General features: G+C 36.7%; 1 protein-coding gene and 1 pseudogene across 1 annotated transcript; both read left to right on the forward strand.

Moving 5' to 3' along the window:
* Positions 1-7562: 7562 nt before the first annotated feature.
* Positions 7563-67824, forward strand: LOC129528445 (histone-lysine N-methyltransferase 2C-like). Its single transcript, XM_063699364.1, is given in 16 exon segments — positions 7563-7601; positions 10471-10590; positions 13354-13470; positions 18903-19004; positions 19197-19301; positions 24559-24740; positions 24996-25124; positions 25126-25158; positions 26477-26586; positions 27095-27160; positions 28435-28647; positions 41869-41997; positions 44069-44188; positions 53695-53803; positions 56450-56506; positions 67769-67824. Coding segments are annotated over 14 exon segments (1512 nt in total). The 3' UTR covers positions 53742-53803; positions 56450-56506; positions 67769-67824.
* Positions 67825-97046: 29222 nt separating this feature from the next.
* On the forward strand, positions 97047-97158 carry LOC129528476 (uncharacterized; annotated as a pseudogene).
* The last annotated feature ends 47021 nt before the right edge of the window (positions 97159-144179 follow it).

A 144179-nucleotide genomic window follows, 5' to 3' on the forward strand; every position in this document is an offset into this window, starting at 1 on the left:
TTGTTTAAAGACTCCAGAATTATTATAGGCAGAAACAAGAAGTTTACACACCTATTTGGTGAAACGAGGAATCAGGAATGAGCATTCCCAAGAGAATACAATTACAAGAGTAAAATCACCTAGAGTTTTTGGGCTGCTTAAAAAACCCAGAAAGAAGTGCCAAATGAGAAAATAATCAAATTCAGTGGAAAAACTCACTTGAAGGTATCATGGTCAGCTGGGTTTCCACCCCTTTGTTGCACTTCAAATCCTGTGTATTCCACAAAGACTTGCTCCTTTCTAAAGGCTATGGTTCACGTTCAACAGAATAGCAGCAACCACCATGAGCCTGAGGGCTGGCTAGTCTTTAGTATTCTGCCTTATTCAAAGAAATGATCATTTCCCTCATTCCTAAAGATCTCCCAGGTCCATTACAAAAAAAGGAGCAGCAGCCAGGCCCAGTGGCTCACACCTGTAATCCCAGCACTTTGAGAGGCCAAGGGGGGAGGATCACCTGAGGTCGAGAGTTCAAGACCAGCCTGGCCAACATGATGAAACTAAAAATACAAAAATCAGCCGGGTGTGGCGGTGTGTGCCTGTAATCCCAGCTACTTTGGAGCTGGGTAACTGGCAGAGGTTGAACAATTTGCAGGTCTCAGAAGACAGGAAAATGTGGGAAAGTTTGAAATTCCAAGAGACTTGTTGAATGGCTTTGACCAAAATGCTGATAATGATATGGACAATGAAATCCATGCTGAGGCAGTCTCTGATGGAGATGAGGAACTTGCTGGGAACTGGAGCAAAGGTGACTCTTGTCACCTTTGATAAGATGGTGGTTGAGGAGAGGTCTTGGCAAGCGGTGATGTGTGAATGTAGTGAGGGGCCTGAAAACGGAACTCAGAGAGGACACTGGGTTTTAGAGGCTGAAACTACAGAAAGTCCGCTGCGTTCAAGGCCTGCTTCCACCAAAATCTAGCAGTGTGGCCTCAAGCAAACCATTTCACTTCTCTTGGCCTCAGTTTCTACATCTGCAAAATGGGATTTATAATCCTACCCCAGCCCACAGAATTCAGAGTTATATGAGAAGGCTAGAAGAGCTCACCTACCAAGGGACTCTTTTAATGGCAAGGTGGGGAAACTGAGGCACCGAGAGGGCTAGGGCTCTGCTAGCTGTCACCCAGAGTCTGCTGGACCTGCGATGAGAAACCAGAACTCCTGCCCCTAGTTCCCCCGGCTTTCCTCAGGCTGGGGAGTGAGTGCGGTGAATAGAAAGGGCAAGCCCTCCTGCTGTTTCTCTCTGGACAGGGGCGGGATGCTGGGTGAAGGATGAAAGGAAGAGGCTGGAGAAGGGAGAAAAGCTCCAGCTCACACTAAGTCTGAAATTTTTTAAAATGCGGACTCCGTGGCCCCTCCCTTACCCGCCCCATTCCTCTCTGAAGTCCTGCTTGTGAAGGGCCAAGTCCTAAAGTCTGCTGCTCCGCCTCTCTGTGTGCAGAGCCATGGGGCCTTCACAGGCTGCAGTGGGTCCCGAGCCCCCAGGGCTGTGCCCGCTGGTCCTGACCAAGATCGCGGCTGCCGAGGTCAGTCCAGCGCCAAGGGCACAGGGCCAGGGCAGGCAGGGCAGGGCTACCCGAAGCGCATAGAGGCTGCTGGTGTCAACGTGACGTCTTCTGGGGCGCCTGGCATCCCTAGGAGTGGAAGCTGCTGATGAAGTCAAAGCTGCCTCCTCCTTCAGGAAGACTTTGCTCCCATAGCTGGCGAACAGGAAGTGGAGCAGCGCCAGGAGGATCTGCGGGCGCTGCTGAGGGCTTCTTTGCAGGGACAGTGCAGCAGGCAGCGAGGAACAAGACTGCACGGCAGCCCCCCATGGCCAGGGGAAGTTCAGAACCGGAGTCGCCCGCCGCCTGGCGATTCTCCATCCCTGGATCGGTACAGGGGCATTTGGACGCTGTGGGGAAGTCGCGGTCTGGGGATATTGGGTCCAGCCTTCGGGTAGAAGCAGGTGATAAATGCAGTCAGGCCAGCCCGGAGCGTCAGCCACACTGCGGTGCCCACGATGCCCAGGGTGAGCGCCACGAGGCGCAGGAAATTGGCTAGGGTGGGAGCTCACTGGTAGGCGGCCCTGGAAGTCAAAGATCTGCTGCTCCAGCGCTGCCACCAGTTGCAGGCAGCAGAAGGCGAGGAGCGTGTGGCACCCGCGTACTCGCCCATCGCGGACCTCTTTATCCAACCTTCAATAATTATTCTTTTTATTATATTCAATGATTATCTACTTTTCATAGAGAGCAGCTGTCAGTCCAATAACACACTTAACAAATGATATACCTAGTCCTCAAGGTTAACAAACACATGAAGACCAGCCCAACACTGAAAATCAGTTTGCAAACCTTCGCTATGTCTGATGCCATTCCTAAAAATTTTTAGGGACAAGTTTTGTTTGTGGTAAACAACATAAGGTGGGGTGTGTGCTGAGCCCAAAGCTGACCGATTGCTCACAATTACTCATAACTACCCATTGACTTGATTTTATCAAACTTCAGACAGTCTTGTCTCCTCTGCTCAGGCCCCTGGACCTTGGCTCACCACCTAAGACTGAACAAGCACTAAAGGACAGACCAGCCCGCTAACAGCTCACTCCAAAAATGAGCGGGACTCCCAGAGAAACTATTTTTATTGGAGCATCCTGGTTTTGCCACCTGCTCACCCCGCTGCCTGTCCTTCTCTCCAAGGAGGCTTCTGCCAGCCCTGCTTGTCCTTCCCTAGAAAAGGAAAGCCTTTTCCTGTTTGATCCTGAGACACCTGTAGATTGAGTTTGGAATATTCTCCCTATTGCAATAGTATTTTTGAATAAGTTTTATTTTTCCCTACCTCTGGTTGATTTTTAATTAATACCAGTAAGCTTGGATGAAAGCCTGCACACCTTAGGGGTGTGTGTGTGTGTGTGTGTGTGTGTGTGTGTGTGTGTGTACACTTTAGCATTAACATGAATGTAATAACAGTAAAATCAAACAAACACAGATGGATAAGCAATATGTTGGACTAGTATGAAAACGGCATTGGCAGCAGTGATATGATTTTTTTTCAAAATGGTACGCTTTTTGAAGTGTAATCTTATTTTAACCTAAAATCTTACTATCAGAAAATGCAGTGTACATTAAAATGTTCTGAACTGCTTTTATTCATATATTAAATGGTTGTACTCAAATATCTACAAATTTGTTTTTCACTTATGTAATTGTCTTATAGAATGTTCAAAAGTCATGCAGAATGTGAGACAATTTTCTATTGAATACGATTGCTTTATCATTGCAAGACATCAAACATCCCTGTTTCCCGCCAAATAAATGTACAATAGCAATAAATGTAAAGATGTGTTTTGTAAAAAAGATATATTTTTGAGTTACAAAACAAGGATTTTAAAACTTGAATTGTTACAGTGAATATGTCTTAATACAGGCCAGAGTCATTTAGGTAAAAAATTACCTCACATCTATTCTTTGCAGTATCACTTAAAGGTGTTTATTTAGCGGCAAAGATTTTTTTTTGTGCCTAGAGGCAGATATTTTGCCCCATGGCTATTTACGGTATGAAACTGTATTTAAATGAGTGTACATATATAAAAGCTGCCATTCTGGCTGTAAACTATTGCGGGTTATCAAGATTAAAAAATAAACAAATAAAAATATTTCTGTTTTTCTATGAAATGTCTTTACTCGAGTCCAAATGTAGAGATATAAAATGCTTGAAATTCATAAAACCAAGTGTTTCACATATTTCAGTTGTGATGGCCTTTGTCCTACTTTTGTTAGTGAAGCAGGCAGACTGCATTTTTTCCCTCTCATACACCTTCAAATGGTGGACAGAAAAATTTGGTAAAACTTCTAGGGCATTATCTGATGAAACACATTAAACACTAAAGGAGCAATACAACTTCATTGTTTATAAAAGACGTATAAGAAGGAAACCTGCATACATATATCTATCAGTTTTGTATTTTCAAGAAATATTTGCCTTAAAATGAACTTCATTAGAATATGTTTTCTCCCACAGAGCCAAGGAAAGTAAGTTAGACACAGGATCTGGAAGTCTACCTGTGTGATGTAATTACATTGAAAACATTCCACAAATAACGCAGAAATGTATCATTGTGATCCAAAATATTCTCTAAATTTTCTCAAAGCAATGTGGCCACATCTATTATCTTTTACTATGACTAGTCATCATTCCATGCATTTGAACATTACCTCACCCATTTGCAGCCTCCTATCTCTGCAATTAATTATGGCTAACATTCTCAGCAGTCCAAACATCTTGCAAGTGACAGCTTGAAAAAGCCTACCAGAATGATGTTCACTCTGTCACCTGACTAGCTTGTCTTCCATCTAGACATTGCAGTATGTAGAAGAGTGCTTTTAGTATTATAAATTTGATCCAACACGTGTTCAATTAGATGAAATCTTAAATATTGCACTACATGTGAATTGGGAAAATGTTAATTTGCTTCTGTAGTTTTAAGTGTATTCTCAGAGGCAGATGAAGACATATTACATCACTGAGTTCAAGAAATAAAGTAAATAGAAGAAAAAAGGTGTTATTTTAATTTGGTTATATTTATATTTGAAGTTTTCTTTTCCAGATTTAGGAGAACCTACTAAATACACTGAAAAAAATGTGGTAGCCCTGGGTTAAATATCATACCTTATTTTTTTTGTTTATTAATTCCAGGGTAGAGTAGAAAAATATGCTCTCTTATATAATATAAAAATGATATGGGGAAAAGAAGTAAAAAATTAACTTAGAGACACCATTAATTAATTTCTTTTATAAATGAAACACTAGATAGTTTCTATTTGTTTTGACAAATAGAGAATATATTTAGAATCAATGCTTTATTTCTTGGAAAGTGGAGTAAAAAATTTAAATGTAGGATTCAGATTGTATTATAAGTATGCACTACAGATCACATACATTTGTCTTTTCTTTGTATTAGACATTATTTAATGGTAAGCATCCTTTCAAAGGCTATTTTATATAAGTAGTAAGGTATCTGGAATTTCTGAAATAATAAAAGTGACCTAAATCACTGTGTTTGGTAAATTCACAATATCCAAATAGCAGGAGGGGAGTGCTAGAGGTAGGGAGGGGAATGCTCATGTTCTCATTATTCCCAAACAGATTCTTAAAGTCTTCTCACTGGACACATGGATGCACCTCTGTAATACCCAATGTCTTAGCCACGACTGTCTGCACTTTTTAATGAGATACATTTCAACATTATTCCTTGTCACCTCAATATCAGATACTTTCTCATGTAATCTTTTACTTCTGAGGAGTTGAATTATTGATCCATAAACTGAATCCATAGCTATGTATCTGTGGATGTTTTTAAATTATGTGAAAATTTTGTATATGCATTTTTCAGGGGAAAGTATCAGATCACCCACCTGGTGATTGTAACAAAAACAATCACTCCTGTTGATATTTAAGTCTTAATTAATTCAGAAAAATTTGCACACACCTTAAGGTCAGATAGTATTTTGTACCCTACATATAAAAACTCCCTTTTTTTTTTTTTTGAGATGGAGTCTCACTCTGTTGCCCAGGTTGGAGTGCACTGGCATGATCTCTGCTCACTGCAAACTCCGCCTCCCATAACATTAATGATCACTGATCACAGATCACTGTAATGAATATAATAATAAGGAAATATTTTAAAAATTGTGAAGATTACCAAAGTGTGAAACCAAGACACAAAGTGAGCACAGGCTGTTTGTTAAATGGCACCAATAGACTTGCTTCACCAGGGTTGTCACAAACATCTCATTTGTAAATAAAAGAAAAAATGTTCCTATCTGTGAAGCACAATAAAGAGAAGTGCAATAAAATATGTTTGTATTAATTTGGTTAACTTTATTCCAACTTAATGTAAATTAGTTTTAAAACAGTTTATAAAATTCTAAAATGAACCTGGCAAATTTAGAGCAATAATAAAATGATTTAAATTAGAAAAGTCTTTTTTAAAAAGGATACATAACAAATGTCTCATTGGAATTATTAAACTTGTTTCAAGTTCAGCTCTGAGGTTCTTAAAAACTAAAGTAAAAAAGTATGACCAGTTTCTGAAGTCAAGATAAAACCATACAATCTTTAACTTAGAAAATTATCTTCTGTGTTGTGTCCTAAGCATAAACAAATGTAAGGACTTGCCCTGACACTCTGTAAGTAGTTCCACTCCAATACGCCCTGCAGAAATGTTTCCTGGCAAGAACAGCAAGTCAGAAGCCTTTCCAGCATGGCAACGAGGGAGAGAGACTATGCTATTAAAAAAAAAAAAAAGATGAGCAAGAACAATAGCATCTTAGACAAGTGAGAAGTTTCAAAAGAGACATGTATAAGGAGAGCAGTTGCAATTATAAGGAGCAAAATATGGAATGATGAGAAAAGATACTTTAAAGAAAGTTTTCCTCAGTACTTTGCAATGCACTTGCCACCTTCTGAAGAAAGCTGGCTCCTCCTGGAACCTTAGGGTATTTGGACCCATGCTTTGGAATGGGGTGACCATCTGCATCAAGCTAACTTAAATTCAAATTTGTGTGCATAGGATAAGAATAATTGGGTTAAATAAAATTCACTTTTAATCTAAAATGTCATTCATTAGTTTGACCAACTTTCCTTACCACTGGCCACTTGGTCCTTGTCTTGTTTGACAGGGTTGTCAAACAAGGTTTGTTGTTTCCTTCTTTGAAGGAAAGAGTCAGTGTTTCTTCCATTCCAATGCATCCACTTGAGGAATTTTTAATAAAGTGGGCAATGAATGGGCAGCAGAAGAATTTACAGGCCTGCTAATCAAATGCTAAGTAATAAACCCTGGAAATTCTAAACTCGTTTGCATGAAGACCTTGCTTATTTTGTAACTATTATGTATTATCAAATGTATACTTAATTCTTTGAATGTGTTAGTATGTGTTCAAAGTACACCTTAATTTTATATATACATATATTTAAATTACATAAAATAAATAAGCCACTAAAAATTTTTAAACATGTTCTTATATTTCCTTTCAGTATTTTTATGTGCATGCATCTGTACTTGGTAATATTGCTGAATGCATGTTTGCATTGACAAAGCCTCTCCCCTTGCCCAAACTCTAGTCAGGATCCTCTAAGCCTCCTCTCAGCCTCAGCCTTCAGTGTTCATCCTAGTCTGGCCCACATCTCTCAGGTTTAGGAAGAAACTTTCAAAGAATCCCCCACTCTCAGTACTGATCACCTTTTATATCTGATCAAATTTGTTATCTCCCACCACCCTCCAGATGATTTCTGATCAGTCTGGCCTGCCTTCAGTAAGAATCCTGTTCGATCTGTTTAACCCAAATCCCCTTTGCCCCTGATGTTTCCTCTTAGTATCCCCAGTTGAGCCAATTTTTAACCATTAAAAAAATCTTGGAAAAATTAAGTTCAGATAGGTTCCAGAGTGCTTATGTTCATTTCCTGGCTTTCTGAAGACCTGGCATATCCTCTTTAAATTGCCTCAATACAAGAAAATACAAAATGGAAAGAAGTAGACATTAGAAATTGGAAAAATGGAGAAATACAGGAATGAAGATAAGTTTCTATTTCAAGTAATTAGGTAAATTGTAAGGTGTTTATATTTAACTTTTTCTCATTAGCTTTAGCCCCTTGAACCTTTGAGAACATGTTATTACTATATTTATCGAATGTCATATTTTTTATTTTAACATAGAATGGTATTTTCACTCAGATCTCTTGAAACATATATTTATAGTCAATAGTTAAATTTTATTTAATATCAATTGTTTCTTTTTATTAGTATTTTCTTAAAAAATAATATTGGCCCGGCGCAGTGGTTCACACCTGTAATCCCAGCACTTTGGGAGGCTAAGGTGGGCAGATCACTTGAGGTCGGGAGTTGGAGACCAGCCTGAGAAACTTGGAGACAACCTTTCTCTACTAAAAATACAAAAAGTAGTCGGGCGTGGTGGTGCTTGCCTGTAATCCCAGCTACTCAGGAGGCTTGAGGCAGGAGAATTGCTTGAACCTGGGAGGTAGAGGTTGCAGTGAGCCGAGATCGCACCACCGCACTCTAGCCTGGGTGACAGTGCGAGACTCCATCTCGAAAAAAAAAGAAAGAAAGAAAATGCCAGACATTTATTGAAGGGCTGGAATGGTATTGTGAAGTGTTCTGAGTCAGTTGGGCTCTGATTGATAAAGAGCTTGGCATGTTTGAAGGACAGCAAGGAAGCCAGAATAGCTGGAGCATAGCAGCAGGGAGACAAGTGCCACAAGATGAGTTGGGGAAAGGTTTGTCTTTTAAGTGCTCTGAGAAGCAATTGAAGATTTGAAATAGAATAGTGACTTGCTTGATCACATTTGTACTTTTGAAAAGTTCCTCTGGCTGCTGTGGGGAAAGGCTTGAGTAGATGCAGGGTGGGAGAAGCATAACCAGCAGTAGACTCTTGTGGCAGGTTAGGTGAGAGATGGTGGTGGGCACGACTGGGCTGCTAGTGGTGGAAGTGACAAGAAGTAGAAGGATCGGAGACAAAACTTGAAGATAAAAAGTCTTGAATTTGCTGATGATTTGCATTGACGAAGTGTTGGGGGAGAGGACTGAAGGAGCAGAGGAGAGTGACAAGGGACTGGATGCCATTTATAAGGATGGGGAAGACTGGGATGAAACCGGTTAAGGGAGAAATTTTAAACATGGCAAAATTAAGAGGGGTTTTATGTGAGAAAATGGAAATGCTAAGAAGGAAGTTGAAAATCCTGCTAACTTGGAGATCTTTGATTAAAACTAGAAATAAGAATGTGGGAAGCATCAAGTTCCAAGATGCCCTCATTGTAGATAACACCATTTAGGATCTAGGCTCAAGCCCTGGGAAACTCCAGGGCTTCGGAAGTCAAATAGAGGAAGAACACGTACAGGAGATGAAGAAAGATTAGCGAGGAAGTCAGTGAAATATCCACAGGTGGGCTGCTGCCAAATCCAGCAGAACAGTATGCCAGATGTTAGGAGCATGAGTAAAATGAGAAAAGAGAAATGGCCTTTGACAACACTTCCCTACTAATAGTAGGGAAGAAGACATAGGTACAGATTCAAGTTGATTTCAAATTATGAAAGTGAGATAATTGACCTGCAGTTGTTGCTGCTCAGTGAAATCAGCATAGTGATTACCTGAGCTAGGTTAGAGATTTGATGGGTAAGAAAGAACACCTGAGGGTAATCCTGGAGGGGAAGAAAATAAAGTGTTTGCTGGAGAGAATGAGTTGGATTGCTGGACTTCAATGTGTGTGGGTTGAGTTTGTGACTTAAAAATGAAACCAGTCTATTGCTTGTGTGGCTTTTCCAAAATACTGTTATTCCATTACCTATCTCTTACCCCAAGAGTAGTCACATTCTTATTTCTGGTTATTTTAATTCCTGGTATTTGTATGTGATTAATGAGATAGTACTTGTTAATTTGATGATATTCTAGAAACCTGGTAAGTACTATGTACCTTGTCTTAAGTTTTGGTTACTTGATTGGTAAAATTATGCATGCACCATTGAATTACCTAATTCAAAATATATTCTTTTATTGTTTGACATTTGTCTTGTTTTTCTTTAAAATGTTATCTTTGTGGAGTAAACATTTTTCTTTATGCTGTTTAGCATCTTCAGATTAGTTCAGGGTATTGCTGAATGTGGTTGTTTGGAAGTAAAATGCTTTAGTTTTAGTTATATAGATTTTAATAAGATAATACTTTCTATATAATTTATCAGGTACTTTAGGCATTTTAATTTGCAAATTTAGGACAATTTGCTTTAACGTTTCTTCACTTTTGTCCATTGGATGTAATTTCCATAAAGTATTCATTTCTCTAAGTAAAAACCGAAACCAAACCGACAACTAATGGTCACTGAAGAAAGAGTGATTAAATGCTAAGGTTACAATGGTATTTGCATTTGAATGTTACCAGCTCTCTACAGTGTAAAGTTTATGCATTTATCGATTGCTTATGTTTCTCATTGCATTCTTTGGCCTACTGGTTTTGGTTGTTTATAGCTATAGAATATAGAATTCCTTATGGTTATCCATTTCTCCTTTTAAGTAGAGTGATAGTTGTTAGAAGAAAAATAACCCCCCAATACTTTCTTCTAGTGTTAATTCTTAAAGTGTGATTGACTTTTATTTACTTTTTGGTGCAGTAATTGCAGTTCATGAGTCAATGTTGATATCATATAAACCTTAATTTTTAAAGTTTCATTGTAGTGATGTCTCTGTAGCAGCAAACATTTAAGTTATTTAAGTTATACTTAAATGTTTAAATCACTGTTAGTGATTAGCTTATTTTGCCTTCCTTGAAGCAATTTGTACTAAATTTCCATACGTTTGCATTTGTTTTTGCTGTTCTAAAATTCCTTAGTTGCTGGCTTTGACCTTTTATGTTGCTGAGTTTTACACATCTATTTTCTCAACTGCCATATCCTAGGAGGCTTGGAGTGCCCAAAATACAGTGAGCCCACCTTCCTGGTCCCCAGACATTTCAGAAGGTCGGGAAATTTTTAAACCCAGGCAGCTTCCTGGCAGTGCCATTTGGAGCATCAAAGTGGTAAATAAAATTGCATTTACATTCATATATCATTTCTGTCTGATTTGTTTTGCCCTACTGGGTGTTAAGAATTAAATCTTTCTTTTCTAGATTGAGCTTCCAGAAACACTATTTAAATCTAAAAATTGTAATGTAAAGAAATAATATGCTTGCATTTAAAAATCAAGTATACATTTTTAATACCTCTTTTTATGGTTAATTCCTTTTGTTGTGATTACTACTGGTTTTATGAGGGAGAAGTCCTTGACATGTAGACCAAAAGGTAATTAAGGACCTTTTCATTCATGATATCATAAAATTTTGTTGCTTAGAAAAAAGCAGAAAAAACTCCATTAATTTATTATGTTCTCATGGAGAAGAAATACCAAAATTGTGGCAGATTTCATTGTCTGTTTAATACCTTAAAATGACAAGGCTTTTTCCCCCATGACATTGGTTGATGGCTCTGCCAGTCCTTGAAGTGAGTTAAGTAGTGTGATGCATTTTGAAGAGAAAAAAATTAATTTGAAAAAGTATTAACTCAAAAGTTAAAATACTTCATTGACTGGAGATGACAGTTTTTCTTCATATTCTATATTTAATATTCTGGAATATGGCTGTTTAATTCAGACTAATCAAGGATTTTAAGGAATTCTAGGTTATACTTTATTTTCTTTCATGACTGGAAGAACTATTTTTTTTAACCTCCCTACCTCCCCATGATATCATCCAAGATATTGAGGTATAAATATACCTCATTTGACAGTTTGATAATATAGACCACCAATTTGTACTTACTTTTTTTCTGGGTCAGCATTTCATGTTTGAGAAAATAAATTGAGAGACTACTGTAGTCTTGATTTTTAATCGCTGACTTAATTTTTCAAAAATCTTTTATACCAATTTAATAACAAAACAAACTCGGCCGGGCGCAGTGGCTCACGCCTGTAATCCCAGCACTTTGAGAGGCTGAGGGGGCAGATCACTGGAGGTCAGGAGTTCGAGGCCAACCTGGCCAACGTGGTGAAACCCCGTCTCTACTAAAAATACAAAGAGATTTAGCTGTGCATGGTGGCATGTGCCTGTAATCTCAGCTGCTGGGGAGGCTGAGGCAGGAGAATAGCTTGAACCCAGGACACGGAGGTTGCAGTGAGCCAAGATCACACCATTGCACTCCAGCCTGGGCAAAGAAGCGAGACTCCATCTCAAAAACAAACAAACAAACAAAAAACCCAAAAAACTAACCTGACCCCATCCATCTGTTGTGCAAAGAAGCTGATGCACTTCTCAAAAGGGATCTCAAGGAGAACAGGGTAAGAGAAGACAGGAGTGGCAGTTTGAAGCTGGGAGCTGGCTGTATTTATTACATCCAAAGGGAAAAAAGCCATTCCTCCCATTCCTTTTGTTCATGTGTTTCTATTTTATGCTTACAGTATCACCATCAATTTTTGACTTGGAAACCATTCTGCTAAATAGGGAATAAGTTCATTTCAAACTATGATAGGGACATCAGTTGAAGATATGACATATTATTTAACTTATGGTGAGGGAAACACCTAAGTATTTTCCTGAGCATCTGGATAATTTTAAATATACATAATTCATCTACTTAGGTAGGTGCCAGGTTTTTTCAAGGAGTAATTAATTAGTACAAACAAGGGTGAGGGGGCAGGGAACACCATACTCTGGTACTTAATGTCTGAAATTATCAGGGAATTTAACACATTTTCCAATAAGTTTATTTCTTGTGTAAGAAGTCAGATAAATTATTTCCATTTCAAGTATTTATTATTCAGATTATTTAAAGCAAAGCTTTCACAAAGCCTTTTGTCAGCTTTCCTGTAATCCTCAAATAATTTTTCCTGGCTGGACGCTTTGGCTTACTCCTGTAATCCTGGCACTTTGGGAGGCAGAAGCAGGAGGATCACTTAAGCCCAAGGGTTCTAGGCTGCAGTGAGCTGTGATCACACCACTGCACTCCAACCTGAGTGACGAAGAAAGTTCTTGTCTCAAAAATAAAAGTAATAACAATAATAATAAATTTTCCTCTAAATACAATGGTGAATGAGGTAGAAATGTTGAGTTCATAAGAGAACTGTTGAATAGTGAAGGAAACTGACTTAATTTTAATGACAGGAAGAATACTGTTACACACTAGCAAAAATGAACTTTCATGCTGATGTAGCAGTACAGAATATGCTTCCAACCCAGGGACGCTGGAGCCAGACTTGCTAGCTAAGCGACCTTGGACAAGTTACTTAACCCTTTTATTCCTCAGCACACTCATCTCAAATGAGGATAATAAAACCTACTATATGGGATTGTTGAGAGTAAAAAATACTTAGATTAGTACATAGTAAGTACTCAACAGATGTTAGCTATTACTGTAATCACCGCGAGACCAGTTAATGAGAGAGTTCTTCCTTATCCTTACTCTATATTGAATACAACTTGTTGCACTTCGAAATATCTGGATAAGGCTATAGTTGTTGTCGTCACCGAGAATGTAGGAGTGCGAAAGAGAAAAATCATGCAAAGGCTTGCTGATAGCGTTCACAGTGACAGCCCGAAAGTATGATTCTAAGGTTGTAAGCATTTTATATTTAGATTTTTAAGTTGTGGAGTATACTTTTAAAGATAAAAATAATAAGCCAGGTCTCTTAATACTTATCTAAAGAAGTGTTTGTATAACATTTAATAAAATGTTTTATCTCAGTGGCATTTGGATTTAAAAATTATTTTGGGCTGTCACAGAATGTTGACTTTTCCTAATCTATTACATAGGGCCGTGGGTCTGGATTTCCAGGAAAGCGGAGACCTCGAGGTGCAGGACTGTCGGGGCGAGGTGGCCGAGGCAGGTCAAAGCTGAAAAGTGGAATCGGAGCTGTTGTATTGCCTGGGGTGAGGCTTGCTTCATGTATATTTTCTCTAATCTAAACGTCAGTTAATGATGAAAATCTCATAGCAAGTTATTTTGAACTTAAGAGTCATATAAATAGGTCAAAATGTTTATTTTACTGTCCTACTTTGCTTTTTTTTTGAGCCTCTGGTTACGTTTTCTTGTATATTTACTTTCTCATCCTTTCTCTTTTCTTACCTTCCTCTTTGACTCCTTATCTTTCTATGCCAACCCTCTCTAAAAAGTCAGTATGTAATATAGTTGCTCTTTAATTTAAAAATTTTAAGATTGATATTTGCTTACTATCATGTTATGAGACTTTATTTATATGTGTATTACAAATATATTTGCTAACTACTAGCAAATATTTTATGTAATAACTGCTATTTATTAAAATCCTGTTTTTAAAATTCTGAAATGTCATTTTAAGTATAGGAGACAGGTGAAATTGTTCAAGTTTACTACTAAACCAGGAATAAGGAAGCTTAGATTCTCGTCCTTTTTTCAAAAAGAAAAATTTTCAAACCAGGCTTATTGAGGTATAGTTGATATAAGCTATATTTGACATGTACAATTCCATAAGCTTTGATATATACATATACACCCTTGAAAACGACACCACAATCATGATAGTGAATATATTCATCTCCCAACGTTTCTTCATGTCCCTCTGTAATTTTCTGCATTCCCCCTGCCATCCGTCCTTGTCCCCAAGATTAGTTTGCATTTTCTAGAGTTGTATATAGGTGGAATCATACAGAACTGTATGCTTTTTGGACTGATTTATTTCAGCACAATTATTTGGAGATTCATCTATGCTGTTGTACTTGTTAACAGTGTACTCCCCTTTCTTGCTGAGTATTAATAAAACTGTGGATGCACCACAGTTGTAGACCTGTGCACTTTTTTTCTTCTTCTTTTTTTTTTTTTCGGAGACAGGTTCTCTTTCTAATTCCTGGCTGGAGTGCAGTGGTGCGATCATAGCTAACTCCAGCTTTGACCTCCCACCTCTGTCTCCCAAGTAGCTGGGACCATAGCTGTGTGCCAACACACCCAACTACTTTTTAAAAATTTTTAATAGAGACAGCATCTCACTATGTTGTCCAGGCTGGTCTCGAACTTCTGAGCTCAAGCAATTTTCCCACCTTGGCTTCCCAAAATGCTGGGATTACAGGCGTGAGTCACCATGCCCCAGCCTGTAGTCTTACATTCTTGTAATGTCTTCATCTGGTTTTGGTATCAGCATAACTCCAGCTTCATAGAATGAATCAGAAAGTATATTCTCATCTTCAGTTTTCTGGAAAAGTTGTGTAGTAGTGGAAATGTATCTTCTTATATTATACATGAATTTATTAGTGAAAGCATCTTGGCCTGAAATTTTCTTTGTGGGGGGTTTTTGTTGTGTTTTCTTTTTTTTTTTCTTTCTTTTGAGATGGAGTTTCGCTCTTGTTGCCTAGGCTGGAGTGCAATGGCACAATCTCAGCTCATGCAACCACTGCCTCCCAGGTTCAAGTGATTCCCCTGCCTCAGCCCCCTGGTTCACCATGTTGGCCAGGCTGGTCTCGAACTCCTGACCTCAGGTGATCCACCTGCCTTGACCTCCCAAAGTGTTGGGATTAGAGGCGTGAGCCACCATGCCCAGGCTGGAGTGCAGTGGCGTGATCTCTGCTCACTACAGACTCCACCTCCCAGGTTCAAGCAATTCTCCTGCCTCAGCCTTCTGAGTAGCTGGGATTACTGGCATGCACCAACATGCCTAGCTAATTTTTGTGTTTTGGGTAGAGATGGGGTTTCGCCATGTTGGCCAGGCTGGTCTCGAACTCCTGACCTCAGGTGATCCATCTCCCAAAGTGCTGGGATTACTGGATGAGCCACCGGTGCCCAGCCTGTGGGACAGTTTTTAACAACAAATTGTATTTCTTTAATAGGTACCTATTTAGGTTATCTGTCTCTCCTTGCATAAATTTGCACCTTTCAAGAAATTTGTTCATTTTGTCCATCTTGACAAATTAAAGGAATGGAGTTGATCATAATGTTTCTTATTATTTTAATACCTGTAGAATCTGTAGTGATTTCACCTCCCTCATTCTTGATACTAATAATTTGTATCTTGTCTTATTTTTTTCCTGATCAGTCTGGCTAGAGATTTATCAGTCTTATTGATCTTCTTGAGTCAGCCTTTGTTTTCATGGACTTTTCTCTGTTTTCTTTCCTCTTTCTGTTTTATTGATTTATATTCTCATCTTTATTTTTTCCTATCTTCTCACTTTGAGTTTAATTTGATCTTCTTTTTTTGTTTACTCTTACGTGTCCCTGCTTGGAAGGGACACTTGTGAAGTTTAGGTCAGAGCTTTCTATTCTCCTTGGCTTATATCTGTGGTCTAGGAAAATGAAATTTCTATCACCTTCTGGATAAATCACACTATTATCTATGCAGGCAACAATAGCACGTATTTTCTCAAAGATTACCTTTGCCCTCAAGTTAGGTTTTATTTTTCTAGCAGTCTAAAGGTCATGAAATAAATTATAAAATAAAAACAGTGGGTCTTCAAGCTAGATGATACTGTTTTCTTTCTTGCGTGGACAATTATTTTAAAATATTTTGGTTTTTCTGCACTTATTATTTAAATATGACTCCCCACCCCCACTTGAATCTAGGGACATTGCAGTTTTCTACTGCAGACTTTGTTTCTGGTTTATACTGGGAATATATTGTTTATCATTTTCAGTGAAAGCATCCACTGGTTAAATTTCCTTTTAAAAATAATAATGGATCTTTACAATTTCTTTGAGCTGCTCAGTGTGTATAATGTGTTGAATTTTCTGTTAGTAGTTGGGAGGTAGAAATAGATACTTTATCTCTATTTTAGCCATTTCCCTAATTATATATCTCAATAGTCTTGTCAATGCATCATTAGTCCTATGACTGAATTAATGATTACTTTTAGTAGTCACTTAATTTCTTACTGATGATGATGATTCTACTTCTGTGAATCATCTTGGATGATTCTCTAAAATCTTAGAAAGCTAATTTTGTTAATACTATGCATATAACACATCAATACATTTTCTCTATTAAAAAAATTAAAGCGCTATAGGTAGATCAGAATTTACCATTACTAACTCCTCAGTCCTCCTTATTTCCCTGTTACCAGTTTGGTATATTTATATATTAGGTTGATCCATATGAAATTGCCAATATTATTTCTGAACTGATGAAAAGCAGCAATTTCTTATGATTCAACCTGTTATATGTGCCCATAGACTACATGTAATGACTTTGCAGGTTTTTATATTATAGTGCTATACCTCAAATACTGTTCTGCAATTTATTTTTTCACTCAACAACGTCTTTTGTAATTTCTTTCATGGCAGTCTATACAAGTTTCTACCTCCCTACTTTTAAAATGTTGCATAATTTTCTAATGTTTGGATTTGTCATGGCTTTACTTACTCCCTAATGATGAATATTGGCATTATTAACACTTGTAGTCATTAGGGTTCATATGACTATAAATTGCTCTTATAAAGCATTAGTACTATCCATTAAAACTGCTTTTAGGCTGGACACGGTGGCTCATGCCTGTAATCCCAGCACTTTGGGAGGCTGAGGTGGGTGGATCATGAGGTCTTGAGATCAAGACCGTCCTGGCTAACATGGTGAAACCCCATCTCTACTAAAAATACAAAAAATTAGCCGGGCATGGTGGCAGGCACCTGTAGTCCCAGCTACTCGGGAGGCTGAGGCAGGAGAATGCCGTGAACCTGGGAGACAGAGCTTGCAGTGAGCTGAGATTGTGCCACTGCACTCCAGCCTGGGTGACATAGCAAGACTCCATCTCAAAAACAAACAAACAAAAAAACAAAAAAAACTGCTTTTAAATGTATTTGTATTGAAAAATACTGAGATGTAGTCCTTCTATTTAGTTAACCAACCAACCTTCCTTCCTTCCTTTTTTTTTTTTTTTTTTGGAGACACGGTCTCACTCTGTCACCCAGGCTGGAGTGCAGTGGCATAATCTTGGCTCACTGTAACCTCTGCCTCCTGGGTTCAAGTGATTCTCCTGCCTCAGCCTCCTGAGTAGCTGAGACTACAGGCATGTGCCACCATGCTCGGCTGTTTTTTGTATTTTTGGTAGAGACAGTATTTCACCATGTTGCCCAGGCTGGTCTCCAACTCCTGAGCTCAAACAATCCACCCACTTTAGCCTCCCACAGTGCTAAGATTATAGGCATGAGTCACCACACCCAGCTGGTTAATCTTCTTTCAGTTGTTCCTCAAGAAAAGTAATTCAGTTGTTTTATGTTTTGACCTTGAACATAACCTGTTGTGTTTCAACTCTGTCTTTCCAGGCTTAGGTTATAAGCTTTTTAAAGAAACAGGATTGTATTTTATGATTTTGGCAGTGCCCTCCTTGTCTTCTTTCTACAACTTCTAGTTCAGAGCTTTATTTTGTTTCATAATCACTCTAGAAATTATTAACAAACCAGTGGGTACTTAGTTGATTTAGTCAAATAGAACTAAGTCCAGACTGAACAATATTGGTTGATAATCATTTGGCTGATACTGAAATTTGGATGTTATTAAAAATAATATTCTAAAGCGGTGCTAATAGAAATATAATGAGAACCACATATGCAATTTAAAACTTCCTAGTAGCCACATTGAAAAGTTACAGTGAGCTGGGTGCAGTGGATCATTTGAGGTCAGGAGTTAAGAGACCAGCCTGACCAATATGGTGAAACCCCGTCTCTACTAAAAATACAGAAATTAGCTGGGCATGGTGGTGGACAACTGTAATGCCAGCTACTTGGGAGGCTGAGGCAGGGAGAACAGCTTGAACCAGGAGGCAGAGGTTGCAACGAGCCGAGATCGCGCCATTACACTCCAGCCTGGGCAACAAGAGTGAAACTCATCTCGAAACAAAATAAAGGTTATAGTGAACAGGCGAAATTAATTTTAATGCCTTCCATTTTGACCGATATATCTAAAATATTACCATTTCAACATGTAATATGTAATTATGTGCTGTATTTTATGTTTGCAGGACATCTCAGTTCAGACTAACTACATTGCAGATCCCAAGTGTGTGTCATTAAAATAGTGATAGATTTGTGTGTGTACATACTTATATTATCATTTATAGTTTCTTGATTAGAATTCTGCATAATCAAGTCTTTCTAAGACAGGTTTATTATATTTTCTCATTACTTCTTGGTCTAAAGGAATTCTACCTCTAAAGAGAGAATGAGTTGAATAATAAAATGTCATGACTCCATTTTACTGTAGTATCTTAGCATTAATATTTGGAATTGTTATTCTAGACCTTAGCAAAAATATATGTTTTGATTATGAATTTTCTGAAGCTTTCCAGTTAAGTGTAAAACAAGTGAAAAATATAACTTTGTATTTTGTGTATTTTGATTTTTATAGGTGTCTACTGCAGATATTTCATCAAATAAGGATGATGAAGAAAACTCTATGCACACTACGGTTGTGTTGTTTTCCAGCAGTGACAAATTCACTTTGAATCAGGTTTGAACTTGACAATTTACTGTCTTCCTCATTGAATTCCTCCTTGTATATTTCTGCTTTATCTCATATACACAGAAGTGATCCAATATTTAGCTATAGAGCTGTATTAGTTAAGAAGGTATTTTTAAAGTAAAATTTGTAGGTTTTTAGCTTAGTCTCCATTTAAAATATGTTCTGTTTTCTTAACTTCAGGATATGTCTGTAGTTTGTGGCAGTTTTGGCCAAGGAGCAGAAGGAAGATTACTTGCCTGTTCTCAGTGTGGTCAGTGTTATCATCCATACTGTGTCACTATTAAGGTAAACATCCTTAAATTGAGTTAACAAATATGTATTGAATTTTTATTTGGTTTTAGTAGTAACATGAGCTCCCAGTTCTCACAATTAAGTATTATGATTATTAAACATATGTGACAGTATTTAAGTACTTTAAATACTGCTTTTAAGGGTTTGCTATCTGAAGAAATTTGCTTCTCTATAAATCTTATATTGTACTAATATCCTGCTTTTGTCTTGAAAAAGTAAAACATAAAAATATATGCATTTAATTTAAAAGACAATTTATACTATTCACAAAGATTTTAGGTTTAGCTGATTCATTTTGTCTGTTGATTTATAAAGCTGAGAACTGGAGTATTTAGTAAAAAATTATTAGCCCATTCTGTTCTTTCCCACATTCTCTCTCCTCTGTGCTCACTCATACACAAAATGACATTTTCTCCTTATAGCCAAAAGAAACAAAACAAGTGTCATATTTAATGCAATTGGTAATAATCGAGAGTCAGCACTGCTCACTTTCAAGCATTTCAGGATAGAGGCTTTCTGGGGAACCTTTTAAGTGGTATCGTGTGCTTGGTTTCAAATATGGACAGGTCTCAATACTTCACTAGTTGTATCTAAGGTTCTTGGTTTTTTCTTTTTAAGAACTCAGTCTTAATAAAACTTACATATTTGAGTAAAGTGTCATGGCCACTGGAAGCAAGCATGGAGGTATAGCTGTACAGCAGAGGTCTTAAACTGTATACTCCACAAGGAAATCTTTTCTAGTATTGCCATACCTTGTAATATAAATACTAACCTCAGTTTCAATAATAGGTTGTGAATCATGAGTGATTTTTATACCATTCTCCCTGCCCTTCAGACATCACTGTGTTATATCATTGTCAGTAAAATGTCAGTATAGTAAGCCAATCAACATTATCTCCTTCAGAATTCTTTGTTGATAACTACAGTAGTATTTATTTTATAGGGTAATACAGGTTTTTGTGAATTTAGGAATCAAAATGAAAGATTGTAATTAATACTATCCAAAATAGAAGACTAGTACGGTTAATTTATGTAGTTTTTAAAAATTAGTTGCTCATGGTATGTGACTGAAAAACACAGAGTATATAAAGCCAATTAAAAATGAAGTTATATATGCATAAAACATGTTTCTTTTCTTCTTTGTGCTTTATATTCTGTATAAAAGTAGCTGCTATCATTAGATTTTGTTTTTTAGAATACTTAATGTTTTGGACCTAAGGAAATTGAATAAGATCCCTTTCAAGATAGTAATATATTTCTTTTAACCCATCCAACAATTACCGAATTCCCATTTTACAGATGAGTACGACTTACATAAGTTAAGTTTGGACAATTAGTGCACTATCAGACACCTAGTTATTCCTGTTTTTAAAAATTATGTGTGGTTCCTTTTACACAACACTGTTTTGGACAGTATAGAATACTGCAGTCTCATTGAGAAATACAGCAGTATCTAGAAATATACTAGGGATATGTGAATTGGCTCAGCTTGCATTTTTATTGCAGGAGGCAATTGTTTGTGGATAAGCTTGATACCTTTGAAGCTTCTTTTTAAGCTTGCTGGGGCAAGTCTAGAAAGCCTTCACTCTAAGGTGGATATTTTCAAACTTTATGGTTTTAGAACCTTAACACTCTTTAAAATTACTGGGGATGCCGTAGTTTTTGTTCATGAGGATTTTAACTATGGACTATTCAGCATTTTAGAAATTAAAACTAGGAACATTTTGTAACACAAGACTACAGAAGCACAACCTGTACAATGTCAGTGTAATATTATGATACAACATGTAGCTTCTATAAACACCACTGTATAATTGTGAATAAAGTGAAAAAAGGCAAATTAAATCTTAGTATTATTTAAACTTGTTTTAACTTTACAGACCCACTGGGGTTCCCTAGTCCACGTTTTGGTAGCTGCAGTCCTAGCATTAGTTTAACCCTATACTTAAGTTTCTGGGATCACTACTGAATTCTACCCCCTGTTCACCAGTGTCTTTGTACTCTGACTGGTTGTGCTTCACTTGTCTTTGAGCCTTTTGCAAGCTCTGGTAATTGTGCAGCTTACAAATTCCCAGTAGATGTACTTTCCCCTGGTTGTGGGTCTTTGGGCTTCTAGAAGTACGGCTTGGTGTTCCACCAAAGACTTCAGGGGATCCTTTGTAGATTTCTGGAGCTCTTAGTCCTTATTGCTTCTTCATTTTGAGTACTGTGTCCTGCAAATTCCACTGCCTCACCTTCCCTAACCTCAGCGAGGCCATTGATTGTACTCTGCTGAGGTTCTCCCTCCCTGGGCAGCGTTCTGGAAAATGTTTCTAGGCAGAATATCATAGGACTCCCTGAGTGTTTCCTTCCTCTCAGAGACCACTGTCTCCTTTACTATGTGTTGTCCAATATCTGAAAACAGTTGTTTCATACACTTTGTCCAATTTTCTACTATCTTATGGGAGAACAGGCTGGTCCCATCTACTCCATTATTGTTGAAGCATGTATCTGTATTAGATTATAAAACATATCTGTAACAACTTTGGACATGGTACCATGGATGGAATCCTGGATGACATCTTATTTGAAAAAACTTTTAAAACTAAGGCTAAACTGGTTCAACAGAAGAAAAAAATGATAGTACAACCCCAGTACCTAAGTTAAAAGGAAATTTCAAAGAGGGAGAAATTGTTGAAGTGTTGAAGTACTAGAAGTCAAGAAACACAAACACTAATGTTTCCATTAGATTTGAGAATAAGAAGGTCTTGACAAGCCTGGCTTAAGCAGTTATGAGTGGATGTGGGTGTAGAGACCAGACTGTAGTGTTTTGAAGAGTGAATATAAGCGGAGAAACTTGAGAGTTTGGTTGTAAAAGGGACCACAGGTATCTGTGAAGAAAACTTAATAGGAATGAAGATAAATATTTTAAAAATTCTGCCACTAAACACCTCAGATCTGTCTGCCACTTTGTCTTCAGGTCATTGTTTAAGCCAGGGTCAGGCAGACTGGCCCATAGACTAAATCTGGCCCATTTCCTGTGTTTGCAAATAAACTTTTATTGAAATATGGCCATGTTCTTTTGTTTACATATATTTGTAGCGGTTTTTGCATTACACTGGCAGAGTTTTTATAAAGTTGCAACAGATCATATGGCCCTCAAAACTTTGTGTTTACTCTCTGGCCCTTTATTGGAAATGTTTGCTGGCTACTGCTCTAAGCCACCCTGATCTTACCCCAGGCCATTTCCTTCATTTGGGCAAATAACATACTAACTTGGTAATCTAAGACAAATTCTTAAAAATCAATAAGCTAATCAAAATAATAAATATACATGTTTAAAGATCAAATGACATTAAAAGCCTTGTAACGGGCCGGGTGTGGTGCCTCACACCTGTCATCCCAGCACTTTGGGAGGCCGAGGTGGGTGGATCACTTGAGGGCAGGAGTTCAAGCCAGCCTGGCCAACACAGTAAAACCCCATCTCTAGTAAAAATACAAAAATTAGCCGAGTGTGGTGGCTCATTCCTCTAGTCCTAGCTACTCAGGAGGCTGAGCCAGGAGAATTATTTGAACATGGGAGCCGGAGGTTGCAGTGAGCTGAGATCACACCACTGCACTCCAGCCCAGGCAACAGAGCAAGACTCCATCTCAAAAAAAAAAAAAAAAAAGGCCTTGTAATGAACAACCAACTCTTGTCTTACTCTACCTCCACATCTGAGGCAATCACTTTTAATCTTTTCAGGTGTTTTTTCTTGTGGTTAATGTTACAGCTCTAAATAATCAACTGGTTTACTGCTTTATCAATGCTAGATTTTGTTGACTTTCTGCTATGAATAAATAAATTCTGATTTAGGTCTTAAAATACACCCCCTTCCTTCTCCCAATATAGTTGTATTACTATGTTTAGTTCAATTAATAAGGTGTTGGTTATGACTCAGTAAATGTTCACTGCAGATCTAAACAGTATACTATGAGTTTCTGTTGTCTTTCATGGAGTTTTTAATAACAAGAAAGTAATAGTGACTCTCCATTCGTTCTTTGTTTTTGCCTACTATAGAACTATCATATAAGATTATTTTTTAAAGTACTGTTTTTTTCTGGGAGAAGTCCTACCCTCCTTCTAGACATTCCCTTCTCCTGCTCGGATATGTGCCAGTGGCTTCTGGGTGTGTTGTTCTCATCCTTAAACTTCCCTGGCCTGATGTTCTTTGTTGGATCTGTTGATTTATAGATCCCAAGTCTTCCTTTTCTTTGTAATACATCCTCATTCTGTTCCGCATATCTCTAAGTAACTTTATTAGAAGGAGAATGAAGGAGCTGAATTTTGAGTCTTCCTGTGTCTACAACGTATTCTCTCTTCACACATAGTTGCTTGTGTAGCTAGGTTGAGAATTGTACTTTGAAAAGTATTTTCCTGTAGAATTGGAAACTTATACTCTTCTAGCATCTGGAGTTGGGAAGTTTTGTGCCATTCTGATGGGTGTTCCTTTGAATTTAACTCTTTTATTTTCTTCTCTGGTAGCTTTTAGGCTTTCATGTACCTCATGATCTGAATTTTTATTCCGTACCCTCATTACTTGCTGTTTCATTATAATGTGGGCACTTGATTGGTTCTGTCTGACGATCCTAGTCTTTTGAGATGTTAAAGAAGTTCCGCAATCTTAATATTACATGGTGTGGTTTCCTTCAGGAGTTTGTTAGGGATTTGGAGATTCCCAAATATTCTGCTAACTTATACCCTTGAGAGAGGGGAGAATAAACAGAGGAGTGAATGTGAACTTCAGAATTCCTAGCTTCATAGTCTAAATAGAAATCCTCTAAGATCATAAAATGTCCCTAAGAACTCATGCTTTACATTAATTTTTTTGGTATTTTTTCTATTGATTCTAAGCATGGAAATGTAGATGGAGACTTTGTTGATGTATTTTCAAATTATGTATCAATAATAGTGAAGCTTACTTGATTTCTTTAAAATCTGGTCACTATATCTATAAATATAGTGGACATTAAATGTACAGCATAAGGTAATTATGTGGACTTTAAAAAGGCATTAAAATATGTGCCATTTTCTATTATTCTGTTCAGTAGGCTCCTAAAAGCGTGTATGAACATGCCCAACCCAGTAATGGGCCTCCGTAGGTGCTCAATAAATGTTAGTTGATTGCCCCTTTCTGCTTCTAGGTACATAAGCACCATATTAATTTATATAGTATATTTGATTATGTTAGGTTAATGCATAAATCACATGGATTGGTTGTTTCTTTCACAGATCACTAAAGTGGTTCTTAGCAAAGGTTGGAGGTGTCTTGAGTGCACTGTGTGTGAGGCCTGTGGGAAGGCAACTGACCCAGGAAGACTCCTGCTGTGTGATGATTGTGACATAAGTTATCATACCTAGTGCCTAGACCCTCCATTGCAGGCAGTTCCCAAACGAGGCTGGAAGTGCAAATGGTTCTCTAGGGTTTGTTTGCCTTGTCAGTCTTTCAAGTTCAGAGCTTTCTCATACCACTTTAGTTTTTAAAAATTAGCCATACCTATTTAATTGAATAATACACATATTCTATGATAGATACCACTAATCAGAAAAATTTTCACATACACATTAAATCATTTGCCCCATTATGTTCGTATGTAGCTTCCTGAATTACAGTAACTGAATAACTAAGAAAATAAAATTGAGACTTTTCGGGGGGATTTGGATTTCAGGTGTGTTTGGTGCAGACACTGTGGAGCAACATCTGCAGCTCTAAGATGTGAATGGCAGAACAATTACACACAGTGCGCTCCCTGTGCAAGCTTATCTTCCTGTCCAGTCTGCTATTGAAACTATAGAGAAAGATCTTATTCTGCAATGTAGACAATGTGATAGGTATTGTGCTATTTTTTCATCTTTTTAAAGCTTTTCTCTTTGAAATGTAGCAAAAAAAACTGGAAAATAGCTTTTCCTTAATCACAAGTTTTAGGTATGGAACTTTTTGCCTTGTAGATTTTTAGTCACCTAGGAACTTACAGAATTGATTTCCTGTTTTGAATTCTCAACTCCAGACTAAAGTTTTGTTTTGTTTTGTTTTTAAATTTAGAGACAGAGTCTTGCTCTGTCGCCAGGCTGGAGTGCAGGGGCGCTATCTTGGCTCACTGCAAACTCCACCTCCGCCTCCTGGGTTCAAGCGATTCTCCTGCCTCAGCTTCCGGAGTAGCTGGGACTACAGGTGCATGCCACCACGCCCAGCTAATTTTTGTATTTTTAGTAGAGACGGTTTCACCATGTTGGCCAGGATGGTCTCCATCTTTTGACCTTGTGATCCGCCCACCTCAGCCTCCCAAAGTTTTATGATTATAGGCATGAGCCACTGTGTCCACCCAAGACTAAAGATTTTTAATTTAGGCCTTTTTGAGGGTTTAGGAATCCCTTGAAATTAGATGGAGAATTATTGCCTTCATCTATGCCGTTTCTTATGAAGGGTTTCTGAATCTTTTAATAGATTATAAAAAATATCTAACACTTTCTGTTCTCCTTAAACCACTTTCTCTTAAAGCTCTAGATACTAGATATCTAGGTATTAGATAGCACCTTCTGCCCTCCCTACATAATTATGTGGAATTTCAAAATCAAGAATGTTTCTTTGCTTTCATTGGTATATTGTTGTACTCTTCAGAAGTTAAGCAGTGAACATATATTGATAGTATTATTTTATCAGTAGTACAGTATTCTTGGGACTCTGGCTACTAATTATCTGTTCCATTGCAAGACAACTTTTTACTTTATTTCCCAATTACCATTCAACATCGCTTTCCATGAGATATGTCTACTTCAAGTTAGATGCATTGCCTGGAGCCCATATATGCTAGCACTGCCATTTGCAGTTTTCTGAATACCTTTGTGTTTGCCCTAACTAGCTTCCTTGCTGTCTTTGAAATATTTAATATATGATTATAAAATAATTAGCTTCCTTATGTAATGTGCTTTGCTTCCTCTCTAATAGTTGTTCTCATTCCTTTTTATTTCCTCCTTAGCTCTATGAAAGTTTTTCTGTTAATAGGGATAGTTAGGAGAAAAGGGCAAGGTAGGAGGAGCATGTGAGGCTTAGGACTTTTAAGTTTGAAGACTCAGTGTTACAGGTTTAAAAGGTAGCAGTTCTCAGTATATTCCATTTTTTTTAAAAAATGTACAAATATGGTCTTTTTAGATGGATGCATGCAGTTCGTCAGAACTTAAATACTGAGGAAGAAGTGGAAAATGTAGCAGACATTGGTTTTGATTGTAACATGTGCAGACCCTATATGCCTGCGTCTAATGGTAAGAGAATAATTTAAACTGTGAGTCTGCACTCCTGTACCACTCATTTGCACCTTACTGTCCATAACCAATGAATTAGCTTAGCTCTACTCTATTTTATCTTTGTGAAACTTACTTTGACAAGTATTTTATGAAAAATATTATTGTTGGTTATACATGACTTATCACAACTTGTTATAAAACAATTTACATGAAACAATAAAAAGCACATACTTTAGATGTAAACTATAATTTTGCTTCCAAGGAACATGATCTTGTAGTTGTTGACAATATGTCAAAATCCAGTGTGTTGATTCTTTCTTAGCCAGGTTTTCCTCCATGACTTGAGTATTTCCTTCATCACTTCTTGTTTTGTTGTTGCTTTAAAAAGTGCTTTTAACTTTAGTGCTCAAACATTTATTTTAATAAAATGAGTATAGAAACAGAAAATTTAATCATATATAAGTATGTAAATACACTTTACCTTTTCTGAAAAGAATTACCTGGATTTTTTTTTTTTTCATTTCAGTGCCTTCCTCAGACTGCTGTGGATCTTCACCTGTAGCACAAATTGTCACAAAAGTAAAAGAGCTAGGTAAAATTTGAAATGCTTTACTTAATTTAATTAATTTACTTTGCTTAATGTTTACATAATTGGCTTACCACTTGTAAAATCTGCTTCAATCATATGGGTGTTCTATCCAAATTCCATAATGTTGGTAATCATTTCCACAATGATATATAAAATGTCATCCAGCTTTACTGGGGCAGTATTCCTATAAATTTCAGCAAGTTGGCAACAAAAATAACAGCTCTTAGAATAACCATTAATGCCATACTTACTTTGGTTTCATTGATATATTACTGTGCTTAATTATCAGTTAGCAGAAAATACGGCCTAGTTAGCAAGCAGATTTCTTTTAGAATTAATTCAATCTCTTAATTTTTTAAAATAATTAATAAGCCTAGTATGGTGATTAATATGATATTCTTATTAAACAGTCATTCTTTTGAATACTTGTATTTAATAGCACCTGATACAAAAACATTTGGATAGTACAGGAATTGTTCTAAGGAACAACAGTTTTGTACATTTAAAATTAAATCTGCAGGATTTGTACTTATTTATTACTTCTCCCTATTAGTAATTATGTTGATACTCTGATTTTTCCAGATGAGCTTCTGGAGTATTCTCTCTTTTCTTGTGTAAATAGATCCCTGCCTTTTGATCTTTTCCAGGAAAAAGCTCATAGTGGATTAGCTGAGCATTGCATTTCTTTGCAGTGCTTCTAACTCTTTTTATTGGGACATGAAAATAGAAATGCCAGGAAGACTTTTTTGAGACGGAGTCTCGCCCTGTCACCCAGGCTGGAGTGCAGTGGCATGATCTCGGCTCACTGCAACCTCCACCTCCCGGGTTCAAGCGATTCTCCTGCCTCAGCCTCCCGCATAGCTGGGATTACAGGTGCCCGCCAACACGCCCGGCTAATTTTTTGTATTTTTAGAAGAGACAGGGTTTCACTGTGTTAGCCAGGATGGTCTCGATCTCCTGACCTCGTGATCTGCCTGCCGCCTCGGTCTCCCAGAGTGCTGGGATTACAGGCATGAGCCCCCGCACCCGGTCCAGGAAGACCATTTTTTTTAAAACATGTAACATTTCTGCCTATAATCCAAGGAAGTTTGACCTATTTTTCCTTGTTTTTATTGGGTTTCATGAAGTTAATTATTCATGCATTTCATAGATACGTAATTGCTTTCTAGAACTACAGTCACATTCCCTTGACATGGGTATCAGTAATCAGTAATCAGTAATCAGTCAAATTTAAAATGAAAGTTTAGATTTGTATTCTTGGGATTTTGTAATTTTAGACCCACCCAAGACTTATACCCAGGATGGTGTGTGTTTGACTGAATCAGGGATGACTCAGTTACAGAGCCTCACAGTTGCAGTTCCAAGAAGAAAACTGTCAAAACCAAAACTGAAATTGAAGATTATAAATCAGAATAGCGTGGCCATCCTTCAGACCCCTCCAGACATCCAATCAGAACATTCAAGGGATGGTGATATGGATGATAGTCGAGGTAATACTAATTTATTTTCCATGAAATATGTGTGCAAGAACTACAGCATATAAAGTAACTTTTGAAATATGTGTATGATTTACCAAAGGGTAAATCACACTGACTTAGATAACCCCGATGTGACCCTTGCCATCTCCAAATGAGTGATCTTCTTAGACCTTGCCTTTTCAGGTTCTCTTCCTTTCACACGTTTTAGAACAGACCTACCTTACAGAAATCTCAAGGGGCACCATATCTTTGAAGATCACAGGTGGGGAAATACAGAGGGCTTGACTTTAGTTTGCTAGATAACGACACAAACCTTCTCAGATACTGTGAGCTTGGATAATACCATGTTTAAGTGAAGGTAGTTGATGCATACATTCTAGAAATGGAAAAGCTGTCATTTAATATTACTTCAGGTATAACTTCATATTCACCAGTGTGCATCATAAAGTATTGGTTTATAAACATTTTCTTAATCAAAGTAAATATAAGGTTTTTCTAGCTGAATTTTTTTTTTTTTTTTTTTTTGGTTGGGAGGCAGGGTCTTGCTCTGTTGCCCAGGTTAGAGTGCAGTGGCATGATCTTGGCTTACTACAACCTCTGCCTACTGGGTTCATGCGACCCTCCTACCTCAGCCTCCTGAGTAGCTGGGACCATGGATGCGGGCCACCACGCCTGGCTAATTTTTGTATTTTTTTGTAGAGATGGGGTTTTGCCATTTTGCCAAGACTGGTCTTGAACTCCTGGGCTCAAGCCATCTGCTCTGCTCAGCCTGCTGAATTCTTGAGATAGCAAAATGTTTTAATAGTAACCTAAAATCCAATATGAATTAAAGAGGATTACTGTAGGTTTCCTCATTTTTGGAGTGGTTATTTATTTTCAACTGATTCAGAATTGAAGCGATAATTATTTCTGTTCCATTACATTTTATTTCATAGTTTTTTTGTTTTGTTTTGTTTTTTCTTAAGGGGCAGTGTCTTGTTACATTGCCCAGGCTGGTTTCCAACTCCTGGGCTCAAGTGATCCTCCTGCCTCAGCCTCTCAAGTAGCAGGTACTATAGGCATGTGCCACTGCAGCCGGCTTTGAGACAATAGAATTTATTGAATACCTACTGTATGTCAGATGTCGGAAATCATATCAGTGTACAAAACAGGTAGAATTCTCTGCATAGAGTTTATATTTTAATGTTAGGTAACTCAACTCTTAAAAAAAAATGAGTTAATTATAATGTGTTTGACAAGTCCCATGGTAAAAATTAAGTTTGATAAAGAGGAATTGCCTGGCCAGGCACAGTGGCTTATGCCTGTAATCTCAGCACTTTGGGAGGCCAAGGTAGGTAGATCACTTGAGGTCAGGAGTTCGAGACCAGACTGGCCAACATGGTGAAACCCGTTCTCTGCTAAAAATACAAAAATTAGCCAGGCTCAGTGGCATGCACCTGTAATCACAGCTACTTGGGAGGCCAAGGCAGGAGAATTGCTTGAACCTGGGAGGCGGAGGTTACAGTGAGCCGAGATTGCACCACTGCACTCCAGCGTGGATAACAGAGCAAGACTCCGTCTCCAAAAAAAAAAAAAAAAAAAAAAGGAATTGGAAGTACAGACAGGTGTTTAGGGTCCATATGAACAGAAAGCAGTATTTGAGCACAGATTTTAAAGAGGTGAGTGAGTGAGCCACTTGATTACCTGAGAGAAGAGCATCCCAGACAGTGAGGAAGCCAGTGTAAAGGCTCTGGGTGAGAGTGTGCTGAGCATGTTTGAAGAGTGTTGTGGAGACCAACAGAGTGAACAGAGGGGACAGTCAGAAGGTGAGAAGATTAGAGATGTGAGGACAAGAAGGACAGCTCAGTATATCTCACACAACCATAAGGTGATGTGTCAGTAGTTTGTGCTTAATAGCAATGGAATAGGAGGCCATTGAATGTTCCTGAAAAGAAGAACACCATGATCTTATTTATATTTTAAGAGGAACACTCTCCTATGATATAAGTAGATGATTAGGTGCAAGAGTTATGACAGGTAGATCAGTGAGAAACAATGGTCCAGGTGAGAGGTAATTGTGGCTTTGAAAAGGTATGTCTTTTGTGGCCGGGCTCGGTGGCTCATGCCTGTAATCCCAGCACTTTGGGAGGCCAAGGTGGGTGGATCACCTGAGGTCAGGAGATCAAGACCATCCTGGCCAACATGGTGAAACCTTGTCTTTACTAAAAATACAAAAATTAGCTGGGCGTGGTGGCAGGCACCTGTAATCCCAGCTATTTGGGAGGCAGAGGCAGAGGATTGCTTGAACCCAGGAGGCAGAGGTTGCAGTGAGCCAAGATCGAGCCACTGCACTCCAGCCTGGTGACAGAGTGAGACTCCATCTCAAAAAATAAATAAATACATGAAAAGATATGTCTTTTGTATGTTCTTGATAATTTTTGTTTTTTAGTGTGTTTTGGGTCTATGTTGCTGGGAGAAACACTCTCTGATGCTTGTATGTAACTGATTTTCAGATACAGTTGAACAGGTAATTTGATTTGGGGGCTTGGAGTTTGCAAAGAAGTAGTCCATATACTTGGAGGAATTGATCAGATCAGCATTAACAAGAATTTCCATTTCTGAGGATGTTAAAAAATGTCTGAAAAAGGTTTCCATAGTCTCTTAAATTTGGGAAGTGCTCCATTTCACAAAATATGAAAGGTTTCTTGATAATAGTACACATTGTTTCCCAAATTATGTGATTATAATACCTTTTTAAAACAACACAGAAGACCTTGGAAGGTTTTCCTTGTGACTTACCACTTGTAAACACTGAGAAATGGTGATATGTTTCAATTTCAAATTTTCTCATTGACTCGTATCAGGGTAAAAGAAAATCAGTTGAAAAATTGCCCTTGCTTTTTTAAAATTTACGTGATAAAATAGCCCATCTGAGTTTACTGAATTTGTCCTTATTTTTATTGAATATGAAAAAAGATTGTTAGTGTGTTGGATGTTAAATGCTACGACAATTTTAGAATGTAAGGAATTGAATATACAGTATTTTCATGACTAGTCCCTCATGTTCATTTACATGCCAGGATCTCACATCCTTTGCAGAAGGAAAGGTACATTCCTAGGGATAAAATAAATGCTTGTTACTTGGACAACATTTTTGCTTTCTGTTTGCTAAATAAAAATCCTTTTTAAAAATTTAGTATTGCCACACTTTGCCATATTAAAAATGTTTTAGATTACTATATTATCCTGAAACTACATGTACACACACACCCCTAAAATAAGTTTTTTGGTATTTCATATGCCTGTATGGGAGAAAAAATAGGAAAAGAATACAATCATCATAAGTTCTTATTATTACTTTATGCTGAGATTTCTAATAACGCTGCCCTTTTCTGGGTATTTTTTATTAACCTAAAATTTGTGATGTTTTAGACTGTTTCACTAACATGTTTTGATAACATCTCAGTACCCTTGGGAAAGCATTATAAAGTAGTGGGCAACGATGAAACCTACTCTGGATGTTTTTAGGCAAATTTTTTAACTTCTCTGATGCTAGTGTTCTCATTTATAAAATAGGTTAACCAGGATGAGCCCATAGGATAGTTGTGCTGATGAGGTGCAAGGATGCATGCCAGGCACCCAGCACTGGCTCTTCCCAGACATGGAGTGCTCAGTAACCGTGAGCTATTAGAATACAAGTGCCCAACCAGTGCTTGAGCAATTGTGTTCTCTGTCCAACAGAACTCAACAGAATCCCACGTTTGTCTATATATGTGAATTCAGTTCCTTTTGAGTTAGTAAGAAATTATGCCTGTGTTGGGGTAATTGAACTTTCAGGAGGAGGGAATTGTCTGCCACAATTATTCTCTGAACTTAATGTTTCCATGTCTTTTTCTTCATTTTGGAAGTTGTGGAAAAATTATAATGAAAGAGTATATAAACGTTTTCCTCTGTATTATAGCGTATCTGACAGTTTCCTTTATTAAAAAGTATGATATATTAGGGAGAGACTTGATGAATTTAAAATTAAAGTTTGAAAAGTGTTACTGACTATAAGTGATCTTCGGCTGTGCAGTTTTCAACTTGAGGTTGTCAGAATGTAATATTACACATTATATTACACACATCTACAGAATCCAAATTGTGATGTTCCTGGAGTATTGGAACAATACCTATGACTTTTTGTTTCTATTGATTTTTAACTCTTCTAATAACCACTTCTTTAAGAAAAGTCATACATCATCACTTTGGTGTATCAGAAACAAATTCCTTATACAATAAAAGCATACTTCTTTCTCATTCACCTACTGGGATCTAGAAACCCTGTTAATGCAAGAAAAAAATCCCAAACCTCAATAAAATAACACTCTGTTTGTCTCAAGAGTGGAAACACAACACATTTCCTCTCAACTGGTGGTCCCAGATCGACCATCACAGTGTATGGATGTGTTTGGAGGTGTGGGAATAGGACTGCACTGAGGCTCTAGAAGGCCAGCAGGTGGGGCAGACTGAATGGAGGGAGGGGAGTGGCATTCAGTAACTACTGGAGCGTGGGAAGAGTGAGGTATACTGTCCATCTGGTGAAGGTGGCTGCTTCCTTGAGGTTTGTTACTTTCTGTAATGTTAATTCCTTCAACTTTTAAAATTTGATTTTTAGACAAGTTATACATTCAAATGATTTAAAATTGGAAAATAATAAAAAGGTAAACAGTGAACTCTCTCCCTTTCCCATGCCTTCATGCCCCCAGTTTACATCTCCAGAAACCTCAGAGGTTTCTTGTGTAACCTTCCAGATGTGTTTTATGCATGTACAAGGAAATGTGTGTGTATATATATATATATATATTTGTGTGTGTGTGTATATATATATTTTATTCCTTTTGTCTTACTACTTTTTACTGTCCTTCATTTTTTTATGGCTGCAAATATTCCTTTGTATGGAAATATAAGCAATTTAATTTACCTGTTCTTTCCCCTGTTGATAGACCTTTGGGTGTCTTTCAATCTTTTTTTTTTTTTTTTTTTTTTTTTGAGACAGAGTCTTGCTCTGTCACCCAGGCTGGAGTGCAGTGGCACGATCTTCGCTCACTGCAAGCTCTGCCTCCTGGGTTCACGCCATTCTCCTGCCTCAGCCTCCTGAGTAGCTGGGACTACAGGCGCCCGCCACCATGCCCGCCTAATTTTTTTGTACTTTTAGTAGAGACGGGGTTTCACCATGTTAGTCAGGATGGTCTCGATCTCCTGACCTCGTGATCTGCCTGCTTCGGCCTCCCAAAGTGCTGGGATTACAGGCGTGAGCCACCGTGCCCGGCTTTCTTTCAATCTTTTGCTGTGAATAGTACAATGTATCACCTGGTATATTTATAATGTTGTATGTAAGTGGGCCTGCAAAGGTGAATTCCTTGCTAAATCCAAAGACATAATGCATTTGAAACTGTTTTTGGAAGGTAGGATACAGTTTTTTGTTTTTTTTTTTTCATTTTTTTATTATACATATCTGAGGCATACAACATGCTTTGTATACATAGTGAAATGATTACTATGGTCAAACAAATGTCTGTATCCTTCACCTTCCATAGTTTCTGTGTGTGTACACCTAAAATCTCTTTCAGCAAATTTTCTGTACACAATATTATTAACTATGGTTCTCATGCTGTGTATTAATTTGATCTCTAGAATTATTCATCTTACCTAACTGCAGATTTGTACCCTCCGACCTACTTCTGCCCATCCCACCCATCCCCTACCTCCAGACCCTTAAAAACCACCATTCTACTCTCTATACGTTCAGCTTCTCACCCCGCTGCCTCCCATTCTGCTTATTAAGTGAGATCATACAGTATTTTTCTGTGTCTGGCTTACTTTATTTAGTATACTTTCCTCCCGGTTCATCCATGTTGTCACAAATGGCAGTATCTCCTTTCTTAAAGCTAACTATTCCATTGTATAAAGTCCTCATTGTCATCAGTAAGTTCTTAGAAACTGTGGTTAAGAGGGGAAAAAAAGTATGACAAAACTGATTTTTTTTTTTCATTTTGCATTATGCCAAAATTAGATTGAAGGAAACAGTGTTACTTGAGGACCTGCTGTATGTTCATTTAGCTTAACGTCTCAGTTCCCAAGAACCTATTGATGACATTAAGGGAGGACTTAATATATGTATATACAAACGTCACAATTTCTTTATCCATTCATCTGTCCTTGAATGGGTAAGTAAATTGTCCATCAGGACACTTAGTTTGTTTCCATATCTTGGCTATTGGAAGTAATGCCGCCATGAACGTGGGAGTGCAGATGTCTCTCTCAGATGCTGATTTTATTACCTTTGAATATATGCCCAACAGAGGCATTGTTGGATCTTATGGTAGTTGTATTTTTTTAAAGGAAACTCTATACTGTTTTCAATAATGGCTATACTAATTTACATTCCTATCAACCATGTACAAAGGTTTCATTTTCTACACATCCTCACCAACACTTATGTCTTTGCCTTTTTGATAATAGTCATTCTAAGAGACACGAGATGATATCTATTGTGGTTTTAATTTTCATTTTCCTCATGATTATGATGTTGAGCATCTTTTCATATACCATTTGACCATTAGTGTGACTTTGGAAAAATGGCTATTCAGGTCCTTGCCTATTTTAAAATCCAGTTATTTGGGTTTTTTTTTTTTTTTTTTGCTACTGAGTTGTGTGAGTTCTTTATATGTTTTGGATTTTAACCCCTTATCAGATGTGTGGTTTGCCAATATTTTCCCCTAATCCCTGTGCTACCTTTTTACCCCTGTTTTGTTTTGTTTTGTTTTTTACTGCTATGCAGAAGCTTATTTGCTTGATGTAGTCCCACTTGCTTATTTTTGCTTTTGCTACCTGAGCTTTTGATGGGATATCCAAAAAATCATTGTCAAGGAGGATATTAAGAAATTTTTCTCCTAAATTTCCTTCAAGGAGGTTTATGGTTTCAGGTGTTAGGTATTTAATCTATTTTGAGTTGCTTTTTATGTATGATGTGTAAGATAGGCATCAGGTCCAGTTTCATTCTTTTGCATATAGATGTCTAGTTTTCTTACCACTACTTATTGAAGACACCATCTTTTCCCTATTGTATCTTGTTGGACTTGTCAAAAATTAGCTCATAATATATGCTTGGGTTTATTTTTGGGCTCTGTATTCAGTTCCATTGATCCATGTGTCTGTTTTTATGCCAGTACCATACTGTTTTGATAACTATCACTTTGTAATATAAGTTGAAATCAGGTAGTGTGATACCTCCTACTTTGTTTTTCTTTCTCAAGATTCTTTTGGCTATTCAGCGTCTTTTATGATTTAATACAAATTTTAGAATTGTGTTTTCTATTTTTATGAAAAATGCCTTTGGAAATTTGATAGGGATTGCATTGAATCTGTAGATCACTTTGGATAGTATGGACATTTTAACAATATTCTTCCAATCCACAAACTTGGGGATATCGTTATATTTATTTGTGTCTTTAGTTTTTTTCTGTTTTTTGAGACAGAGTCACACTCTGTTGCCCAGGCAGAAGTGCAGTGGTGTGATCTCAGCTCACTGCAACCTCCGCCTCCTCCTGGGTTCAAGCAATTCTGCTGCCTCAGCCCCCCAAGTAGCTGGGATTACAGGTGCCTGCCACCACGCCCGCCTGGCCAATTTTTGTATTTTTAGTAGAGACAGGGTTTTGCCATGTTGGCCAGGCTGGTCTTGGACTCCTGACTTCAGGTGATCTACCCGCCTTGGCCTCCCAAAGTGCTGGGATTACAGGCGTGAGCCACCATGCCCGGCTGTGTGTCTTCAGTTTACTTTGTCTGTATTTTATAGTGTTTAGTATATAAAGCTTTCACTTCCTTCATTAAATTTGTTCCTCAGTGTTTTATTTTTTTGATGTTATTTTAAGTGGAAATGTTTTCTTGATTTTTTTTCAGATCATTATTTGTATAAAGAAATACGTCTGATTTTTGTATATTGATTTTGTATCCTGCTACTTGACTGAATTCATTTATTCTAGTAACTGTGGAATTTTTAGGGGTTTCTACATACAAGATCATGTCATCTGCACACAGGGATAATTTTACCCCCTTTTTTCTGCTGATGCCTTTTATTTCCTTTTCTTATGTGATTGCTCTGGCTAGGACTATGTTGAATATAAGTGTTAAGAGTAGGCATCCTTGCCTTGTAGCAGATATTGAAGAAAAGCTTTCAGTCTTTCCCTGTGGTAGGTTTGTTTTTGAATAGGCAATACCTGTGCATGATACAAGAAATACAAAAGTCTTAAAAAGAGTGAACAATGTTAAGTTAGCCTACCTTTTGGCCATCCCTTCCTTGGAAAGAACCAGTGTTTTCTTATAACTTTCCAGAGATTAGTCATCTAGATACAAGTGTGTATATATGGGAGAATTTCTCATATTTGGGTGATAACGGTCTTTTTCTCTTTTCTTTTCTTTTCTTTCTGTCTTTCTTTCTGTCCTCTTCTCGTCTCTTCTCTTCTTTTTTCTTCGTTTCTTTTGATGGAGTCTTGCTTTGTCGCCCAGGCTGGAGTGTAGTGGCGCAATCTCGGCTCACTGCAAGCTCTGCCTCCCAAGTTCATGCCATTCTCTTGCCTCAGCCTCTGGAGTAGCTGGGACTACAGGCACCCGCCACCACGCCTGGCTAATTTTTTGTATTTTTAGTAGAGACGGGTTTTCACCGTGTTAGCCAGGATGGTCTCTATCTCCTGACCTCGTGATCCACCCACCTCAGCCTCCCAAAGTGCTGGGATTACAGGCATGAGCCTCCGTGCCTGGCCGATAACGGTCTTTTTCTTTATTTCAGCCTGTGGGAATCAGAAGGCCCTTGTGAAGATGTTGGTTAGAAGAGACTTTAGCTACAGTGATACCACTTGTGTTAGGGCACTGTATGTGCTACTTTATGCCATTTGTCTCAGCATGTATGCTTACTGGTGTCACTATGAACCTCATCAATAAAAGTGCTCTCTTGGTTTTTACTGTCCTTGTGTGCATTGTTTCAGGTGAAAGGTGGTCTTTGTACTAGATCCAGTGCTATCCTTGGCCACAAACCATTGCATATGATTAATTTGGGGATTTCCTCTTTATCATCCTGGAGATCATCTTCTGTTTTCTCCTGTGTTACATGTGTTTTCTGCAATTTCATGAATTTCCCTTTATTTCTTCCCTCAATTTGGGTGGAACGTATCTTCCGTAGCTCCCTGACAGAGAATGTGTGGAAGGTAAGTTTTGAGCATTATATACTTCTGAAAATGTCTTTATTTTACCTTCCTACCTGACTCATCTTTTCCAGGTTGGAAATACATTTTCATTTATCATTTTTAGTCAATTGATCCACCGTCTTTTAGTTTCTAGTATATGAAGAAATCGGTTTTTTCTATGTGACCTGCGTTTTCTTGGAAGCTCTTAAGATTTTAGGAAATTCTTTGTCCTCAGTGTTCTAAAATTTCATGAGGATAACGTCTGTTTTTGTCTATTTTTGACATTTAAAATCTGTTTTGTTAGGCACTGAGTGGTCTCTTTCAGTCTGCTGTCTTATATCCTTCAGTGGTAGGAAATGTTCTTGAACTATATTATTGATAACAATTCCCTCTCTTTTTCCAGAATTCTGCTTTTCAGATGTGAAACATACTCAGTTTTTCTCTGCTTCTTTCCAATCATGTCCTTATTTTATCTTCCTCTACTGAGTTTTGTTTTTATTTCAGTTATTTCAAGAGCTTTCTTTCCTCCCTTTGAATGTTTCTTTTGTAGCATCCTATTCTTGCCTCAAGGGTATCTTATATTATCCCTCAGAGGATTTTAATCTTTTTGAAGATTTTCTTTACTTCCTACTTAGTCTGTTAATTCCAAATTGTCTTTTATGTTCTCAGGTCTCTGTCTTTTATGTTACAGATCAAGGGTGTTGCAGATCTTCTGGCTTCCATGGCCCACATTGGAAGAAGCGTTGTCTTGGGCCACACGTAAAATACACTAATGATAGCTGATGAGCTTTAAAAAAAAAAAAACCTCATAAAAAGTCTCATAATGTTTTATGAAAGTTTATGAATTTGTGTTGGGCTGCATTTAAAGCATCTTGGCTGCAGGTTGGACAAGCTTGTTATAGACCATTGTCAGATAATCTTTATGGTACATGCATGATTAAAAGTGAAGAACTAAAGATGGAGACTGGATAGATAGTATTTTTATTTTTAAAAAAGGAATTAAGTAGTTGATTAGAAAGCTTTGAGTATGTGGTGGTGCTTGTCGATTTGTAAGTTTAGTGGGGTGATTTGTGCTGACCATTTGGTGAACCCTCTGGTTTCAGTATCTTTAGATGTTCTTCTTGAACTGATCAGGTTCCCCACAACAGTCTTTTCAAACCTCATACTTGGAGGCTAGAGATCTTGCTGCTAGCTTTCTGAGAATTCAGTGGGGAAATGTGGGGTCCGGCAGCGGGAGCAGAATGGGGTTGTCCACACTTAGTATGCCCATATTTTCTTGGTCCTATTTTCGATCTTCATCCCATTGTTCCGTTTAAGGTCACCCAGGAATCCTGCATCCCACAAATGAGAGTAGCAGCTTCTCAGTGTGTAAACCTAGGAAGCAGGTGTAGGGAGTATAACTTCTGCAGATAATTAAATCTCTTGTTGCTTCAGTTTTCTCCCACTTATTTCCAATGGTGGCCAGTTTTCCTAGTTTCTCAGCCTTCTGAGGATTGTTATAAACTGGATTCTTTTTTTCAGTTCTTTCTGCTCTCAACTGAGAATTTGCCTTTGTTAAGTTGTTTTTCTCCTTTCCTATTGTCTTTTTTTTTTTTTTTTTTTTTTAAGGAGATTGGGTCTTTCTCTGTTGTCCAGGCTGGAATGCAGTAGTGTGATCATAACTCACTGTAGCCTCAACCTTCTGGGCTCAAGCAATTCTCTTCTCCCACCTCAGCCTCCCAAATAGCTGGGATTACAGGCATGCCACCATGCCACAGCTTGATTTTATCTTTTAAAAATAGATTATTTCAGTGTGTTTTTAGTAGGGTTTCAGGAGAATGTAATTTTAATGTATGAATTTAGTCTGCCACCTTAACCCAAAATTCCCTGTCATTAACTTTTAGGTGGGTTTATTTGAAGGTAAACAATTGGTATTGTCATCTTTGGTGTTTGTTTTTTTTCAGTAATTTTCTTTTTTCTTTTCTTTTCTTTTCTTTCTTTCTTTTTTTTTTTTTTTTTTTTTTTTTGAGACAGAGTCTCGCTGTCACCCAGGCTGGAGTGCAATGGTGCCAACTCGGCTCACTGTAAGCTCTGCCTCCCGGGTTCACGCCATGCTCCTGCCTCAGCCTCCCACGTGGCTGGGACTACAGGCACCAGCCACCTCACCTGGCTAATTTTTTGTATTTTTAGTAGAGACGGGGTTTCACCGCGTTAGCCAGGATGGTCTCGATCTGACCTCGTGATCCGCCCACCTTGGCCTCCCAAAGTGCTGGGATTACAGGCATGAGCCACCGTGCCAGGCTTTTTTTTTTTTTTTTTTTGAGAGATGAAATTTCACTCTTGTTGCTCAGGCTGGAGTGCAATGGCACGATCTCGGTTCACTGAAACCTCCGCCTCCCGGGTTCAAGCAATTCTCCTGCCTCAGCCTCCTGAATAGCTGGGATTTTAGGCGTGCACCACCACGCCCAGATAATTTTGTATTTTTAGTAGAGACTCACTATGTTGGTCAAGCTGGTACGGAACTTCTGACCTCAAGTGATCCACCTGCTTTGACCTCCCAAAGTGCTGGGATTATGGGCATGAGCCACCGTGCCTGGTCTATAAACTTTTCTTTTCATGGTTTAGTCATAAGTCCATAGCCATTGTCAGATTGTTATGGAATTGGCCTCAAATATAGACCAAATATAATAAAAAAGAAAAGACAAATACCCTGTTCATGCCATTACAGAAATACGTTATCTCTAATACTGAGAATATTGAAGGAGTTAACAACTTGATTTTAAAATGTATTTGATAAACATGTCTTTTTCCTGTAATACAATGTAAAGCATATATAACTTGGAAAAGTTTGATTACCACAGTGTTAAAATAGCATTCTCTAAAATAGCATTCTCTAAGCATTCCATTTACCTCATTCAGTGAAGTATTTATTGAACATGTATTAGGTATCCTACTAACAATACATCTGTTACTAAGAAAATCTGTGTACCTGTTCTCATGGAGAATATAATCTAGCAGGGACACAGATTTTAAAGAACCAATAAAAATGAAGCATGACGTTCATACATGCAAGCATAAAACTGTTTGACATAATCTTATCTAAATATCAGGAATTCTTTAATACAGTGAAGTTTAGAATAAATCCTGAAAGATAAGTTAGGTAGAAGGCAGAAACTGGGGAAGATAGTGGAAGAAAGAGCTTGATACATTCAAAGAACTGAGTATAGTTCACTGGAGGGAGTGAGATGAAGCTGGAAAGTTTACAAGAGACTGTTGTAATGGGCCTTGCAATTTGAAGTTTATTTTGAGGGCATTTGGGAAGACATGAAAGGATTTTAAGCAGAAAATTGATACATATTTATAGAAAGATCATTTATGCAGTAATTTAAAGAATTGATTGGAGAGAGGTAAGCTTTGAGGTGGGGAACTAGATAGGAGCATATTGTATTAATAGTGAGTCATCTGAGGTTGGACTAAGATGGTAGTAGAGAGTGATAAAATGCATTTCAGAGGTATTGAGGAGTCTTGGTTGTAGGAGGAAAGAGATTAGGAATGATTAAGGTGGTCTTCCAGGCCTCTGTCTTCTCCAGGTTACATTTCCATGCCTTTTAATGATGATAGGTAACATGGGAAAAAGGAGAAAGTTTATTTTAAATTAATAGTTCATTTTGGATATACAGTTTTCAGTAACTAGGTAATATTCAATTATAGCTGTGGTTGAAGCTCAGAAGAGAGTTCTAGTCTAGAGACCTGGACCTGAAGACATAATTAAAAGCAAGTGAATTTCTTAAGTGCAAATGGATTGCACTTAACAGAACTCTGAGTTCTGTGTTCGCCTTCTCTGATTATGTTTTATTTCATGGGAACACTGCACTAAGCAGCACAATTTCTACAACCATTTGGGGCTGCTTCTATCTCCTTTCATACTTTCCCTACCAACAGGGATGTACAATTAAAATGGCTCTGCAACAACCCTACTTTTTATTCCCCATTATGTAGGGATTATATATTTGATAGGGTTTTCCAGTTTTGTGTATATATTTACTTTTTCCAGAAGGAGAACTTATGGATTGTGATGGAAAATCAGAATCTAGTCCTGAGCGGGAAGCTGTGGATGATGAAACTAAGGGAGTGGAAGGAACAGATGGTGTCAAAAAGAGAAAAAGGAAACCATACAGACCAGGTATAGTGCCTGAGGTAGACATTTCAATATCATCAACACTTGGTTAATTAAAGAAAAATGCAATACTGAAGACTTCAATTAAAATTAAATATTCAGGATTAAGAACTGTCTAAACAAAAATATGTGCACATAAATTAAAGAACTAAACTACTTGAATACGACTTTTTAGCTCCAGAGTTCTTTATTTTGAATATGTGAATACTTCACAATGAACCATTATTGAATGCCTTATCCCAAATGTTAACCATTTTATTAAATGCTTTACTAGATTGGCTTTTGTTCATACTTGGACTTTGAAGGCCATTTATATAGTTCCTCTGGATGTGTACTTCTGTAACGCTTTTAATTTTCAGTATTCACTTTCTAATATCTTTTTTTGAAAAAACTTACTGCAGTGTTTATGCAGGAGTGCCAGTAAGTATACAGTGTGAAGGGGAATAAGACAGAGTTATTATGGCTCCTAGAATTTATAGTCTAGTTAAAAACCATGACTGATTAAACACTCAATTCTTATCTGCCTCAGGAGTGGAGAGAAAAGCGGACTTGCTTGTCAGTTTTATTTGCCTTATTGGAAAAAATTATTAAAATTGTCACAATACAGAAGTTGTAGGCTTTTATGTATTTATTTAAGAAAAATTATTTTCCGCTTTTCACACGAGTTGAGTAGGCTTTCCTTAGCCAGTTTATTAATATCTTGTTTACCAATGAGGTTTTAAATTGGATTCGTACAATCTTTATGCTTCTTATTGCTTATATTTTATTGGTAAGAGTGATCTAAATCCCTTTGGATATGTAAGGAAGAACTTTCTTACTTCGTTCGTATTCCATGAGACCTTAAAAGATAACCTGTCTTTTAAATAGGTCATATCTATAATAAGGACCTAAGATGAGTTGCTTCTAAATCGTTTTATGAAAATGATTTCATTTCTTCCTAATCATGAAGCTTATAAGTGTACTTTTTTAGACATTGCAGATTTCTTCCAGGAACTTGTATTTACTGTTTTCTTTTCCTCTGCCTCACATGGAAGTCAACCCTCTAATTGAGGGACCCATTAGGTCACAGAGTATATTGCTAGACAGCGATATCATTTCACAAAAGCTTATAGTGTTGACTGTGTACCAGACCTCTATTCTAAGCACTTCACTTATGTTATTTGTCCTTTTAACATATGTATGAGAAGCTTCTTTGCCTTACCCCCATTTTTAACCAGTGAAAGAATTGAGGCATTGAGAAGTATTTAGTGAGTAAGCAGAATTACATAGTCTGACTCCAGATTCCATGCTCTTAACCACAGGGCTCTATGTGTCCCATGTATAAATGCCCTCATACGTTGGAGTACCAGACACCGTCCCCCTGAAATCATATCAGTCAAAGAATATTTGTGTCATCTAGGTAGTTCGTGTCTTCTGTCCTCCAGCTAATGTACCAGTTAGCCGGTTAATATACAGACACAGTCATCCATCACTTAAGTTCAGAGAAATACATCATTAGGCATTTTCATCCTTGTGTGAACATCATAGAGTGCACTTCCACAAACCTAGATGGTATAGCTTACTACACACTTAGGCTGTATGGTACGCTAAATTCATTTTAAAAAATAAAGTCATTGTGCTATGGTGTTATAACTATGGTGATGTCTGTATGTGGTGGGAATTTTTCAGCTCCATTATAATCTTATGGGACCACTGTCTTAACATGCAGCCCTTTGTTTACCAACATCATTATGCAGTGCATGACTGTTATGTGATGTATGAGACACTAATATTTGTCAAATAGATAAGCCAGCGTAATTTAGTGTTTGATATTTACACTGATACTGTTTAGAAGAGGAAGTGCACACAGGTCTTTTTGTATTCTGTTTGATAAGTGATAACAGTGGCTTTGCCTTTTTTTTTTTTTTGGTTGCTTTTAACTTCTATTTTACCTAAAACTCAGGTTATTTATTTAGACTAGCACAGATTTAATTTTGGAAAATGACTTACTATTCAAGATAAAGCATTTTTATCCTGTGTACTGTGGAAACGTAGGGAGAAATTATTTATCAATTTACCCAATTTCTTTTTTGGATAGGTATTGGTGGATTTATGGTGCAGCAAAGAAGTCGAACTGGGCAAGGGAAAACCAAAAGATCTGTGATCAGAAAAGATTCCTCAGGCTCTGTTTCTGAGCAGTTACCTTGCAGAGATGATGGTATAGTACTGACTTAAAAAAAATTTTTTTTTTTTTTATGTAACCCCTTGATCCTGATATTTCTATTGGAAAGAACTATCCTAAATAATGTTACAGTCCATAAGAACCTTATTGCCTCTTATTGTTACTCAATAAAAGTCTTATTGCCTTTTATTGATGAAAGGATTTGAGTGCATATAGAGTTCATATCTGTAATACAGCAATCAGGTTCTATAAGGAAATGGTTTAAATCCAATAGACTTTATTCTTTTGAGATTTTTTGACAAGCTCTTTTTTCCTGTATCAAGTTATTAAATATATTTTCTATATTTAAATATAAATGGTTTAGGGACTTAATAACTTAGTTACATAAGGTACTTTCTGGTCATCTCCAAAGCCTTTCTTTGACTGCCTTAGATACTTATCACATAATTTGAAATTCTCAAGTGACAGAGCATCTCAATTTTTATCTATGTATGTATGTATGTATGCATCTATCTATCTATCTGTCTATCTTAGGGTCTCACTATGTCACCCAGGTTGGCCTGCACTGCAGCCTTGCACTCCTGAGCTCAGGCAATTCTCCTGTCCTCAGCCTCTGACGTAGCTGGAGACCACAGGCACACAACCACCATGCCTAGCTAATTTTTAGGCTTTTTGCAAAGACAGGGTCTCACTTTGTTGCCCAGGCTGGCCTAGAACTCCTGTGCTCAAGCGATCCTCCTGCCTCAGCCTCCCAAAGTGCTGGGATTACAAACGGGAGCCACTGCGCCCGGCCGTTAGGGAGTTCTGTTATCCCCATCTGTAAAATGGGGAAAATGGAGTCAAAGAGAGTTCAAAGGAAGCCCCAAGGTGGCACAGCTGGGGAATCGAGTTTTGATTTGAACCCAGAGAGCCATTTTCAAGAGCTCAGCCCTGACCTGCTGTGGGGGTCACCGCTCCTAGGTGCCACTTTGTATTCTGGGAGACTTGGATTCCAACTCTGCCGGGGGATCTCAAAATGGAGGATGGCGTGCTTGCCCCAGAGTCAATTCCCAATCAGTGATTGTTATTATTCTGTTTTCCTAAGGCCAAGGTCAACCACTTAAGACAGAAAAGAATGGTATGAGTCAGCATGGCTTTTGGCATTGGATCTGGGCTAGAATCCCACTTTCTTCTAGTTGTAGATCTTCAAGTAAGAGAATTAAGTCAGAAAGTTAACATCAGGCCCCAGTTTCCTCATCTGCAAATGGATTTAAGCATGAAGGTTATCAGGAGAACTAAGTAACACCATAATATAAATCAGCTTTGGATCTGAGAGTGGTACATAGTGGGGGTGCAGTAAATCATTTTGTTTTTCCCCTTTTATTATTATTATTATTTTGAGGCAGAGTCTCTGTTGCCCAGGCTGGAGTGCAGTGGCTCCATCTCTGCTTACTGCAACTTCTGCCTCCGGGGTTCAAGCGATTCTCCTGCCTCAGTCTCCCAAGTAGCTGGGATTACAGACACGTACCACCATGCCCGGCTAATTTTTGTACTTTTAGTAGAGACAGGGTTTCACCATGTTGGCCAGGCTAGTCTGGAATTCCTGACCTCATGTGATCCTCCTGCCTCTGCCTCCCAAAGTGCTGGCTTCCCACCGAGCCTGGCCTGTTTTTCCCCTTCTTATCCCTCCTCTTCTCCTCCCTGTTCTTCTTATTTTATTTATTTTATTTTTTGAGACTGTCAGCCAGGCTGGAGTGCAGTGGCACGAACACTGCTCACTGCAGCCTCGACCCCTTGGGCTCAAATTATCTTCCCATCTCAGCCTCCTGAGTAGCTGGGATTAAAGGCGCGTGCCACCAAGCCCGCCAAATTTTTATTTTATTTTATTTCATTTCATTTCATTTCATTTCATTTCATTTTATTTTATTTAAGACAGTTTCACTCTTTTTGCCCAGGCTGGAGTGCAATGGCATGATCTTGGCTCACTGTAACCTCCGCCTCCTGGGTTCAAGTGATCTCCTGCCTCAGACTCTTGAGTAGCTGGGATTACAGGTGCCTGCCACCACTCCTGGCTAATTTTGTAATAATTTTTGTATTTTGTAGAGACAGGGTTTCGCCATGTTGTCCAGGCTGGTCTCGAACTCTTGGACTCAAGCAATCTGCTGGCCTTGGCCTCCCAAGGTGCTTGGATTACAAGCATGAGCCAGCCACTGCGCTCAGCCCTCTTCTTACTATTATTATTATTACTGTTATGGTTGTAGCAGTAACCTGAAATAGAGATACATTTAAATATCTGAGTGATTTCAGCAAAGGAGAGAGACCCTGTGTTACTATTTTAGGAGTGCTCTTGATTGTGTGAACCCATTGAATACACCACTTACTAACAGAGCCCGGCCATTTTGCTCGGATTATTCAGAGCTCTCAGGACCATTCAGAATGAAATTCAAAATCTTTACCATGGCCAGAAAGATCCGTGCAATCGAGATGCACCATCCCTATCCTAATTTCCTGGCTTGTCTCCACGCCAGCCACAATGCCATGCTGGCCTCCTTGCTGTTCTTTGAAACACTGGGTGCACTTTGCTTCAAGGACTTCGCTTGCCTGTCCCTGAACCTGGAATGCTCTTCCCCTAGAACTCCTTGTGGCTGCCACTGTCACCCCCTTCAGATCTTTATTTAGATGTGTCTATGATGAAGCCTTTCAGGGCCAATCTATTTAACATTTCCCTCACCACCCCTCCACTCTGTAGCCCCTTTGCCCCTTGTATTTCTCTCCATAGTACTTATTATAATATCTAACACACTATAATATCAAATGTTAACTCCATGAGGATAGGCATTTTGATCTATTTGGTTCCCTGCGGCATCTCCAGCACATAGAACAATGCCTGGTGTACATAGTGGGTGCTTATTAGGTACATGTCACATGAAAGAGGAAAAAAAAGAGTGTATTAAAGAATCCAGGAGCCGGATGAGGTGTGTCATGCCAGTAGTCCTAGCACTTTGGGAGGCTGAGGCGGGTGCATCACCTGAGTTCGAGCCCAGCCTGGCCAACATAGTGAAACCCCATCTCTACTAAAAATACAAAAATTCAGCTGGGTGTGGTGGCAGGTGCCTGTAATCCTAGCTACTAGGGAGGCTGAGGCAGGAGAATCGCTTGAACCGGGGAGGCAGACGTCGCAGTGAGCCAAGATTGCGCCATTGCACTCCAGCCTGGGCAACAAGAGTGAAAAACTGTCTCAAAAAAAAAAAAAAAAAGAATCCAGGGAGGCCAGGAGCAGTGGCTCACACCTGTAATCAATCTCAGCACTTTGGGAGGCGGGCAGATCACTTGAGGTCAGGAGTTGGAGACCAAAATGGTGAAACCCCATCTCTACTAAAAATTCAAATATCAGCCAGGTGTGCTGGTGCACGCCTGTAATCCCAGCTACTCAGGAGGCTCAGGCAGGAGAATCACTTGAACCCCAGAGGTTGCAGTGAGCTGAGATCACGCCACTGCACTCCAGCCTGGGCGACAGAGTGAGACATTGTCTCAAACAAACAAACAAACAAACAAACAAAAACCCAAGGAGCACAGAACAGCTACATATTGGAACAGCTAAATATTGGAGCACCTACTGTGTGTTGACCGTTCCACAGCATGGAGGAAACTGGTCTTCCCTTGGAAGAACCTCCCCACTATTCAGGTGGTAAGAGAAATAACGTACCTAGGGCTGGGCATAATGCAGACAGTGTTATAAAGGAGGCATTGAACAAAGGAGAGAGTAACTGAAGGAGGTGGCATTTTGAGTGACCTTGGGGCCGATTAGGGTGGTTACAGGTTGATGCTTATATATATGGCATATACGTTGGGGGATTGGGTGGCGGGGAGGGGTGCAGGCATTCAGAATAGAGCAAAGAGAGGAGTAAGTATAGAATGGTGTATCAAATGTTTATCCAAAAGCAGGATATGGAACTAGTAAACATTTTATTCACAGTGTGTATTTTTTTTTGAGAGGGAGTCTCGCTCTGTTGCCCAGTGGCATGATCTCGGCTCACTGCAACCTCTGCCTGCTGGGTTCAAGTGATTCTCCTGCCTCAGCCTCCCAAGTGGCTGGGATTACAGGTGCACGCCACTACGCGCGGCTAATTTTTGTATTTTTAGTAGAGACGGGGTTTCGCCATGTTGGCCAGGCTGGTCTCAAACGCCTGACCTCAGGTGATCAGACCACCTCTGCCTCCCAAAGTACTGAGATTACAGGCATGAGCCACTGCACCTGGCCTGTTGTCTATATTCTATTTTTTTTTTTTTTTTTTCTGAGATGGAATCTTGCTCTGTCACCCAGGCTAGAGTGCAGTGGCACGATCTTGGCTCACTGCAACCTCTGCCTCCAGGGTTCAAGCGATTCTCCTGCCTCAGTCTCCTCAGTAGCTGGGATTACAGGCGCCTGCCACAGCGCCCAGCTGATTTTGTTGTATTTTTAGAGGGGACGGGGTTTCACCATGTTGGCCAGGCTGGTCTTGAACTCCTGATCTCGTGATCCACCGCGCCCAACCTGCTGTCTATACTCTAAAATTTGGATAATTTGGATATGGTATAGTTTATGTGGCAATTTTCTTTTGGAGAACATGTAGGTTGTTTCTAGCTTTTCGCTATTGGAAACAGTGCTGCATCCTTGTGTATGCTTTCTGCATGAGTGATATTTCTCTAGGATACATACTGTAATTATATGCTTGTCTTTTTTTTGTGTTTTAATTTATTTAATGTCTGTGCTTCCTGTTAAAATACAAGCTCCATGAGGGGAGGAATCCAATTTGTTTTGTGCCGCACTCTTTAATTACTATCTAGCCAAGTGCTTGGGAGAAAGGAGAGGTCAATAAATATATACTGAGTGAATCAGGCTGAAAGATTGGCTGGGGCCATGGTGTGGTTTTGTATCCTAAGAGAGGGAGCCTGACTTATTTTGGAAAAGTAAAATATTTTTTTTGGAGAATTTCACACAAAGCAGTAGCAGGATGGTTATTGGTGGAATTTAGGAAAACGTATTCTGGACTAGAAAGAAGGCAGGTACAGGAGGTGCGATTATGAGATTATTACACAGGCCAGAAGGAAACAAAGAAACATGGGTGGTGAGAATAGAAAGGAAAGGGTACATACATTTCAGAGAGATTAGAAGGATAGGATTTGTGAGATTTACTAAGTAGCTATAAGGGGTGAAGTAAAGAAAGCATAGAAGGAAAGTTGATTTCTAGCGTAGAACATTTTAATTTTACAAACATTTATTCTCTCTCCCAGCTCCATGGAAAAAGTACTCACTAATTGCTGTTGGTATATTAATTTGTATTACATTTTCTTCCCCACTTTCTCTTGTTTTTTTGAGACAGGGTCTGTGGCCCAGGCTGGAGTGCGGTGATGCCATCTTGGCTCACTGCAGCCTTGACCTCCTCGGGATCAAGAGATCCTTCCACCTCAGCCTCCTGAGTAGCTGGGACCATGGGTGCCAGCCACCATGCCCAGCTAATTTTTTTTTTTTTTTTTTTGAGACGGAGTCTCACTCTGTCCCCCAGGCTGGAGTGCAGTGGCGTAATCTCGGCTCACTGCAGCCTCCGCTCCCTGATTCATGCCATTCTCCTGCCTCAACCTCCCAAGTAGCTAGGACTACAGGCATCTACCACCACGCCCGGCTAATTTTTTTTTGTATTTTTAGTAGAGACAAGGTTTCACTGTGTTAGCCAGGATGGTCTGGAACTCCTGACCTCGTGATCCGCCCGCCTCGGCCTCCAAAGTGCTGGGATTACAGGCGTGAGCCACCGTGCCCAGCCCTATGCCTAGCTAATTTTTATATTTTTCTTAGAGACAGGGTTTCGCCGTATTGCCCAGGCTGGTCTTGAACTCTCGGGTTTAGGTGAGCGCCTTGGCCCCCGAAAGTGCTGGGATTATAAGCATGAGCCACTGTGCCTGGTTTCCCTTTCAAAAGAGATTTTGGATGTTTCGTGTCACTGTATCCACGCCGCGTGCGGTCTCTTGTGCGTGGCTTCTTTTCCTGAGCACGCACAGCTGCCTTCTAACCCGCGAGCAATGGCTTTAAGGTTTTTGTTTGTAATTCGGGGGTGACCCAGGGGTTCGGGCCGCGGGCCCCTCCCCTCGCCCAGGCACACCTTGCAGAGGAGGGGGCGGTGGGGACAGGACCCGGGTCTGTGCCTGCGCACACCCTTGCGGGCCAACCCCAACCCCCCCGCCGGGTACCTGTCACGGCTACTGCCGCGGCGCGCGCCCGCCAGGTTAAGCCGGATGGCGGGAGGAGGGGTGCGGGACACGGGGTGCGGGGAGGGTGGCACGGCGCGCGCGTGCGCAGGAGTCGCCGAGCAAGAACTGGTAGTGCGCGCGCTCGCCGCTCGCTCGCGTCCCGGAGGCGGAGTCTGCGGCGGCGGGCGGAGCGGGGGCGCGCCTATGCTAGTCACGTGGGCGCTGGGGCGGGGCCGGGGCGGGGCCGGGCGGCCGTTCAAGGGAGGGGGCGGGGCCGGCGCGGCCGTTCAAGGCAGGGGGCGGGGCGTCTCCGAGCGGCGGGGCCAAGGGAGGGCGCAACAGCTGCTACCTCAACACTTTCTGACCCAAGGGTCACCCAGCGCCGGACTCGCTGCGCCCCGGCGGCTCTAGGGACCCCTGGCGCCTACACTTAGCTCCGCGCCCGAGGTGAGCCCAGGCCCTAAATCCTCCGGGCGGGGGTAGGGGTGAGGGACGCTCCTTTATTGTTAGGGCGGGGGTCTTGGAGGCGCGAAGGCACTAGGCGCCTCGGCGGATGGCTGCACCCCTCGCCCGCTGCTCCCCGTGTCTTTTTGGGGGCCGGGTGCGGGCGCGGAATCCGGGAGGTGTCCGCACAAAAGGCCGAGAAAAACTCCGCGACGCCTACCTCCCTCCCTCCGCCCTCCCCGCCACCTCCTCTCCGCGCCCGCTCCTCCTCATTCAAACCCGGCCCGCCTGTGTGGTGTCAGCTCAGTCCTGGCCGCCGCCGCATGAGGAAATGGCCGAGGAGCCGGAGCCGCAGGTAAAGGGGGCGCGCCCCCCGCCCGCGCCAGCCGGGGCGCCCGCCCGGTCCTGCGGAGGCTCCCGCGCCGCCCCTGAGGCGCCCGGCTCTCGTTGTCTTGTCCCCTCCCCAGGCTGACCTCAGTTCCCCGTGTCAGCTTTCTAGCCGCTCCTCTAGGGCGCGGCCTCCCCAGCCGGCTCCTGCGCTTCCGCCCACGGGAAGGTGCGGGCGATCCCGGGCTGCATCCGCTCTTGGCCGTCACACTCACACTGCACGATTTAGAAAGGCTTGGTGTGCGGGGTTCCCTGAATCTCCGCTGGGAGCGGGGGTCCGGGGGTCTGCGGTGGTGGGCGGTGGGGGTCTGTTCCGAAAAGTTGGGTCGCCCCGCGGGGCGGGTCTCCCAATTTGCCCAGTCGGCCCTTGGGGCGCGGGCGGAGGGGGGCCGTCGGCGTAGGGTCCCCAGCGATACCCCGGGAAGGGCCGGGGCAAGTTCGAAATGGTCAAAACAATGCGTCTGGACTGGCAGCATTGCTTCTTATTGTAGTTTTAATCTGCATTTCTCTAATAGCTAGTGATGATGACCAGTTTTTCATTTGCTTATTTGCCAGTTGCAAATCTCTATTAGTGAAGTATCTGTTCACATATTTTGCCCATTTTTTAAAAGTTGGGTTGTTTTCTTATAATTGAAGTTTATTTTTTCTTATACTCAAAATTTTAATTCACACATAATAAATTGTACATATTTATGAGGTACAATGTGATGTTTCAGTACATTTTACATTGCATAATGATCAAATCATGGTAATTAGCATATCCATTGCCTTAAACATTTACCATGTCTTTGATGTAAGAATATTCAAAATCCTCTCTTCTAGCGAGAATATGAGTGTATTTTAAATGTACATCTATTTGTTTTCTCACAATCCTATAAAATGATAGCTTGAGTCAATGAGTTATCCCCCCAAGTCCTATCAACCTTGTCTATTTTAGTGAAATTTAATATTGTCTAGAAAACACTAAGCAAACATAGTTATTCAGAGAGCATAACTGAGCCCTCTGGTTATTCTCTGTAACCCACAAAGGAAGCTGAACACTTGATGTAAACTTCTTTATCAGAGTAAATAATAAGAATCCTCTCCATTACATACAAAAGAAAAAATAACTGGAGAGATAGTCTCTGCTCTGAGGTTATTATCCTGTGGTCTTTGGTTTCGGTACATTCTCCCCCACCCCATGCCCTTCTCCCTCATCTTTAATGAGTATCTGTATGTATGGCAGAACAGTATTTTTTTTTATTATACTTTAAGTTTTAGGGTACATGTGCACAATGTGCAGATTAGTTACATATGTATACATGTGACATGCTGGTGTGCTGCACCCACTAACTCCTCATCTAGCATTAGGTATATCTCCCAATGCTATCCCTCCCCCCTCCCCCCACCCCACAACAGTCCCCAGAGTGTGATGTTCCCCTTCCTGGGTCCATGTGTTCTCATTGTTCAGTTCCCACCTATGAGTGAGAATATGCAGTGTTTGGTTTTTCGTTCTTGCGATAGTTTACTGAGAATGATTTCCAATTTCATCCATGTCCCTACAAAGGACATGAACTCATCATTTTTTATGGCTGCATAGTATTCCATGGTGTATATGTGCCACATTTTCTTAATCCAGTCTATCATTGTTGGACATTTGGGTTGGTTCCAAGTCTTTGCTATTGTGAATAGTGCCGCAGTAAACATACGTGTGCATGTGTCTGTATAGCAGCATGATTTATAGTCCTTTGGGTATATACCCAGTAATGGGATGGCTGGGTCAAATGGTATTTCTAGTTCTAGATCTCTGAGGAATCGCCACACTGACTTCCACCGTGGTTGAACTAGTTTACAGTCCCACCAACAGTGTAAAAGTGTTCCTATTTCTCCACATCCTCTCCAGCACCTGTTGTTTCCTGACTTTTTAATGATTGCCATTCTCAAAGAACAGTATGTTTTTAAGTGTCTGCAGTCTTGGGCCAAGCTCGTTCTATTCCCCACTCTACAAGAATCACAAGAGCGCTAGGATTCTGTTTGGGGTTGCTGTGGACACAGAGTTCTTATTACAGAACTGACTTATTCTCAATAGGAGGTAAAGACCTAGAGGTGAGGTCTCTGAGCAAGGGAGTCCCATCCCATCCTCTGCCCTCTCTGTTGGCTGTTGTCCTCTCATCTTCATCAGGAGAATTAAAATCATGTAAAGTTTTGGCGGGGGGACTAGATGGTGGTCTCTGCGGCCCATAGACAGGAAAGTTTGCTTATACCCAGCGGGGGGGACCACTAATTGACATTCCTTTCCCCTCCCAGGGACCTTACAGAGTCCCCTTACCCTCACGGTACTGGGGGACAACCCGTGGGTGTAAGGCCAAATAGCAATAACCTTGTTACTTGCCAGGAATTGGGTCAAGATTTGATTTAACAAGCTTGGTTTTGGGAACTAAAAAATGAAAAAAGGAAAAGCCATAATCTTGAAAGGCAACAAGAGAGAAAACTGCTAACAGGATCTTGATTAAATTTCTCCCTCTTAGAGAATGTTGGACCGACGACACAAGACCTCAGACTTGTGTTATTCTAGCAGCTGAACACACCCCAGGCTCTTCTGACCGGCAGTGGCTCTGGAAGCAGTCTGGTCTATAGGTAAGCATGTCCAGGGCTTACAGGGAGAAGCTCCCAGAAATCCAGCTCTGCCTTGGGTTGCCCCGGTTCACGTCCAAAGATGTGCTTGGGCCACATCTCTGGAGCACAAGGTGGTAGACTGAGAGCTTTGATATTTCTACTCCTACGGCAGATGAGCTGGTATAACTCCAAAGGTATGGAATTTGCTGTTGTCTGTGACCCAGCAAATAAAAATAGAAAAATAATTCGATAGAAAAATAATAGAAATAGAAAAAATTTAAAAAACAAACCAAGCCTCATTCTATGACATTTTAGGCAGTGTGATAATATGCATATACTGGTCACTTTAATCTTTCCTACAGGGGCAGCTGGTTGCCCTAATGTTGGATGCTCTGTTCAAGGATGGTGAGCTAGTGTTCAGCTCAGGAAGCCACTCCACAGAGATGGCCACCAAAAGGGCTTCAGTGGTCCCATCTCAATTAACACCTGAAACACTGTTAATAATTACAGTAAAGGTCACAAATGGGTTTTTATTAGTGAAATTCATGGCTTACAAAGCAGCATGATGGATGTTACAATTATATGACATTTTAAGATCTGTTAATCAACTAACGTGTTTTGGAGACAGCCCATCCTTGCATAAACAGGATAAAGGTGTATGAGGGTGGCCTGTAGTGTATATTTAGAGACGATACCCAAGGCTTGATCCTCATATGGTCCTATCTCCAGGAAGGTTTAGGAAGATTTTGGCCTCTGAAACATTAGGAATCTGTTGAGAATGAAGCTTTCATGCTTGGAGCACCTAAAGTGCGGAAAGCTTACAGAAGCTTGTGTACTGTGTCTGCTTGCTACTGAATGTTTTGTTAAATGAATATCTGTATGTGTGGCAGATTTGGTCGGAGACTTACTTTTCATTATAACCTGGTAGCATGATTATAAAGGTGTAGCTAACCTTCAGCTAACTCAAACTTCTGTGGTTGCTCCTATCTACCAAAAAGCATTTAAGAATTCTGCATGACCACTTCAGTTTAGGACAGTTTGCAATTCTCACCTTCCTTAGAGGGCAATTTAGCTAGTTACTTATTCATGTCCCATGAGGGAAGTCATTCTGTGCCCCAAAGCAGCTTATCAAAGTATTATTTCAGACTTCATGCAGTACTCTCCCTGAAAGGAATTCAGGTAACATCTATGGATGTCTCATGCCCTTTTTGGAGATTAGTTTCCCAAGGAACTTGCTTAGCAATCCTGGCTTGTCACCTGAATCTGGAGTAATTTGAGTGTCTTCCAGTTCTCTTGCTCAGTAGAGGATGTCTGAAAAATCCAGTAATCATTTAATAAGGCTGCTTATGTCAGAAACTCAAATTCTTACCTTTTTGGTGTTTTGAACATTTTCCCCTGTTATGATTTATTAGTGTATTCTGCATAGACAATCCAATTATTCATCCTGCTGAAAAGTAGCGGATGCCTATAGATGCCTTTCTTTTTGTAAAAGGTATTGTTTTTCCTGAGACCTGGATGAATTTCCAGGAGCCATTCAAGGACATGAGAACACCCACTTAGAACTTGAAAGGTTCACCTCATGGCCCTCAGACCAGGCTAATGAGATGCGATAATTTGAACTCTGGCACTCCTTTCCTCACAGGCTGAAAGACTAGCACAATATTAGTGTCTATCTGTGCTTAAAGGCTGGAGCTATTGATCAGAGTCCAAAATTAGTTTGTGTAGGGGAACTTTTCTTAAAGACATAAAAAGATACCATTTAATATATTGTTTCCAAAATGTGTTTCTCACACATTTCCACTGTGAGAAAGAGGTTCTGTGGTCAAATAGGTTAAGAAACCTCAGCACACTCTTAGAGAATCCCAGTTGTTATCAGCAGCAAAAAAATGTATGTGATCAGTTTCTTAAACTTATTTAAATGTTTGAAAAGTTAGAAAATTGTGGCAAAGAGCATTAATTCTTGAGTCTTGGGAGTGTATTACCTTGATGAGAATGTTTGTGTATTTGAAACTAAAAATGTGTATCAGTTTATATTGCCACATACTGATTTTTATGGCATAATATATGGTGTAGAGAGCAGGTTGTCTAAAAACCAATATTGGCAAAATGCTGAATATTCAGCATGGTTTTATGAAGTTGACAGATGTGGAGTGTATTTTGCATGTGTCTTAACTTACAGATGAGGAAATGAAGTAGCAGAGAGATTAAATTAGCCAAGCCAGGGGTTTCGGTGCTAGGAAGTCTTGATATTGTAAAACATAGCCATATAACTTTAAGAAAATGAATCCAGACAAAAAGAAAACAAAATCATTGTAAACACATAGTCCACTTTAAGTTCACAAAATGTTTTAAACATAATTAAGGCTATGCTTGACTTATCTACTTGTTTATTTCCTACCAAGGATGACCGGGAACTAGCCATTGATATAGAAACATTCATTATTCTTACGTTTTCTTTCTTTTTTCTGTGTCCTCTCTCTCTCTCTCACACACACACACACAGTCTCAGAAGTACTAGTGCTGTATCCTGAAATTGTTTCTTTAGTTCTTGTCAAAATTCCTCCGATTTCATTTTTTGTGTCCTGAAATACTGTTGACATTAACATCCTCATTGCCTTCCAAAATATCTGACTTTATTTTTTGTATGTGCTTTTTACTCTTTGGTAGAGTTATGGATTCACTACCAGATTCTACTGTATGCTCTGACAACTATGACCACAATGGGTGAGTTGACTGATCTAAGTGGTGAAAAACACTGGGAGCATCAATGGCAATAACAGCTTTCTATCAGAGACTTTAAGCATCTTTGGTAACATTGTTTTTGAACCAGAGTGGAAAAAATAAGATCAGGTCAGAAGAGGGATGCTTGGTACTCAAAGATTGTTTGTGACTCTAAGTAATTAGCAAACAAAACCTTAGGAAACTATCAGAATGCCTGTGTATGAGACTCTCTCAAGAGTGATGCAAGAGAGTAGAGAATCCTACTTGGAGAAAGAAGGTGGTAGCGTTGGACAGGCAGCAGAGGAGCCCTCAGCATAAGGAAAGGAGCTAAGAGACCCTGTATCTGTCCCTCACCCTTCAGAGCTGGTGCCCCAAACTCAAAGCCATCATCACATTGGATGGAGCCCCTGCCTCAGGTTTAGTCAGTTGATCCTATTTGAGGAGAAGCAAAGATATCTGTGACTCATGAAGAGCATGAAGGTGGTGGAGGAACTTGATAATTAGGAAATCAAAATGGGCAAGAATAATGTGTGACTACAAATGGGACATAAATTTGAAGGAAATTTAAGTTAAATTTGCTGCCACACATGATGATCAGGTTCAGTAATAAAGAATTGTATTTAAATCTTGATTCATTAAACTTTTTTGAGAGTCCTAAACAATTTTTATTACCAACACATAGAGACTTGTTTCTAGAGAAAAATCAAGTACCAGGTGCCAAATAACAGATTTACATGAGAATTTTTAGGGACAACACATTGTAATTTGTAGCGCAATCATAGCCAATTTGAACCAAAAAAAAAAAAGTCGTGTATGCATTTATGTTGTTTCTTACTATTTACCTTTCAATCCTTTGAACTGACTCCAATGAATTGACATCAGAAATCTGTGCTGGAGTCAACAATGAAAGGTGATGTCATAATATATATTGGAGATGGGAGGAATTCAGGTTTGTGAAATTCAGTCTCAGAATTATTCATGGGAAAATAGTTTTCTGGACACTGATTCTAAAATTCTTTCTAAAAAGTTGGGTCTTAAGTAAGCTAAGTCATATTTATCATATCTTTTAGATTCAAGGAATTTTGTTGTTCAAATAAATTGGTCATATCACCGCTCCATGTGGCAAATCTCTAATAGATTTTTGCATTTGATGTTTGAAGTAAAATGCAGCAACCTTACATAGAGCTTTATAATAAGCTTCATGTGTTCAAATATAATTGGTACTTTTATAACCGATGCTGTTTGTTATACTCAGAAAGTTATTTCTTATCGTAAGATTACCAATATTGTCACCAAAATATTTTTTTATATTTTGAATTAATTTTCCACATTTAAATAAAACAAGCACTGCTGCTGTTGTTACTATTCCCTTTTAACGTCTCCCCAAATTAGTGTTTTATTCTGTACACTTTATGAGATGGCAGCTTAACATTACCCTTAATATGGCCCAAGGATTCTACAAAAGGAAATGCTGGTGTGTTTGTCAAAAGTGTTTTCTGGCCGGGCATGGTGGCTCAAGCCTGTAATCCCAGCACTTTGGGAGGCTGAGGCAGGTGGACCACGAGGTCAGGAGTTCAAGACCAGCCTGGCCAATATGGTAGAACCGCGTCTCTACTAAAAATACAAAAATTAGCTGGGCATGGTGGTGCATGCCTGTAGTCCCAGCTACTCAGGAGGCTGAGGCAGAAGGATCACTTGAATCCGGGAAGCAGAGGTTGCAGTGAGCTGAGACAGCACCGCTGAACTGCAGCCTCGATGACAGAGCAAAACTCTGTCTCAAAAAAAACAAAGTGTTTCCTGTGCAGATTATCTATTCACCACTTGCAGATTTGAAGTTTACTAAGCATGTGTGATATCTAAAAGTTCATTTGAAGAATAAGTTTCAATGCCAAAAATGTTTAAAAGTGGGATATAGGAAGATGATGCAAAGATCGAATATCCAAACATTTCCATTTTCACCAGGAGGACTTAATAGAATGTCTAACAGCTACTTTTAGATATTTTTGAAATGTGAGAGGGGTGAGTTAACACAAAGTAGACTGTGAGATTAAAATGTCTGTTCACTCTAAAATCTCAGCATTCACTTTCTTATTGTCAAGTTATTCATCAGACTCTTTTCAGAGACAACCTAAATGCAAGCTCTTAGAATATTACAACATCTTTTATATGAGATGACAGGAAATAATTTCATGGCCTTTTAAAGGATAGATGAGGGATTTGAATACCACTTTCAGATTAAGTAACTCCTCTATTGAATATTACACTGTTTTATGGTTCATATCTCTATTGTGGTTGAGAGGTATTGCCAGATTTATTCTCTGACAAGTAAATATTATTCAGTTTATAATTAATATCCACGTTGGGGGGAGATACTTTAGTCTATGTTAAAACTATCTTCAATGTTCAGTATCCTGTTCCACATAAAACTTTCATGCCCTAGTTTTAGCATTCATTGATTTTTATGTGAATCAGTTGTAACTGTGATCATTACAAAATGGTGATTTCTTTTTTAAAAAAGTAGTTTTTCTGTGTTTAATAAGTATCATTCTATTATAAGGAGAGCTATTCCTACCCCTATTTGTTCACTATTACTATGAACTTATAAATTCTTACATTATTTCAATGAATTACAATCCTTTCTGTCATTATTTATTTTGATCTTTAAATGGTCCCATATTTGGCCAGTGGGACTCCCTAAAAGCTAGCCCCTGTGTCCTTTTGACTTGACATGTTCCCATCACTTTTTGAGCATTTCCCCAGCCCTGGAATCAGCCATTTACCCAAAGAACCTCATGCCCTTTAGAAACCAATCAATATTTTGCATTTGGTATGCTGATTGCCATTGGCTCATTGCTACTTGTAGGCCTTTTTAATATATAGATGAGAGTACAGTTATACATATTGACATATACAGATATATGCACATATGCAACAATTTTAATGTTTAATACACAGTATATACATTTATATGTGTTCTGTAAACTACGTATTATTGTTTTGCCTATATGTTTTTAAATTTACTTAAATGGTATTAAGTTGTATCTCATTTTGTTAGTTTTCTGCTTAGTAACATAAGATTATTCTTCTTGTGCATACCTTTTGTTGTTGCTTTTAACTGGTATGAAAAATTGCACAGCATGCATGCATCCCCTAGTGAGGAACACATATATTGCTTCCTACCATTTGCCTTCACAAAGAGTGCCGCTAAATGATTATCCTTATGCCAGACCCCTATAGACCTGTTTGAGTATTTCTGTAGGAATATGAAACAGGACTTGATGGGCCATGGGATTGCATATTTTGAATTTTACTGAATACTGCCTATTGCTCTCACAATGGTTATACCAGTCTGCATCTCATGAACAGTGCATGATGGTTCCTACACATACACATTCACAACAACACTTGACATTATCAAACTTTCTAATTTATATAATCAATCTAATAGGTCATAACATATTGCATTATGTTTTACTTTGAATTTATGTGATAACTTATGAATTTGAGCATCATTTTATGTTCTTATAGCATTTGGGATTTCTTCTGTAATGGTCCATTCATGAACTTAGCCCGTTTTTCCACTAGTGTTCGTATCTTTGTCTTGTTAATTTACGTGTGCTGTTTTTGAATATTTTATATTTTAGAATAAGTTAATCAAATTTCTTTTAAAATTATGTTTAATTTTCAAAGTGATTATGTTACATTTGTAAACAATATAGCAATGATTCACTCTTTTTAGTAACATTAAAAACATGGTGCTATTGTTTGGAGGTTTGTACCCCCAAACTGCATGTTGAAATTTGATCCCCAATGTCGGAGGTGGGGCCTAATGGAAGGTGTTTGGAAGATGAATAGATTAATTCCCTCCCTTGGAGTGAGGGTGAGTGAGTACTCACTCTATTAGTTCTTGCAAGAGCTGGTGGTTTAAAAAGAGACCAGCGGCTTCCCGCACCTTGATTCCCATCTTGCCATTTGATCTCTGCACGTGTCAGTTCCCCTTCATCTTCCACCATAAATGGGAGCAGCCTCAGAAGCAGATGTTGGCATCAGGCTTCTTGTGCAGCACACAACTGTGAGCCAAATAAACCTCTTTTCTTTATAAATTACCCAGCCTCAGGTATCCCTTATTAAACAGACTCAGATGTATGGAATCCCATTCAAAAGTTTGGACTATCGCTTTATGTATTCAAATCATCCTTCATGTCAGTTTGAGACATTGAAGTTATGTTCTCTAATCCGTCATCTGCCTGTTAGCTTTGGCATTGTTGTTCTTCATTCTCTTCATGACAGAACTTTTTGCCTTATTATTTTACTTTTGAAGTTTGAAATTTTCCCACTTTCAGTCTACAAAGGTAATTTCTAATCCTCATAGTTTTAATTTACACATTTAATGCTTTAATCTACTTAGAGTCTGCCCTTCAATATGGTGTTAGGTAGGGATTTGGTTTCATTTTTCTCCCAATGGTAGGCTGATTTTCCAAATACCATCTATGAAACAATTCATCCTTTTTCCTTGTTTATGTAATCATCGTCAGTGACATATATCTACATAGGTTTATCTCTGAGCTCAATATTTTGCTCCATTGATACTTATGGCATCCCTACACCTTTTTTTATTAGCATGATTAGTTAAGTTATTAATGGAGCCTTTATATGTTGACATAGATTTTGTAGTAAGTATGTCAATATTCTAAAAAATTTTGAAAAATACCTATGTGGGCCCTGTGGTGTTTGGGAGAGGGAAGGGCTTTAAATACTAGGTTGATTTCTTTGTTACTTGAGTATTCTATTTCTATATAAATATATTTTCTTGCACTAATGTTAGTGTTTTATATTCGTCTAGGAATTTTTCCATTCCATCTAAGTTTTCACATTTATTAGCATATAATTGAATAATCTTATTTTAAAAAAATTTAGTTGTGTTCTAGTTATGCTCCCTTCTTGTACATTTTATTTGGATATTCACTCTGTTTGTTCTTGATTATTATTGCCACAGGTCTATTGTAGTAATCTTTTCAAAGAGACACACTTTTGTTTTGTTAATCTTCTCCACGGTTTTTTCTTCTCCAGTTCAGTGACTTATGCTTACCTCCTTATGTTTTGCTTCCTTATTACTCCATAGACTTTGCCTTGTGCTCCTTTTCCAACCTCTCTACTTAAATGTGTACTCTTTGCTTTTAACCATCTTGACTTCTTATTAATGCTTATATATTGGTAAATTTTCTTCTAAATATTGCTTCATTGTATCCTACAAACTTTGTCATGTTATTATCAATCAGTTCTTAGTATTTAAAATATTTCATGATTTCCCTTTTAACATAAGAGGCATTCAGTAATGTGTAATTTAGTTTCAAATGTGGGTTTTTTTAAAAAAGCGAATCATATTACAATATATTCAGAGAACAGCAATATGATATTGATCCTGTGGACTTTATCCTGTGGAAGCTTTCTTTATGGTACAGAGAGCTATGATGTTGGTCTGTCCTTGTGCCCTCATAGGTCTTTTGCTGTTTCTAGAAGGTGATAGAATTTTCTCTTTGTCTCCATTAGATACTTAAAGCTGATATGTTTCTTCTTTCTTGAATTTTGGGAAATTTATCATCATAAATTTTCACATTTTATTTTGCATTTTTAGTTTTCATTTCTTCTTAGATTTTCATATTCTAGATGTTAGATAGCTGTTTTTATCCTCCATAACGTTCTTCTTTAGTATGTTCTCTTTATTCTTTTCTACTATTTTCTGGGTAAGTTTCTCAATCTAATCTTCTAACTCTAAATTAATTAGCTTTTCACATGTATCCAAACTACTATTTATCCCTCAACAAGTTATATTTTTTTGACAGTCATACTTTTACAGTTAAGGCTTTCTCTTTTATTTTTTCTTACGACTCCGATTCTCATTTCATGTTTCAACATCTTCCTTTGTGTCCTCTTATCCTTAAGAATATTTGTCATGCTTACTTTAAAATCTTGGTCAGTGTGTTCCAGTAGTTTTGCTACAGTCGGTATGCTGTTGTTCAGCTTGTTGTATTTCTTTTTCAGTAGTTGTATTCCTCAGATATCTAATCATGTTGGTTTGTGAACTCAGATTTTTTGTGGCTGTTGGCTACTCTGGTCATTTGTATTGGGGAAGGACTGAAAGACAATCTCAGTCTGCTGCTGTTCTTGCAACATAATTATTAATAGCACCCACTTTTTCCTTTCAAAAGTGTCCTGGTTTGGGCAGGAATTATATAGTCAGTCTCACTGAAATCTAGGACGTAAGCTGTGTCATTGTCAGTAAGTTTAAAATGAAGAGAAGTGATGTGCCCCAGGGTAGAGAGTCTCAGGAAGCATGAAACACTGACCAGGCAACTCCTCTGGGTTGTGAAAAGGAAAAACTTTAGACAAGGTAAATTTAAGAGTTTAATAGTGCAAGAATGATTCTTGAGTTGGGAAGCTTTTAGAACGAGAACAAGTTCTGAGAACTGCAAGCTGGCAACGTGGCCAGACAGCATTATGGACAGAAAATGGAAGTGAGGTCCAGAAACAGCTTTGTTGTTTACAACTGGTTACAGCTGGATGTTTTGTCTTATTTGAATCAGTCAGCCACCCGCAATTGACTGAAGCTCAGCTGCTGCAATTGACTGAGACACAGCTATCTGTTACAAGTGTATATTCTATTCATAATTATGCTGTTAGTTTACACACTAGGTTAGCTTGCAGTTTGTTGCATAAGGACTCAAGTACAGAGGCAACCACAGGGAAAATTTTGTTTAATTAAACAACTATATCACCTTGAAGCTCCTGAACAAAGCAGCATTGGAGGAGACAATCTCTCTGGTTTGTAACCTGGGCTTTGGAGATGGAGGCAGGTGGAGGAGTGAAGGCCCAAGGATGGCTCTTCAGCCCTTCCCTGTTTTCATCAGCCAGCCTAATGCTCTCCTAATTTTACTGTAACTACTCCTGGGTAGTTGCTGTTGTTGTCTATGGAGACAGGCAGGGATGGTCACTATTGTTTCCAAATGGCTAAATTGCATGTGTTTTGTTTTGTTTTGTGTTTTTAGAACAGCTAGTTTATTAGTTGTAGGGTTATTGTAGCTAATTTGAATAAAAATTAAGCCTACAAATTCACATGGTATTTGATTATGTACAATTTAGTTTAATTCTTTAGCCCTGACCCAAATGAAGTGATATCACTAACCCATGATGGAGTCCTCAGTGAAAGTGAAACGATATCACTAGCCTATAATGGAGCCATCAGTGAAAGGTGTTATGCGTGTGTACGTTCATAAAGATACACACAAATGTTAACTATAGAGTTTCTTGGACACTGTTTCTAAAGTACTGGTAGTTTCAGCTTCTGTATGTAACATCCTTTTCTTTTTTGGGTCTAGTTGGATACAAGATAAGTAGATCACAAGAAGTCTACTTCTTCTTCCTAGCTGAATTGACTAGTAGCTAAAACTTTTAGAAAACTGTTGGATTGCCTGTGTATGAGATTCTACCAGGTTAGGGTATATTAGTTTCTAGGGCTGCTTTAACAAAGTATCACAAACCAAGTGGCTTAAACAAAAATTAATGATCTCATAGTCCTAGGGACTAGAAATCTGAAATTGAGGTTGTCAGTAGGGTTGGCTTTTTATGAAGGCTATAAGGAAGAATCTGTTTGATACCTCTTTGCTAGCTTTTTCTGGTTGCTGGCAATCTTTGGCATTCCTTGGCAGGTAGACTCTTGTCTAGAGTAACTGCAGCTATTTGACCAAAAGTGTAAGTCCAAATTGTGTTTGTATCTGAGTAATATGCTTTTATAATTCCCCAGCCCACAGCCAATTGAGTCGATGGTAGTAACCTATGATAGAGCCACCCATGAAATGTGAATGAGAAACAAAGATTTATATACAAGTAAGTGTATATATACATATATACACATAACATACACGCATGCATACACATACACACACAGAAACATAAAACAATGAAAGAGAAAGAGAAGTTGATATTTGTAAAATTCACTGTCAGGCATATCCTTGGAAATACAGAGTATCTTTGACACTATGTCTAAATCTTCTCACTGTAGGATCTATAGATAACCTTCTATTTTTTTTTTCAGACCAAATTGGATAAAAGAGGATGAAGTCATGAAAGGGATGCTTCTTCCTCTTAGTATATTTGTCACTCTAAGTTAGTAGTATCCAATCCCTTAGGAACCTCTGAGGTTTTCCATTTATGAGACTCTCCTACTACTAGAGTGGGCCAAAGGGAGAGAGAATCCTATATGGAGCAATGGGGAGGTAACAGGTGACAGGGAGGAGTGAAGCACTCAGCAAAAAGAACAGAGTTCATGAAACCGTAATAGGTTCCTCACCTTCTAGAGTTCTACCACCATGTGAGGCTGGTGCTCCAAACCCAAACCCACAATCATTTTGTAGGGAGTTCCTGACTCAGGCCTACAGCTACATGGTCATATCTTCTGGGCAGGAAAGACAGCCATGATGGGTGAAAGTAAAGAAGTGACAGAAGGACTTAGGAATCAAGAATTTAGATGGGGTAAGAGGCATGTTACCTTACAGACTGCAGTTACATTAGAAATAAATGCCACTGGCCAGGCATGGTGGCTCATATCTGTAATCCCAGCACTTTGGGAGGCCAAGACAGCTAGATCACTGGAGGCCAGGAATTTGAGACAAGCCTGACCAACATGGCAAAACCCTGTCTCTACTAAAAATACAAAAATTAGCCAGGTGTGGTGGTGCATGCCTGTAATCCCATCTACTCAGGAGGCTGAGGAAGGAGAATTGCTTGAACCTGGGAGACGGAGGTTGCAGTGAGCCAAGATGGTACAACTGCACTCCAGCCTCAGTGAGAGTGAGACTCCACCTAAAAAAAAGGATACACCTAGTTCGAATTAGTGATATACACATGAATATTTAAATGTCAACCAGATAGTACATCGTAGAGTAACTGTAGCTGTTTGATTCAAAAAGTAAGTTTAGAATTACATGTGTGTCCAACTATCTACTTTTATATTCCTTTAGCCTGCATGCAGAATTGACATCAATGACCTATGATAGAACCACCAATGAAATGTGAATTATAAAATATATATACACAAATATTTAAAGAAATATATATGCAGATATACATACTTCTGTCTATCTAGACACACAGGGAGAGAGAGAAAGGGAGAGAAAGAGAAAAGAGAGAGAGAATCGACAGAGAGAAAGATGAAGATTATGTGCTTACACTCAGGATCATCTATGGCCATACAGAATGTCTTTTACACTGTTTATAAACCTCCTCACTATAAGCCCTGCAGGCCCCTTATCCAACTTTTTGATTAAATTGGATAAAAAAGGAACAGGGCAAAAAAGGGAAACTTCTTGTTATTGTCTTGTCACCCTTAGTAGCAGGCACATACTTAGGAAAGTCAGATTTTCTGTGTATGAGACATACTAGAGTGGACCAAGGGAAGAAAATCCTATGCAGAGCAACAAGCGAGTAACAGTGGACAGGGAGCAGTGGAGCCCTTAGGGAAAAAATACAGAGCTAATGGCCCTGGCAGGGTTCCTCACACCCAGAGCTCTACCACCATGTGAGGCTAACACTGCAAGCCCACACCCATCATCACATTGTATGGGGCAGTTTCTTGACCCTGTGTGAGAGCAGAGAAGACACCTATAATGGCAAAAACAAGGGACTCATGAAGGGATTTTAGTGTCAGGAAATGAGGTGGGGTCAAGGGGATTTGTATATAGAAACTGCAGCTGAATTTGAAATAAAGTAAACCACCAAATTCTTAGTTTGTGCTGTATTCAATTGTAAAGAACTAAACATCGCTTGTGAGTAATTCAAACCAGAAAGTGAAGTCCAGGATGTCATATTGGTGTTGGACGATACATATATATATATTTAAATTCTGTAGCACTGCCAAGTCTAAACTCAAATCAGTACCCTGGAGTGGAGCTGTCAGTGAACTGTGAGACAGAAATAATATAGAGGCTGGGCGTGGTGGCTCACGCCTGTAATCCCAGCACTTTGGGAGGCCGAGGTGGGTGGATCACGGGGTCAGGAGATCGAGACCATCCTGGCTAACACAGTGAAACCCCATCTCTACTAAAAATACAAAAAATTAGCTGGGTGTGGTGGCGGGTGCCTGTAGTCCCAGCTACTCAGGAGGCTGAGGCAGGAGAATGGCATGAACCCGGGAGGCGGAGCTTGCAGTGAGCCAAGATCCTGCCACTGCACTCCAGCCTGGGCAACAGAGGGAGACTCCCCCTCAAAAAAAGAAAAAAAAGAAAAAGAAAAAGAAATAAATCAATATAGATATAAGGATGTATGAACAAGGGAGGAAACGATTATATACCATTTATATATACCTATATGCATTCATATTAAATCAAAGCATGCACCCACAGGTACTGCAGAGAAATATAAAGGTTGAGATTAGGGAAGTTCCCATTCAAGGGCATTAATGGAAAAACAAAAAACTTTTGACACATGTGTCTGCGTGATCTCACTATAGGATATGAAGGTGACTTTATGTCTTGAATGAATTTAGATAAAAGATGGCCACATAAAAAGAAGAATGATTTTTCTTACTAGTCTGTTTGATACTCTTGAGTAAAAATAAAAAATAATTTTCAGACTGCCTGTATGTGAGACCTTACTATAATGGCTGAGGACAGCAGAGAATCCTCTTTGGAAACAGGAAAGCACAGCAGGGACGGAGAGTAGTGAAGACCTCAGGAGAAGAGAAAAAAGCTAACAACCCTAGAAATGTTTTCGACCCTGCAGAACTCTGCCACAATACAGGGTGGTACTCAAAACCCCAAATACCATCATATTGGATTGTGTCCTTGACTCAGACCTGCAGTTACTTTACCGTACTTGTGGACCAAGAGAGACAATCAAGTGAAGAAGTAATGGAGGGCTTTCGAGGCAGCACATTTAGTGGAATAAGAGGGCTGACTACCTCCACTCAAAAGTTTAGTTTGAAATAACTGCCACCACAAAGGCTGTCACGCATTGGTACTGAGGTCATAATAAAGAGGTTTATTTAAATCTGAAAGCATTACTATTTTCCCCAGCCTAAGATGTTGGTTGCCATCATATAAATCCTCCTTTTTAATAAAAAAAATGACATTTTAGAACCAAATAGTGCTATACACATGAATAGTCAGAACTTAACTGGTTTATGTGCAGAGTAATGAAAGTTAGTTTTACCAGAAAAGTAAATTTTGAATTGTGTCTCCTGTCTGACTGTATTCTTTTGTCATCCTCTAGTCCACCCACAAATGAATTATCAGGAGTGAACCCAGAGGCACGTATAAATGAAAGGTGAGTTATGCATATGTATGTCTTTATTTATCGAATTATAACTGAGCATAGAAGTATTCACACACGCAGGCACATAAACAAATATATCCATCCATCCATCCATGCATCCATCCATACACACTTCTCTCAAACACATCCACTAACAAATCCATGCATACAGTGGAAACATACAACAAGGAGACAGACGGCCGGACATTTGTGGAGTTTATTCTGGGAAGCCTGCGTGGCCATAGAGAGTGGTTTTTAACAGGATTTCCAATTCTTCTCCTCGTAGCCTTTGTAGGTAACATTGCTTCCTTTTCTAACGGAGTGTTATAAAAAGGAGCAGGTCATAGGAGAGCTGCTGCTTCGTATGTTAGTGTATTTGTCACTGTTAGTTCCTAGTAAGCAGTTTCTTAAAGGACTCAGATTTCCTGAGTTTGAGAGCCCACCAGATTGACAGAAAGGAGGAGAAAATCCTGTTTGCAACATGGAGGAGATAGCAGCTGACAAGGAGCAGTGAAGCCCTGGGCAGAAAAGAACAGAGCTAATGGAACATGGACTTGTCCCTCACACTCCAGAGCTCTGTCAACATATGAGGTTGGTGCTAAAACACAAACACAAGCACACCACCTCATTGGATGCAGCCCTTCCTTAGGCCCACAGCTACTTGCCTGTGTCCCATGGACAGGAAAGACTAGCATGATGGGTGAAAGGAAAGACGTGATGGAGAGATCCAGGAAGTGGGCCATAGATGGGATTAGGAGGAGGAATGCCTACACAGTGGAGTTGAATTTAAAAGAAATTCACCCACAAAAGGCTGTCTGTCGTGCATTGGCCAGCTCCAGTGGTACAGAGTTTTGGTGAACTCTTGAGTCAGTGAGTCTTAGATAGATGTGCTGCAATCATATAAAGTATGATGTGTAGGGTAAATGGCATGGTAGATTCCAAAGAACCAAATACACACATGACTTCTGTAAGGGTAAGGCAATTTACAGGTTGAAAAGTAGTTGGAAGGTCGGGTGCGGTGGCTCAGGCCTGTAGTCCTAGCACTTTGGGAGGCCAGGGCGGGTGGATAACGAGATCAGTAGTTCAAGGCCAGCCTGGCCAACATGGTGAAACCCCATCTCTACTAAAAATACAAAATTAGCCGGGTGTGGTGGCGGGCACCTGTAGTCCCTGCTACTCGGGAGGCTGAGGCAGGAGAATTGCTTGAACCCGGGAGGCAGATGTTGCAGTGAGCCGAGATCATGCCACTGCACTCCAGCTTGGGTGACTGAGTGAGACTCTGTCTCAAAAAAACCAAAAACAACAACAACAAACAAAAACAAAAAACCAAAACAAAAGCAGTTGGAATTATTTTGAACTGAAAACCTTAAGTCTAGGAAGTTACATGTTGTCTTAGTATGTACATGTTAACTTCTTTGGCATGGCTCTGTGTGTGAATTGAGAGTACCTTCTAGTAGGCTGGCCAATGCACCATGTGATATCAAGGAATACAGTTATACATGTATCTATGCATATACAAACACATACATACATGCATTCATACACACAAGAGAGACCGAGTAGGGCTATTGAGTGTGACAGGCATCCATGGGAACAAGGAGTTCCCTTGAAACTATTTCTAGAGTCCTCTCAGAATGAGCTTTGTATGCAATATTGTTTTGTTTTTTGGATGGATGTAGGAAAATGGGGAGGAACTCATAGAGGGAGACTTTTTATGTTAGTGTTTGTCACATTACCTTTCTGTGAGAATGAGACTTTCCTAGTAGCATGAACCAAGGGAGAAGCGAATCCTGCTTGCAGGGAGAAGGAGATAGGAGTGGACAAAGATCAGAGAAATCCCAGCCAAAACAAAGAACAGAGCTAATAACCCTGGAATTATTTCACCCCCTCCAGAGCTCTACCATTATGTGAGGCTGACTGCCTTTGCCCATACCCACTCTCACATGGGATGGAGCCCTTGCTTGAGGCCTCCAGCTACTTGGCCGCAACTCTTGGGCAGCAAAGAAAACTAGGATGGGTGGAAAGTGAGGAGGTGATTGGAGGTGATAGAGAATGAGGAACTCAAATGGGATTATAAGAAGGGAGACTCAGGAACTAAATTTGAACTAGAATTAAATGCTCTCCAAAAATGCTGTTACACCTTGAGGTGTAGATACCCTTACTTAATCTGCATGCATCGCTATGGTCACAGCCTAAAATGCTCACTGTTGGCATATGAAACCTCATTTCTAATAAAAAGACAAATGCCATCCCAGGTCAATTTAGTGATATACATACATGCGAATAATAAAAGTGTAACTGGGGAATGACACATAGACTAACTGTAGCTATTTGTTGCAAAACATTAGAATTACGCATTGTGTCTGACTCTGACCATATTTGTCCTTTAGTCCCGATCCGACTGACCTGGTGGGAGTCATCATTGGCTCAGCCCCAATGACAGGTGAGTTATAAAAGATGTACACATGACCAGGTGCAATGGTTCACACCTGTAATCTGAGCACTTTGGGAGGCTGAAGCAGGCAGATACCCTGAGGTCGGGTGTTTGAGACCAGGCTGGCAAACATCGTGAAACCCTGTCTCTACTAAAACTACAAGAACTAGCCAGGTGTGGTGGCAGGTGCCTCTAATCCCAGCTACTCAGGAGGCTGAGGCAGGAGAATCGATTGAACCTGGGGAAGTGGAGTTTGCAGTGAGCTGAGAACATGCCGCTGCATTCCACCCTGGGCAGCAGGAGCGAAACTGTTGCAAAAAAGAAAAAAAGAAAAAAAAAAAGATGTACACACACACACAAAACAGTGACAGAGAAAGAGACCGAGATTAGTGGGATTAACTCTCAGATGTGTTCATGATAATACAGTGTTTCTTTCACACAGGTTCTTTATCATCTCACTGTATCATGTATAGATAACTTCCACATTTTTACATTGTTTAGAAAAAAAGAAACTGACTATAGATAGAGGCTTCCATCTGTTACTGTCTTGTCACCCTTAGTAAGTAGCGGGCAAATGCTTTGGAAAAGCAGATTTTTTGTGTACCAGACATACCAGAGTAGGCCCAGGGAAGAGAGAATCCTGTTTGGAGTGAGGAGGAGGTAGGAGTACTTGGGGAACTGTGAAGCCCTCAGCAGAAAGCAACAGAGGTATGAGCCTTAGAGGTGTTCTCCACCCTCCAGAACCCTGCCACCACAGAGGCTGGTGCTCCAAACCTCAAATCACCATCCTATTGGATTGTGCCCCTGTGTCAGACCTCTAGTTACCTGACCCTTTTTGTGGGACATGAGAAACCACCATACTGGGTGAACATAAGGAGCTAATGGAGGGCCTTTTAAGCAGGACATTGAATGGAATAAGAGGGCTGACTACCTACAAATTGGAGTTGAGTTTGAAATAACTGCCACCACAAAGCTGTCACACATTGGGACTGAGGTCATAATAAAGAGGTTTACTTAAATCGGGAAGCATTACTATTTTCCCCCGCCTAAGATTTTGGTTGTCGCCATATAAATCCTCATTTCTAATAAAGAGGAAAAGACATTCCAGGTTCCAGTAGTGCTATACACATGAATAGTCAGAAATTAATTGGTTTCTGTCTAGAGTAATGAAAGGTAATTTTTCCAAAATATAAATTCAAAATTATGTCTCCTCTCTGACTGTTTTCTCTTATCATCCACTAGTCCACAGACAAGTGAATTTAAAGGAGCAACCGAGGAGGCACCTGCGAAAGAAAGGTGAGTAATAAATAGTTAAAGTCACCTGTCAGCATAAGTGTGCATAGAACTATACACACACAGGCACATGAGCAAGTATACCCCATCCATCCATCCATCCATCCATCCATCCATCCATCCACACGTCTCTTCAACACACTTACACAAACTAATCCATGCACATGATGGAAACATAGACCAAAGAGAAAGGAGACTGGTGGACATTTGTGGAATTTACTCTCAGGAGCCTGCATGGCCACAGAGATTTTTTTTTTTTTAACAGAGTTTCCAATTCGTCTCATTGTAGCATTTGTTAGTAACTTTGCATCCTTCTTTGGTGGAGTTCTATAAAAAGGAGCAGGTCATAGGAGATTTGCTTCTTCCTGTGGTGTATTTGCCACCCTTAGTTCCTACTAAGCAGTTTTTTTATGGGACTCAGATTTCTGACAGGAATTCATTGGTTTCTGTCTAGAGTAATAAAAGCTAATTTTCCAAAAAAGCAAATTTAGAATTGCATCTCCTATCTGACTGTATTCTTTTATCATCCTCTAGCCCACACACAAGTGAATTTAAAGGAGCAGCCCTGGTGTCACCTATCAGTGAAAGGTGAGTTATAAATACATGAAGACACACGTATGCATAAGAGTGCATAGAGCTATACACACACGAAGCACATACACAAATATATCCATCCATCTTCATCCATACACACTTTTGTCAACACATTTACACAAACAAACCCATGCAAAAAATGGAAACACAAAACACGGAGACAGATGGACATTTGTGGAATTTACTCTAAGGAGCCTGCATGGCCATACAGAGTGTTTTTTAACAGGGTTTCCAATTCTTCTCATTGTAGCATTTGTAGATAACTTTGCACCTTTTTTTGATGGAGTTGTATAAGGAGGTCAGTTCGTAGGAGAGCTGCTTCTTCCTGTTAGTGTCTTTGTCACCCTCAATTTCTGCTAGGCAATTTTTTAAGGGATTCAGGTTTCCTGAGTTTGAGACCCTACCACAGTGTTCCAAGAAAGGAGAGAATCCTATTTGCAACATGGAGGAGATAGCAGCCAATAAGGAGTAGTGAAGCCCTGGGAAAAAAAGAACGGAGCTAATGGAACGTGGACTTGTCCCACACACTCGAGAGCTCTGTCCACATGTGAGGTTGGTGCCTAGACCCAACCCAAACCCACCACCTCATTGGATGCCGCTTTCCTCAAGTGTGCGGGTACTTCACTGTGTCTTATGGGCAGGAGAGACTAGCATGATCAGTGAAAGGAAGGAGGTGGTGGAGGGTTTTCCCAATCATGTGAAAACCTCTCCTGGAAATAAATCATAAAGGTGTAAGTAATATGGAAAACCTGATTCAAGTTAATTATAGTGTAATGCTCAAGAAACCTTGCAAAATGAATGAGATTTTACAGAAGGAATAAAAGGATTGTGTTTAATCAGTGGCTGATTAAGGAAACATCTAGGTGAGAATTCTTAGCTGCTCATTAAGCAATAGCATGTGAGTTTTGTGTGTAGTATTGATTTTTAAGCCAATAAATAAATTTTTAAAAGAATTTATTTTATAGGACGTTGGAGGCATGGGCAAATTAAAACGTATTTCTATTATTATTATTATTTTTTGAGATGAAGTCTCGCTGTTTCCCAAGCTGGCATGCAGCGGCGTGATCTCGGCTCACTGTAACCTCCTTCTCCTGGGTTCAAGCGATTTTCCTGCCTCAGCCTCCTGAGTAGCTGGAACTGCAGTCATGTGCTACCATGCCAGACAAATTTTTTGTATTTTTGGTAGGGGCAGGTTTTCACTATATTGGCCAGGCTGGTCTTGAACTCCTGCCCTCGTGATCTACCCGCCTCAGCCTCCCAAACTACTGGGTTTACAGTCATGAGCCATCAGATTGTATGGAGGCCCTGCCTTGGGTCTGTAGTTACTTAACCCTATCTGAGGGGCAGGAAAGACATCCATGATTGGTGAAGAGTTACTGGTGGTATTTGAACGTGAGAAGGCAGAAAATTACAAGGGCGAGCAAGGTGGGTGTTTACAAACTAAAGTTGATTTTATGTAAATTTTGCCAGAAACAGTAACTTGGGGATTAGGTTTAGGAGTAAAGAAATGTATATAAACTTGATTCAGTAAGTTTTTTTCACAGGCTGAAAAATTTCATTACAAACATCTAAAACCTCATTTCCAGAGAAAAATTAAATACCATGTTTCAAATAAATAACTGATTAATGTCCATTTTTCAGGGGAACTAGATTATAAATTGGAGAATAATTATTACTAATTTGTATCAGAAAATTAAGTCTAGGATAACATGTGGAGTCTTGCTATGTTCATTTTTAATCCTTTAGCTATTACCTCATTGAATTAAAAAGAGTAATGTGTGGTAGAGTCATCAATGATGGGTGAGATTTCAAAATACGGAGAGAAAGAAGAGAGGCATATATTAAGATTGGTAAAATTCACTCACAAATGAAGTAATAAAGAACTGCACTTAAATTGTGATTCATTAGTTTGTTTTTTAAGGCCCAAGAGCACCTTTACATAATATAAGGTTTTCTTCTAGGAAAAAATGATATACGCATTGACATATACATTTTCAGAGTTCAGCCAGTTTATAAATGTAGAGCAATTGTACATAATTTCAGCCAGAAAAGTATGTCTCTGAAGTCACTTGACCTGCAGTGTACATTTTTAATCGTTAGCACTGGCCCGGATAAAATGACATCAGTAGTCTTTCACTAATTTGATATATATTTGATATAACTCACCTTTCAATGGTGGTGTCATTGAAAACTACTGACATTATTAATTTGGGTCAGTGCTAAAGGATCTATCTACACACACACACACACAACACACATGTATGTGTGTGTGTGTATATATACAGATATATCTTTTAGCTATATATGTAATATATATAGATATATAAATATGTATTTGTGTGTATATAGATATACATATATCTATATACATATGTCTACATATGTATATAGATACACATATCTATATACATGTCTACATATGTGCATATTTAAATGTGTGTATATATATCTATATATACATATCTATATGTAGATATATTCTTTAGCACTGACCCAAATTAATAACATCAGTAGTCATATATATCGTTTAATATATATATGAGCATGTGTGTGTATATATATGTAAACATATATGTATATATCCTTTAGCATATATATGTATATATACACATATATAGTTTATATATACATATATGTGTGTGTATATGCAGGTATATCTTGTTTTATTGTGCTTTATTTTATTGCCCCTCAGATATTACTTTTTTGTAAACTGAAGGTTTGTAGCAACCCTACATTGAGCAAGTCTCCTGGTTTCATTTTTCCAACAGCGTGTTCTCACTTTGTGTCTCTTGTCACATTTTAATAATTCTTGCAATATTCCAAACTTTTTATTATCATATCTGTTATGGTGATCTATGATCAGTGATCTTTGATGTTACTATTGTAATTGTTTTGGGGCAACACGAACCATGTCCATATTAAGATGACAAGCCTAATCAATGACATGTTTGTTGTGACTGCTCCACTGACTAGCCATTCCCCCATCTTTCTCCTTCTCCTTGGGCCTCCCTATTCCCTGAGACACAACAATATTGAAAGTAGGCCATTTAATAAGCCTATGATGGTCTCTGAGTGTCCTAGTGAAGGGAAGAGTCACATGTCTCTCACTTTAAACCAAAAGCTAGAAATGATTGTGAGGAAGGCTAGACTTCTTGCACCATTTCAGCCAAGTTGTGAATGTAAAACAAAAACAAAAACAAAACAAAACAGAAAAGCCAAAAAACTTCTTGAAGAAAATTAAGACTGCTACTCCAGTGAACATACAAATGTTGAGAAAGAAAAACAGTCTGATTGCTAATATGGAGAATGTTGTAGTGGTCTGGATAAAGGATCAAACCAGCCACAGCATTCCCTTAAGCCAAAGCGTAATCCAGGACAAGGTCCTCACTCTCTTTGATTCAGTGAAGCCTGGGAGAGGTAAGGAAGCTGCAGAAGAAAAGCTTGACGCTAAAAGGTTTGTTCATGAGGTTTAAGGAAAGAAGCCATCTCTATCACATAGAAGTGCAAAGTAAACAGCCAGTGCCGATGCAGAAGCAGCAGCAAGTTATCCAGAAGATCTAGGTGAGATAACTGATGAATGTGGCCAAACTAAACAACACATTTTCAATGTAGACAAGATAGCCTTTTATTGGAAGAAGATGCCATCTAGGACTTTTATATTTAGAGAGGAGAAGTCAATGCATGGTTTCAAATCTTCAAAGCCAGGCCAATTCTCTTGTTAGGGGCTAATGAAGCTGGTGACTTTAAGTTGAAGCCAACAATCATTGACTATTCTGAAAATCCTGGGGCCCTTACGAATTATGCTAAATCAAGCAAGATGGGTGACTAGAGATGTCTGGTGCTCATCTCCCCTACAAGAAAGAACCGAGGCAAGAAATAAACATCTAAGATTTGATTAGAGTATCAAAGGGATAGTCCTGGAGTGCAGCAAAGGAGTGGAGACACATCTGTGGTGACTGAAAGTTGCCATAGTACGGAAGCACTCAGCCTGTGCAGCCCCTTCTGTCCCATCTGGATTGAATTGGCCCAGAGACAGGAGGGACTTCTCATTGCAGGGTGAAGGTAGGCAGAAGATCCCCACCAGCCCCACTTCCATCACAAACACAAAGTCTTTACAACAAGAGAATCTCACAGTCTTTGCAAGCCCTCAGGCCAGTTTGGAGTATTGCCAAGGATTCACACAGCTGCATGTCCTGGACTAGGAGTACAAGGTGAAGACTTCCCACCCCCAGAGACTTAAGCTGCAGCAACACAGCACCATCTTGAGAACAGAGTCATCTCTTGAGTGTGCCCTCCTCTGGGGGCCAGTAGTCACTGTGCCTCTCCAGCACTGGAGCTTTATCTTCAGTACACCAAGCCCACATGGGTGGGTTAAAGCCACAATCCCAGCTGTGTGGAGGTTGGTCCCAGGACTGGCTGTAACTCAAGTAATGCAGAGTAGGGAAATCAACCGCCACCACCACACTTCCAGACAGAGGAATAATCTGCAGTCCCATCCAGGGTAAATTCACTCTTAAGACAGCCAAACCACTACATGCCCTCTCCCAAGTGGGAGAGGCCCCTAAGCCTCTGAGCAGCTGATACACCCGCAGGTCAACAAAGTGACTATGAGCCCATGCTCAGGACCTGAGAAACAGCCTTGCGGGCCCCATCAACCACAGACATGCTGCTGGCGTGCCCAGTAGCCCTCTGCTTTTAATAAGGGCCTGAGAAACAGTCCCACAGGCTGCCCCCAGCAGGCACACCACCAAGTGGGCCTTGCACCTGTGTCTCAGACCTGAGAGACAAGCAACTGTGTATGCCCAAGTCTCAGGGCTGAGAAGCAACCCTGGGAGCTTACTCAGGCCAACTAAGCAGCCACATACCTATGTCCCAGCTTGAGGAACAGCCCTTTAGGCCACCCCCCACAGAAACACTCCCAGGCCAACTAAGCAGCTGTGCAACCTTGGATGAGCCTGAGAAATACTCCTGTATCCATTCCCGGCAGATGCACCTCCAGACCAGCCAATCAGCCATGAATGCCCATGTCCTGGACCTAAGAAAGAGCTCCATGGGCTACTCCCAGAAGACATGCCCTTACGCCAGCTGAGCAGCCTCCTGTCCACATCCTGGCTCATAGAAGCAGTCCCCAGGGCTTCCCCTGGCAGGCACCACCCAGGCCAGCTGAGCAGCAGTGTGCCCACATCCTGAGCTAGAATAGCTCTATGGACTACCCCCAGCAGACACACATCTAGGACAGCTGAGAAGTCATTTGACTGTATCCCAGGCCTGAGAAACACCCCTCTTGGCCAGCCCTGGCAAAGATACCTTCAGTCCATCTTAGCAGCTATGCACCTATATATTTGGCCCATGAGTTTCCCCCAGCAGACTGCCCCCAGGCCAGATGAGCAGCTGTGTACCCACATACCAGTTATGGGAAACAGCCCTTCAGGCCACTCCTGGAGTGCATGCTTCCAGGCCAGGCAAACAGCTGTGTGCCTGCATCCTGGGCCTGAGAAACTGTCCTGCAAAGCACATCTGGAAGTCATGCCCTGGTTGAGCAACTGCATCCCCATGCTCCTGGCTAGAGTGATGGCACCATGGCCAGCGGCATAAAGCCATACTCCAAATTTTCTGACCCACTGTATGCCTGCACACACCCTTACCCTGAGAAACAGCCCAGTGAGCCCACCCCTGGCAAGGCTGCACCACCATCACTACAAACTTCCTTAACCTAGGCCACTGAGTAACTTGCAAATGTTACTAGTGTGGATCACAGCTGAATAAACTACATGGAGACTACACTTACTGCATCCATGTAGAACCAAGGCCGGTATACCCCAGTGAACTGACATCCAAGACCCATTCATACAAATTAATTCATACAAGTAAACCTACTCCATAAAATTGGAAAAGGTGACTTTTTCACCAGATGCATAGAAATCAATTTAGAAACACAGCAACCATGAAAATGCAAGAAAACATGTCACCTACAAAGGGAAATAATAATTATCCAGTAATAGAACCCGATCATAAACATATGATGTGACAGAAAAAAGAATAATCTTAAGGAAACTCAGTGAGATGTAAGGTAATACAGATGGACAAGTCAATGAAATCAGGTGAAAGAGAAATTCAGTAAAGATACAGATATCATAAAAATAACCAAACAGAAGCCCTAAAAGCTAAACAGTTCAATGGATGAAATGAAAAAATACAATCAATGGCTTTACAGACAAGAACAAGCAGAAGAAATAATTTCTGAACTTGAAGACAAGTCTTTTGAAATAACACAGACAAGCAAAAAAGGATAAAAAAGAATGAAAAAAGCCTACAGGATTTATGGGACACCATTAATTTGATCAAATATTCATATTATGGGCATTCCAGAAGGAAAAGTGTAGAGAAAATATGAGGAAAACATATTTAATAAAATAGCATAAAACTTCCTAACTCTTGAGAGAGAGCTAGACATCTAGTTCCAGGAAGATCAAAGAACCCCAAATACATTCAACCCAGACATTATAGTCAAATTGTGAAAAATCAAAAGACAAAGATTTTTTAAAATAGCAAAAGAAAAGTAACACACTTATAATGGAATCCCCATTAGACTAACAGCTGATTTCCCAGTGGAAACCTTAGGCTAGAAGAGAATGGGATGATACATTCAAAGTTCTGAAAGAAAAAAATCTTTCAGCCAAGAATATTATAGCCAGCACAGCTATCCTTTACAAATGAAGAAGACATAAAATCTGTCATAGATAAACAAAAACCAAGATAATTCATCACCACTAGACCAACATTACAAGAAATGCCCAAGGGAGTCTTACATCTGGAAGTAAAAAGATGATAACCACCATCATGAAAACATGCAAAACTTTAAAAGTCACTGTTAGAGTCAATACATAAAGGAGAAAGAGAAAGGAATGAAACCTTATCACTACAGAAAACTACCCAACTTCAAAAGTAAACAGGAAGAAAGGAATAAAACATATACAAAACAACCAGAAAACAATAAAACGTTGGAAGTAACTCCTCACCTACCAATAATAACTTTGAATGTTAATAGATTAAATACCCCATGAAGGATATAGACTTACTGAGTGGATTAAAAAATAAGACCCAACTATATTTTATCTAAAAGAAACTCACTTTACCGGTATAGAAACACATAGACTGATAATAAAGGGATGGAAAAAGATATCCTATGCAAATGGAAGCCCAAAGTGAGCAGGGATAGCTATACTTGTATCAGACAAAACAGAGTTCAAGTTAAAAACCATAAAAATTGACAAACAAGAGTATTATGTAATAATAAAGGGTTCAATTCAGCAAGAAATATAATTGTAATATGTGTATAATTGTAAATATGTATGCACTCAAACACCAGAGCACCTAGATATATAAAGCGAATATTACTAGATCTAAAGAGGGAGATAGACCCCATTACAATAAGAGTTGGGCACTTCCGTATCCCACTCTCAGCATTGGACAAATCATCTAGACAGAAAAACAACAAAGAAACATCAGACTTAAACTCCACCATAGACCAAATGGACATAAATAACAAACATATACAGAACATCTCACCTAACAGCTCCAGAATACACATTCTTTTCATCAGCACATGAAACATTATCCAAGATAGACCGTATGTTAGGCTACAAAACAAGTCTCAAGAAATTTTTAAAAATTGAAATTCTATCAGGTATCTTATCTTACCACAATGGAATAAAACTAGACATTCATAACAAGAGGAACATTCAAAACTATACAGACATATGGAAATTAAACAACATGCCCTTGAGTTACAGTGAGTGAAGAAAGAAATTAAGAATGAAATTTAAGAATTCCTTGAAACAAATGTAACTAGAAACACAGTATACCAAAACAGGGGACGCAGCAAAAGCAGTTATTAAGAAATATGTTTTTAGCTTCATCCGTGTCCCTACAAAGGACATGAACTCATCATTTTTTCAGCAAACTGTCGCAAGGACAAAACACCAAACATCACATGTTCTCACTCATAGGTGGGAATTGAACTATGAGAACACTCGGACACAGGAAGGGGGACATCACACACTGGGGCCTGTTGTTGGGTAGGGGGAGGGGGGAGGGATAGCATTAGGAGATATACCTAATGTAAATGACGAGTTAATGGGCGCAGCACACCAACATGGCACATGTATACATGTGTAACAAACCTGCACATTGTGCACATGTACCCTAGAACTTAAAGTATAAAAAAAAAGTATATTTTTAGCAATAAATGCCTGGATCAAAAAAACTAGAAAACTTTCAAATAAACCACTGAAAAATTCTACCTCAAGAAACTAGAATAGTAAGAACAAACCAAACCCCAAATTATTAAAAGGAAATAAATAATGAAGACCAAACAGAAATAAACAAATTTGAGGCAAAAATTACAAAAGGTTAACAACGAAAAGGTTTAAAAAATATCAACAAACCATTATCTAGACTAATTAAGAAAAAGGGAAGACCCAAATAAGTAAAATCAGAAACAAAAAAAGAGACCGCATAACAGATAATGACAGAAATAAAAATAATTATTAGAGACTATTATGAGCAACTCTACAATAAATTTGAAAACCTAGAGGAGGTGGACAAAATCCTTGACCCATACGACCTACCAAGACTAAACCAAGAAGAAATAGAAAACCTGAACAGACCAAAAACAAGTAATGAGATTAAATCAGTAATAAAAAGGCTTTCAACAAAGTCCAGGACCTGATGGCTTCACCACTTAATCCTCACTTGTGAAAGGAAGAGCCATTTGCTACAGCTAACTTCATTGTTGTCCTATTTTAAGAAATTGTCTCAGCCACTCCGACCATTGGCAACCACCACTCTGATCAGTCAGCAGCCATGAACATGGAGGCAACGCCCTCCACCAGCAAAAGGTGATCATTAGCATTTTTTAACCAATAAAGTAGTTTTTAATTAAGGTATACACATAAGTTTTTTGAACATAATGCCATTGTAAACTTAACAGGCTACAGTGTAGGGTAAACATAACTTTTATATGCACAGGGAACCCAAAACATTTGTGTGAGTTGCTTAATGCAGTTTTTGCTTCATTGCAGTGGTCTGGAATGAAACCCACAATGTCTTTGAGATATGTCTATACACATATTATTTATATATTATATATCCATATACATATTCTTTTATATATCTTTATATACATATATATAGAAAGAGACAGAGAGAGAAAAGAAGATAAAAATATGCAAAATTCAGTGTTGGGAGTATCCATGAGGAAAGAGTTTCTGGTTAATGATTGTAATTTTCTTTCTTAAATATTAGGTCTTCCAGTGAGCTAAGTCATGTTTACTATATCCTTTAGATTCATGGGATTCTTGTTATTCAAATATATTTTTATCACTATTTTGTGTAGCAAATATCTAATGATATATTTTTGCTTTTTTTTTTTTGGTGGCTAAAGTGTGTTAGCACGACTTTCCAAGTTTGAAGTTGAAGATGCTGAAAATGTTGCTTCATATGAGTAAGTCAGTTTGAAGTTTGAAAGGAGGGAGCCATTGATGGATCTCTTACCTTTAGTTAAACAGGGCTTCCGCTGAGGCAAGAAGGAAAAAGGGAAACTATGGAAAGATATCAAAATGTATGGGTGGGAGGGTACACCGTATTTACTCCAGTTGAATTCTTAGACAAGTATTATTTTGAAAAAAAAATTCCATCCATTCAGAAATAAATGTTCTTCTAGCTTGAAAATGTAAAAAGTATTCTTAGAGGAAATTAATTCCATTAAAAGTTTTTTTAAAAAAAAACAGGAATGCAGAATGCTACTTAACTCATCAATAGTGAACGTTTCTCATTTTTACTGGATATGGTGTGATTCCCAATTTTGTACATTTTGCCTATGAGCAAATAGTATTGATAGCAAAAGCAAACATATTTTGCTGACTAAGACCTCTTTATGCTCATTGGGATTTTATTCTTATTTGTTTCTAATCTCACTAGAGTACTTCCTGTTGCACTGACCTGAAGGCATTTTATCATGTACTCACTGTAATGAAACAATACATTCTTAAACTGGCCTGTGTCTGAACTGCAGACATATTCAGGAGATTTTTCTTCTGCTTCTTTCTTGCCCAGTTGTATAACCATTCACCAGCTTGTGTCAATGCTGGAGAGGAAGTACTGCCATAGAGGAAGTTAACTCACCATGGTTGTAAGCTGTTGGTGACTAAACAAAGATTGGAAACAAAGAGGGCAAATAAAAATAGTTCTTCAAATTACCCTGAATTTGCCACTGAATTAAACTGTGTGTCTGCAGATTAGCTATACGTTTTCTGTAATGGAGCTGCCCAGGGCTGAAACAAAATTAGACCAATTAAGCAAGGCAAGCATTTCCTTCTTTCCCCACTCCAAACAAAATAAAGCAGGTTTTCATTTTATTTTATTTTTAAATTACAAAGTCTCATTACATAGATATAGGAGGAATTTGCAGTAGTCCCTGTGAGAAATGCTGGTGTTTCATAACAGGGGAATGATATTGGATTTATAGTAAAAGCTGGAATCAGTGCTTGGCTTTGCCATCATATATTCATTCACCTGATACTCAGCAAGTCACTAACCCTCTTTAACTTTCAGATTATTCAAATGTAAACTGGCTATTATGCAATCCATGTATTGGATATTGTATTTAAAAAATTAGTAATAAAATGAAAATAACATGCAAAAATACTTTGAAAACTCTGTAGTTCTGTAAATAGGTTTTATTCTAAAAGCTAAAAATAACGTAAGAGTTCATTAAGGAAAATCTGAAAATACAATCAACAAATCTACCCACATTTAGTCATTCTTAAACTTTGATGCATGCACTTCTAAGTTCTTTAAGCATACACTTTTTTTGTTTACAGATATGAGACCATACTTATTCTTTTGCAAATAACCTTATTAATGACATCATGGCTATATTTTTTGTTAATATATATTCATGTGCACTTACAACATTATTTGTAACAGTTGTGTGATATTTCATGGTGTAGATGTGCTATAATTCATTTAATAGTCAGATATTGCTGAACAATTCAGTTTTTTACAAGTTTTTAACTTACAAAAATGAATATATTTGAGGCTAAATCTCCGTATATTGTTGGTTATTTGCTTGTCATAAATTCTCAGAAGTGGAAATTCTGTGTCAAAGGGAATGATTGTGACGCTATTGATATTGATATATGCTTTAACATCAAGATGCAAAGTGTACATTTCTCCCCTCCCACACTTAACACTAGCCATCATTGATTTCTCTGATATTAGTAAATATATTTGTTCTAATGCACGTTCTTTGACACACCTTCATTTATCCTTTTCTGTCTTTGGACTGAAAAGTTAAATCTATTGATCCTTTTTCTATTTTATATAATATAAGCAATTTCTCCCAGGTTGTCTTGCTTTTCACTACATAAAAGCATTTAATCCTCATGTAATCAAATGTATCTGTACTTTTCTTTGTGATTTTGCCTTTAATGTTATTCTCAGAAAGTCCTTCTCACCCCAAGATTTTAAATATATCCACCAAAATTTCTGTTTTGAATTTATTTTCTTCATTTAAATAAAATATCTGCCCTGAATTTACTTTGTCTTAAGGTATAAAGTGTAGAAATTTACTTTTCTCCTAAGTGACTCATAATTTTTTCAGCATGAACATGTCATCCCTCTGTATTGTCCTTACCCTGTTTTAGTGATCTAGAGTGAGCAGGAAGACCAGAGTCACTACAGTGTTTCTCGTGCTTTGCATCATGGCCACCTCCCTACCCCCAGAGTCTGCACAAGAGAAAAATGTGTCCAGTGGGGGAGATAGCACCTGCCTTCAATACAAATCCCATTTCATTAAACACGGTCTTGTTAGTGTCATGTAGCTTCCACCTTCTATTGATAAAAAATGAGTCATGTTCATAGTTAATATTTGTGCTTTTAATTCAACTTTGATATTATTGGAACTTTCAGTGTATTAAGGTTTAGTATCTCATATCTTTTTTTCTCTCTTTTTTTTTTTTTGAGCCGGAGTCTTGCTCTGTCACCAGGCTGGAGTGCAGTGGCTCCACTCAGCTCACTGCAACCTCCGTTTCCCAGGTTCAAGCGATTCTCCTGCCTCAGCCTCCTGAGTAGCTGGGACTACAGGCATGCACCACCACGCCCAGCTAATTTTTTGTATTTTTAGTATAGATGGAGTTTCACCATGTTGGCCAGGATGGTCTCGATCTCTTGACCTCATGATCCACCCACCTTGGCCACCCAAAGTGCTGGGATTACAGGCGTGAGCCACCGCGCCTGGCCTCTATCTCTTTATTTTTGAATTGCCATTTAAATTTAGTTTTTGTCTTTCGTGTATAGCATGTAATGCCTTTAATTTCAAAGTTATCTGAGAGTATTTCTCAATATGCAATATGAGAGTAATATGTTTGTATTTATGATTTCTGGTACGTTTGGTTTTATTTATCATCTTCTTTATTAAAAATACTTTGATATTTTCTTTGTAAATTTGTCTATGTTTTGCTATTAATTGATTTGTTTTTATCCCTTGCATTTTTTGTTGATATGCAAGTCAGAAGCCCATTTCTAATCTATCAATGTTTATATTTAAATGTTTAGGAAACATAATTATACCATTTTTCCATCAATATCGAGAATAAAACTGGACTTGTACCTGTGAAAGATAAGAAATGCAACCTGCCTTTACTTCTATCTTCTTCCACACCTTGAATCCTAGTGTAAGAATGCCTAAAAATTCAAATCAATACTATTATTCATGATTTTATATCATTTATCTTTACTTTTAGAATCATTTATTTACATTTTCACCTGCTACATTTTTTTTATTATTATACTGTAAGTTCTAGGGTACATGTGCACAATGTGCAGGTTTGTTACATATTCACGCATGTGCCATGTTGGTGTGCTGTACCCATTAATTCATCATTTACATTAGGTGTATCTCCTAATGCTATCCCTCTCCCATCCCCCCACCCCATGACAGGCCCTGGTGTGTGATGTCCCCCTTCCTGTGTCCAAGGGTTCTCATTGTTCAATTCCCACCTATGAGTGATAACATGCAGTGTTTGGTTTTCTGACCTTGCGATAGTTTGCTGAGAATGATGGTTTCCAGCTTCATCCATGTCCCTACAAGGGACATGAACTCATCCTTTTTTATGGCTGCTTAATATTCCATGGTGTATATGTGCCACATTTTCTTAATCCAGTCTATCATTGTTGGACATTTGGGTTGGTTCCAAGTCTTTGCTATTGTGAATAGTGTCGCAATAAACATACGTGTGCATGTGTCTTTATAGCAGCATGATTTATAATCCTTTGGGTATATACCCAGTAATGGGATGGCTGGGTCAAATGGTATTTCTAGTTTTAGATTCTTGAGGAATCGCCACACTGTCTTCCACAATGGTTGAACTAGTTTACAGTCCCACCAACAGTGTAAAAGTGTTCAGTTTCTCCACATCCTCTCCAGCACCTGTTGTTTCTTGACTTTTTAATAATCACCATTCTAACTGGTGTGAGATGGTATGTCATTGTGGTTTTGATTTGCATTTCTCTGATGGCCAGTGATGATGAGCATTTTTTCATGTGTCTGTTGGCTGCATAAATGTCTTCTTTTGAGAAGTGTCTGTTCATATCCTTTGCCCACTTTTTGATGGGGTTGTTTGATTTTTTTTTTGTAAATTTGTTTGAGTTCTTTGTAGATTCTGGATATTAGCCCTTTGTCAGATGAGTAGATTCCAAAAATTTTCTCCCATTCCGTAGGTTGCCTGTTCACTCTGATGGTAGTTTCTTTTGCTGTGCAGAAGCTCTTTAGTTTAATTAGATCCTGTTTGTCAATTTTGGCTTTTGTCGCCATTGCTTTTGGTCACCTGCTACATTTTTGTTCTTCATTTTGATTCATTGCTCAGCTGACTCAAGCACTTTGAGTAATTGTTTTTAGGAAAGGTACATGGAGGCTATGCTTCGTGTTGCTTCATGTTGGAGTGTCTGTCTGTTGCTCCCGAGTGTGAACAGTACTTTTCCTGGATATGGATTTACTGAGTCATAGTTATTTCCCTGCAAACTCTGCACATAACTGCTTGAAGCTTCATTTACATAGTACTCTTTTTTTAAGCAAAAAAGTCTCAATTGTGTATTTACTTGGTATAGTTTCAGGGTACACTGAAACAGATTAAGGGGCTAAAGCCACCCAAGCCACTTCTTCATGCCTTCGTAATCTGTCAGACTTGGTTCTGTATGGTGACATTGTCAAGTGAGTTCAGATTTATGACATTTCCTTGATACCCAGAGATCTAGTAGACTGTGTGGGATCAGAGGTTCTTGTAGTAAGGGAATGGCAACTTGAGGAGAGAATTCACCTCTTTTGGCCAATTGATCCTCCATCTACATCAGCCTTAACTCTCCAAGCCTGGGTGGAGGTGGTGGGTCCAGGTGGAGAGGGGAAGATTAGAAGGATTGGGGATTTCCTTTATCTCAGGTTAACCTAACATCATTCATCAAAGACCAATGTTTTTTTTTTTAACTTTTATTTTAGGTTTGGAGGTACACGTGAGATTTGCTACATAGGTAAACTTGTGTCAGGGAGGATTTTTTTTTATTTTTTACATATTATTTCATCATCCAGGTATTAAGCTCAGTACCCAAATAGTTATCTTTTCTGCTCCTCTCTCTCCTCCTGCCCTCCCCACTTAAGTAGACCCCAGTGTCTATTTCCTTCTTTGTGTTCATAAGTCCTTATGATTTAGCTACCACTGATAGGTGAGAACATTCAGTATTTTGTTTTCTGTTTCTGCACTAGTTTTCTAAGGATAAGAGCCTCCAGCTCCATCGATGTTCCCACAAAATACATGATCTCATTCTTTTTTATGGCTGCATAGTATTCCATGGTATATATGTACCACATTTTCTTTATCCAATCTGTCATTGATGGGTACCTAGGTTGATTCCATGTCTTTGCTATTGTAAATAGTGCTGCAGTGAACATTCATATGCATGTATCTTTATAGTAGAATGATTTATATTCCTCTGGGTATCTACTCAGTATTGTGATTGCTCAGTCAAATAGTTCTGCTTTTAGCTCTTCAAGGTATTGCCATAGTGCTTTTTACAGTGATTGAACTAATTTACACTCCCACCAACAATGTATATGTGTTCCTTTTTCTCTGCAACCTTGCCCGCATCTGTTATTTTTTGACTTTTTAGTAATAGCCATTCTGACTGGTGTGAAATGGTATTTCATTGTGGTTTTGATTTGCATTTCTCTAATCTGTGATATTGAGCTTTTCTTCATATGTTTGTTGGCCACATGCATGTCTTCTTTTGAGAAATGTCTGTTCATGTCAAAGGCCAATTGTCAGTGCCCCAGTTCTGCTCAGTATCTGCCCTCTTTGTTCTCCCATCTTAGGCACAGGCTGTGAGCATTGTCTTAGGATTCATGGCTCTTGGGGTGGAATTTGAGTCCTGTGTTGGAGGCTTCAGTATGACAGAAACTTCCTGAAGTCTTCTCCTACTGAAGCTTCCTGTGTTGGAGGCTTCTCCTCCTGAAGAGCCTCCAACACAGGAGGCTTCAGTAGGACAAAAAAAAATTGTTCCTCATGAGCTACCTTGTCTCCAGCCATAAGGTAAAATGAGGCATTATTGGAGGCTCCATCAAACAGGTTCTCCTTCCTTTGATTAATGGAAGGAGCCCAGTCTTTCAGGTGTTTCTCCTTTGAAATATATCTTACTAAAACGTCTTACCTCTGAAGTTCGTTTGCAACCTCATATGCGACTCTTGCTAATGTGTATCTGTTCACTAGGTGTCTAGTTTGAGGAGATGACAAGAGCACCATTTACTCCCTATGCTCATTCCTGAAACACCTTATTTTATTGCAGTGGAAACTGAGATCTGGCCAAAGTTTGATGATTTGCCCAGGCTGGCATTAAAATACAGTTCTCTTCTACCACCCTTTTCTGTCTTCATGCTATACTCCTTGAGATGATGACCACAAGTTTAAGTTTAGTATTGCCATAAAGTTGGGGTTGGAGCTTTGCATGCAATGGAAATGTTACTAAACATCCAAAGTTTACTGTCTTATTTGCATATATTCTGGATAGCATAGTAAACAAGTAAAATACTCATGGAGCAGGAAGAATAAAATTTTAGCTATTAGTAAAAAGCATTTTGTTATACAACTTCTGAATAATTTTCTTTTGAAATTATATTTATAAGGCCCTTTGTTTTTTGGTTAAATTTACAATATATGTTAGAAGAAACCTGATTAATTTTATTTTTACTTCTTTTTGCAGCAGCAAGATTAAGAAAATTGTGCATTCAATTGTATCATCCTTTGCATTTGGGTATGTGAGACATAGAAAACACCATGTATTAAATATATCTGAGACTTGGCTGGGCACGGTGGCTCACTCCTGTAATCCCAGCACTCTGAGAGGCCGAGGCGGGTGGATCACATGAAGTCAGGAGTTCAAGACCAGCCTGGCTAACATGGTGAAACCCCATCTCTACTAAAAATACAAAAGTTAGCCAAGCATAATGGTGGGTGCCTATAATCCCAGCTACTCAGGAGGCTGAGGCAGAAGAATCGCTTGAACCGAGGAGGCATAGGTTGCAATGAGCTGAAATTGCACCATTGCACCACAGCCTTGGTGACACAGCAAGACTCCATGTAAAAAAAAAAAAGAAAAGAAAAGAAAATATATGAGTCTCATATATATCTATACATACATATATATATATGAGACTTAATACTTCAATGAGAAACACTGAAATAAAATAACAAAGAAGCATTTCCACTGTCCATCAGTTGCTAAGTAGCCATGTGCCCCATTTAACGTAATCTAATTTATCATGGAATTTTGGTTTAAGCTGGACATTAAGAATTGCAAATAAATGGCTTTTGCATAAGATTAATAGTAATATATTAATATTGTATTTCTTCCATCTGCAAAAGTAACATTAATGAAAATCAAATGTTAAAATTCTATAATTATTAGTAAAGTGTTTTATTAGTACCTTATACATCAGGAATTACTCTTTAATTCTGGAAACAATTTACTTAGACTCTTCTCTACATAAGAGTAAGATTTCATACTATGATATAGATTTATGCAATATAATTGTTTCCTTTTGAATTAATAATATTTGAATTTGAGCTGCAAGTTTTTAAAAAAGTACTTCAAAGATGAATTCACCTTCATAGACTAGGCAAATAGTCTAATCAATTTATGGAGAATGTATTTAGAATATGTAACAGCAAGTGGCAGGAGGTACTTTAGAGTTCAAGACTCATGTGCCCATCACTCTGCTAGAAGCACCCATAAATATGAAATCATGTGCTTGTTGAAAATGTCACTGATGAAAAATCTTGGTCTTTTAAGAGCTTATGTTACTCATGCTTTCATTTGGTTTTTATTAATAAATTCTTTAGAATTATCCAGATTAATGAGGGTTTATTTTTTATGAGAAATTGGTATAAACTTCTTATGAAATTCGCAAATTTTAAGAAGAGTTTGTAAACACACAGGTGATTTTAATTCAGTTTTACTTTTCTCTCTTGAGGTGTTGGCCTGGTGTGTTTACTGTAAAAGGCCACAATAATATCTTGTGAAGTGGTTTGGTGAGAATTTTGTTTATTAAGAACTGCTTCTATTGGGTGAAAACAGTGATTTTTCTGAGATTCTAAGGCATTACAGTTTTTCCTGCCACTGGGCAGCTTAATACTAAATAATAACATTTTGGTACCTGATCAGTGGCTTAAATATAGTATAGCTACAGGGACAAATGCCCCTTTATCTTTGCATTTATTTATTTATTTATTTGTTTATTTTAGACTATTTGGAGTTTTCCTGGTCTTACTGGATGTCACTCTCGTCCTTGCTGACCTAATTTTCACTGACAGCAAACTTTATATTCCTTTGGAGTATCGTTCTATTTCTCTAGCTATTGCCTTATTTTTTCTCATGGATGTTCTTCTTCGAGTACTTGTAGAAGGGTAAGTTTGATTATTTTTATAATGCATTAAGCTACTTTGTAGTTTTATAAGAAGCACTTTCGGAGGCTGAGGTGGGAGGATCCCAAGGTCAGGAGTTCGAGACAATCCTGGCCAACATGGTGAAACCCCATCTCTACTAAAAGTACAAAAATTAGCTGGATGTGGTGGTGGTTGCCTGTAATCCCAGCTGCTTGGGAGGCTGAGGCAGGAGAATCGTTTGAACCTGGGAGGCAGAGGTTGCACTGAGCTGAGATCATGCCATTGCACTCTAGCCTGGGTGACAGGGTGACTCCATCTCAAAAAAAAAAAAAAAAACATTTTAAAATAATTAACAGGAGCATTCACTACAAACTGACTTAAGAGCCTTTGGGCCTTATGAGAACATTGGTGGTAGTCTGGCAGTACCCCCCCATGTCCTGTGTTTGAGGTGGCCATGGATTGATGTTCCTCTGCCTTTGGACAGGGGTGGAAAGAGTGGGAGGGACTGCATTTTGTGGTTTGAGTGACAGCTCAGCCATAGCACAATAAAACACTAGGTAGACTTTTACAGTTTTTGATCTAGGCCCTGATTCCCAGACAGCACCTGTGGATCCACCTGGAGGCTAGGAGAACTTGTCATCCTGAAGGCAAGGACACAGGCCTGGCTGTTTTTACCATGTGATGACTTTAGAGCCCCACGGCCTTCAGTAAACTCCTGCAATACCTAAGGAGTGGTTACAGCAGGTCTTGGACAAGACCCCGTGCTGTGCTGGCCTCAGGTCTGACCCAATGCTGTCACAGTAGTGGTGGCCACAGATATGCTTATGTCACTCAACCCCAAGCTTTAGGTGCCTCAGAACAGAGAGAGAGACTCTGTTTGTTTGGGAGAAAGTAAGGGAAGAAAACAAGAGTCTCTTTTTGGTAATGCAGAGAATTATCCTGGATCTTGTCCAAGACCATTAAGGCAGTACCACTATGAGTCTGCAAGAACCAGAGTTTAGGAGGCTTGGGGTGCCCCCTAAAGCAGATAGAGATTAGATCACAGTATCCAAGTTCTTTCAAATATCTGGAAAGCCTTCCCAAGAAAGATGGGTACAAACAAGCCCTGACAGTGAAAACTACAATAAATACAGTGAAAACTACAATCAATACCTAACTCTTCAATGCCCAAACACCAAAGAATATCTGCTAGCATCAACACTATCCAGGAAAACATGACCTCACCAAATGAACTAAATAAGACACCAGGGGCCAATCCTGTAGAAACAGAGATATGTGACCTTTCAGACAAAGAAATCAAAATAGCTGTGTTGAGGAAGGATACTCAAAGAAATTCAAGATAACACAGGGAAGGAATTCATAATTCTATTAGATAAGTTTAACAAAGAGATTGAAATAATTTAAAAGAATCAAGCAGAAATTCTGAAGCCAAAAAATGTAATTGGCATGCCGAAGAATGCATTAGTCTTTTAATAGCAGAATTGATAAACCAGAAGAAAGAATTAATGAGCTTGAAGACAGGCTATTTCAAAATACATAGAGGAGACAAAGGAAAGAATAAAAAACAATGACGCCTGCCTACAGGATCTAGAAAATAGCCTCAAAAGGACAAATATAAGTGGTATTGGCCTTAAAGAGGAGGTGGGGAGTGTAGAAAGTTTATTCAAAGGGATGGTAACAGAACGTCCCAAACCTACAGAAAGATATCAATATCCAAGTACAAGAAAGTTATAAAACACCAAGCAGATGTAACTCAAAGAAGACTACCTCAAGGCATTTAATAATCACAGTCCCAAAGATCAAGGATAAAAAGAGGATCTTAAAAGCAGCAAGAGAAAAGAAACCAATAATATACAATGGCGCTACAATATATCTGGCAGCAGACTCTTTAGTAGAAATGTTTCAGGCCAGGAGAGAGTGACATGACATATTGAAAGTGCTGAAGGAAAAAAACATTTACCCTAGAACAGTGTATCCAGTGAAAATATCCTTCAAAGTGAAGGGGAAATAAAGACTTTTCCACACAAAAGCTGAGGGATTTTGTCAACACCAGACCTGTCCTAGAAGAAATGCTAAAGGGAGTATTTCAATCAGAAAGATAAGGACATTAGTGAGCAATAAGTAACAACCTGAAGGTATAAAACTCACTGGTAATAGTAGGTATACAGAAAAATGCAGAATGTTATAACACTGTAACTATGATGTATAAACTACTCTTACTCTAAGTAGAGAGACTAAACTATGAGCCAATCAAAAATATTAACTACAACTTTTCAAGACATAGATGGTATAATAAGATATAAATAGAAATAACAAAAAGTTAAAAAATAGGGAGACTAAGTTGTAGAGTTTTTATTAGTTTTCTTTTTACTTGTTTATGAAAACTTATAAGATTAAAATAATGGATTATAAGATAGTATTTACAAGCCTCATGGTAACCTCAAACCAAAAAATATAACAATGGATACACGAAAAATAAAAAACAAGAAACTAAATCATATCACCAGAGAAAATTACCTTCACTAATGAAAGACAGGAAGGAAAGAAGGAAGAGAAGACCCCAAAACAACCAGAAAACAAATAACAAAATGGCAGGAGTAAGTCCTTACTTATCAATAATAACATTGAATGTCAGTGGACTAAACTTTTCAATCAAAAGATAGAGTGGATGAATGGATGAAAGAACAAGACCCATCCAGGTGTGGTGGCTCACGCCTGTAATCCCAGCAGTTTGGGAGGCCAAGGCAGGGAGATCATGAGGTCAAGAGCTACAGACCATCCTGGCAAACATGGTGAAACCCTGTCTCTACTAAAAATACAAAAATTAGCAGGGTGTGATGGTGCGCACCTGTAGTCCCAGCTACTCAGGAGGCTGAGGCAGGAGAATCACTTGAACCCGGGAGGCAGAGGTTGCAGTGAGCCGAGATGGTGCCACTGCACTCCAGTCTGGTGACAGAGCAAGACTCCAGCTCAAAAATAAATAAAATAAAAAAACCCATTGCTCTGTTGCCTACAGGAAACACTCTTCTCCCATAAAGACACATGTAGGCTGGAAGTGGTGGCTCACTCCCATAATCCCAGCACTTTGGGAGGCAGAGGCGGGTGGTTTACTGGAGGTCAGGAGTTCGAGACCAGCCTGGCTAATATGGTGAAACCCCGTCTCTACTAAAAATACAAAAATTAGCTGGGTGTGGTGCCGGGCACCTGTAATTTCAGCTACTCATGAGGCCGAGGCCAGAGAATCACTTGAACCTGGGAGGCAGAGGTTGCAATGAGCTGAGATCACACCACTGCACTCTAGCCTGGGTGACAGAGTGAGATTCAGTCTCAAAAAGAATAAAAATAAGAACAAAAAACCCAAAAACCAAAACCAAAAACATGCTAATATATCTGATAAATATTGATGCGAAAATCCTCAACAAGATACTAGAAAACTGAATTCAGCAATATATGGGAAAGATCATTCATCATGACAAGTGGGATGTGTCTCTGGGATGCAAGGATGGTTCAACATTTGTAAATCAATCAATGCGATACATTATATCCACACAGTAAAGGATAAAAACCATAAGATCATTTCAGTTGATGCTGAAAAAGCATTTGATAAAATTCAACATCCCTTCATGGTAAACACCCTAAAAAAACTGGGTATAGAAGTAACATACCTCAACTTAATAAAAACCGTATAAGACAGACCCACAGTCATTACCGTACTGAATGGGGAAAAAATGAAAAGCTTTTCTCTGCGATCTAGAACACAGTGAGGATGCCCACTTTTACCACCGTTGTTCAACATAGTACCGGAAGTCCTAGCTAGAGCCATTATAGAAGAGAAAGAAAGGGAATAAAAAAAGAAATCCAAATTGGGATGGAAGAAGTAAAATTATCCTTGTGTTTGCAGATGATACATTTTATTTGGAAAATACTAAAGACTCCACCAAAAAAACTATTAGAATTGATAAATTCAGTAAAGTTGCAGGATACAAAATCAATATACAAAAATCAGTAGCATTTCTATATGTCAACAGTGAACCATTTGGAAAGGACATTTAAAAAGTGGTCCTATATACAATAGCCACAAATAAAATTAAATACCTAGAAATTAACCTAACCAAAGAAGTGTAAGATCTTTATAATGAAAATGATAAAACACTGATGAAAGAAATTGAAGAGGACACCAAAAAATGGAAAGAGATTCCATGTTCATGGATTGGAAGAATCAATATTGTTAAAATGTCCATACTATCCAAAGCAATTTACAGATTCAATGCACTCCCTGTCAAAATATGAATGACATTCTTCACAGAAATAGAAGAAACAATCTTAAAATTTATATGGAGCCACAAAAGACCCAGAATAGCCAAAGCTATTCTAAGCAAAAAGAACAAAGCTGGAGGAATCACATTACCTGACTTCAAATTATACTACAGAACTATATAATGAAAACACCATGGCACTGGCATAAAAACAGACACACAGACCACTGGAATAGAATAGAGAACCCAGAAACAAATCCACACACACTTACAGTGAACTCATTTTTCATAAATGTGCCAAGAACATACATTGAACAAAAGACATCTCTTCAACAAATGGTTCTGGGAAAACTGGATATACACATACAGAAGAATGCACCTAGACCCCTACCTCTCACCATATACAAAAATCAAATCAACATGAATTAAAGACTTAAATCTAAGACCTCAATGAAACTACTATACTACAAGAGAACATTGGGAAGAATCTCCAGGACATTGGTCTGAGCAAAAATTACTTGGGCTATACCTGACAAGCACAGGCAACCAAAGCAAAAATGGGCAAATGGGATCACATCAAGTTAAAAAACTGCTTCATAGCAGAGGAAACAATTAGCAAAGTGAAGAGACAGCCCACAGAATGGGAGAAAATACTTGCAAACTACCCACCTGAAAAGGGATTAATAACCAGAATATGTAAGGAGCTCAAACAACTCTCTAGGAAAAAATGTAATAATCTAATTTTTTAAATGAGGATAAGATTTGAATAGGCATTTCTCAAAACATACAGATGGTAAACAGGCATATCAAGAGATGCTTGACATGATTGATCATTAGAGAAATTCTCAGTGTAGAAAACTACCATGAGATATCATCTCACCCCAGCTAAAATGGTTTATATCCAAAAGTCAGGCAATAACAAATCCTGACAAAGATGTGAAGATAAGAGAACCCTCATACACTGTTCATGGAAATGTAAATTAGTGGAACCAATTGGAGAACAGTTTGGGGGTTACTCAAAAAACTAAAAATAGAACTACCATATGATCCAGCAATCCCACTGCTGGGTAGATACCCACAAAAAAGGAAATCAGTATATAGAAGAGATATCTGCATTCCCTGTTTGTTGCAGCACTGTTCATAATGGCTAAGATTTGGAAGCAACCTAAGTGCCCATCAACAGATGAATGGGTAAAGAAAATATAGTACATATACACAGGAGAGTATTATTTAGCCATAAAAAACAATAAGATCCTGGCCAAGTGCACTGGCTCATGCCTCTAATCCCAGCACTTTGGGAGGCTGAGGTGGGCAGATCACCTGAAGTCGGGAGATCGAGACCAGCCTGACCAACATGGAGAAACCCCATCTCTACTAAAAATACAAAAATTAGCTGGGTGTGGTGCCGGGCGCCTGTAATCCCAGCTACTCGTGAGGCTGAGGCAGGAGAATCGCTTGAACCCAGGAGGTGGAGGTTGCAGTGAGCCGAAATCACGCCATTGCACTCCAGCCTGGGCAACAAGAGTGAAACTCCATCTCAAAAAAAAAAAAAAGAGATCCTGTCATTTGGAACAACATGGATGGAACTGGAGAGCACTATGTTCGTTAAGTGAAATAAGCCAGGCACAGAAGGATAAACATCACATGTTCTCACTTATTATGTGGCTCTAAAAAAAAAAAAAAAAAAATTGAACTCATAGACCTAGAGAGTAGACGGATGGTCATCAGAGGCTGGGAATGGTAGTAGGGGCTTGGGGGTGGGGAGGTGGGGATGGTTAATGGGTACAAAAAAATAGAATGAGTAACGCCTACTATTTGATAGCACAACAGATTGGCCATAGTCAACAATAACTTGATTGTATATTTTTAAATGACTGAAAGAGTGTAATTGGATTGTTTGTAACATGAATGATAAATGCTTGAGGGGATAGATACCCCATTGTCCACAATGAGTGTGATTATTACGCATTTAGTTATATCTCTTATTATGTTTGAATTGCCATGTTGGTGTTTTAGTCACATATAAGTGTCAAATGATGAATATAATTTTATTGTTTGAAAACTTCCCATGAATGTTATATTTTTCCCTTAGTCTACTCTAGAAAATACATTTTAAATAATTCTTGATAGTAGAATTCTTAATGGGGATGAGTCAATAGTTTGTGGTCTTTAAATATTCCTATCTCTTCTTGCAGGGGGGAATGAACTTATTTTTTTGTTTTATATTACAGGAGACAGCAGTATTTTTCTGACTTATTTAACATTTTAGATACTGCCATCATTGTGATTCTTCTGCTGGTTGATGTCGTTTACATTTTTTTTTGACATTAAGTTGCTTAGGAATATTCCCAGGTATGAAACATAAGACTTACCTCTCTTAAAGTTTTTCATTAATTTTAGCATTTTCTGTGCCTTTTATTCTATATAATCTTTTCAACTTCAAATGTTCTCATTCTATACCAAACACATTGCTTTAAAATGAAATGTTTAGGTAAATTCCCACATACTTTGAAACTAAAAGATTGTGATATTTAAGGACCGGTGAAGAGTATACAGGCTAAGTACCATTAATGGAATAAAGAAGATGCAGTACCCCAAAGAAGGACTTCTACTCTTGTACTAACTTTAACTTCTCTACATTTTGAAGTTCTCGTCAAATTCCCATTTGTATCATTTTTTGGCCTTTTGGCTAAGATCAAGTATAATATTATTATCAGTTTAATATCTGCTATATCAAAAAAATTTATATTGAAAACAATTCCCCTCTGTGCTTCAACTACAAATCCCTTACACATAATGTTCTGTCTGGATTTTTCCTACAGCCAAGAGGGAATTTATTTGAGCATACGCAAAATTAGAGTGACTTCAATCATGAGTTTCTAAAAAATAGCAAACAGAACAGAAACTAGGAGATGACACGTGGCAACACAATAGTAGAGTTTTGCAGTATAGTTGTGGTAGAAACAAAGAAAGCTTAGGCAAAGTTAGAAGTGTTAGGGATTGGGAAACTAAAGAGTATATGAAGCCCTGGTGACTCTTTTTTTACTGTGACAATGAGGAAAATGAAAGAGCAAATGTATACTGGGATGTAGATTGTGGCTTCCTAAGCTTGTTCATGGGTCAAATAACTGGTTTCTTTTTGTACCCTAGCTTCCCTGGACTACAGCTCAGGCCCTAACTAAAAGCATGTTAAGTGATAGGCTTTTGGAGTTATTTGAAAATAACCTCAGCCAATGTGGTCTTCTGATTAGAAACGTCAGCATCACTTGACAGTTTGCTAGAAATATAAGAAGAAAAATACCTTAGGCCCCACCCTGGACCCACTGAATCAGTATCTCTGGGACCCAGCAATCTGCAGCTTAACAAGCTTTTCCAGGTGGCTCTTATTGATGTGTGCCCAAATCAGAGAAGCACCAGTCCAGACCATCAGTTCTCTGCTTTGGTGGTTCTGATGGTAGGGGAGATTCCAGCTAGCACACTTCAGAAGTATCTCAATCTGTTGCCTCCCTGATGTGTAGTAGCAGCTGTAGTGAACATCTGTTACTCATGGGAATAACAAAGATGAACAAGAATAATCGATTTGTTTTGATGTGGAAAAATTGAAAATGCTAGTCTTAAATCCCAAAATTAAATTTAAAGATGCTAAGAGTCTATTGTATCACTATTTCTCTAGACCAGAATTTCTCAGCCTCAGCATTACTGACATTTTGGGCCAGATCATTGTCATAAGAGGGTGGTGAGCAGTTATATTAATTGTAGGGTGTTTAGCAAAATTCCTGGCCTCTGTTCACTAGATGTAAGTAACACACAGACACACACACGCACGCACGCACGCCAGTGGTGAAAACCTAAATGCCTCCAGACATTGCCAAATATCCCCCAGGTAGGTAATTGGGGAGAGGAGGGAAAATTGCCTCTGGTTAACAACTGCTGCTCTAGACATAGTTTATATTGATAAAATTCTGTTTCTGAAGCAAAAATGGATCTTTTAAATTTATTCTTAGATGGACACATTTACTTCGACTTCTACGACTTATTATTCTGTTAAGAATTTTTCATCTGTTTCATCAAAAAAAGACAACTTGAAAAGCTGTTAAGAAGGCAGGTAAGTGGGCAAAACATGCTTATGATTCGCAAAAATATTTTGTGTTTTGGGACCCATTGACAAGGGTTGATATCTATACTATATAATGTTTTTTATTTTTATGTTGATGAGTGTTTCACAAACTAATGATGATTTTAAACTGTCAGGTTTCAGAAAACAAAAGGCGATACACAAGGGATGGGTTTGACCTAGACCTCACTTACGTTACAGGTTTGTGACACTTAACCATTGATTTACTTGTATTACTTCACTTTTTCTTGTAATTGTATTTTTTTTGCCTCATCTAAGACACATTCATTCAAAATATTCTTTATTCATGAGGATATATGCTGCTGTGATAGTGTGACATATTTGTGGTTTAGCCCTGGCAATGGAAGATCTGCATGTCTTCTCAATTCAGGACTACTCAGTTGCAGCATAGGAACTTGAATGGATTTTCAGCTGACTCCATTTGAGTTTCAATTTATTAACCTCTAGTAGTTATTTCTGAGTCCCAAGGATCCCACAGAGACCTCTTCTTATCCTAGAATCCCAGAGAATGAGGTCAGTGCTTTGTAGATCTCAGGTTTTCTGAGTCAGAGGGCTGCAAAGCACCTTGGGAGTTCCCACCATCACTGGTGCCCAGAAATCTTGGATTTTCTGTGGTATTTAAGATAAGAAATAAATTCGAAGAACAGGGGGAACTTCAGACTGAGGCCATCATAAATACATGGCATACAGTTAGAACTAGTGGAGACTTAAGAACTCCATGGCAGTTTAATGGTCATTGTGTTGTATAATTTGTTATTTGATTATCCTGAGTATTAGCTCTTTTCTGTCAACCTCAATCTTAAAAGGTTTTTTTCTGTGAAAATGGAGTCTGATCTTGTATAAGTTAATTTTTTTGTATGTTATATGAAATCTATAATAATGTTTGTAATAGTGATGATTTTGACTTTTAGAACGTATTATTGCTATGTCATTTCCATCTTCTGGAAGGCAGTCTTTCTATAGAAATCCAATCGAGGTAAGGGTCTTTATCTGACAAATACTCATTTCTTGGTGAATGTAGACTGTGTAGTCATAAGTTTAATACTGACCCAGATATGGCAGTATTCTTTGAAAAATGTACTCTTTCAAGGAAAAAAATCATAAAGGATTGATACCAGTTACAATTGTGCCAGTGGTTACAAACCACCCCAAAACTTACTGGCTTATAACAGCAACTATTTATTTGGCTCATGATACTGTGGTTTGTGAATTTGGTATGGGCTTAACTGTCCAATTTAGGTGCTTGCAGAAAGGATTTCCTGTCTCAACTAAGCTCATTCATGTATCTGTGGGCAGCTACTGGTTCATCTGAGGACTGGCTAGTCTAAAATGACTTGGCTACCCTCGACTGACAGAGCCACTGCATGCTAAATGCACCCCCCAAGGCCCAAGGCCCATCCCATCTGGCACCCACTGCTGCCAACAGCCCCACCCCCTTCACCAGCAGAGCCCCCATTTGCCGCATGCACTTCTAAGGCACTGAGGACTGGCCTGCCTGGTGCCTGCCCTGCTGTTGGCAGTACCCCACAACTAGCAAAGCCACTGCAGCTAGCATGCATATGCCTAAGGCCTGAGAACTAATCTGAATGATGGCTCTCACACCAAGAAAAGCCATACCACTGTCTCCACAAACACTCACCATCAGGCCACTGAGGCACTCACAGACACCACTGAATGCTGATTACAGCCAAAAAAGTCACCTGAAGACTATATTACTGCACCCACCCAGATCCAAAGTCAAAGCACCCTACTCAATGAACACTATAGGAGACAACTATTGGAAAAAGTATTTCTCTGTGAAAACTCCCTAACATTGGAAGAGGCAACTGTTCCCCCAGATGTGCAAAAATCAGTTTAGGGCCACAAGAAACGTGAAAAGCAAGGAAACATTACACCTCCAAAGAAACACCATAATTCCCCATTAACAGACCCTAAATTTAAAGAGTATATCAAATGGCTAAGAAGGAATTCAAAATAATGATCTTAAGGAAACTATGAGATACAGAGAATACAAATAGACAAATCAATGAAATTAGAAAAACAATTTATGATCTTATGAGAAATTCAACAAGGATATATATATATATCATTAAAAACCAGACACAGATTGTGGAGCTGAAGAATTTAAGGAATAAAATAAAAATACAATCAAGAGTCCAGGTGAAGTGGTTCACACCTGTTATCCCAGCACTTTGGGAGGCCAAGGCAGTGGATCACTTGAGGCCAGGAGTTCAAGACAAGCCTGATTAACATGGCGAAATCCTGTCTCTAAAAAATACAAAAATTAGTTGGGTTTGGTGGTGCATGCCTGCCATCCAAGCTACTTGGGAGGCTGAGGCACAAGAATTGCTTGAATCCAGGAGGTGGAGGTTGCAGTGAGCCAAGATTGTGCCACTGCACTCCAGCCTGGGTGGCAGAGTGATACCCTGTCTCAAAAAAAAAAAAAAAAAAGCTTTAAAAACAGATGTGGGAGAGATATGGCCAAAATCTAGGAAGCTCAAAGGTTCTCAAATAGATTCAACCCAAAAAGGTCTTCTCTGAGGTGCATAGTAGTCAAAAGTCAAAAAGAGGGAATATTCATCAGGTGCAGTGTCTCACACCTGTAATCCCGGCACTTTGGGAGGCTGAGGCCGGTGGATCACTTGAGGCCAGGAGTTCAAGGTGAGCATGGCCAACATGAAGAAACCGCATTTCTACTAATAATACAAAAAAATTACCTGAGTGTGGTGGTGTGAACCTGTAGTTCCAGTTACTTGGGAGGCTGAATCACGAGAATTGCTTAAACCCAAGAGGTGGAGGTTGCAGTGGGCCAAGATCACACCACTGCACTACTGCCTGGGTGACAGAGCAAGACTGTATCCAAAAAAAAAAAAAAAAGGAAATGTTAAAAACAGCAAGAAAAAAGCATCAAGTCACATATAAGGGAAACTCCATTTGATTAGCAGTGGATTTCCCAGTGGAAACTTTACAGGTCATCCCATACAAGATGGGATGATATATTCAAAGTACTGAAGGAAAAAAAAAAAACAACTGTCAACCAAGAATACTATACCTAGTAGAGCTATCCCCTAGAAATGAGGGAGAAATAAAGTATTTCCTATACAAGCAAAAACTGAAGGAATTCATTCCCACTAGACTGAACTTACAAGGACTGCTTAAAGTGGTTCTACATCTGGAAGCAAGAGGATGATTACCATTGTCAAAACACACAAACGTGTAAAACTCACCTGTAGTGCAGATATACACATGAGAAAGAGAAAAGAATCAAACTTTGTCACTACAGAAAGTGACCAAACCACAAAGATTAAAAAAAAAAAAGGTGAAGAAAAGAACAAAGAATATACAAAACAACCAGAAAAAAATGAACAAAATGACAGGATAAAATCTAATCTATTAATAGTAACCTTGAATGTAATGTAAACAGATCAAATTCCCAATTAAAAGATACAGAGTTGCCTGCCAAGATTTAAAAAAAAAAAAAAAAAAAAGACCAAACTGTATGCTGCCTACAAGAAACTAACTTCACCTGTAAAGGATCATACAGACTGGAAGTGAAGGGATAGAAGAAGATATTCCAGGCAAACAGAAAACAAAAGCGAGCAGAGGTAGCCATACTTATCAGATAAAAACAGACTTTAAGTCAAACTGTATGAAGAGACAAAGAAGGTCATTGTATAATAATAAAGAGATCAACTTAGCAATAAGATAGAATAATTGTAAATATGTATGTACCCTACACTAGAGCACTCAGATAAACAAGGCAAATATTTTTAGGTCTAAAGGGAAAGATAGACTCCAATGCAGTAACAGTTGGGGCCTTTAGCACCCCACTCTTAACCACTGGACAGATCATCTAGACAGAAAATCAACAAAGAAATATCAGATTTCAGCTTACAGATAGGAATAAGTTCTGGTGTTCTGTAGTGCTGTAGGGTGACTACAGTTAACAATAATTTATTGTATATTTTTAAATAGAGAGGATGTTGTGTTCCCACACAAAGAATGATAAATATTTGAGGTGATAGATATGCTGATTATCCTGATTTGATCATTACACATTGTATACAGGTATTGAGATATCCGTCTCTACCTTATAAATATGAACAAGTATTATGTGTCAATTAAAAATATTTTTAAAGAATGAAGGAAACAGATTTTTTAAATGAAAGGAAAGAATATTACCTGACTTGGCTGAATGGTCCCATGTGGTCTCTCGTTCTCCAGTAGGCTACTTCAGGCCTGTTCACATGATGGCAGAGGCAAGAGTCTGAGGAGCGGCAACAAAACAATGCAAATCCTCTTCAGGCCCAGGCTCAAAATTATATATTAATTCTATCCCATTTTATTGGACAATGCAAGTTACACTACCAGTCTGGATTCAAGGAGTAGAAAATAAACTCCAACTCTTGATGGAAGGAATTATAAAGAATTGTGGCCGTTTTTGATAGTCTACCATAGGGAAGAAAGATGGGGATGCCATAACCCAAAATGTGTTTTCTTAGGTTGAGATCCTAAATTATAGTCGGGGCATATTGCTTTAGGCTCTGTGGATGACTAAATTAATTTCAAACATATAATGCTGTTTACTGTGAAATGCCAGCTTGAAAGGATCATTGTTTAATTTTATGTAATTTACAATACTTATTATACCTCAATAAAAGTATAACTATCTAGGGCTGGTATCAGTTGCCGAGAGGTGGAAGGAGTACCTCTCTGCAGTGTGTTAGCTCAGTTCTGAACAGGACAGGGCTGCAAGTTCAGCTGCTTCCCAGAAAATGTCCTGGATACCTGGCCTGAGTCATCATCCCATGACTAGAGAACGTGGACGGATTGTTTTATCAAGAAACTAGTGATAAACCAAGGGCTATAGGAATTAAGAACTAGGGCTAAAAAAGAAATGTTTAGAGTGATGCAAGATGGCCAATTAGAAGCAGCTGCAGTCTGCAGTGCTCACGAAGAATGAAAAGGGGCGAGGGAATTCAGCACCTTCAACTGAGATAACCAGGTTCTCACATTGGGACTGACTGGATGAACAGGTTGACCAATGGAGAATGAAGACAAGCAGGCAGGGAGTGCGATGGCCCAGCCGGGGGCGGCATGGAGCCAAAGGAACCCCCACTCCCAGCCAAGGGAAGCTGTGAGTGAGTGTGCAGTCCTGCCCGGGAAACCGTGTTTCTCTCATGGATCTTTGCAAGCCGTGGATCAAGAGATCCCCTTGTGAGCCCATGCCACCAGGGCTGTGGGTCTGATACACAGACCTGTATGGAGTCTGGGCACATCAGCTGCTCAGGCACACACAGAAACCCAGGAGTTTTACACACTCTAGCCCCGGGGATCTTCAGCACAGTGGGAAATCTGTCCATACGTATCTCTGGGAAGGGGGCTGAATCCAGGGAGCCAGGCAGCATCATTCTGCAGGCCCCATTTCCTTGACACCTCACAAGTTAAGACCCACTGGCTTGGAATCCTAGCCTGCCAACAGCAGCAGGTTGGAATCCACCTCAGATGGGTCTGAGTTCCCGGGGAGGTGGGGAGAGGCAGCCAGCATGACTGTGGTTCATAGACTCAGCCACTCCAGCCTGCCAGCTATGGAGAATACAGACAGTTTGGACAAGGAAGAGTTCCCCACGACACAGCACAGCTGGCTTGCCAGATCATGACCAGACTACCTCTTTAAGCAGGACCACAATCCATTCCTCTTCACTGGGCAGGAATCCCTGTAGGGGCTTTAACCACTCCAGCAACGGTTCTATGGACAGAGCTTTGATCTCTCCCTGAAATGGAGCTCCTGGTGGGAGGGGCAGCTGCCACCTCTGCAGTTTGGTCAACTCAGCCACTCCAACCTGCTGGCTTTGGAGAATACAGGTGGTCCGGAGGAGGAAGGATCCCTCACAGTGCAGCACACCTGCTCTACCCCAAAGCAGCCAGACTGTTTTTTTGGATGGGTCCCTGATCCCATGCCTCCTGACTCGGTGAGAATGCCCAACAGGGGTCTCCAGCCACCTCTTGCAGGTATGTGCGGGCTGGCTACAGGTCAGTATCCCCCTGGGATGGAGCTTCCAAAGGAAGGAGCTGGCTGCCATCTTTGCTGTTTCTCAGGCTTCACTGGTAATATCTCCTTCAGAGTCTATGAGGAACCTAAATTTACAAGAAAAACACAACCCCATTAAAAAGTGGGCAGAGGATCTGAACAGACACTTCCCAAAAGAGACATGCATGCAGTCAACAAAAATATGAAAAAAAACTCAACATCACTGATCATTAAAGAAATGCAAACAAAACCACAATGAGATACCATCTCATGCCAGTCAGAATGGCTACTATTAAAAAGCCAAAAAATAACAGATGCTGGGAAGGTTGCAGAGAAAAAGAAATGCTGTTGGTGGGTGTGTAAATTAGTTCAAGCCATGTGGAAGACAGTGTGGCAATTCCTCAAAGACCTAGAGGCAGAAATACCATCAGACCCAGCAATCCCATTATGGGGTATATACCCAAAGGAATATAAATCATTGTCTTATAAAAATACATGCATGCACACATATGTTCATTGCAGCAGTATTCACAAGAGCAAAGACATGGAATCAACCTAAATGCCAGTCGATGATAGATTAGATAAAGAAAATATGGTACATAGAGTGGGACATCTGGCTTCTGAGCGGGAACCTTTGTAGTGCCAGTGATGAAAGAGAGAATTAAATATGGGTGATGCTGAGAAAGGCAAGAAAATTTTTGTTCAGAAGTGTGCCCAGTGCCACACCGTGGAAAAGGGAAGCAAGCACAAGACTGAGCCTAATCTCCATGGTCTCTTCAGGTGGAAGACAGGTCAGGCCATTGGATTATCTTAACATAGAGATTGATAAGAACAAAGCCATCACCTGGGGGGAGGATACACCTGAAGTATATAAAACTATTTATCCTTGCCTCCCCCACTATGCAGATTCAGAGTGTTCATCTTTTTGACTTATTATTTCCTCTTAACAGAGATAGCCAGTTTAATAAATGGATGACTTTGATACCTTCATTTTATTTTTCTCAATATTAAGCCAGTAAACATTGCTCTGAGGGTACCATACTAATCAGTTTTAAAATTTTGTGTCATTTTTGTTGTTGCACAGAGATATATACGTATGTGTGTGTATGTTTCAGAAAGATGTATTTACTGAAAGTTGGATTCATATAGTGGTATTGATTGTATTTTAAATTATAACTACTATTTGTTTTTCATTTTAAAGGTTATACATATATACATATATATATACACACACACACTTATAGGTACACATATATCTTCATTTAAAAAAATAAAGAGAACAAATGAGCCAAAAAAGTCTCCATATTGTTACCAGTTATTTAAAATTTGATATGTTTATCTTTTTCTATCACACATACACACAATCATACTATATACTTTTTGCATTTATTTGTTTACATGGTGCTTAGATAGACTGTAATATGCAGATCACTCTCTAAAGATGTATCTATTCAGAATTAAATTTAAATAAGAACGAATATGAATTAGATTTAAACAAGAACCATATTAACTGTGAATTAATGATTTAGAACAAATTACTTAAAGTTAGTTAACCAGCTAATTTACTTATCTGATAGCTTTAAACAGTGTGTATTTACAATAGAGACTCATGTGAGTAGGCAAACATACTTGTGGACTATTTGAAAAATCACAGTGGATTAGAACTTGAAATTTGCATACCCTCTTATTCCCTGAATCTCCCCTAGAAGATGCTAGTGAGAGACAAACTAATAAATGTAATAACCATTTTAGGTTCCCCCTAGGAAATAGCTTATGTTGGTGCCATGTAAATATGTAAGATATGTGTTTGTCTTTTTTAGGAAGTTGTGCGGTTTCTAGATAAGAAACACCGAAACCACTATCGAGTCTACAATCTGCAGTATGTACATTACTCTATATTTTGCTACTGTAGATAGAAAACAGATTACTGCACGTAAGAAGATGATTTTGTTTTTTAGATTGCATTTAATCATAAGTATTTGGTAGTGGCAAGGAATGAATTTAAAAATCCCCATCTTGGACTGGCCCCATTTAGTAGAAGGAGTTAGCCCAGCAGCACAAAGTACCATATGAAGGATGTGGCTTTGGCAGGACCAATGAGGCTGCAGTGGAAGCAAACCATTTTAGGGAAGATCTGTTCTAGCGATATTAGGTTTAGGAAAATCTTTCTGTTTTTCTTGCCAGATTGCATTATGAGGACATAGACAATTTAACAAATGAGTCTTCTGACCCATCAGCAGTGGCATGTGATGAGAGCAAGGGTCTAGATGGGAAAAAAGCAAAACACTGTAGAAAATAGGTTGTAACCCAGTTTAATACCCTGTCTCTCTTGATTTTTTCCTCTACCTGTATACTCAATAGACATTTTCAGGGGGCAAACATTCTGGTCAGCTACATTTGCCTCGTGTGGTTTCTAACTACCCTGAAATAATATAATGAATAGTCTGCTAGAAAGTTAAAAATTATACCTATTAAACAAAAATAAGTTGAGTTTAGGTTATATGAGATGGATAAACCACTACCATCCTTACATTTTTGAAACGCTTGCGTTTATTTTAGAGTGGCAGGAGCAACTTGGAAAGCTCTTTTTGAAGATAGATAAGGAATTCTAATAAGATATGTTAACTTATTCATAACTTCCTCATTTATCATGTTATTCCCTATAGATATATGACATACGTGTTATTTATTTTAGGTGAAAGAGCTTATGATCCTAAGCACTTCCATAATAGGGTCGTTAGAATCATGATTGATGATCATAATGTCCCCACTCTACAGTAAGTTTTATGCTAAATTGACTATCAGAAGAGGGCTAAATATATTGGGCTTGATTTTTTGAAAATATTTTAACTAAAAATCTTAAACTTGAAATCAGTCAGATGGTGGTTTTCACCAAGGAAGTAAATGAGTGGATGGCTCAAGATCTTGAAAACATCGTAGCGATTCACTGTAAAGGAGGCACAGGTAATAGCATTTTCCTTTTTATTTCTCCATTTCTAAAGATATGTAAATATACATAAAGTACAAGAACAAGATACGTATTGCTATTAATATGTATTAATAATTGTTAGCATTTTTAAATATTAGCTCCAAGACTGAAAGAAGGGAAGGAGAAAGGAAAGAGGAGAGGAGGAAGGGTAGGAGATAGGGAGAGGATAAGGAAGGGAAGAAAGTAGGAAAAAAGAACTAAGGAAGGTTGAGCATATTTTCCCTTGTTTTACTAGTATTTGGATTTCTTTATTTTTGGTTTGCCAGTTTATATCTCTCAAAATACAAACAGTCTTTAATTTTAGAATATCAGAGTACTTTTATTTAAGGCTGATCTTTTTTATTTTTAAATTAACAAATAAAGAACCAATATATTTATGGTGTACAACATGATGTTTTGATATACGTAAACATTGCAAAATGGCTAAATCAAGCTAATTAACATATGCATTACTCCACATATTTTTGTGTGAGAACATTTAAAATCTACTGTCTCAGCAATTTTCAAGTATACATGATTATTAACTGTGGTCACTATGTTGTACAATAAATTTCCTGAACTTATTCTTCCTGTCTAACTGAAATTTTGCATCCTTTAATCAACATCTCAGGCTGGGCACAGTGGCTCACACCTGTAATCCCAGCACTTTGGGAGGTTGAGGCAGGTGGATCACATGGTGAAGCCCCATCTCTACTAAAAATTACAAAACATTAGCCAGGTGTGGTGGCATGCACCTGTAATCCCAGCTACTCGGGAGGCTGAGGCAGAAGAATCGCTTGAACCTGGGAGGCAGAGGTTGCAGTGAGCTGAGATCGCACCATTGCACTCCAGCCCGAGCAACAAGAACAAAACTCCATCTAAAAAAATAACAATAATCATAAAGTAAAAACCAACATCTTCACAATCCCCCAAGTTTTGTCTCCCCAGCCCCTGGTAACCACCATTCTACTCTCTGCTTCTATGAATTTGACTTTTTTAGATTCCACAAATAAGTGAGACATGCAGTATTTGTCTTTCTACGCCTGGCTTATTTCACTTAGCATAATGTTCTCCAGGTTCGTCCATATTATCTCGAGTGACAGGATCTCCCCTAAGGCTGAATAGTGTGCCTTTAATTATATGTACCATATATTATTTACCCATTTATCCACTGATGACATTTAGATCGACTCCATAGCTTGGGTATTATGAATAATGCTGCAGTGAACATGGGAGTGCAGATTTCATTTCCTTTGGATATATACCCAGAAGTGGAATCTCCAAATCATATGGTAGTTCTATTTTTGGTTTTTTGAGGAATCTCAGTGCTGTTTTCCACAATAACTACTAATTTACATTGACACCAACAGTGTACAATGGGGTTCCCTTTTCTCTTCATCCTCACCAACTCTTCTTTTGTCTTTTTGTTAATGACCATCCTAACAGGTGTGAGGATATCTCTTTGTGGTTTTAATTTGCTTTTCCCTGATGATTAATGATGTTTAGCATTTTCTCATTATACCTCTTGGCCATTTGTGTGTCTTCTGTTGAGAAATATCTTTTCAGGTTCTTTGCCCATTTTCTAGAGAAGTAACTTATTCTCTTGCTATTGTGTTGTCTGAATTCCTTTTTTAAAAAATCTGTTAACCTATTATCGAATGTATGCTTTGTAGATATTTCTCCCATTCTGTAGGTTGTCTCTTTACTCTATAAATATTTCCTTTGCTGTGCAAAAGCGTTTTAGTTTGATACAGTATCATTTGTCTACTTTTTCTTTCGTTGCCTATGCTTTTCAGTCATATCCAAAAACATCTTGGCCCAGACCAATGTCAAGAAGATTTTCACCTATCTTTTCTTCTAGTAGTTTTCCAATTTCATGTTTCACAGTTAAGCATTTACTTTGAGATGATTTTTGTATATTGGGTGAGATAGGTTGCAATTTCATTTTTCTGCAAGTGGATATTCAGTTTCCCCAGTATTGTTCATTGAAGAGACTGTCCTTTCCCCATCTTGGATTCTTGGCACCTTTGTTGAATATCAGCTGAGTATAAATGCATGGATTTTTTCTCGGCTTTGTATTCTGTTCCATTGGTCTATATGTCTGTTTTTGTTCCAGTAATATTTAAGGTTGTTCTTAAACTTTGTGAGAACATTTTAGATTAAGGGAGCCAACAGAGATGCTATATCAAAAATTATACTGGAATTTTTATAGTGTAATGATACGAAGAAGTTGACATTGGTGGGGTGAAAATGGGGAAAAAAAGCCATTTGTAAATCCAACCAATTTAAGTTTAGTTAGATTTTCTCTCATTCAGGTTTAGGCTTTAAATAATCATCTAAGCATATTTCACAAATTTTGACAAACATAAATAATTACATTTTTAGTGGGCTGTAAATCAATTTTTATATCAAATTCCAGGAAAACATAGCACCATCAACTGACTTATATAATTCAGTAAAATCAAGTTTTAGTCTTATTGACTAGTTTCAAGCCCATCAGTTAAAATACAGGTTCTGTGTTTAGCTGTATATTAGTTAATATACAGGTTCTGGGTTTAGCTCTACAGGTTGGAATATTGTATATAAACTGGCAATTTACAGTACCATAGTTAAGAATATAGAGGTTGAATCATTTGAAATTGCCAGTTTTTAACCATCTTTTGCTTTAAAAATGGCCATTTCACATTGTCCAACCTAAAATGTTATTATTAAAGAAGTCAGCATCAGTTTTCTATTAACTAATGCTAATTCCTTGCTTGAAGGAAAACAATCATTTCAAATTTGACTTTTTTTCTTTTTTGCTGAGAGGGGGTTTACATTATTCTGTGTTCACATAATATTTTGTTGATTTTGTTAGAGGTTGTTTAGAGGGCTAATATTCAGCTGGTATGTACGAGAGCAGCCTCTTTTTTATGTGTTCATTCATATTAGTCTTGCTATCTTCTAGTTGGTTGCTGCCTGCAGGTTACCAGTAGTATCATGATAGTAAAAATATTTTATATTGATTTATAGGAGTTCTTTAAAGAATCTGAATGCCAATTTTTCTTAGTATTATAATTATATTCTCCCCACATGTTGCCTTTTAAATTTGATTGTGATTTATTTTGTTGTACAAAAGTTTGTAAATTTTTGTTTTGTTTTGAGACATGATCTCACTGTGTCACTCAGGCTGGAGTGCAGTGGCACGATCTCGGCTCATTGCAGCCTGAACCTCCCGGGGTTCAAGCGATCCTCCCATCTCAGCCGCTCTGAGTAAGTGGGACTACAGGTGAGCGTCACCATGCCTGGCTAATTTTTGTATTTTTTATAGAGACAGGGTCTCACTGTGTTGTCCAAACTGGTCTCGAACTCCTAGACTCAAGTGATCCACCCACCTCAGCTTCCCAAAGTGCCGGGATTACAGGCATGAGCCATCATGCCTGGAGAGAAGTTTGTAATTTTGAATATAGTAAAATTTGTTTTTCTATGTGTGTGTATATATTTCACGCTTTTCTGTCATGTTTATGAAATTCACCCCCCTATACTGATGTAGTAAAGATATTCCACATTTCTTCAAAAATATTCAAGTTCCATTTTCAATATTTGGGTCTTTAATCTAATTGGAAGTTGGGGGAAGTGTTTTTTTCATATAGATAGCCAATTGTCCTAACACCATCAATTGCGTGCTGTTTTGTTCTCCATTAATTTGTAATCCCTCTCAGTAATATACCAAGTTTCTATAAATATTCAAAACTGCTCCTAAGTTCTCTCTACCACACTTTTGTAATTATTGTAGCTTTATAATGTGGTTTGATAAAGGCATAATTGTCTTGCTCTTCTTGGAACTTTATTGTTACATTCAATTTTAAAATCATTTTGTGAAGCGCCATAATAAAACATTTTTAGGATTTTTATTGGAACTACATTGAATTTATAGATTAACTTGAGAGAAGTGACAACTTTGCGATATTGAGTTGTACATGTGAGTCATCTTGTTCATTCTTTAATAATATTTTATACTTTTTTAATCATGTCTTTGCACATCTTTTCAAATATTCATTCTTGCACAAATTGTGACTGAAAATTGAATCTCTTTCTTTCTATTACATTTGGGTTGTTTCCAATTTTTATTGTGATAAATTATGTTTTTTGTTTTTTTGTTTTGAGATTAAGTCTCACTCTGTCACCCAGGCTGGAGTGCAGTGACATGATCTCAGTTCATTGCAACCTCCGCCTCCTGGGTTCAAGCAATTCTCATGCCTGAGCCTCCAGAGTAGCTGGGATTACAGGCGTCCACCACCACACCCAGCTAATTTTGTATTTTTAGTAGAGATGGGGTTTTGCCATGTTGTCCAGGCTGGTCTCAAATTCCTGACCTCAAGTGATGTGCCTGCCTCTGCCTCCCAAATTGCTGGGATTACAGGCATGAGCCACCATGCCTAGCCCAATAATACTGCTTTTAAAAATACACGTTTCTTGTTGCACATGTGGCCACATTTTTGTTCAATGTATACCTCAGACTAAAATTGTTCTGTCTTAGGGTAATGAATCTTGAACTTTATTTGATAATGTCACCTGTTTTCTAAAACAGTTGTACCAATTTTTACTCCACTGGTATTGTAGACTTCAAGCATTCCATATCTTCCCCAATACTTGCAATTCTGAGTATTTTTATCTTTAGCCTTTGGGTGTTTGTGTGATGGCATCTTGTGGTGGTGATCATTTGCATTTCTGTAATTAATAAGATTGAGGAAGTTTTTTTAAGATTAAGTATCTGGATATCCTTTTTTGTAAAGTAACTTTTTAATTTTCTTAACCACTTTTCTCCTGGATTATTCATCTTTTTTCTCCTGATTGTAGTTCTTTGTGTATTCTGATTTCAATTCTGTTATTGGTCATAAATGTATTTCAAGAAAGCTTTTCTGCTCTGTGATTTGCCTTTTCTGTCTCTCAGGAGTAGCTTTTGGTTAACAGAAGTTCTTAGTTGTATTACCATCATATGTATCATGCTTTCCCTTTATAAAGTTTGTGTTTTTGTGTCCTGATTAAGAAAATTTTCCTTGAGTTTAAAGGACATTTTACTACTGTATTTTCTTCGGGAAGGTTCATTCCTTTTAAAATTGATCTATGTGTGTGGTGTGAGGAAGGCGTCAGGTTTCATCTTTTTTCGTGTATGGCTATCCAGTTATTCCAGCACACTGGTTCAGAAGATTTTCATTTGTTTACTACCCTGAGGAACATGAATCTGTTTCTGACCTTTCTCTTCTGTTCATTGATTTTTCATCTGTGTGCCAATAGCACAACTATCTTACTGTAGCTTTCTAATATATCCTCATCATCTTCTTCTTATTCTTCACAATTGTTTGGGTATTTTAGGTCATCTATATTTCCATATAAATTTGGGAATCAACTAGTAAGTTACACACACTGGGTAGAAATTTGTTTGGAATTGCATTGAATTTATAGACTGGGGAGAATTGAATCTTTACAATATTGACTCATCCAACCCATGAACAGAGGTATTCTCTCATTTAATTAGGTCCTCTTCAATTTCTCTTTACAATGCTTTCTCATTTTCTGTATAGAAAGCTTGCATATTTTTGGTGAGATTTATTCTTAGATTTTTTTGTGGTTATTTAAATGATATCCCTTTAAAATGTTTATTTTCTAAATGTTTTTTGTTGTTTTAAATGCACTTCATTTTATTTATTAATCTTGCAGTTAGCAACTTTCCTAAACTCACTTTTTTTTTTTTTTGAAGCAGTCTCATTCTGTCACCCAGGCTGGAATGCAGTGGCATGATCATGGCTCACTACAGCCTCAACCTCCCTGGGCTCAGGTGATCCTCCTATATCAGCCTCTTGAGTAGCTAGCACTGCAGGCAGGTGCCACCATGCCCAGCTAATTTTTTCATTTTTTTGTAGAGATGGGGTTTCGCTATGTTGCCCAGGTTGGTCTCAAACTTCTGTGCTCAAGTGATCTGCCAGCCTCAGCCTCCCAAAGTGCTAGGACTGCAGGCCTGAGCCACCGTGCCCAGCCTAAACTCACTTATTAGTTCTACTAATTTATCTATAGATTCTTTTGGATTTTATGGTACATGATTACATCATATGAAAATAATAAATTATACTTTTTCCATTTCAGTCATTCATCTCCCCTATCACTGGCTAGAACATTCAGTACAGTGTAGAATTAGAAGTGGCAATAGCAGCCATCAACATACAGTTCCATTATCAAAGGAAAAGCTTTCAACATCTCTCCAAATGCTTTGCGAGTGTGTGTGTGTGTGTGTGTGTGTGTGTGTGTGTGTGTGTGTGTGTGTGTGTGTGTGTGTGTATTAGTGACCATTTATCGATTAAGAAATTCCTTGGCTGGGCGCCTTGGCTTACACCTGTAATCCCAGCACTTTGGGAGGCCCAGTGGGGGCAGATCACTTGAGGCCAGGAGTTTAAGACCAGCCTAGGCAACATGGTGAAACCCTGTCTCTACTAAAAAATACAAAAATTTGCCAGGTGTGGTGGCACATGCCTGTAATGACAGCTACTCCGGCTGAGGCACGAGAATCACTTGAAACCAGGAGGCAGAGGTTCCAGTGAGCCAAGATCGCACCACTGCTCTCCAGCCTGGATGACAGAGTAAGACTCTGTCTCAAAAAATGAAACAAAAAAAAAAAAAAGAAAGAAGGAAAAAAGAAATTCGTTTAGCTTGCTAAGAGTTTTTTTAAATCATGAATGGATGTTGAATTCTTAAAGATTTTTCTGAATCTTTGAGATGATAATTTTTCTACTTTATCCTATAAATAAATGTGGTTAATTACATTGATTAAATGGTAAACCAACATGTTTCTGGAATAAATGTAATTTAGTTGTGCTGTATTATTTTGTTAAATACTTATTAAATTATTTTATTATTAAATTGCTGGATTCTGTCCGTTAATATTTTGTTTAGGATTTTCAAATTCATGTCGTCTGAGCGATTGGTTATAATTTTCCTTTCTCATAGTTTTTTCAAATCTTGGCTTCGTAAAGTGAGTTAAATTTCATTTTCTCTGTTTTTATTCTCTGGGTAAATTTATGTATGCTGATTTTTTTCCTTCTTAAGTGTAAAGTGAAATTCACCAGTGAACGCACATTGGCCTAGAGTTTTCTCTGGAGAGGTCTTTAAATTATGGCTCAATTCCCTATATAGAATGTTTTTATAATTTTATTTCTTTTGCCCATTTTGGTAGATTATAGTTTTCCCAGCGTTTGTCCATTTAATCTAACTTTGCAAATTGTCTTGACATCAAATTGTTCACAATATCATTTTACCATTTTAGTGTCTGCAGAGATGTTCCCTTTTTTATTCCTGACTTTGCTTTCTTGATGCCTTCTCCCCTTTTTTCTTCTGAGTAGTCGCACCAGGGATTTATCAATTTTACTAGTCTTTTAAACGAACCAAGTTTTTGGCCTATTTGTGGTCTCTATTTTTTACTTATTTTTTATTTCATCAATTACTATTATATTTAGTACTTTCTTCTGTACTCCTTGGATTAATTTGTTCTTTTCCTGACTTCTTGACATGGATAATTCTTAGAGTGTCAACCACTATCTTTTCTATTTACCATTTAAGGCTACAAGTTTTCCTCTAAGAATTGCTTTAGTTTCGTCCCATAAATTTTTATTTTCAGTGTTTTTATTTTACTTAGTTCAAACTATGTTCCAACTTTGTGCTTGTTTTTTTTTTGACCCATGAGTTATGTAGAAGTATACTTCCTTATTTCCAAACATATGAGAATTTTGTATTTATCTTTAAATTTTTGATTTCTGATTATATTGTGTGGTGGACACAGAACATACTATGTATTTTTTTTTTTTTTTTTAGTTCTTTGAAATTTGTTTAGACTTGCTTAATGGCCCAGAATTTGGTCGATATTGTCAAATGTTTTCTGTACATTTGAAAAGAACATGTATTATGCATTGTTGAGAACAGTGTTCTATGTACATCTATTTTATTTAACTCTTCTGTTTTCCTACTGACATTCTGTTTCCATTCGATTGAATTTTAATAATATAATTCTTTCCTTCTCACCGTCTGTCATTACCTTGGAAGTCATATACTCTTTTTCTATGTTTTTAGTAATTACTGTAAAGATTTCAACCTGCATCCTTGATTTAGCTATTAATTTTTATGTTGAGCCTGCATCTAGAAATCTTCCTGAATTCTCTCATTAGATTACGGAGTTATTCTAAAGATTTACTTACTACACTGACTTTCTACACTGGTTAGGCTCTGTAGTATACTGTTAAATGGAAGCAGTGAAGAGAGGGCATTTTTGTTTAATTCCAGGCTTTAAAGAAAATGCTGTCAATATTATGTCATTAATGTGATGTTCCTGGTAGGTATTTTGGTAGATTCTCTTTGCTGAGTTAAGGAAGTTTCCTAGTTGTTAATTTTTAAAGTCACAGGTGCAGGCTGAATTTTAGTGAATGCTTTTTTCCTGCATTAATTGAGATAATTGTAAGGTGTGTCTTCTTTAATTAATGAATATGATAAATTGCATTAATATAGATTTCTGATGTAGGATGATTCTTGTATTTGTTATTATTTGTTTTTTAATGGGCAAAAGACTTTGTTTTTCTTTTTGAGCTTAGATTTTTGGTATAAATTAACTTTTAGATTTGGAAGTGCATATACAGGTTTATTGGTAATATTGTGTGATGCTGAGGTTTGGGGTATGATTGATTGCATCACCCAGGTACTGAGCACAGGACCCAATAGTTAGTTTTTCAACCTGTGCCCTTTTCTGCTGTGCCCCTTCTAGAACTCCCCAGGGTCCATTATTGCCACCTTGATGTCCATGAGCACCCATTGTTTAGCTTTCACTTATGAGTGAGAACATATGGTATTTGGTTTTTTGTTCCTGCATTAATTTGCTCAGGATAATGACTTCCAGCTGCGTCCATGATGCTGCAAAGGAAATGATTTCTTTTCTTTTTTTTTTTTTTTTTTTGAGAGGGAGTTTCACTCTTGTTGCCCATGCTGGAGTGCAATGGTGCAGTCTTGGCTCACTGCAACATCCACCTCCCAGGTTCAAGCGATTCTCCTGGCTCAGCCTCCCAAGTAGCTGGGATTACAAGCGCCTGCCACCACACCCAGCTAATTTTTGTATTTTTAGTAGAGATAGGGTTTCACCAAGTTGGCCAGGCTGCTCTCGAACTCCTGACCTCAGGTGATCCACCCACCTCAGCCTCCCAAAATGCTGGGATTATAGGCATGAGCCACCGCGCCCAGCCTATTTTTTGTTTGTTTGTTTTTGAGATGGAGTCTTGCTCTGTCACCCAGGCTGGAATGCAGTGGTGTAATCTCGGTCACTGCAACCTCCGCCTCCTGGGTTCAAGCGATTCTCCTGCCTCAGCCTTCTGAGTCACTGGGATTACAGGTGTGCACCACCATGCCCGGCTAATTTTTGTATTTTTAGTAAAGACGGAGTTTCACTGTGTTGGCCAGGCTGGTCTTGAACTGCTGACCTCAAGTGATCTGCCTGCCTTGGCCTCCCAAAGTGCTGGGATTACAGATGTGAGCCACAGGGACATGACATGGGAGATTGTGGGATACTGGTGATGACAGAGGTGAGTGTGGTGAAGCCCTAGGGGATGGTGAATGGTAGCTCCGGATCCCTGGTGAGGAGCTTCCTCTTAAGTCTGAGTTTCTGAGAGGGGAGAGGGAGAAGCTGGGTGAGGCTAGCATGGATCTTGGGGAGTCCGGGCTGCGGGACCGTTCATAAGAAGAGCCAGACAAGACCCTAGTGTTCTTAGGTGCAGACATGATTAGGAAACCTGCAGCTCCCAGAGACCCCTACTAATTTCCAAACCCGCAGAATGAAGGAGTGTGTGTGTGTGTGTGTGTGTGTGTGTGTGTGCGTGTGTGTGTGTGTTTGTGTGTGTGGGGTGTGAGGTATGTGCTCCTTAAGAAAATGGAAATAAACCAACCAATGAGACAGACAGACAGACAGACAGAGATTCACTTGCCCAAGTGTTCTGTCCTGTCCTCTGAATCCGCTTCCAAGTCACCAGACGCTGTGAGCTCCAAGTCCACGCAGAGTCCGCCAAACGCTCCGGCCGCTGCTCCGCTCTGCGAAGATCTGAGTACAGGCCAGCCAGGGTGGGTTTAAATAGCCTCGGGCACAACCTCGCAGCGGAAAGGGCGGAGCTTCACTCCTCCTTTCCATCAGTCACCCCCAACTTTCCCAGGCTACACCTCGTAGGAAACTGTTCTCCTGATTTGATTTCATGCGCCACCTTTGGGACAATCTGAGAGCTTACAAGTTTTCTTGACCAAAGGTATGATGAATTAAATGCACGGAAACACTGAAAACCAACTAGGGGTTCTGTGGTTCCCACGTTGTGGTTTTGACACCAGCAGCATCCTTGTCACCCTCAAACCCCGGAGATCCACAGATCTGTGTGGTAACAAGCCCTCCCCCTGACCCTGATGCATGGCAGTTGAAGAATTACCCGTGTAAGCGAAAAGACTTTGAAGAAGAGGTGGAGATAGGCGTTGTAGAAACATCCTTTTGCTCTGGAACCCCGTAGAGGCTTGGGAGCCAGTTGGGTGGAGCATTCGTTGGATGAGGGTGCTCGGGTTAGGAATATCAAGGTGTGGCTCCAGATAATTCCATCATCTAGTTAAGTTTCCAGTTATGCTAATCTGTTTTAAAATTCCGTTTGTGTAAATTCTTTTACTCAGACTGAGAATGGCAAAGCCTCAACCCCAATTTCCAGGGAGGGTTGAGAGCCTCAGGTGGGGTTGATGACCAATAGCCTATGGTTTAACCCATCATGCCTATAGAATGAGGTCTCCATAAAAACCTAAAAGGACTGGGTTTAGAGAGCTTCTGGATAACACTTCCTGGAAGGCAGTGCGCCCCTCCCCACATGCTGGGCCCAAAAGTTTTTTCTGAAGTTTTTGCAATATCCGCTAAAATACAGAAAATGGGAAATGTCAGTGTTTCCCTGCGTGCTGTGAGCTCTTCCAGCAAATGAATGCAACTAAAACTGGGAGTGGTGGAAACCTGATTTACAGCCAGTTGCTGAGAAGCACAGGTAAAACAACGTAGGGCTTCCCATTGTTATTAGTGTGGGAGGCCAGTCTTGCGGGACTCGGCCCTTTGGAATCTAATGCTATGTCCCGGTAGATAGCGTCACCGTTGAACTCGAAGCCACACGTATGTTGAGAACAATTTTTCTGGTCATCCGCTGCATGTCTTCTTTACAATACGTAATCAAATTCTTTATCCTGACCTTAAGGCACCTGGGTCGAGAACCATGATTTGAATCAAAAATTGGTCTGTCACTTTCTGAGTTTGAAACTTTGTTTTGCCGTTAGCGTTTTGCTATTGCTTTCTCGTTTTCTTTGCTTTCGTTTTGTTTCTAAGTTCTGAGATATATGGGCAGGGTGTGCAGATTTGTTACTAAGGTAAACAAACGTGTGCCATGGTGGTTTGCTGCACCTGGCAACCCATCACCTAGGTATTAAGCCCAGCATGCAGTAGCTGTTTTTCTTAACGCTCTGCCTCCCAAAAGGCCCCAGTGTGTGTTGTTCCCCTTCCTGTGTCCATGTGATCCCATTTTTCGGCTCCCATTATAAGTGAGAATGTGGCGTTTGGTTTTCTGTTCCTGGATTAGTTTGCTGAGGATAATGACTTCACATCACCAGTGTCTCTGTTTTTTATTATAAAGAGTAGTATTTTATTGAATAAGATTTACTTCCAGAAAAATAAGCTTTAATCTACCGTGAATGCCAGACTCTACAGCAGAAAGCAATTTTCTCAGTTTTCCACACACAAAGGTTCCTACTAAGTGAAAAAAGCCACAGAATTTCATACACAAATGTACTACTCTGTCTCAAAACATCTCACATAAGCATGCACTATACTAATACCATTAGATCAGCTCTTTAGTCAGGTTAAAGTATCCCTCTAATAACTGATTTTTATAATGTTATCCACATCCACGCCCAATCAGTCTGCCATTCTTAATGGTGTACAGCATTATTGAAGACAATGGAATTGATGGAGCCCATATCCACTGACAAACCGTGACTTATGTTGGTTTGATTTATGATTTTTCAACGTTATGATGGGTTTATTGGAATATTAGATGCGTTTCTGAGATACACTGGGTTTATGAGTATGCGACCCTATACTCCAGAAACAGGTGTATAAAGAAAAACAGGTGTACCTAATTAAAATATACTTAGTGACCTGGGATAAACCAATAGATTCTTACAACTGATGGAGAACCATGAAAGAGGGATAGCGGTAAATAATCACAATAACACAATTTTCCAGCACCTGTTGAGGATTCCCCAAAAGGACGCAGGACGTAGGATGCACCTAAGGCATATGAAAGAGAGAGGGCAGAGGGAATAAGAGAGAAATAGGAGGAAGGAAAGGAAGGAAGGAAGGAAGGAAGGAAGGAAGGAAGGAAGGAAGGAAGGAAAGACGGAAAGACGGAAGGAAGGAGAAAACACCCGGTGTTACTGAAACCACAAAATGCGGTTTCCCCCTGTGGGTAAGACTGCAATGTGGATGAATCTTGAAAATATTGTGCTAAAAGTGTTATGTCAGTCATAAAAGCTCACGTATTGTGCAATTCCGTTTATAGGAAATGTCCACAATGTGGAAATCTATGCATATGGGGTTGATCGCTCTATGCAGTTGTTACCTAGGGCTGAGGGTCAGGGAGAGGGTTTGAGACAGAATGAGGAGTGACTAATGTCCACAGGGTTTTTCTCTGGTCGGGGGTGATAAAACCTTCTAAAATGGATTGCGAATTAAAATTGAATGTGTACAAGCACAAATATACTAAAATCCACTCAATTCATGACTTTTAATGGGGCAATTTTATGTGGCACACTCTTCTGGAGACCACGGCAGACATAGTGAGAGAGAAAAAGGTGAGTAAATCTCTGAAACGGAGGCAGAAACAGAGAGAATGAGAAGCCCTGTGAATGGAAGGGAGAGAGAAAAGGGAAAATGGTCCTATTTACAAATGACAGCTGTGAAACTGGGGTTCACATCAGCAGTGTCACTGCCAGGAAGGAGGGTCATGCGAGCCATGTCACCGGTAGCGTGGCCCGCAGGGACGCTGACATGCTGGAGTGTCGTGCCAGCATGGGCTCTGGCAGCCACGTGGGGCAGCAGGAGGGTCCCGCTGCACAGCTGTGGGGTGAGGATAGACTGTGCGGTGATATCGGCCATTACAGGGGCCTCTTCTTCTGGCAACAGTGTGACAGTAGCAAGTGGATGGAAAGGCCTGTGTGTGAGGACGGAATGCAGGAGGGGCTCTTCTGCGGCTGGGTGTGGGTCCCTCCCCAGAAATGTGGAGACATGGCCAGGTAGCTGCATCATGTTGGCTAGTAGATTGGCCAGGGCTTCGAACTGAAGGACAATAACGGGGAGTAGCTGTCAGGCCCTGGGAGTGTCTGAGTGTAAGTGGAGATGGGTTTGGGGTCCCTGAGGGAAGCGTGGGAGCCATCCCTGTATAGATACAGGTCATTGGGAGGTAGCCTGGTGAGGCCTGTGAGTGTCCAGGGTTCCCCTGGGTGCCTGGGGCTGACTGTGGCAGAAATCTGGGGAAGGCTGGAGAGAATCTGGGAGACACAGGAGAGTCCCTGAAGGCAGGGGGTGAAGAGGTGAAAGAAATGGGGGAGGGTTGCAGCAAGGTCCGTGAGTTTGTAGGTGATACCTGGGTGTGGGAAGCTGACCCCAGGTGTAATGTGGAGATGGTTGAAGAGTAGCTGAGAGAGACAGAAGAGTCCCTGAGGGCTGGGGGTGAGAACATGAGAGAGACTGGGGAGTAAGTCAGTGAAATTCGTGAGTTCGGTGGTGTGTCGTGGGTGCCTGGAACTGAGTCCAGCTGGAAAGCTGGAATCTAGAGAAGTTTTGAGAGTAGCTGAAAGAGACACAAGAGTCCCTGTGGGCTGAGGGCAAAGACCTGAGAGAGACCAGGGAGGACCTCCGTGAAGTCTGTGAGTCTGTAGGTGATTCCGGAGTGTGGGAGGCTGACTCCCTCTGAAATCTGGGCGTGGTGGTAGAGTAGCTGGGACAGACATGAGAGTCCCAGGGGGCTGGGGATGAAGACATGAGAGAGACTGGGGAGTAACGCAGTGAAACTGCTGAGTTTGTATGTAATTCCTGGGTGCCTGGAACGGACTCCTGCTGAACTGTGGGCGTGGTTGGAGAGTAGCTGGGACACACACTAGAGTCCCTGAGGGCTGGAGGTGAAGACATGAGACAGACCGGGGAGTAACTCAGTGAAACTGGTGAGTTTGGTGGTGACTCCGGGGTGCCTGGAACTGACTCCAGCTGAAATGTGGGGGTGGTTGGAGAGTAGCTGGGACAGACAGGAGAGTCCCTGAGGGCTGCTGAAGACATGAGAGAGACTGGAGAGTAATTGAGTGAAATTGGTGAGTTTGGTGTTGATTCCGGGGTGCAAGGAACTGCTTCCAGCTGAAATCTGGGCGTTGTTGGAGAGTAGCTGGGACAGACAGGAGAGTCCCTGAGGGCTGGTGAAGACATGAGAGAGACTGGGGAGTAACGCAGTGAAATTGGTGAGTTTGGTGGTGATTTCTGGGTGCCTGCAACGGACTCCCGCTGAAATGTGGGCGTGGTTGGAGAGTAGCTGGGACAGACAGGAGAATCCCTGAGGGTTGGAAGTGAAGACATGAGACAGACCGGGGAGTAACTCAGTGAAACTGGTGAGTTTGGTGGTGACTCCGGGGTGCCAGGAACTGACTCCAGCTGAAATGTGGGGGTGGTTGGAGAGTAGCTGGTAGAGACTGGAGGGTCCGTAAGGGCTGGGGGTGAAGACGTGAGAGAGACTGGCAAGGATCTCACTGAGGTCTGTGAGTTTGTAGGTGTTTCTTGGGTGTGGGATACCGATGCCCGCTGAAATCTTGGCGTAGTTGGAGAGTAGCTGGGACAGACAGAAGAGTCATTGGTGGCTGGGGTGAGCTGCTGGATGATGGCAGTAAGAACATATGGTATATTATTGATGAATGAGGTGACTGTGAGGAATCTCCCGAGGAGGACACGGGAGAACACAATGACATGAGTGATTGTCCTTCTTGGTTAGGAAAGGGAAATGTAAAGTTGCGGAATTCTGTCGATGACGGATGTGAGAGTGGTGAAGCCCTGCGGGATGATGTAGAGTACTTCCACATCCCTTGTGAGGAGCTTCCCCTTGGGTCTGAGATCCTGGGAGGGGAGAGGTAGATGCTGGGTGAGGCAGGCATGGATCTTGAGGAGTCAGGGCTGGGGGACCGCTCATATGCTCCCGAAACCTGTGAGTCTCTGGGGGACTCCTAGGTGCATGTTGCTGATTCCCGCAGGAACCTGGGGATGGCTTGAGAGTAACTGGGAGCCACAGGAGAGTCCCTGAGGCCTGGGGGTGAAGAGATGAAAGACACAGGGGAGGAGCACCGTGAGGCTCGTGAGTTTGTAGGTGACTCCTGGGTGTGGGGGGCTGACTCCAGCTGAAATCTGGGGTTGTTTGGAGAGTAGCTGGGAGACCCAGGAGACTTCCCGAGAGCTGGGGGTGAGCTGCTGGGTGATGGCAGTAGGAACATGTGGTATATTACTGATGAACGTGGTGACTCTGAAGAATCCTCAGAGGAGGACACGGGAGAGACCAATGGCTTCATTGATTGCCCATCACGGAGAGGACAGGGAAATGGGAGATTGTGGGATACGGGCGATGACAGAGGTGAGTGTGGTGGAGCCCTAGGGGATGGTGAATGGTAGCTCCGGATCCCTGGTGAGGAGCTTGCACTTAAGTCTGAGTTTCTGAGAGGGAAGATGGGAGAAGCTGGGTAAGGCTAGCATGGATCTTACGGAGTCCGGGCTGGGGGACCGTTCATAAGAAGAGCCAGACAAGACCTTATGTTCTTAGGTGCAGACATGATTAGGAAACCTGCAGCTCCCAGAGACCCCTACTAAGTTCCTAACCAGCAGAATGAAGGAGTGAGTGTGTGTGTGTGTGTGTACACCAAATATATCTTATATAGTGTACAGAAAATAGCAAAATACAAAATAATATATATTTTATACTGCATAGAAGATATCAAAGTAGACCAAATATATATTATATACTGTACATAAAATATCAAAGTATACATAATATATATTATATTACTGTACATAAAATATCAAAGTACAACAAATCTATAATATATAGTGTACATAAAGTATCAAAGTACACCAAATATATATTATGCACTGTACATAAAATATCAAAATACAGCAAACATATATACTGTACATAAAATATCAAAGTACACCATATATAATATATATTGTACATAAAATATCAAAGTATAGCAAATATATACTGTACATAAAATTTCAAAGTACAACAAATATATATTATACACTGTATGTAAAATGTCAAAGTACACCAAATATATATTATATACTGTACATAAAATATCAAAGTACACCAAATGTATATTATATACTGTACATAAAATATCAAAGTACACCAAATATATACTATATACTGTACATGAAATATCAAAGTACACCAAATTTATAGGCTGTATATAAAATATCAAACTACAGCAAATATGTATCTTATACTATACATAAAATATCAAAATACACCAGATATGTATTGTATATTGTACATAAAATATCAAAGTATGCCAAATTTGTATCATATGCTGTACATAAAATATTAAAATACACCAAAAATATATACTGTACACAAAATATTAAATTACACCAAATATGTATCATATACTATACATAAAATAACAAAGTACACCAAATATGTATCATATACTGTACATAAATTATAAAAGTACACCAAATATGTATCATACACTGAACATAAAATATCAAAATACACCAAATATGTATCATATACTGTACATAAAATATCAAAGTACACCAAATATGTGTCATACAGTGTATATAACATATCAAAGTACACCAAACATGTACCATATACTGTACATAAATTATCAAAGTACACCAAATATGTATCATATACTTTACATAAAATATCAAATTACACCAAATACATATTATATACTATACATAAAATATCAAAGCACATCAAATATATATGATATACTGTACATAAAATATCAAAGTACACCAAATATATATTATATGATGTACATAAAATATCTAAGTACACAAAATATGTACTGTACATAAAATATCAAAGTACACAAAATATGTATCACACACTGTACATAAAATATCAAATTACACCAGATATTAATCATATACTCTACATAAAATATCAAAGTACACCAGATATGTATTCTATAATGTATATAAAATATCAAAATTCACCCCATATATATAATATATGGTACATAAAATATCGAAGTATACCAAATCTGTATTATATACTGTACATAAAATAACAAAGTAAACCCAACATATATTCTACAGTGTACATAAAATCTCAAAGTACTCCAAATATGTATTATATACTGTACATAAAATATCAAAGTAACCAAAGATATATACTGTACACAGACTATCAAAGTACATTAAATATGTATCATACACTCTATATAAAATATGAAATTACACAAAATATGTATCACATACTGTACATAAAATATCAAAGTACACCAAATATGCATCATAAACTGTACAAAACACATCAGAGTACACCGAATATGTATCATATACTATACATAAAATATCAAAGTGTAACAAACATGTATCCTATACTGTACATAAAATATCAAATTACACCAAATATGTATCATATACTGTATATAAAATATCAAAGTACACCAAATATATATGATATACTGTACATAAAATATCAAAGTACACCAAATGTATATTATACACTGTACATAAAAGGTCAAAGTACACGAAACATATATTAAATACTGTACATAAAATATCAAAGTACACCAAATGTATATTATACACTGTACATAAAAGGTCAAAGTACACCAAACATATATACTGTACATAAAATATCAAAGTACACCAAATATAAATTGTATACTGTACACATATCACAGTACATAAAATATATATTATATAATGTACATAAAATATCAAAGTACACAAAATATGTATCATATACTGTACATAAAATAAAAAAGTACACAAAATATATATTATACACTGTACATAAAATATCAAAGTACACCAAATATGCATCATATATTTTACAGGTAATATCAACCTACACCAAATATGTATCATGTACTGTACATAAAATATCAAAGTATACAAAATATGTATTATAAACTGCATAAGAAATATCAAATTACACCAAATATGTATCATATACTGTATGTAAAATATAAAAGTACACCAAATGTGTATCATACTCTGTACATAAAATATCAATGCACAGCATATATGAATCATTTACTGTATGTAAAATACCAAAGCACACCAAATGTTTATCATATACTGTTCCTAAAATATCAAGGAACACCAAATATATATAATATACTGTACATAAAATATCAAAGCACACCAAACATATAAACTGTAAAAAAAATCAAAGCACACCAAATATATATTATATACTGAATATAAAATATCAAAGCACACCAAAAATAGATTATATACTGTATATAAAATATCAAATCACACCAAATATATATAATATACCATACATAAAATATCAAAGCACAACAAACATGTATTATATACTTTACATGAAATATCAAAGAACACCAAATATATATTATATACTGTACTTAAAATATCAAAGTAAACAAAATATATATTATATACTGTACATAAAATATCAAAATACACCAAATATATTTTATATACTGTACATAAAATATCACAGTACACCAAATATGTATCATAGACTGTACATAAAATATCAAAGTACACCAAACATGTATACTATACATAAAATATCAAAGTACACCAAACAGATATTATATGCTATACATAAAATATCAAATAACACCAAACATATATTTTATACTGAACATAAAATATCAAAGTGCAACAAATATATTTTATATACTGTACATAAAATATCAAAGTACACGAAATTTGTATCATATATTATACATAAAATATCAAACTACACCAAACATGAATCATATATTGTACATAAAATATCAAAGTACACCAAATATGTATCATATTCTCTACATAAAATATCAAAGCACACCAAATATGTATTATACACTGTACCTAAACTCTGAAAGTACACCACATATGTGTCATACTGTACATAAAATATCAAAGTGCACCAAATATGTATCATATACCGTACATAAAATATCAAATTTCACCAAATATGTATCATGTACTGTACATAAAATATCAAAGTACAGCAAATATGTATCATATACTGTAGAAAAAATATCAAACTACACCAAAAAGGAATCATGTAGTGTACATAAAATACAAAGATACACCAAATATGAATCATATACTGGATATAAAATATCAAAGTACACCAAATATGTATCATATACTGTACATAAAATATCAAAGTACACAAAATATGTATACTGTACTGTACATAAAATATCAAAGTACACCACATATATATTATTCTCTGTACATAAAATATCAATGTACACCAAATATATGTCATATACTGTACAGAAAATATCAAAGTACTCCTAATATATACAGTACATAAAATATCAAACTACACAATATTTATATTATACTCTGTACATAAAATATCAAAGTACATCAAATATCATAGAGTGCGCATAAAATGTCAAAGTACACCAAATATGTATCATATACTGTACATAAACTATCAAAGTACCCAAAATATGTATCATATACTGTACATAAAATAACAAAGTATGCCAAATATGTATCATATACTGTACATAAAATATCAAAGTACACCAAATATGTATCATATACCGTACAGAAAATAACAAAATACACAAAATACGTACAATATATTGTACCTAAAATGTCAAATTACACCAAATATGTATCGTATACTGTATATAAAATATCAAAGTACACCAAAGATATATACTATACATAAAATACCAAATTTCACCAAACACGCACCATATACCGTACATAAAATATCAAACTACACTGTATATATATTATACACAGAACATAAAGTATCAAAGTACACAATACATATATTATATACTGTATATAAAATATCAAAGTAAACCAAATATATATTATATACTGTAATTAAAATGTCAAATTACACCAAATATATATTATATACGGTACGTAAAATATCAAAATACACCAAATATGTATCACATACTGTAGATAAAATATCAAAATACACCAAATATGTATCATATACTTTACATAAAATATCAAAGTACAGCAAATATGTATCATATACTGTACATAAAATATCAAAGTACAACAAATATGTATCATATACTGTACATAAAATATCAAAATACACCAAATATGTATCACATACTGTAGATGAAATATCAAAATACACCACATATGTATCATATACTGTACATAAAATATCAAAGTACAGCAAACATGTATCATATACTGTACACAAAATATCAAACTACACCAAATGTGTATCAAATACTGCACATAAAATATCAAAGTACACCAAATATATATTCTATACTGTACATAATATATCAAACTACATCAAATATATAGTCTATGCTGTACATAAAATATCAAAGTACACCACATGTATACTATATACTGTACATATATCAAATTATGCAAAGTATATATTCTATACTGTTCATAAAATGTCAAAGTACCCAAAATATACATACTATACTGTACATAAAATATCAAAGTACACAAAATATATATACTATACTGCACATAAAATATCAAAGTACCCATCCTATATATTATCTACTGTACATAAAAAATCAAAGTTCCCAAACTATATATTATGTACTGTACATAAATATCAAAGTACCCAAAATATATATTATGTACTGTACATAAAATTTCAAAGTACACAATGTATATATTTTGTACTGTATATAAAATATCAAAGTACCCAAACTATATGTTATGAACTGTACATAAAACATCAAATTACCCAAACTATATATTCAATACTGTACATAAAATATCAAACTATACCTAATATATATTCTATACTGTACATAAAGTATCAAAGTACATCAAATATATATTTTATACTGTACATAAAATATCAAAGTACACCAAATATGTATTCTATACTGTACATAAAATGTCAAAGTACAACAAATATATATTCTATACTGTACATAAAATATCAATATACACCACATATATATTCTATACTGTGCATAAAATATCAATGTACTCCAAATATATATTCTATACTGTACATAAAATATCAAATTACACCAAATATATATTCTATACTATACATAAAATATAAAAGCACACAAAATATATATTCTATCCTGTACATAAAATATCACGGTACCACAAATATGTATTCTATACTGTACAATAAATATTAAAATACCCCAAATATATATTCTATACTGTACATAAAATATCAAAGTACAACAAATATATTCTGTATGCTGTACATAAAATATCAAATTACACCAAATATATATCCTATACTGTACAGAAAATATCAAAGTCCACCAAATATATATTCTATACTGTTCGTAAAATACAAGTGTACACCAAATATATGTTCTATAATGTACATAAAATATCCAAGTACACGAAATATATATTCTACACTGTACATAAAATATCAATATAGAGAAAATATATATTCTATACTGTACATAAAATATATATGTTATATGACATATTACATATGTTATATATTATATATAATTATATAATCTATTATATATGATTACACTGTACATTATGTATAATATGTCTTAATATCTAATATATATTATATCATAATATATTATATATAATATATAGTATAATATATAATATAATATATAATATATCACGATATATTATATATAACATATCATAATATATTATATACTTTATTATATTACTGTACATAATGTAATATATTATATAATATTTTATGTAATATATGTCATGTATATAATATAATATATGATATATTCCTATAGAATATATGATATGTTATATAACACATAATATATAATGTACAATATACTGTATAATTTATGTCTAATATAGTATCTATTATGAATATTATATATTATATGTAATACATAATACATTATATATTATATGTAATACATAATACATTATATATTATATGTAATATATAATACATTGTATATTATATTATATATTAAATATTACATAATATATCATATGTTACACATATGATATTCTATATTATATATGTTATATAATATATATTATATAATGTATATTATATAATATGTATAAATATATGATATGTAATTATATATATAATTATATGCAATATATAATTACATATTCTGTTCTATATAATAATTGTATATTTTACATGAATTATATTCTGTATAATAAAAATGTATCATAGATTATATTATACGTAATATATTGTATATAATATAAGGATGCAGGATGTAAAAGGAAATTATATATATGTTATACATATTATATAAGTTATATATATTACATTATATATATTTATATATATTCACACACATATATATATTTGTTTCCTATTTCCACGATATAATATATAATGTTATATAATATATAACATCTAATACATAATACATTATATGTTATATAATATCTTATATATTACATATAATGTATAATAAGTTACATATTATATGTAATATATAATACATTATATATTATATCATATCATAAATATATACTGTGTTATACATATGATATGCTATATTATATAACATGATATATTAGATATATATTATATATACTGTATATTATTATATTCTATATAATTATATATAACTGTATATGTATCTAATTATATATTTTGTTATATGTAAAAATTAGATATTATTACATGTATTATATTGTATATAATAATAACACATCATTATATTTTATATTATACATAAGACATCGTATATAATATAAGGATGCAGGATGTAAAAGAAAATTATATATATGTTATACATATTACATAAGTTATATATATTACATTATATAAATTATATATATATATACAGACATATATATATATGTTTTTGGGGTGCCCTATTTCCCATCTCATAACTTATTTTAAGAAGTACGGCATAGTAAAATGTGGGCTTGGGATTCAGTTTTTGAAACAAAACACTGAGCCTTCAATGACCTTCCTGTACATGTGAAAGCACTCCTGACTGCCTGGCAGCAGTTGGACCTCACAATGTGGATTGTGCCTTCACCCTGGAATGTTTATGCCCTATCGCCGTGGTGATGGGATTAGGGATCTCCCGCCCTTGGTCCTAAGTGCCACTGTCTGTGCTGAGTTTTTCAAAGCTCAGAGCAGATAGAACCTTTGTGGTTTCATTTTCCCTGATTTTGATTTTTCTCATGTGGAATCTGTGTTGCTGCATTCAAGGTACGTTCATACTGGCCTGTCAAATGCAAACTCTTCAAATTATTAGTTAGTGCTTTCCAAATATGTTTTTTAAAACATTATCCTCTGTATTTTCCATATGCAGTTATCAATATGTTTCATGGTTATGTTTTATTCCTCAATTTATATATTTGATTATTGTACCAAGCAGAGTACCTTTGAAATTTTTCTTCATTTAAAAAATATGTATCTTGGCTCAGGCCTCTAATCCAAGCACTTTGGAAGGCCAAGGCAAGAGGATCACAACGTGAGGAGATCAAGACCATCCTGGCCAATACAGTGAAATCCTGTCTCTACTAACACTAAAAAAATTAGCCAGGCATGGTGGCAGCTGGAGTAGTCCCAGTATGTCCCAGTAGTCCTAATAGTCCCAGCCTGGGATGCTGAGGCAGGACAATCGCTTGAACCCGTGAGGCAGAGATTGCAGTGAGTCAAGACGGTGCCATTGCACAACAGTCTGTGCAACAGAACAAGACCCTGTCTAAAAACAATTATATATATAATAATAAAATATCAAAGTACCCAAAATATATATTCAATACTGTACATAAAATAACAAACTACCCAAAATATATATTCCATACTGTACATAAAATATCAAAGTACCCAAACTATATATTATGTACTGTACATAAAATATCAAAGTACACAATCTATATTCTATACTCTACAGAAAATATCAAAATACCCAAAATATGTATTCTATACTGGACATAAAATTTCAAAGTACCCAAATTATGTTATCTATACTGTGCATAAAATATCAAAGTACCCAAAATATATATTCTTTACTGTGCATACAATATCAAAGCACACCAAATATATATTATATACTATACATAAAATATCATAGTATAACAAATATACATTCCACAGTGTACATAAAATATCAAACTACACAAAACATATATTCTATACTGTACATAAAATATCAAAGAACACCATATATATAATATACTGTACATAAAATATCAAAGTACACCAAATATATATTCAATACTGTACATAAAATATCAAACTACACCAAATATATATTGTATACTGTACATAAAATATCAAAGTACACCACATATATATTCTATACTGTACATAAAATATCAAAGTATTCCAAATATATATTCCATACTCTACATAATATATCAAAATACACCAAATATATATTGTATACTGTACATAAAATATGAAAGTACACCAAATATATATTTTGTACTGGACATAAAATATAAAAGTTCACAAAATATTTATTCTGTCCTGTACCTAAAATGTCACAGTACCCCAAATATATATTTTATTCTGTACATTAAATATCAAAGTACCCCAAATATATATTCTACACTGTACTTAAAATATCAATGTATGTCAAATATATATTCTACACTGTACATAAAATATCAAAGTAAACCAAATATATATTCTATACTGCACAGAAAATATCAAAGTACCCAAAATATATGTTCTATACTATACATAAAATATCAAAGTACAGGAAATACATATTCTATACTGTACTTAAAATGTCAATGTACAGAAAATATATATTCTATACTGTAAATAAAATATGTATTATATATGATATATATTACATATGTTATATATTATATATAATTATATAATATTCTATCATAAATGATTTTATTGTATATTATATGTAATATAACTTAATATATAATATGTAATATATCATAATATATTATATATATATCATAATATATTATATATTTTATTATATTATTACTGTACATAATGTAATATATTATATAATATTTAATCCAATATGTCACGTATATATTATAATATATATTATATTATTATATAATATGATATGTTATACCATTCATAATATATAATATGTAATACATTGAATAATTTATAATATCTAATATATTAAATATTATGTATAATATATTACATATTATATGTAATATATAATACATCTTATATTATATTATATATTAAATATCATATAATTTATCATATGTTATACATATGATATTCTACATTATAAAATATGTTATATAATAGATATTATATATTATATATATTACATATAATTATAATATTTATAATATACATAATTATGTTAAATATATTTATACATCTAATTATATAATATATATAATTATATATTATATTATATATAAAAATTACATATTTTTATGTTTTATAATGAGAATAATAAATATGTATCATTATATATTATATTATACATAATATATTATAAATAATATAAGTGTGCAGGATGTAAAAGGAAATTATATATATGTTATACATATTGTATATTTTATATATATTACATAATATATAATTATATATATATACACACATATACATATATTTGGTTGTGCCCCATTTCCCATCTCATAACTTACTTTAAGAAGTGCAGCATGGTAATGTGTGGGCTTGGGATTCAGTTTTTGAAACAAAACACTGAGCCTTCAATGACCGTCCTGTACATGTGAAAGCATTCCTGACTGCCTGGCAGCAGTTGGACCTCACAATGTGGATTGTGCCTTCACCCTGGAATGTTTATGCCCTATCGCCGTTGTGATGGGATTAGGGATCTCCTGCCCTTGGTCTTAAGTGCCACTGTCTGTGCTGAGTTTTTCAAAGCTCAGAGCAGATTGAACCTTTGTGGTTTCATTTTCCCTGATTTCGATTTTTCTCATGTGGAACCTGTGTTGCTGCATTCAAGGTATGTTCATACTGGCCTGTCAAATGCAAACTCTTCAAATTATTAGTTAGTGCTTTCCAAATATGTTATTTAAAACATTATCCTCTGTATTTTCCATATGCAGTTATCGATATCTTTCATGGTTATGTTTTATCCCTCAATTTATATGTTTGATTATCGTACCAAGCAGAGTAGCTTTGAAATTTTTCTTCATTGAAAAAATATGTATCTTGGCTCAGGCCTCTAATCCCAGCACTTTGGGAGGCCAAGGCAAGAGGATCACAAGGTGAGGAGATCAAGACCTTCCTGGCCAGTACAGTGAAATCCTGTCTCTACTAAAACTCAAAAAATTCAGCCAGGCATGGTGACAGCTGGAGAAGTCCCAGTATGGTGTAGTCCCCGCTACCTGGAGGCTGAGGCAGGACAATCGCTTGAACCCGTGGGGCAGAGGTTGCAGTGAGCCAACATGGTGCCATTGCACCCCAGTCTGTGCAACAGAAGAAGACTCTGTCTAAAAACAATTACATATATAATATGTATTATATATATGCATTATATATTATATAATATGTTATAAGTGTAATATATAGTATATAATATATAATATCACATAATATACATAAAAAATATGTCATATTATTTATAATACATATTATATACATTATATATTACATATAATATATAATATATATGACTTGTATATAACACATAACATATATTATTTACATTATAATATATAATATATGTTTTATATATAAGATATATATTATATGTATTATATATAATCTAATATATAATAGGTGAATTATATAATGATCTATAATATATATTATATTTTATGACATGTATATATTATATATAGTATATTATATATAATATATAATAGATTATATATTATATTAAATTTATCATATATAAAATATATAGTATATACATAGTATATATTATATGTTAAAATATGTGATATGTCATATAATATTTAAATTATAAATTATATGATATGTAAATAATGTATTAGAGGTAATATATACCATCTTTAATAAATATAATATATGACATATATTATATAACATATTATATATATAATATAATGCATGATGTATATTGTATGATACAAGGTATATAATATATATGATATACATTATAAAGTATATGCAATATATTATATGATATACTATATACATTTTATAACATGCTATATACTATATAATGTATGATATATATTACATTGAACATATGATATATATTATTGATAATAAATGATATGTAAAATATATGATATATAACATAATATATGATATATATTACATGAAATGTAAGATATATGTAATATATGATACTTTTTATATATAATATATGATACATAATACATGATACATATTATATATGATTTATGAAATATATATGTTATATATTATATATAATATTCTATTATATAAGATTATATTATATGTTATATATAAAATAACTTAATAAATGATATATATTATAATATATTACATATAACATAGAATGTATTATACATTATATTATATTATTAAACATAATGTATTATATTATATAATATTTTATCTAATATATGTCATGTATATTATTATAATATATAATACTGTGATATATAATATATAATACGTTATATAATGTATAAAATCTAATATATAGTATATTATATATTATATAATATATAATATATTATATATTATGTAATATATAATATATTATATATTATGTATAATATATTACATATTATATGTAATATATAATACATTATATATATTATAAAGATTTTATATTATATAATATGTTATACATATGATATTTTTCATTATATAATATATTATATATTATATATTATTATGGTATATATAATTATATATATAATTGTAAAATTATATATAATTATGTATTATGTTATATGTAATAATTATGTATTATTACATGCATTATATAGTATATAATAATAACATGTCATTATATATTATATTACACATATTATATATAAGGATGCAGGATGTAAAATATAATTATATATATGTTACACATATTATATAAGTTATATATATTACATTATGTAAATAATGTATATATATACACACACATATATATATACATTTGGGGGTGCCCTATTTCCCACCTCATAACTTATTTGAAGAAGTACAGCCTAGTAATGTGTGGGCTTGGGATTCAGTTTTTAAACAAAACACTGAGACTTCAATGACCTTCCTGTACATGTAAAAGCACTCCTGACTGCCTGGCAGCAGTTGGACCTCATAATGTGGACTGTGCCTTCACCCAGGAATGTTTGCGCCCTATCACCATGGTAATGGGATTAGGGATCTCCTGCCCTTAGTCCTAAGTGCCTCTGTCTGTGCTGAGTTTTTCAAAGCTCAGAGCAGATAGAACCTTTTTTGGTTTCATTTTCCCTGATTTTGATTTTTCTCATGTGGAACCTGTGTTGCTGAATTCAAGGTATGTTCAAGCTGGCCTGTCAAATGCAAACTCTACAAATTATTAGAGGTTTCCAAATATGTTATTTAAAACATTATCTTCTGTATTTTCCATATGCAGTTATCAATATGTTTCAAGGTTAACTTTTTATTCCTCTATTTATATGTTTGATTGTTGTACCAAGCAGAGTACTGTTGAAATTTTTCTTCATTTAAAAAATATGTATCTTGGCTCAGGCCTCTAATCCCAGCACTTTGGGGGGCCAAGGCAAGAGGATCACAAAGTGAGGAGATCAAGACCATCCTGGCCAATACAGTGAAATCCTGTCTCTACTAAAACTACAAAAAATCAGCCAGGCATGGTGGCAGCTGGAGTAGTCCCAGTATGGTGTAGTCCCAGCTACCTGGGAGGCTGAGGCAGGACAATCGCTTGAACCCATGAGGCAGAGGTTGCAGTCAGCCAAGATGGTGCCAATGCACCCCAGTCTGTGCAACAGAACAAGACTCTGTATAAAAACAGTTATATATATAATATATATAATATATATGCATTATATATTATATAATATATTATATCTGTAATATATAATATATAATATGTCACAATATACATAAAAAATATCATGTCATATTATCTATATTATATATTATATATCTTATATATAACATATAATGTATAATATATATTGTATGACATATATCACATATAATATATATTATTTATATTATATATAATATATAGAATATATGTTATATATTTTAACTAATATATAATGTGTATAATATAATCTATAAAATATATTTTATGACATGTATATTTTTATATATATTATATTATATATGATATAATATATATTATGTATATAAGATATATATTATATATATTTTACATATATATCATATATTGTATATATGATATATTCAATATATCATATAAAAAAATAAAATATACTCTTTATATATTATATGTTAAACAAAATATATAATATATAATATTTAAATTATACATTATATGATAAGTAAATAATATATTATAGGTAATATATACTAGCTATAATATAATATATGACCTATATTATATTACATAAGATATATATAATTTAATATATGATGTCTATTATATGATATGTGGTATATAATATGATATATAATATATATTATGTAATATATGCTATATAATATATATTTTATAACATAAGCTATATATTATATAATGTATGATATATATTACCTTGAACATATCATATATATTATTGATACTATATGATATATAATATATAGTATATCATAGATATTACAAAAAATGTAAGATATATGTAATATATGATACATATTACATATAACATGATATTTATATATCATAAATAAAATATCAATGTACACAAAACATATATATTGTACATAACTTATCAAATTACACAAAATATATGTTATATAGTGTACATAAAATATCAAAGTACACAAAATAGGTATTATATTGTACATAAAATATCAAATAAAAAATATATATGTTGTGCATAAAATATGAAAGTACACAAACTATAGGTTACATATTTTACATAAAATATCAAAGTACACAAACTATATCTTATATATTTTACATAAAATATCAAAGTACACAAACTATATCTTATATATAGTACATAAATTACGGAAGTACACACAATATTTCTTATATATTGTACGTAAAATATGAAAGTACACAAACCATATCTCATATATTGTACATAAAATATCAAAGTACACTATATATGATATATATGATATATAACATATAATATATACTTATGATATATAAGCCATAATATATAATATGTACAACATAAAATGTATGATATATGTAATATATGATACATATTATTATGTAATATATGATAGCATATCATACATAAAATATCAAGATACACAATATTTTTATATATTGTAGATATATAAAAGTACAGAAAACATATATATTGTACATAAAATATCAAAGTACACAAAATATATATTATATATTGTACACAAAATATCAGACTACTCAATATGTATATTTTATATTGTACATAAAATATGAATGTACACAAAAAATATATATTGTTCATAAAATATCAAAGTACACAAAATATATATTATATATTGTACACAAAATATCAAAGTACACAAAATATGTTTTATATACTGTACACAAAATATCAAAGTACACTAAATATAGATTATATATGGTACATAAAATATCAAAGTAGACAAAATATATATTTTATATTTTACATAAAATATCAAAGTACACAAAAGAGATATTGTATATTGTATATAAAATATCAAAGCACACGAAATACTTGTTAAATATTGTACATAAAATATCAAAGTACACAAAATATATATTATGTATTCTACATAAAATATCAAAGAACAAAAAATATATGTTATATATTGTACATAAAATATCAAATACACAAAATATATATTATATATTGTACATAAAATATGAAAGTACACAAAATGTATATTATATATTGTACATAAAATATCAAAGTACACAAAATATATATTATATATTGTACATAAAATATTAAAGAACACAAATTAAGTTATATATTGTAGAAAAAATATGAAAGTACACAAAATATATATTATATATTGAACTTAAAATATGAAAATACACAAAGTATTATATAGTTTACATAAAGAATCAAAAATTACCCGAAATATATATTATATATTGTACATAAACTATCAAAATACACAAAATATATATTATGTATTTTACATAAAATATCAAAAAGTTCACAAAATATGTATTATATATTGTACATAAAATATCAAAATACACACAATATATATTATATATTTTAAATAAAATATGAAATTTCACAAAATATATATTACATATAGTATTTAAAATTTAAAAATACACAAATTATATTTTATGTATTGTTCATAAAATATCAAAGTACACAAATATATATTATATACTTTGCATAAAATATAAAAATACACGATATATATTAAATATTCCACATAAAATATCAAACTTCACCAAATATATATTGTATGCTGTACACAAAATGTCATAGTACACCAAATGAATATTAAATACGCTACATAAAATATCAAAATACACGAAATATATATTAAATACTGTACATAAAATATGAAAGTACAACAAATATATATTATATACTGAACTTATAATAACAAAATACACCAAATATGCATTATATACTGTACATAAAATATCAAAGTATACAAAATATATATTATATACTGTTCATAAAATATGAAAGTACAAAAAACATGTATTATACACTGTACTTAAAATAACAAAGTACACCAAATATATATTATATACTGCACATAAAATATCACAGTACACCAAATATATATTAAATACTGTAGATAAAATATCAAAGTACACCAAATGAATATTATATACTGACATAAAATATCAAAGCACTCCAAATATATATTTAAGACTGTACATGAAATATCAAAGCACACCAAATGAATACTATATACTGTTTGTAAAATATCAAAGTACAACTAATATATATTATATACTATACATAAAATATCAACACCAAATATATATTATACACTGTATATAAAATATCAAATTACACCAAATGTATATTTTATACTGTACATAAAATATCTAAGTATACCAAATATATATTATATACAGTACCTAAAAAAAAAGTACCCCAAATGTATATTATATACTGTACATGAAATATCAAAGTACACCAAATATATATTTTGTAATGTACTTAAAATATAACAGTACACCAAATATATATAATATACGGTACATAAAATATCAAAGTACACCAAATATATATTATGTAATGTACTTAAAATATAACAGTACAACAAATATATATAATATACGGTACATAAAATATCAAAGTACACCAAATTTATATACTGTACATAAAATATCAAAGTACACCAAATATATATTATATACTTTACATAAATTATCAAACTACACCAAATGTATACAATATACTGCACATAAAATATCAGACTACACCAAAGATATATACTGTACATATAATATCACAGTACACCAAATATATAATATACACTGCACATCATATATCAAAGTACACCAAATATATATTATATACTGTAGATAAAATATCAAATTACACCAAATGTATATACTTACATAAAATATCAAAGTACTCCAAATATATATTAAAGACTGTACATAAAATCTCAAAGTACACCAAATATATATTACATACTCTATATAAAATATCAAAGGACACCAAATATGTATTATATACTGTACACATATCACAGAACAGCAAATATACAGTATGTACTGAAAATAAAATATCAAAGTACACCAAATATATATTACTTAATGTACATAAAATGTCTAAGTACACCAAACATGTATTTTATACTGTACAAAAAACAAAGGACACCAAATATATTATATACTGTACATAAAATATCAAAATACACTAAATATATATTATATACTGCACGTAAAATATCAAAATTCACCAAATATATGTTATATACTTTACATAAAATATCAAAATACAGCAAATACATATTATATATTGTACATAAAATATCAAAGAACATGAAATATATATTATATACTGCACATAAAATATCAAATTACACCAAATGAATATTTTATACAGTACATAAAATATCAAAGTACTCCAAATATATATTAAAGACTGTACATACAATATCAAACTACACCAAATAAATATTATATACTGTACAAAAAATATCAAATTTCACCAAATATATTTTCTATAATGTACATAAAATATCAAAGTACACCAAATATATATTATACACTGTAGATAAAATATCAAAGTAAACCAAATGTATATTATATACTGTACATAAAATATCAACGTATTCCAAATATATATTATACACAGTACCTAAAATATAAAAGTAGCACAAATGTATATTATGTACCGGACATAAAATATCAAAGTACACCAAATATATATAATATACTGTACGTAAAATATCAAAGTACACCAAACATATATAGTATACAGTACATAAAATATCAAATTACAATTAATATTTCATACTGAACATAAAATATCAAACTACACCAAATATATATTACATACTGTACATAAAATATAAAAGTACATCAAATACATATTATATACTGTACAGAAAATATCACAGTACACCAAATATATATAATATACTGTACATAAAATATCAAAATACACCAAATATATATTGTATTCTATACTTAAAATATCAAACTACAATAAATATATATTATATGCAGTGCATAAAATATCAAAGTACAACAAACATGTATTATATACTGTACATAAAATATCAAAGTACAACAAATATATGTTGCACCTAAAATATCAAAGTACACTAAATATATATTATATAGTGAACATATATTATCAATTTTCACAGAATATATATCATATACTGTACATAAAATATCAAAATACAACTAATATATATTATCTACTGTACATAAAATATCAAAGTACACCAATTTAATATATACCATGCATAAAGTATCAAATTTCACCAAATATATATTATATACTGTACATAAAATATCACAGTACACCAAATATATTTTTTATACAGCACATAAAATACCAAAGTACACCAAATATATACTGTAGATAAAATATCAAAGTACACCAAATGTATATTATGTACTTACATAAAATATAAAAGTACTCCAAATATATATTAAAGACTGTACATAAAATATCAAAGAACACCAAATGAATATTATATACTGTTCATAAAACATCAAAGTACACAGAATATATATTGTATACTGTGCAAAAAATATCAAAGTACAGCAAACATATATACTGTATATAAAATATCAATATATGTCAAATATATATTATAAACTGTACACAAACTATCAAAGTACACCAAATATATATTATATACTGTTTATAAAATATAGAAGTCTGTGAAATATATATTATATACTGTACATAAAATATCAAATTACACAAAGTATAAATTATATAATGTACATAAAATATCAAAATACACCCAATATATTTTATACTGTACATGAAATAACAAAGTACACCAAATATATATTATATAATATATAAAATATCAAATTACACCAAATATATAATATATACTGTACATAAAATATGAAACTATACCAAATATATATTATATACAGTACATAAAATTTAAAGGTACACTAAATGTATATTATATACTGTAAATAAAATATCAAAGTACAACAAATATTTATCATACACTGTACGTAAAATATCACAGTACACCAAATATATATAATATACAGTACAAAAAATATCAATGTACACCAAATACATATTATATACTGTACATAAAATAGCAAAGTGCAATAAATATATATTATATACTGTACATAAAATATACTACAGCAAATATATGTAATATACTGTACATAAAATAAAAAGTACATCAAATATATATTATATACGGTACATAAAATATCAAAGTACACCAAATATGCTTTATACTGTAGATAAAATATGAAAGTACACAAAATATATACCATATACTGTATATGAAATATAAAGGTACACCAGATGTATATTACGTACTGTACCTAAAATATCAAAGTACACCAAATATATATTGCATACTGTACATAAAATATAAAAGCACACCAAATGTATATTACATACTGTACATAAAATATCACAGTACTCCAAATAAATATTATATACTGCACATAAAATATCACAGTACACCAAATATATTTAACGTACTGCACATAAAATACCAAGGTACCCAAAATATATATTATCTACTACACATAGAATATCAAAGTACACCAAATATATCTTATATAGTGAACAAAAAATATCAAAGTACACCAAATAAAAGTTTTATACTGTACATAAAATATCAAAGTATACCAAATATATATTATATATTGTACATAAAATATCAAAGTACACCAAATATATATTATATACTGTACATGAAATATCAAATTACACCAAATGAACATTATATACTGTACATAAAATATAAAAGTTAACCAAACATATATTATATACTGTACATAAAATATCACAGTACACCAAATATATATTATATACTGCCCAGAAAATATCAAAGTACAGCTATTATATATTACATACTGTAATTAAAATGTAAAAGTACACAAATTTTATATTATATACTTACATAAAACATCAAAGTACCCCAAATATGTATTAAAAACTGTACATAAAATATCAAAGTTCACCAAATGAATATTATATACAGTTCACAAAATATCAAAGTACACCTAATTTATATTATATACTGTATATAAAATATCAAAGTACAACAAATATGTATTATACACTGTACATAAAATATCACAGTACAACAAATATATACTGCATAGAAAATATCAAAGTACACCAAATATATATTATATAGTGTAGATAAAATATCAAATTACCCAAATGTATATAATATACTTACAAAAAATATCAAAGTGCTACAAATACATATTAAAGACTGTACATAAAATATCATAGTACACCAAATGAATACTATATACTGTTTATAAAATATCAAAGTACATCTAATATATATATTATACTGTACATAAAATATCAAAGTACACCAAAAATATATTATATACTCTATATAAAATATCAAAACAAACCATATATATATTATATACTGTACATAAAATATCACAGTACACCAAATATATATTATATACTGTACATAAAATATCAAGGTACACCAAATATATATTATATAATTTACCTAAAATATAAAAGTACTCCAAATGTATAATATGTACAGTACATGAAATATCAAATTACGCACAATATGAATTATGTACTGTACATAAAATGTAACAGTACACCCAATATATAATATACTCTACTTAAAATTTCAAAGTACTCCAAATGTATATCATATCCCATACATAAAATATCAAAGTATTATAAATATATATTTCCTACTGTACATAAAATATCAAATTACACCAAATATATATTATACACTGTACATAAAACATCAAAGTACAACAAATATATATTATATACTGTGCTTAAAATACCAAAGTACACAAAATATATATCATGTACTGTTAAAAAATCAAAA

This window comes from Gorilla gorilla, chromosome 17, assembly GCF_029281585.2.
Source record: "Gorilla gorilla gorilla isolate KB3781 chromosome 17, NHGRI_mGorGor1-v2.1_pri, whole genome shotgun sequence".
In the NCBI taxonomy this organism is placed as follows: domain Eukaryota; kingdom Metazoa; phylum Chordata; class Mammalia; order Primates; family Hominidae; genus Gorilla; species Gorilla gorilla.